Raw genomic sequence first — 144,179 nt, 5'->3', positions numbered from 1 at the left:
CCTGTAGAAATGCAAATGCTCCGGCCCCACCCAGCCCTACTGCATCTGGAGCTCTGGGGGTGGGGCCCGGCAATCTGCTTTCAAGGAGCCCTTCAGGTGAGGCGGCGCTCGCTGTCGTTCGAGAACCTAACAGTGACGATAGGCACAGGCTTTGGAGCGAGGAGGCGTAGGTGTGAATTCCCTTGCCCGCTGGGAGGCTTTGGTGACGGAACTAGGAAGCTCACTGGGGTGGGGGGAGGGGTAGGGATGAGATGGGGGGAAAGGAGTGGAGTGGGGGTCAGGGAAATTGGCCTGCACCGGTGGTGGGGGGAGTGAGGGAGGAGGATGACAAGGGGAAATCATCAGCCCTCACCTGAACAGGGCATACACGGGTCAGAGGCTGAATTTCTCAGCGGGCCGTACTCTTGGGCTCTACCAATTCCGGGAGGTCAGAAAGGCGTCTCAGAGGTGCCCACCCCGATTTGAAACCTCCACGGGTGGTTACTGAAACCCTGGGGTCAGGCCAACTCTGTGTCTTCCAGGCTGCCTGCCGTTGGGGCCCAGTAACCGTTCCTAGCCTCGATTTCCCCAATCTCGCGGGATCGCTGCGGTTCAAATGAGGCTGGAAGCTGTGGAAGCACCGAGGGAGCCACAGAGTCCCGCGTCAGGACCCGTCTGCGGCATGGCTCAGGTCAGTGGTTCATCGAAAGTTCCTCTCTGGTAGTGTCGACGACACCAGAGAGAGAGAGATGTGGCGAGGGGCTGCCGGGATCCGGAGCTGGGGCGGTTCATCTTTTCCGCGAACACGCCACCTATGGTGACCTGGGGCCGTGCGAGCGGGGCCTGAGGTTAATAACGCCCAGCCTTTTCTCTAAAGCATCGGGGAATTATCCGGCGAATCACACGGGTGTCTGTAAAGCTACGTAATTAACGGTACTGGAGGCTGAGTGTGGGGATGTTGACCGCGGAGGGGGCTTCTCCACACGCCTGGCAGAGCACAGATCTGTCCCCACACAGAAGCGCAGAGCGCACGGCGCCCCGCGTGACGTGGGGAGGAGACACCGGCCTTCCCCCAAGTGGAAGGAGATGGTGATAACCGGGCAGTCGGGAGCGGGAGGAGAGTTTGCAGGGGGGGCTGACTTGATCCAACTCTGGAGGGTCCTATAGGTTTTCCAAGTGTTCTTTGAATAAAACCCAAACATTGCCCGACCTCGAATAGAGCATCCAATGGGCACATGATCTAGCCCCTGTCTGCCTTTCCGGATTCGCTTTTTACTGTGTCCCCGCCCGCGACATCCAGTTGGAAACGCCCTCCCCAAGACCCCAGGCCCTGCTTACGCGCAGTTCCACCACGCTCCCCACCTCTCTCGTTTCCAGCGGGCGGAGCGCGTCAGAGGAGGGGACGGGAGGGGAGCCGGCATCCCTGGTTAGTGGAGATGAAAACTGGGCCAATTTCCCCCTTCCAGACCCTGAATCGGAACAGCCCGGGGGCCAGCGGCCTGGCCCCGCGGCCACTGCCCGTCCCCTCCCCCGCGCCCCCGGTCAGGCTTTGAAGAGTGCATTTTACGAACTTTTCCATTTTCCTAATGGAGGCGTGTTTGTTCTTCTCAGTCACCTCGCTTTTTTTTATTTTTATTTTATTTTATGAGCTTCAGAGCTGATCTGCACGTTCTTCCCTCCGTGTAATTTCAATTTGAACTCTCCCGGAGCGGCCTTTTCCCTCTCGTTGCCTGCCAAGTCGTTTGAAGGCTGCGCAAACATTCTTCCTTCCTCCCGTGCCCACGAATCTCGGTCTACACCCGCGAGGGAGGTGGAGGCGGTTACCCCAGAGTTCCGATGGATTGGAGCCTTTCAGCAGACGCCTGTAGAGCGTTTGGGAGGACGGGTTGGGGGAAGGTGGTGAACCATTCGAATAACTGCCCCTGTAGCTCCTATTCTTTAGGTTTTTGGTGTGTGTGTGTGTGTGTTAACATTCCCTAATCCATAGTCGAAGTCTCAGAAACGAAGATAGTGGAGACACACAGGGATTAGGGCTCTGATGAAGTAAACGTGCTAAATGTTTAGCACTGTTCTTAACATTGATTGCATCCTTCAATTTTCAGTTTCTTGGGCAGGAGGTATTATCCCCATTTCACAGATGAGGGAAACTGAGGTTGAGCTACAAGATCAGCTTCTCAGCCACTCTGTTGGAATTCAAATCCAATTTTGAGCGGAGGCTCTTCATAACAAAAATTCTCATTACTAATGGCTGAATGTAACATTATTAACTACATATAACAACTGCCCTTTATTAAGCACCTATTATGTGACAGGCACTGTGGTAAGCCTTCTACTCATTTATTGCTCACAAATATCTCTCACAAGGTCATAAATCACCTTCTTCCCATATAACAGATAGGAAAATCTCTGCATAGAGTTGTCACCAGCCCACAGTCACACAGTGAAGAAGAGCTGGAGTCAGGATTTGCAACACGGCTGAGGCACTCCTAACCGCCATTATTCATGCCTCTGGAAGAAACTTTCCCAGCTCTCTCCTGAGTCACATGAAAGAAATTCCAGGCTTACTGACCCTGGGCTGTATTTTCCTCCCCGAGGTTGCTCTGGGGACAAACAGGAAGATGGGGGGAAGGGGGTAAGGGGGTTACATAAGGTGGTGACTTCAAAGGTGACCACCACCGTGGTTCATAGCCTTGGCTCTGGGCAGCTGGCCAGGGGTACCAATCTGCAAGCTGCGTGTTATCTTGTTATCTACTCTCCATCGCTGACAGTACCTCCTCTCAGTCCAAGGGCTGAGCAGGCAGTGGAGGAGACGGGGCAGGACTGAGGTGGGAGCTCTTGAAATTGAAGGTGGGGGGAAAAGATCAGGTGTTAATAAGGGTCAAAATAATAATAGCAGCCTGCATTGATTGAGCACTTATTGTATGCTATGCATGATGCATAGTTCTTAAGTTAACAACACTATAGGTAGGGACTTCCAGTTTTCCCCATATGGGGAAACTGAGGCCTGGTGATGGGTAGAGCATGACCTACAGTCCCATATCAAGTCAGCGGGGAAAACAATGGTAAAATCCACTGGTCTGCACCTGATCATCTCTTACCAAGGCCAGAGTACTTTTCAGAGTTTTGAGGGAAGAAGCCAGGGAGGGAGTGGTCTGAGAGAGCCTGAGACAGACCTTGGTTTTCTTTTAGTCCTGGACTTACTGTGTGACTTTGTGCAAGTCGATCAACCTCTCTGGGCCTCAGTTGTTCCAACTGCAAAATCATGGTAGTACAGGGGTTAGAATATTTAATTGGTAAGTCATTGGTGATTGTAGTGTTCTGAGAAGCTCACAAGGCCACAGCCAAAGAGCAGATTTCAGAGCAAGCGGAAATGGTCCCCAATCTTTGGCTCCCCACACTTCTGGAGGGTGGGTGGCAGGGGGAGCTTCACTGGATCACTGAAGAAGCACCCTTTCTTTGGAGGCACACCCCAAAGGCTTCTTGATCCCAGCCCAGGGATGGCTTCTATGGGCTTCGACATGAGAAGTGGGTTATAACCCCATCACTGGGATTCCTGTGAGGCCTCCTGTTTGTGGGGCCACTGAGCCCAAGGTGGGGGGCTGGAGGGTGAAGGGCTTGACTGGAGTAATAGGCTTGGCCTGGGGCATCTCTAAGATCCAGAAGCTGTGCATGCTAATCCGGCATTATCCAACCAGGGTAACGTATTCGAGTACCAGTCTCAGATCCACATAGACATGGCACAGCTCACGCTTCTCCTTGGCCTCCTTATTATTATTGCTATTATTTAAGAACTATGCTTCTTCCAGCTCCTACTGTGAATCACTTGTGTGGTAATTTATAGTATAAGGTCTGAGAGCCAGAGAGGTGAAGACACTTTTTGCCCAAGGTGCTCGGCCAGTAAAGGGCCCAAAGACAGAGAGGAAGATGGATAGAGTCAGGAGGCAGAGAGAGGGGTGGAGGGGGGCACGCCGAGGTAATGTGACAGAGACAAGAAAACTGTCCTCGCCCATCTCCCTGCCCGAAACCTGGCGCCCAAAGCCAGAGTCTGAGGAAGTGGATTGCTCCTGCCATGATGGGTATCACTTATGCTGTAATTAATAGTTCCAGAAATGTGCCGGTGAATGCTTTGGCGTTGATTTATTGAGATATTTCTATTCCTGGTGACTCCATGGAGGAGTGGACCTTTTCACCTCAGTTATCATTGGGTTTCCTTATCTACTCCATGAAATGGGAGCGTAAAGGATACCAAGGAGGACCGTGTGCCCAGGTGGCAGATGGAGGTGGCCCGGAGGCCCAGCTGGGAGGAGTGAGTCTGGGACACCTATTGTGGATTCCAGCCAGTGCGCCTACAGTGGGGGCCAGGCACCTGAGTGGGGGCTTAGAGGTGTAGGGCAGACAGCTCCCGAGAAACCATTGTCCCTCCAGTTCGAGGCAGATGAGGTCTTGGCCATTATTTAACAGACCCAGAGAGGTGCTCTGGCCAAGGCTGCTCAGATCAGGGAAGGGGGTCAGGCCTCCAACTGCCTGCCTGTGACTTACCCTTCCATAGCTGGGAGTGTTTTGGTGGGGAGGGGATCAGTGGGGTGGAGGGAGTGGTGGTGGGGGTGTCTCCTTAATGGCTCCAGGGATCCCATGGGGTGTGGTCCAGCTCTCGTCTCATCCTTCGCCTCCCTGTGCCAGAGCACCCAGCGTGTCTGCAAGTTTTCCTGGCCAGCTTGCCGGGCCAGGGAAGAAGGAGAAGAAAGCAGGGCCTGGAGGGTGATGAGGGGGTGGAGGGAGTGGAGGGGGAGGGAGCAGCGAACAAAGGCGCCCGAGCTGGATCAGGCAGGGCCGCTGAGTGACGATCCACAGGCCAGCCTGGTGGGGTGGCTGCGGGTGTGTGTGTGGGGGGGGGGCGGGGGGAGGGCGGAGGCGCAGGGGCGGGGCGCTGGGAGATAAGAGAGCCAGACGGTTCAGAGATAGACGGAGAGAGATGGAGAGGGAAACACTCACAGGGAAGAGAGATGGAGGCAGGTTCAGAGGTAGAAAGATGGAGGGGAACACAGACAGACCTGGGGGATAAAAGGTAGAGACAAGTGACTCAGAGAAGGACAGACAGAGAAGGAAGCACAAACCACAAGATGCAGAGAGAAAGAGAAAATTCAGAGAAAATAAAGACCCAGAACTGATACAGAGACAGAAAGACATTGTGTAAAGGGGGGCGGAAGGGGGGGGGAGAGAGAGAGAGAGAGAGAGAGAGAGAGAGAGAGAGAAGAGATGGATGGCTGAGATGGGAGCTCAGTCAATATGATTTGTACCCGACAGTGGACAGAAAACTGAATCAATGTCAATTCACTTCGGGGGCAGGGCTCTGAATCCAGTGTACACTGCAGGTCCTTGACTGTCCCATCCCAATGGGTCCTGGGTCGGGGAACATCTGTCCCTCAGGCCCCAGCATAAGGGACTTTGGCCACAATTTGTAATGGAGTTAGTTTCCTTTCCAGATAAAGTGGTTTTTATAAGTGGTTTTTCATGACCTCCACACCCCGTCTTCAATTTTTCAATTTCATCCTGCCAGTTCTGGAGTAGGCTCCGGAGCATGCAGTGGCCCAGGGGGTCTGCAGCAGGGCAGGGCCTCCAGTAGACACTCACTGGGCACTCAGAGAATCCACATCCAGCTGCAGGGACACACGCGTGTGCGCAGGCTCACACCACCTCCACAAGGTACTAGCATCCTCACTGCATATGCGTGCCCACACTCACGTGCAAGTCTACCAGACACACACACACGCATACTTCACTCACTGCAGCCCACACATGTCAAAACATATGCATTTAACATTTGGTAAGCATCTCCCACGTGCAGAGTGCTGGGCTGGGCATTAAAGACAGAAGGCAAAACAAGAAAGGGAAGGGGTCTGTCTCAGTCTCCCCTACAGGCAGGGGTGCCAGGGCACTCTGTGGACAGGGTAAGCAGGACGGAGGCTGTCAGGGTACCGGGCCTGGGGACTGCCCCTCTGTGTTTGGGAATGTCCAGAGTCAGGCTCAGTGGTGTGGTAGAGAGGTCCAGCCCCCCCCCCCCCCACTGCTGTCAGGGCCAGGAGCACACACCATAGTGCAGGCGAGCTTGGGGTGAGCCTGCAGCTTCCCAGAATAGAGATTCTGTCCTTTTTCCAACCTCAAAGCCCCCATCGATATGAGAAATCAGAGGGCCAGGGTCCTTTCCTTTCAGAAGTTTCAGAACTGCCCCCTGTATCTGTTTCTCTGGAGAGTCAGGCAAGGAGCCTGTCTGTCTCCTACTCCAAATTGGGGACTCCATCCTGTACCCAAAAGGGGATCCTATTGGGAGTGGGGAAAGAGGTTCGATTTCCTTTTGGATATGCCCCAGGATCCTGGGGGATGTGCGTTTCCTCCAGTCGGGGCCAAGGGTAATGACAGTACCCAGTTGCTGCTTCCAGTGCCAGCTGGTCTTTCCTTATTTTGTTTCATCCTAATGAGTGGAATAACAGTCAATGTTTATTGAGTGCATACCACCCACAGGGTGCTGTGCTAAGCGCTTTGCAGATATTGCCTCGTGGAAGGCTCAAAACAGCCCTGTAATATGGGTGGAAGGATTGCGAATCCCGTTGTACAGAGGAAGAAACTGAGGCCCGGGGAGGTGAAGGCATTTGCTCAAAATCAGATGGCAAGAATTCACACCCTGGCAGGCTGACCCCAGAAGTTAAACTTTTCACTAACCTTCATCCTTGTAGTACATAGTTCTGATCTTTTTGCAGCCTCCAAAAATGGGCAAGATGTGTGTGTATGCATGTGTGTGTGTGTGTGTGTGTGTGTGTGTGTGTGTGTGTGTGTGTGTGTATGTGTATGTATACATGCGTGCATGGGTGTTATCGATTCCAGGGGTCAGCCAGAAGCTGCCCCGGGATTCAAACAGCAGAGGCCCAGGCCGGGGAGAACTTTCCAGGAGAGCAGTCGTTTCCTCTGACTGCGGCAGGGGCCTTGCCCAATCCCACCAGCTCATTTAAGTTCGGCTTCGGTCCTGCTGTGGGATTGCAGAGCAGCCGGCTCTGAGCCCAGACTGCCTGCCATGTAACAAGATAGTTTATATTATACCGCCGAGCAGAAATAAAACTACTGAGTCAAACATTGCAAACAGATGCCTCGGGCCAGAGCCGAGGGTCCCGGCCAGATGCTTTTTCGAGCACCCTGGGAGGAGAGAAGCTAGGAGTCTGGTCCCTCCAGACCCTGCAGGTTGGGGTGGGAGGGCTGCCACTTGAATTGGAGGTTTGGGGACCATTAAGGAGCTTTCAGAAATGGAGTGGGGGAGGAAATAAAAGAAGGAAAGGGGGCATGTCTTTTCTTTCTTTTACTCTTTCCCCACGCACATTCCAACCTTGCGACCTGCCAATTTCTTGATGTTCATGGCTCTTCCTTCCATGAAGAGGTGGAGCCCAGGGAACCTTCCTGAAATCCCCATTAGTTCTAAAATATCCCAAATAAACATGCTCTAAGTTACTTACATCCCCTCCTTAGAAGATTCTGCTTCTAAGCTCATGGGAGAGTTCTGGAACTTCCATCCCCGTGCGGTCTCCTAACTCATCTCTCTCGCCCACTCCTGGGTCTGCCACTTCATCTTCTAGACTGCAGCCGGCATGACCTTTAAGCCCCGTGAAGTCATGCTCTCACTCCCACACCTTCAGGGGCTCCCGATTGTCCACGGTAGAGCTTCTCAAAGAGGGGTCTGTGGAGTGCGTGGCTGTGCGTCTCCTGGGATGGTTGTTAAAATGCAGATGCCAGGGTTTTCACCCCTGAGCTACTGAATCCAGGCCTCAGAACCTGCATTGGAAATCCTCTGTGGAAGGAGGCAAGGTGTATTTATTTTTTTAAATGCACATTGTAGAGTCATCAGGGTGATGTCAAAGTGAAAGGGTGTGCAGCACTCTTCTCTTATTTGATGGCTATGCAGAGCACCTACTGTGTGCTGGGTACCGTGCTAGGGGCTCGGGGCTAGGGCTACAGCATGGACAAGGTAAATTAGGTCCCGCAGTCTTGTATTTCCAGTGACTTCGGAGGAGGGAGGGCTTGATGGCTGGATGGTTCAGGAAGACCTGATGGGGAGGCATCTCAGGGCCTTGATGGAACAGAGTATCCACGAGGATTCAGGGTCCGGCTTCAGGGGGGAGACTGGTTTTAGCAAAGGCTCCGAGGTAGGGAGCTGCACACGGGATTAAAGGTGCTGACAATTCGGCACAGACTTTGGAAATGGGTGAGAAATGGGGAATCTCTGCTCTCATCCTGCTCCTCTTTCCTGGACACTCAGAAAGTGTGGACCTTATCTTCTTCCTGGAAGCTCCCCTGGAGGGGCCGGCAGGGCTCTGAACATGTTTGTTGAATGAATGAAAGAAAGGTGGTAGGAGAGGAAGAGGGAGATAAAAGACACAAAAGAGAAGAAAGAACACAAAGAATGAATCATGGATAGGGGATAGGAGAAGGAGGGGTGGTCCACTGTGTAGTTCATAAACTCCAGAAACGTGTGTGTGTGTGTGTGTGTACGTGTGTACACGGGTGTGCACACAGCCCTAATGCTAAGTCTCTGTTCTTAGAAACCAAGGCATCACAGGTACACAGAAATGGCTCCTACCCCACCTTCCATTTTCTCCTGGGGGAGGAGGAAGGCAAGGGAGGCTGACAGAAAAAGCAGTGGGGGTGGTGGGCAGTGGCAGCTGACCTGGCAGGAAGTTGACCTAAGTGTGTCCAGTCGCAGAGGCTGCCAGAGAAAAGGCCTGTGTGTGTGTGTGTGTGTGTGTGTGTAACAGGCAGAGACTTTCAAAGCAATCAAAATAACTCTGATTAACATTCTCTCTCCCTCTCAGACCCATTTCCTCCCAGCCAAGGCCCAGGGCAGACACGCCTGACTGTAACCCTAAGAGGCTGGGGAAGCTTGAGCAATTATTTTTACACTAAAGGAAAAAAAAAGTTCTCCAAGATGCGGGCGTGCTCAGGGCCCCGGCCCAGTGCTTTGAGACTTGGTGGAGGCCCTCCTCACCCCATCTCTAAGTCCTCTCCCAGCCCCCATATGGTCTGGCCTCTATCTTCTGCCTGCCTGTGACAGACAGGCCAGGCCAGGCACCCCCAGAGACCACCCCCTCCCCAGCCGGGGGCCTGTCCCCTCTGAAACTGATCCTGGGCCTTTGGATCTAATTTGTTTCTCTGTCTGCTGGGTTTGGGGGGGTCCTGCCTGGAGACGAGGTGGTCACAGGTGATATCAATCATGTCTGCATCTTCCGAGGGATGGGGATAGGATATCAGAGAGGTGACCAAGCATTTGCCACATGATTCAAATCATCTCAGCATTGATTAATTGGGTTCATCCTGAGTTTCTGAATCATAACAACTGTTTTTCTCCTTCACCGAACGTCAACAGGCCCTTAAAGGGGAAGGATCCTTTTACCCAGTGCATGTGGTACATTAAGTGGGTCAGCTCTTATTAAACATTAAATGCTGGATGCGTTTTAGACAAACTCGATTTGCTCGAGATACGTTTCAAAGGTTTTGGGATGATTAGACATCGCTCTCCCTGCCTCGCCTCTTCCTCCTTGGCTTTTCCTGGGACGTGTTTTGGCTTCGGCCTGTGACAGATGGGATGAGAACGTGGGGGCCCATCGAGAGGGTCCTTTGGTGGGGGGAGAACCCCCCCAGGCTGTTTAAAAGAGATACAGTTTCTGAAACGTTTAATAAGGCAGAAAACGATCTCGGATGCCAAATTTGCCTTCCAAAAACTAAATATCCGGAATGGCTCCTGCCCATAGATGGAGGAGAAAATAGTATTTTTCCCAAGCCAGAAAAAAAAAGAAAAGAAAAGAAAAGAAAAGCTGTTTTCTAGAGAAGAGAAATTCTGTTTCTGCCCTGGTATGGGTTCTGGAAACTAAATGACTGAAGAGGCTTGGTGTGGCAACAAAACCCAGTTCTTAATGCAAAGGTTGAGAGGAGAATCAGGAAAAAAAAGTTAAGGCTCGTTTCCTACTGTTTCCTCCTGTGAAAAGAGATGCTTATGTGTGTTAATTACAATGGAAACATAAATTTTAAACGAAAAGGGAGATGCTCAATGGGACTCCCATCATACTGGCTGCGTGACCTTGGGCAAGTCACTGTGTTTATTGGAATCTAATCTTCTGGTTTATAATAATGCGATAGATAAGATTCACTGGCATATTGAGAAGTACGAACTCCAAGGAAGAAGGTTCGTGAAACGACACTGCAAATGTTGGGTTTTTGGAAGACACTGGATGTACAAATGTGTGTGTGTTGAGGGGGACGATGCTATAGCAGGGAGACCCTGCTGCTCCATGTGTGGATTCATTTGGTTCGTAAAGTTCAAAATGTAGATGAGCTCCAAGGTGTAGCCAAAGGGACATTTTTGGCTGTGGTAACTGGTGGAAAACATGACAATTTAGAGCCAATCCGCAAGTGTGAGCTTGGCAGCCCCAGCCATGATGCAATAGTGAATTGGAAATTGATTAGCTCATCTGGAAGCTTCTCAGGGAGAGTGGAGGGTGTTCATGCCCACGGACCAAACCTCCCAGGAATCCCCATTAGCAGCGTTTGCTCTCCCAAAGACACGTTCAGATACTTGAAATGACCTTGGTTCTCTGTGAGCCCAGACTCATTTTTAGTGATGGAGAGAAAGTGACCGAGGCTTTGCCCGGGTTCACCCAAAGCCTACGTGTCTGGCTGGGCTCTGGGTTGGGGTGAATCTCACCAACCTGACCTGAGCCACATTTCCGTGGCTGCTGCTGCCGCCACCTCTGCTAAGGTGTTCTATAGAACCACTGAGCTGTCCTGGTGCCTTTGGAGACAGCGAAGGGGACAGACAGATCACATGGAGAGAAAGAGAAAGAGAGGCAGAGGGGGTGAGGTTGGCGGAACCCGAATAGCAAGAGTGAGAGTGAAAACGTGTGCACGCGCGCGTGTGTATGTGAGAGAGAGAGAGAGAGAGAGAGAGAGAGAGAGAGAGAGAGAGACACACACAGAGAGAGAGAAAGAGAGAAGGAGAGAGAGAAGCAGGAGAGAAAGAAGGGAGCAAGGCAGAGAGAGACAAAGACAAACAGAGAAAGGGACAGAGAGATGAGCAGAGACCAGGACAGAGAGGAAGACAGATGAAGACAGAGGTTAAGAGGGAGACAGAATGAAAGGGACAGAATGAAAGGGACAGCAGGAGAGAGAGAGAAGCAGGAGAAAATATTATTGAGAAGAGAGCAGAAAAGCAGAGTGAGACCGAGAGAATCACCCACCCACAGAAATACAGAGGGAGGGAGACAGGAGAGGGTAGGAATGCCAGGTGGCACCCGCAGAGAAACAGGAACACAAGCACGCTGTCACACGAGGAGAAAGATGGCAGAGTGAGAAACAGAGAGCAAACGAGGGGGCAGATAGGATACTTGACATGTCACGTCCTGGATGCGGAGGTGCTCCAAACCCCAGAGCTGTGGAATTCCATATCAGCATGAGCAGACCTTCAAAGCCCCCTGCAAGCCTGTGCCCTCGGCGATGCTGCTGCTGGGGATATCACAAATTAGCCATCAGGGCTGCAAGGCAGGGTTCCATCGGGGTGGGGGGGAGGCTGTGGAGAGGATCAAAGGGCCCTGGATCCATTGGCAGGACTCCCAGTGGGGCCCACAGGCCTGAATTCCTGGCCGAACCCCGGGGAAATATTCTGATGGACAGATAGAGACACTCCAACTGCAGGCTGCCTCCTTCCCCTCTCCCTCCTCCGTGTTCTCTCCCTCTTGACTGTTGGTTGAAATCAGAAGTGAGGGTGTCCAATGCTTAATTGACTTTGAGACAGCTGGACATGCTCCTCCGAGGCCTCCCCCCCCACCTCTTAAGTCTCAGTTCCCTTGTGTGTGAAAGGAACATTCTAAGAACAGTCAGAGGCTGCCTGACCCAGTTGTCTGAAGACCCCATGGAAGGATGTTATGTGCCTATATGGCAGAGGACCACACTGGTTTGGAGTGAGACACCCTTGGGTTGGGCATCCAACTGCATTCCCTGGAATTTAGTCTTCTCGTATGTAAAGTGGGGATGGCAGAAGTACCTCCGGCTGGGTCTGTGGGGTCACCAGTGCTAAACCGAGCCCAGCGCCTAGTCCATAGCAAGCCTGGGGCATATGGCGGCTCCAAGGGTGACTAAAAGACAGAAGCCAGATTGCTCTCCTGGACAGGGGTAATATATGGCATCTAGCTTCGGCTGAGAATTGAATTCAACCTCAGCTGGAGAATTAGAGCATTGTGATTAGAAACAAGAAGAGAGAAGGGACAAAACAGCCTGTCTTCAAGTGCACGATGACAGAGCACAGACTCTCCTGGCAGCCCAGGGGGCTGGAGCAGGACAGGGCAGATCATATTAATAACAATAAATTATATCTGCGCTGTGATTTATGGCTCTGATGTGCTCTCCATTATGTTATCTTACAGAGCTGTGGAAGGGCGCGTTCCCCTGGTGATGGGCACAGCAGTTTTAATCGCTGCTATTAGGGGTGATGGTGTTATCAGTGTTATTATGGATGTTATTTCTCCTAGTTTCCAAGTTGGGGACTGAGACACTTGCTCAGGGAGAGCAAGAGACTTGCCCAAGGAAAGAATGGAACCAGGGTTTACATCCAGGTTTTGTCGTCCTGGACCTTTTCCGGCTGCTCCCTAGTTTCGTCTCTGAGTGAGGCAACCTCCTTTCCATCTTGCCATTTTGTCACCTCCATGCACTGGGGAGTCTTGGTTCCTGCTTTCGCATGGTAGACTAGCGTTCTTGTCAGCCAAGGGTGAAGTGGCTCAAGGATTCCTCCTGTCTGGCCCCTGAGGCCCTCCATCTGCCTCACCAACCAGCATTCCATTCCCTAGCCTCTATTTCCCCTCGTGGGAATGCCAAGCAAAGAAGAATTCCCACCAGCAGCTGCCCATTGCAGGATGGGCAGGGGTGCCCGGCTGGGAACTTCAACTTCCAAGTCCCCCCCTTGGTTGGCCTCACCTCTGTCTTTGAACCCATCAGCGGTGTGGCTGGCATGTTTGTCCCTCCCTCCACCCCTCACCTTCTCCGTTCCTTCAGGAAACCCACAGCCCACTCAGGACTGAGTTGATTTGGGGACCAGGTTCATTTAGCATTTGCAGAGTGAGCTATTTCAAAAATGTGCAGATTCAGTCCTGGAAATGGCTTGGAAGGAGACTGACTTGGCTTCTGAGCAGGAGAACAAATGAACCCCCCCATCCCTCTGCCTCCCCCATTCTGCGATTTCCTTTGTCTCAATCCAAAATCCCCCTTTACATGATCCCGGAGGCTTCCTAATAAAATAGAACTGTAACTTTATCTAAGACGAGTGCAGCACATGTAGAATGGATAAGGTGTAATTAATAACAGAAAATAATGTTTCCCCCCTCCTGACCTTTCACCCCTATATAAGTGTCTTAAGTTTTATGACAGCTAAGCACAAAATGAGTGTGTGCATGCATGCGTGTATGTATGTATGTGTGTGTGTGTGCATGGTGCGTGCTCCAGCGTGTGCGTTTGAGCTGAGCTTACGTGGGGCTAATACGTCTGTCTGGTGAGTATTCACCTAGCCCTGGCTGGAATTGGTTTACGTTTCTGGGTCGACTGGCCTCTTGCTGAACCCAGGCACTGCCTGAAACTGAGCTGATTTCTTGAAGTGAGGATGCTGCCTCGATCGCAACATACCCTGGATCTATTTCCATGCAAAACTATGGGCAATGCAGAAGCGGACTAGTGAAAAATAAAAGGATGGCATGTGCGCATGTGCACACACACAGGCACACAATTTTTTGGATTGTCTTTTATAGTTCCAAACCCCAGTGGGTGCTGGGGAGAGGGTATTGCGAGTTGTTTGTGTCCATAGCAATGGGCAGGAGACCAAGATGAACATTTTATTGGTTTTGACGCTGTAAATCCTCAGGCACCCAGGGATCTCATTCTGGGGAATGCTCTCTTTCGCAGTCACAGTCTCCCACCCCCCAAAGTGTCAGCATCCTTGCTGTTTATGAAGGAAAGGATGATAGAAGGGTGCTGGGCCCAGCCGCGACGTAGGGGCTGGCGGAAGCAGGGTAAGGACTAAGGAGAGCCCCATCTCCGAGTCGTTGCAGACTGTCGTCTGCAGTCAGAATCGAAGGGCACTCAAACCAATACTGTTTGTCTTAATGGTTCCACAACTATGTTCGTTTGGAGTAATATTATCTTGCTTGAAAGGTCACTGGGCTGGCCCGAGCTATTGGTTTCTCGTGATTCATTACGTTTGATGCTCAACTTTTCGAGAAGTCCGCAGCGCCAACCTCTGGGTTAATGGAAGCCACACCAGCCACGCACGAAGCCAGTAGCTTTGAATCCTCCCCGATGGCAGGCCTGGGCAGGGTGGAGCGAGCTGTTTTCTTTTGATCAGCGGCTCTGATGTGAACCAGAGGTCACCATGTTTGGGGCCTGTGTGTTAGTTCTGCGAGACAGCAGCAACTGGACCCTCTACCCCTCCCACCCCAGCCTGGGGAGTTTTGTTTTCCATGGTTGTCCCTGTCTGGGCTGACTTTTCCAGGACCCCTAGGGCAGCAAAGGGACTTTTGGGGAAGATCAGGAGCCTTAAATCATTAGAGAAGGCCCCTCTTCTGTCCACTCCTCTGGCCTTCCTCCTTCCATCCTTGGCTCCTCAGACGCAGATAAACCAATTCCCGCTCCCCCCACCTTGGGGCATTCCTGCTCCCTGATGTTAGGTGACAGGCTGGATTTGGAGGGAGATCTCTTTCTCCCAGGAGAGTCATTGGGTTGTTGAGTTCTTTTATGGGCATGCTTGAACTCTGGAGGGCCCCCAAACCGACAGCCACCTCTGCTGAATTGATCATATATTTTTCTGTCATTATGTCATTCCGTCATCCTTCCGCACATGCTTTGGCCTGCTATATTTTTATGGTTCTTCTTCCAAGAGGTGTTCCGTGGAGGGTGGGTCAATACGATTTATCTTCAAGGAACAAGGCAGGAGAATTCCTTATCATCGGTATCAGAAGCGGGATTTCCCTCTTATCACCCTCTCTTTTGCTTTGGGGTTTAAAAGCAATACCAACTGGTTGGATTAAGCAGTTTAGGTAGTTCTTTAGGCTGCCAGCTTCGTAAAGTTGACAATGACCAGAAATTGGGGACTGGACCATCTCCTAATTTTACATCCTCCTAGATACGTAAAATCACAGAAGAGCAGTCCCGGAGTTTGTTGCCAGGACAAGAGGATCTTGATTAGATTAAAATATTTCCCAGTGGAGGTTTTGAGGCTTTGGCAAACATAACAAGATGAGTAGCTTTTCAAAAACAAAACTTGAAAAATTAAACAAGTAATATATATTCATTATCGAAAAAAGTAGAAAAGGCAGATAAGGAAAAAGAAGAAAATGGAAATCACCTGTAATCCTACCACATGGGGCTAACTATTCATATTTTACCATATATCTTTCCAGTCTTCTGTGGATATGCATTTTAAGTGAACATAAGATCGTATTGCATAGGCTGTTCATGTTCATGTTTTCATGAGCAAAAATGATATATCTTATACTATAAAATATTTAAATAATGTGGAAAGTAACAAGAACAATAACAACAACAAAAACCCACATTGCAACCACTATTTACCTTCTCGTGAATGTCTTTTTAGATATATCTTTCCACATTGTTTGGTGTCACCCCAATAAATTTAATAAAAAAAAAAAATCCTAACAACATAGAATGGACTTCTCCATGTCAACAAACTTGTCTCTGCATCGTTATTTCTTAGGGGCAGAGTAGTGTTCCATTCTAAGGATGCACCATGCTTTAACTTATCCATCCCCTATAGTTGGACAGTTAGATTGTTTCCAATTATTCATAAAGACCTCTTCTCATGGCTTAGTTGACGTGTTGCCGGCTCTTTTTATCCGGTGGGATTTGTGTCACACCCCCAGCCCATCAAACAAAGGTGCTCCAATCCCGCCAACAATGCTGTATAGCCAGACAGAAATACGAATCCACTACGAGGACCTTTAGTAGCAGAAAGCGGGCTAACAGTAGTTTAAACAGTGAAGGGTTTATTTTTTCTCACATGATAGAGTAGCCCAGAAGTGGGCTGCTGCTGACACTGACCCAGCTGCCCTATCAGGTCGCCAAGATTCCGGCTTCCTTCTTTTTCACTCTGCCATTCTTAGCATTTTGACATTTTCTTCTTATGCTTGTCTTCTGCGTGTTCAAAAATGGCTGCCTCCGCTCCAGGCATCACGGCTGCATTAAGGCTGGAAGGAGCAAGGAGTGGCCCCAGGAAGATTTCCTCTTGAGCTTTTCTCCTTCATAAGAAATCAAAACTCTCCCCCAAATCCTCCCAACAGATCTCTGCTTACAATTTATTGGCCTAAACTGTGCCACATGGCCTGCTCTAGCTTCCAACACTCCAGGAAAGTGAACCTTTTCTTTTTAAGACCCTACTGTAGGAGGCAGGAAGACAGAAGGACGATGGGAATGGGTGTTAGATTAGCTAACCAATGGCTTAGCCGTAGCATCTAAACATTTACACCAACAGCTAGGCCTGTTCCTGTTACCTTACCTGCCTCTTACCATCTCCAGTTCCTGCTCCTAACTCTTCTCATTTCGGTCTGATTCTTGGTTTGGGAAACACAGTTAGATTCCCCAAGCTGGACTTGACTTTTCACTCAACTCTTGCCTCTGTTGGCAGATGTTTTGCAGTCTGTAAACCACTGGGTTATTGGAAGGACTTATTCATGTGACAACGGATTCAGTGCTGGGCTCCACAGTGCAGGGGCCAGGAATTCCTTCTCTGAATCCCCAGCCCCCAGCAGAGAGGCCGGCATATTCATGCCCATTAAATGCAAATAGAAAGAGGACAGAGAGACGTTTTTTAACCCTAGTTATTCCACAGATCACTTAGGTGCAAGACTGGCAAAGAGTGGCTTGAGTCAGATTCCCCCAGGGGGCAGTTCTTCAGTGTCCTATAGCCAAATCTTGATTTGGGATACTTTTTTCCCCGAAAGAGACACACTGAAGTATCAAGATCCTGCATCTTGCATCCCTGATAATATGCTGTGATTACACATCATGGGCTCCCGTTGAGTTGAATCATACTCCATTGTTTTGAAGGGAGGGTTTTCGTTACCCTGTAGCCCCAAAGACCATATGATGGGCGAGATCCACGGCTGTGTGCGGAGTCTGCGATCACGTTTGCCATGCATCTGCTGCTTAGAGCCAGAGGTAGACCCATATGATCATTCATGATGCTGTTTACCAAAATGATTCCGTGGTCTAGACAGGGTGGAAGTAGCTCGAGAAACCTGTTCTCCCAGCGTTTGTCAAATAAAACTGGGAAAAGATGTCACTGTGGTCATAAAGGAAACAATATAAAAAGGTAAAGGCACATAATTAATAGTCTTTGTGAGCCTTTTCCGTGCCCTGGCTCTGAGGGAGGGCATTGACATATATTAGCTAACTCAATCCTTACAACTATCCTTTGAGAGTGTGTTCTGGTGACTATTGCCATGTAACAAAATTACCCCTACTTTTTAGCACCTTAAAGCAACGCATGGATTCGGTGGGTCGGGAATTAGGCCAGGATTCAGTGGGAATAGCTTGTCTCTACTCCCTGAGGCCTCAGGGCTTAGTTGGGAAGACTTTAAGATTGGTGGTGACTTGAGGGCTGGGGCATAGAGTGAGCTAAAGGCTTTTTACTTCATCTGAACGATCCAGGTTGGGATGACTTGAAGATTCAGAGGGCCCATCAAGAGTGTCTACACGGGGTCGCTGCATGTGGCCTGGGCTTCCTCACAGCATGGCCGCCTCAGGGTAGACTTCTTCATGGCAGCTCAGGGTTCCAAGGCCAAGTGTTCCAGGACACAAGGCAGAAGCTGCATCCCCTTTTATGATCCATCTTGGACAAGTTCAGGGTGCAATTGGAACTGGGGTGATAGGGAATCATTATTTCTGCCATCGTTTATTGATTGAAACATTCACAGCCCACCCAGATTCAAGGGGAAGGGACATAGACCCACATTTGGATGAGATGAGTGTCAAAGAATTTGGGGACAGGTTTTTGTGCCAAAGGTAGATGTAATTAAACCCTATTTTACAGACAGATAAGTGAGGCCAGAAAAGTTTGATGATCAGTCCAAGATAACACACAACGTATGATGTAGGGCCAGGATTTGAACTCAGATTATGGAATAGAGACCTGACTCTGCAAATAAAATTACACATTTATTGTATTAGTGAGAAGAAATCATCTATAAAGCTGGTTAAGAGAAACCTAAGCAATTTACTGAGGGAGGAACTCACCCCTTGTCGGAAGGCTGTGAGTTATTGGACTGAAGTCAGATGGGTAAAATTATTGGCAAAAGTTGGTGATTCCTCTCTGAGTGGGGTCATCCTGGTTTTGAGAGGTCAGCCAGTCCAGCCCTTAACCTTTTAGCAGAACTTCTCAAAAATCTCAGTGGATTCAGGAGTCAGGCCAGGTTTTGAAGATAACAAAGACTGAAATGCTCAAGACACTTTATATAGTTTACCAAGGACCTTCAAATACAGCATCTCCCTGCTTTGATGTAACTATTAAATCTATGTCCCCTGGCTGGGATGTATCCTTCTCTTTCCTGCCTGATAATAACTTACATGTACTGAGTACCTGTGATGTATTAGGCACAGTGCTCTTCACACGGGGTAGCTTATTATCACAACACCCCAACGAGGGAAGGGGCTCATATTCCCATGTAGCAGATGCGAAACTGAGGCTAAGTAACTCACCCAGGGCCACCTAATGGAAAAGGGCAAAGCAAAGATTTGGACACAGGCCAGCATGGTTGTTCCGCTTTCCATATAATGGCTATGTCCTCATATAGATGCTTCCCGTGACTCCGTTCAAGAGTGCTTGTCAGGGCTCCACCGATTGGTCACGTGTGTCCCCAGGACATGCTGAGCACATCCCCAGGCGGGAGCACAGCGATTAGAACCTCAGTCTTCTAGTTCAGATCTTCCCAATCTCGGTGCTATGGACTTTGGGGGCTGACGATGCTCTGTTGTGGGGGCTGTCCTGTGCATTGTAGGATGGTTGGCCTCCACCCTCTAGATGCCAACAGCACCACCCCCACCCCCGGGTTGTGACAACCAGTAATGTCTCCAGACATTGCCCAGTGTCCCCTTGGCGCCCAAATTGCCCCTGGAAGAGAACCACTGCTAGCCACTGCTTGAGTTTAAGTCCTGGCTCTGCCACTTAAGAATCGTGTCCTCTTAGCCAACTTACTTTTCCTAATTAAGCTTAAATTTCTTCACTTGCTAGTTGGGAGTAATAATAGGAGCGACCCCAGAGGGTTATTTTGAGGGTTCATTGAGTGAATATTTACAAAGGGAGAAAAACAGTGCCTGGCACTTAAATGCCAAATGAGCTATTACTCTTTTGCTACTGGAAGACAAGACACAAATCTGTTATCTCTGCAACCTTGGTGCCTCGTATGCGCTGGCAGTCAGAGGATGTTTGCTGAATGAATGAAAAACCTTTAAGTACCGTCTTCCACGTGCAAACAAACAGTAGACACCTACGCTCACACCTAAATCTGCCTGAGGTCCCACTTCCCCACCTGTCCACAGACCCATGTGTCCTCGGGAGGTTTAGCGCACAAAGGAAGTCCCAGTTTGGCTGTGTGGAAAATTCTGCAGATGTACTTTCTGCAGATCGCCCCGCTCCACCCCCACCAACTGGAGTTCCACAGACATGGCAGAGAAACGAGAGGGGAACAGTGCAAACAGTTCTGAGCGCCACAGCGAATTCAGCTGGTGCGTGGGCAGCACAATGTTCCAAACGCAATTAAAACCCAATCAGGGTCCGGAAAAACACATTAATGTCCCTCAATCAAACGGCAGAGCACATGTGGCGTAGGCCTCTCTCCAGGGGCCCCTTCTTCAAGGGCTGTCATGATGACAGTGATGGCCCCCACCCCTGCAAAACCCCTTGCTGTCCTGCTCAGGCCTGAGATCCCTGGGGTAGGAGGGAGCCCAGGGCCATCTCTGTTTGTGGGTTTTTAATTCTTGGGGTTTATGTGGATGCTGAAGAGGAGAGGTCCGCTGAGTCTCTGTGTGCGTCCATTTATTTTTGGGAAAGAACAAGAGGGGCTCATTCATTCAATCAACAAACATTTCCTTTTGGGGGCTGCTTCTATAAGCCCCACACTGGGCTACATCAGGGGTTCTTGACTGGGGGTGATGTCCGCCAGGGACAGTGGGCAACATCTAGAGACAATTTTGGTGGTCACAACGTGGGATGCATCTAGTTTGTAGAGGCTAAGGATACTATTTAACATCCTGCAATGCACAGGACAGCCCCTGCAACACAGAATTATCCAGTTCCAAAGAGAGCTAGTGCTGAGATTGAGAAGCCTGGCTGAGGCCCGAGGGGCATAGGTGGCAGTGAACAAGATGGTGTCCCTGCCCTGGCTGGGTTTCCTTGAACGGAGTGACATCTTAACTGTTTCTTTATGTAGCTGCACTTGGACAAGGCTCCCTTTAAGACCAAACAGGTCTTTCTTTTTTCCTGTGTCCAAGCGTGGGCATGGTGGGACTGCTATTGTGGACGTGTGTTGGCTGGTGAGTGTGTATGTGCGTGCGTGTGACTGTGTGTGTGTGTATTCAGAGCTGTGGGGGGTGTGGGGGGGTCTCTGTTTGGACTTGTGTGGTTGTCTGTTTATGTCTGTGTACATCGGTGTGGGTCTGTTCGTAAGAACTTTTCTGTCATTTCCTTCCCCTGCTTACCAAAGAAGCATGGGTGGTTGGCTAAGACCTTCCAAGGTTGAATTCGTCACCGGACAACATGAAGAAATCATTAGGGACGACCCTTCTTTGCTCCCTTCCGCCTTCCTGGTCTCCACGCCCACTGTCTTCACTACCCTCCTTGCCCCATAAGACTAAAGGTCAGTAAACTTGCCTGAATTGAAGCTTTGAACTTGGAATTTAGTTTAGGCTAACTCTGCCGTGTCTGCATAAGTAATCCAGGAAGCTTTAAAAACGGTGTTTCAGAGGAATCAAAGAAAAACCGTGAGAGTGCTTGATCTGGAGTAGGGTCTTCAACTTTGGAACTACTGATACTTTGGACTAGATGATTCTCTGTTGTGGGGGGGGGTGTCCTGTGCATTGGGCAGCTTCCCTGGCCTGGTCCCACTAGCTGCACCCCAGCTGTGAGTGAACCAAAAATGGCTCCAGACGTTGCCCAAAGTCTGCTGGGGGCATAACCCCCGCCCCAGCCCCGTTGAAAACCATTGATCTATAACTACACAGAACAATGTGGGTGAATCTCCCACATTTAATTTTGAATGAAAGAAGCCAGATACTTAAATATGATGCTGTGTGGTTCCATTTATATAAAGTATAAAAAACTGGCAGAACAAAACAGGGTAGTGGTTGCCCTTCGGTGGGGGGCAGGCAGTGAAGGGGAAAAGGACGCCCGAGGATGTCTGTTTTTTAATCTAGATGCTGGGGACACTTATATGACATCTGTGCTTTTTTTCTCTGTGTATTTTACACTTGAATCACGAGTTGTGTGTGTGTTGAGGGGGAAACACATATTAAATGAACACATTTGGAGAATCAGAGAACACCGTCTTACAAAAAAGAAATCTAAACGGCACAGGTTCCATCTGCTTCCCAAACGCTGTAGTGGACAGTTTATGAGCAGCTTTATTTAAAGGATTCTTCTAGAATCCCTCCAGCTGTTTCTAAAGCTGCAGGAACAATAAGTCTACTAAGCAATGATCTGATTGAGGAGAACACGTTGTCGGCCTCTAGACAAACACAAACTCTCTCTCTACACACACACACACACACACACACACACACACATACACGTCACTGAACTGAATTTCCTGCCTTTGTCTTCTCCCCGGCAGCCCTACTGAGGGGAGCACATTGCAAACTGACATGTGAAACGGACCAATAGGCCAGGTTGAGACTTCTGAAAACAAATGGCCCTTTTAATCTTCTGGAGGGGGAAAAAAATCTCCATGTGCAACAGTCACAGCTTGCCTCTTTTTACCCATTTAAAGGAAAGGCTTGGCCTTGCATCTCTGTCCTGAATCCTTAACATCCACACCAGCCCCACCCCAGTCCAGAGGACCCTGGGTTATTATCTTTCTGGCATTTCAGGTCTTTCTGAATAGAGACACAGCTGCATGGATGCCCAAAGCAAAAGCGATAGGCCTTCTATATTTTCTTTAATATCCCTCTTCTCAGGGAGACCCAGGGAAGGTTCTGGAAGCAAGGAGGCTACAAGATGTGTCAGAGAGACCCCCGGTCTTCCTCCCAGAGGCCTCCTCAGGCATCAGCATTTGGGCAAAGCTGCATGGACTCTGGCTGCAGCCTCCCCAGCTGGTCAGCATTTATAAAGTGGGGCACATCTGTTCTTGACTGTTAGCATGGAGGAGGGGCGGGGGTGGGTGAGAGAAGGAAACCCCAAACGCTAGGATTGGTCCCACCTAGTGCCAAGAGAAAATTGCTTCTAAGTTGGGGTCATGGAGAAGCGTTCCATGACAGAGCAGAGGTTCTTTATCAAAATGCCCCTCCGCTTTCCTCCCCCTTCCTTTCCTCTTTCTTTCTGTAAAAAGTCTCCAGGTTCTAGCCCGTCTTGAGATTTACGATGTGTTTTGCATGGCCAACATCCTAAGATCGTATTTGGGTGATAAAGAGCTGAGAGGTCTGCAGATACTGTTGGTTGGAAAAGAGAGTCTCATGTATAATAAATACAGTGTATTTCACAGTCGTTTTTTCGTACACATCCATAAAGTTATAAACGCCCCCTCATACGTGGTGAGCACCCAGGAGCCTCTGAAAAACACACAGCAACAAGCTCAGAGATAGCCGCCCCCCCCCCCCACAGTGCGTCTCATGCACGGAGAGGCATCACACGTGGGCTGCACTCGCAAACGTGTCCAAGACCCACAGGAGGGTAGAGGCATATTCATATACAAGCAGGGCCCACGTAACAGATCAAACTGGAAGCAGACACAAAACTGCTTCAGGCATCAGAGCAGAATGGGGAGCCACACCCCACAAAGCACACATCTCCCCACGGTCCCGCCGAAAGACAGTTTATATGAATAGCCTTGAAGGGACCCCTTTAACTCCCTCTTCTCACTTCAATTTTCCTTGCAATACCAATGTCTTCCGACACGCAGCCCTGGGGCCCACAAACCGCGCTCCATTCTGCTCCCACGACTAGAGTGGAGTCATTAGAAACGGGATCTCCTTGAGTTCTACGAACGGGCCTGGCCCAGGACAGTTTGGGCGCCGCCGTTTCTGCCTTCACCGCTGCTGCAGTAAACTTTCGGAGGGGGACTTGGCTTCGCCAAAGTGTTACTGGAGACCCTAACAGAAAGTGAATGCAAAGACCAATGACCAAAGACACGTGATGCATCAGGGCCCTTGACAGCCAGGACAGAGAATTACATGGGGTCTCCTGGAGAGACAAAATAACTGGCCCCCCCGTCTCCCACCCTTTTCTCTGAGATCTAATTACAGATGTCTTGACATTCCTGCTGCAGAGAGTTTCCTTAAAAGATTTGCCAAGAAGAAACATTTGGAAACTGTGTTTGAGGTGTAATCCTGTCTGGGAGTCACTGCTGCTTGCTTTGTCGTTAGATGACAGGACGCTTAATTACAACGCGCGCCATGTATACGCCGTTTGGAAAGCTGGATGCTTGAGCCACACATAATATATCCCATGCTGACAATGGCCTTTTGGCAAAACTTGCGTCTCTGATCTCACATTAATTACTACACAAATATACTTATTGTGGGCATGGAGTTTATGTGACGGAGTCCTCTTGACACATGTTCACAATAAAAACACATTTTTTTTTCCCTTTCCCCTGACCCTAAGGAAAAAAAAAAAGATGAACATGTTTCAAGATGCTGTTTTAATGGCATGAAAACTGTCTGCTGAGTGTTCACTCTGCTTTTGTTCTTTTCCTTTTCTCCTTTTATTAAAAAAGCCTTTTAAACTAAGCATTCCTGGCTTGTAATTCCTCTCTTTACTTTTGCTTTTATGCCGAGGGAGAGACAGATTAGATTAGATTAAAGACCAAGGGACACCTCGTGAAATACATTCCATGTAGAGGCAATTTGGTCGATAGGGTCGTGTGTGTATGCATGTACATGCGTGCATGTGTGCGTGCACGCGTGCGCGCGTATGTGTGTGTTTTGGGGCTTTCTGATGGTATTTTTACAAATATAGGGCTCTGTTTTCTAGGAATGCATTTGTCCCTTTAGCTTCTTCCCCTTTAGAAGTCTGCAGCCTTTAGCTGTGGCTGACTTTTAAGGCGTCTGAGGCATTTTTTTTGGAGGGGGGGGTTATAAATCTTATTAACTCTTCCCTTTAGCTTCTAACAATTTCTCAAAACTTCTCAAAAGCAACAGTAGTTTCCTGACAGACTGCAGATGAAAGAGAGATTTGTTTCAAAGACGCTCCCTGCCATCCCACCAGGCCCCCAGTTTTGTCTGATGATGTCACAGGAGTAACCAAGGCAACGTACTGTGACATCACAGCCAAAAGGCTACTGACCTTGGCCTGGATTTCAAAGGAAAAGAGGCCCATAAACTTCTAAAGCAGGCAGGAGATAAATATCCTTACTCATAAAAGAACAAACAAAGTTTGGGGTGGGGGACTGGAAAGAAAAAAACAACAGAACTTTTTTTAGAAATACAGTAAAATGCTCTGCCAAGTTTTCCAGGAAGTGCCAGTGGCCATTTTGATGATGTGAACTAGACTTTAAAACAGAAAGAGGAAAAATGAACGCGGAGAAGAAGGGTCGTTTACAATATCAGAAATAACCAGGTGAAACTTCCCCCCAAACCATAATCTATAAAATGAATCAGAGCAGAATAAAACAGGAAGCAAACAGCCGTTTCTGAGAGGGGGAGTTACCTGCTGGGAGAAAGGGAGAGATCCAGGGAAGGTTTTTATCTAAAAAGGGAAAGTTCTCAATGCTATGTGGCATCTTGGACGGGATCCTGGAAGAAAAGTAGGTGAAATCTGAATAAAATCCGGAGTTTAGTTCATCGTAATGTACCAGTGTTGGCTTCTTAGTTTTGAGTAATATCCATGGTAACGCAAGATGATACCATTAGCGGAAGCTGGGTGAGGGGTTTATGGCGATTCTTGTACTGTTTTAGCAACTTTTCTGTCCATCTAAAATTATTCCAAAATAAGAGATTTATTTTTTAAAAAGGAGAAAGTGGGGCATTGTGCTTCAGTGTGTGTGCTGGAAAGTCTTCCACTTTTTGGTCTGGAAATTCTGTTCATCCCTAGAAGGTTCGCAGCCCAGGTACCCGTGTACTGGGTTTCCTTGGTGGTGGTGAGCACGTGGCACGTGGCTAGACTCACAGGAAAGAGGTAGAGGCTGGAGTTGCCTCTGAGCAACTTAAAAAAAAAAAAAAGGAAAGAAAGTCCCTTGGGCCATCCTATGATATTCTTGTCCTCAACGCCTTCCATGAGTCCCTGGTCCTAATTTCACAAGAAGCCTCTTTCTCTGATATCCTGAGGTTCTGTTGGTCACACAGCATGAGGAGCTGACCTCCAGAGGCCAGGAGGGGTAGGGAAACAGCACTGAACTGGGAGGTGAGAGAGCCAATCCCTGCTTTCACATGAACTTGTATATGATAATGGGAAAGCCAGTTCTCTCTCTCAGCCTTATTTCTTTTTGCCTGCCAAATGGGGATGTTGGATCACGTGGGCGTGTCAGATGATGATTTGGATCAATGGTAGAGACTGGTGGGGTCCCTGTGCTAAGCCTGGCATCAGGGAGGAGAACTGTGATCCATTAGTAATGTCTGCCATGGATATGGGAGGGGAAAGTGGAGGCATTTCAGGCCCCTGCACACTTGGGCCTGGCTTCTCTGGGCTAGTCTGTCTGCTAGTCCACATAGACTTTTGTGCCGCCTCCAAAATCTGTGTGGCATAGTAGACAGAACACAGCCCCTGGAGTCAGCCAGTTGTGGCTTCTAATCTTGGCTTTCTTCTGTGCACTGGAAGTTGTGTGGCCCATGACATTTGACAAATATGAACCACAGTGGCGTATCCCCTGACACCTGGAGGAGATAGATAAGTTAACGGGCAATAAAAATGCACCGTCCTAAGTGTTATGATGACGTTTAGGAAGAGTGTTCTTGGAGTACTAAGTAGGACAACCTGACTCACATCCGAGGGACAGGCAAAGAAGACTTCCTGGAGGAAGCGACATCTAAGCTGAATTCTGAAGGATGAATAGGTATCCTGGGAAGAGAGGAGAGAGAGATGAGGATGGAGTTTGACTGGGCTCAGAATCCGTGGGACCTGGTTGGTCTTGTTGGGGGAATTTAGACTGTATTCTGAGGGTAATGGGGAACCATTGAGGAATATTATGCAAGGCAATTTCACTAGCAAAAAAAAAAATGCCCTCTGGCTTCTTAGATAGATTTGGAGTGGAGGTAAGACTGGAGGCCATTTTTAGAATCCAAGTAAGAAATGATGACAGCTTGTACCAGCAAATGGAACAGAGGGAGGCATATCATCGAGAGAGGTTCGGGGGATTGAGTGGCTCTGGGGGACTCCAGTTACTTAACTCCCTGAACCTCAGTTTCCTCATTTGTATGAAGTCATTTGCCTCTATATTCACTGTGAGGTTTAAATGAGATGATATGTGTACAGCGCTTAGCATGGTTCCTGATACCCTGAAGGTGCTCTGTAAATGCTACCGTATCCATTATTTCCCAGGAGTCTGGTGATCCAGCCAGGAATTAACAGATCCATTTAAAAAATGGTGACACCAAGTGCCAGAGAGAGGTAATGAACTGACACACGTCACATAGCAAGTTAGTGGCAGACTCGAGATTTGAACCCAGCATCTCCATAATCCCCAATCCAGTGTCCTATCTATCCCCTCTTCTCCAACGATCTGGCCCTTGGGAGCTTCCTTCTGAACTGAATTATTTGATATCAGAGGTTCTTGTCGTGGGTTGAATTGTGTCCTTCAAAAAGATATGTTTTAGTCCTCCCCCAGGTACCTGTGGCTGGCACCTTATTTGGAAATAGGGTCTTTGCAGATGTAAGCAAGCTTGGATAAGGTCATACTGGATTAAAGAGGGGCCTTAATCCAATGACTGATGTCCTTATAAGAAGACAGGAATGGACAGAGACACACACACAGAAGGTACCATGTGAAGGCAGAGACAGAGAGTGCAGTGATGCAGTTATGAAACCAAGGAACAGCAAGGATTTCCAGCAACCACCAGGAGCTAGGAGAGGGGGATGGAACAGATTCTCCCTCGGAGCCTCCAGAAGGAACCAACCTTGCCATCCTCTTGATTTCTGATTCTGGTCTCCAGGACCACAATAAATTCATAGTGTTTTAAGATACCCAGTTTGTGGTACCTTGTTATAGCACCTCTAGGAAACTAAGAGAACTGTCTCACTCTCAGGTATCATCAGCTGTTGTCACTGCATTGGACCTGAGCTCTAGGAGGTTTCGAGAGTGGGGGAGGGGCCCAGGAGCCTGGGGGTAGTGTCACGGGTGCTCTCAGAGTTACCTTAACGGGTGATATTGTTTCCTGAGTGTGTGTGTGTCAGCTGTCAGTGATGTCCAGCTGGGAGTCAAAGCTTTGTTCCCCCGTGAGAACCATGAGGGATGACTCAGCAGAGAAGTGGGCAGGCCACCTCTGGGAGGGGGAAACGGTCCATTTATCTACAGATGAGAGACTGTCCCTGACTCATTGGAGGGCAAGGCAGAAAAGCACCAACAATAATAACAACGCAATGATGACCAACAAAGACTGCTTCCTCCACCCTGGACCACGCGGCCTCCACCTCCCACCTGAATGACTCAGTGGCCTAACTCTCTTCCCTGTCCTCACCCTGAACTCATTCTTTTTTCTTTTTATTAGTGTCAGGTGTACTGAACTCATTCTTCACCAGCATCTGTTTTTTGCTTTTTTTCTTTAAGTCCACTTTATTGAGGTATAATTGACACAAAATAAAATGCGCCCATTTCAAGTGTACAGTTCAATGAGTTTTGACAAATGTTTGCATCCATGTAACCACTCACATAATCAAGAAATAGAACATTCTTCTTCTTCACCCGCAAAGTTCCCCCATGCTGCTTCTCAGTCACCTGCCCACCTCCACTCCTACACCCCAGCCCTGGGCGACCACTGATCTGACTTCTGTTACTATAGATGAGCTAGATTATATTTAGAGTTGCATATTAATGGAATCATCTAGTGTGAACGCCTCTATGTCTGGTTTCTTTTGCTCAGCCTTGTGTTTTTGAGATCCATCCATGTTGTTGCATGGATTGGTGGTTCGTTCCTTTTTATCGATGAGTAGCATTCCATTATGTTGGAGTACTGGAGTATATCTATTCACCAATGGAAGGACATTTAGGTTTTATCCTGTTTTTGCCTGTGGTGAGTCATGCTAATATGCACATTCAACTGTAAATCTTTTTTTGTGGACATACAGTTTTTTTCTTGGGTAGCTGTCTAAGAGTAGAATTGCTGAGATGTATGGTTAACTTTTTAACCTAATGTAAATGATCTAAGATAAAGCTAAACCTAAGAGCTAAAAGTATATAACTACTAGAAGAAAACACAATAGGACATCTTTGTGACCTTGGACTAGGCAAAGATTTCTTAGGACACAAACAGCTTAAAGCATAAACTAAAGATAAATGATAAATTGGACTTTGTCAAGATTTAAAACTTCTGCTCTTTGAAAGACCCTTTTAAGAAAATGAAAAGGCAAGCCATAGTCTGGGAGAAAATATCTGCAAATCATTTATCTGTCAAAGGACATGTATCCAGAATATTAAAAGAAGTCCTATAACTCATTAATAAGACAAATGACCCAATTTTAAAATGAGCAAAAGATCTTAATAGACACTTCACAGAAGAAGATATGTGAATAGTCAAAAAGCATATCAAAAAGCACTCAACACCATTAGTTATCAGGGAAATAAAAATGAAAACCACAGCGAGATACCATTATGCACCCACCACAATGGCCAAAATGAAAAAGACTGACCTTTCCAAGTGTTGATAAAGATATGGAGCAACTGGAATGTGTCTATACACTGCTGGCGGGAATGCAGAATGGCACAGCCACTTTGGAAGAATTTGACAGTTTCTTAAGAACAGTTTGCTTGTGTAAAAAAAAGTGAAAAGGGTTCTTAAATCCTCCAGTGGCTTATCTTAGCTCTGAAATAAAACCTATGAAGCCCTCTGTGATCTGGCTCCTGCCATCCTCCCACCTCATCTTGCCTTCCTCTCTTTGGAGTTTACTCCCTTTCAGCCACAGCGACCTTTATTCTGACCTTGAAACACAGCAAACTCCTGTGCTGTTTCCTATGCCTAGGTGCTTTTTCTCTAGCTCTTCATGTGGCTGTCTCCATGGTTAAATCTCCCTTCAAATGTCCTCTCCTTAGAAAAGCCTTTACTGATCACCACATCAAAAGGTGGTCCCCCCTCCCACCATTTCCCATTCTTTTACCTTGTTCTAGTCACCTCTGAAAATCTCGTATGTATTTGCTCACTGTCTACCTCCCCTCTTCCTAGTCTTCTAATTAGAAAGAAAGCTCCAAGATGGCAGGGATTTTGTTTCCCTGTCCAACACTGTGCCCTACTTCCTGACACATAGTAGGACCTCCATAAATGTTGACTCCATAGTGTCTCCCACAGGGACAAGGAAAATGCAGCTAGTTCATGGCAGTTCTGGGATTTCAACCCAACTCTCTCTGGCTCTAAAGACTTGAGTTTACTCTTCTCAAAGCTCCCAGTCAAGACAGGGCTGAATTCCCAAAGTCCATGACTTGGATTCCAATCTCAGGGACCTAGACTCTCAGGCTAATCTCAGGAGGAAGAATTCCAGGCAGGAAAAGGACAAGGTATGCTTCCAGAATGGAAGTAGCCTGAGGGAAAGCCCAGGGTGTGCTTCTGTGGCGTCCAAAGGAGCCCAGCTGTGAATTCAGACATCCCCCCACCCTTCAAAGTCAGCAAGAGAAACAGGGTGAATTTAGTGAAGTCTTCACCCATTTTCCATAAAAGAGAAATGTCCTAAGGATGGGGATAAGGGTTGGGATGACGTGGCTGCTGCTTCTGAGTTCAGTTGCAGTTTCAAAGTTTGAGCTGGACCTAGTCCCATTCCCTATTCCACAGGTGGGGAAACTGAGGCCTGGGGTGGCGGTGGAGAGGAATGTGCACGTTTGGGTTGGGCCTCAGGGTTTGGCAGGGCAGGAATTGACTGGATTTGGGTGCAGTCTTTTTGAGCAAAGACCTTTTTGTCAAAGTGTAGAGGCAGAAAGGCAGTGTGTCAGCCATTGAGAGCTTGGGGTCAGCCAGACTGAATTTCAGATTTGGTTCTAATGTTTACTAGCTTGTGTCGTTGAGTCAAGACTTTTCCCTCTCTGAGCCTTAGTTTCCTCTTCTGTGAAATGGGGACAATGATGCTAACAGCTGTTTTGTAGGGTTCTTAAATTCATGAATGAGGAACTACACATCACTTAGCTCAGTGTTGAGCACTTAGTAAATCCTGGATCAATGGGGCTAATTATGATTATGATTGTGGTCATACCTTCTAGAATCGTAGTGAGGTTAGCAGAGGAATTGGGATTGGAGGAGGATTAGAATGATTCACGGTGTTGGTTCCCTGTCAGTAGCCTGGGAGTCTCCAGAGATCCAAAGACGCCCACCTGGAGGGAGGCCCCCATCTCACCTGAGCATCCCTAGAGTACTTCCCTGGGTCCCACGTTATCTAATCTTGGGGTGTAAGGAGGCACGCTAAGTCACCATCATGTTCTTTCCCCATTGATGAGGAAAGAACTGTGTGTGTTCTGATCAGGAATTCTGTCCATTTCATACATGACACTGGCCACGTTCCTGAATTTCTCACTTGATCAAATCAGTAAAAAAAGGGAAGGCTGGTACCTTTCTCACAGGACTGTGGAGCCGAAGGGGTTGGGGGTGTGCGGGGGGGCGTAGAAAAGCACCAAGCTTGGTGTGGGCTCTCGAGAGGGAGAGGTCCTGAAGCAGAGGCAGCACGTGGATTGCCCCAGCCAGTGCTTTGACTCTGCCTGAGCAGTTGGAGTTGCTGAAGCTGCCCACTTGGCTCCAGAAGAGAGAGATTCCTAGACGTTTTCAGCGCTCTGGACATGCCCGAACTTGCAGGTGCCATTTTGAATCCGAGAGGCCCTTGACTTAAAGGAGAAAGTTCAGGGAAAAGGCATTTGTGCAACTTGTAATCCTATCTGAACCGATGCAGACCCCCAGCCTAGGGAGGGAGTTGTAATCTTTGCCTCTAAAGACCTACCCACCCTTTATCTCATCTGCTTGTCACAATAGTCTGGGAGATAGGACCTGGGAGATGCTAATGTCCCTAAGATCCTGGGGAGGGATCTGCTGCTGACTTCAAAGAGACTCTATCTGAATTGGGGGATGGAGGATGACAGAGCACAACAATCTTGATTGCAGTGAGTGAGCTCTCTTTGGCCAGGGGGGCTAAGAGGTCTCTGGGCATTCATTCAAATGAGCAAGGGATCGGAGAGGGTGATGGGGTTTTCTGGCTTCATGCAAGTCTCCCAAGGTGCTAAGTGAAACTGGGAAAGTCAAACTCATAAAGATAATTGGGGAGGAAGAAGGAAGCTAGCCTGTATTGATTCCAACTAGATACTGCAGGTTGGACTAATGGTTTCCATTTGACAGACAAAGAAATGGAGGCCTACAGCAGTGAAACATCTTGCCCAAGGCCACCCCGTCCTTGAGATAAGAATGCAGGGATAGGCTCCTTCTAGTCTACACCTCCTCCTTCCATTCCTATGTTCACTAACTTGTGTTTGGCACCTATTGTGTGGTTCTGTTGGGGGGCGGGGCTCCTCCACCTCTCTGACCCCCTGTTTACAACTCTAGCTACTCTGGCCCCTGTTCTCTGGGTTCCAGCCACCCCACCTTGTTTCCCTTCTTTGAAGAAACCCTACCCGTGCCTCTCCTCACTGCCCTTGTTTAGAAGATCCCCCTCATACTCCTGCTTATCTTTCAGATTTGCACATCTAAGGAAGTCCTCCTTGACTGCAAGAAAAATTCAGATTCCTATGCCCATGCCCATTGCACACCCTGAAACTTATCACGGTAGAAACAGACTTGCATTCTTTTTCATTAACGTCTCATCTCTGGACCGCACTAGACTTTAAGGCCCATGAAGTAGAGAGCTCATCTGTCTTGTCCATGGCTGGATCCAAATACGGGTGGAAGGGTAGGGAAGTTGCCAAGAAGACCCCAGGCCATGAAAAGGATCAAGGGACACACAGGTGAGAAGAAAGATAGAAGAACCCTGAGAGGTTGGTAGCTTCCAAGGTGCCCTAGAAAGAGCCCTTTTCATGCCTTCTGTCCCAACTACTCAGATTCCAGGCAAAGGTGAAGGGCCAGACATTCTCCAGGGCTCCCATTATGAAGCCAATATGTATTTTGTATGCCATGTGTTTATGTTTTTCCCTTTGAAGACTGCCTGGGAAAGGCTAACAGTCATGGAAGTAACAAACACTTCATCTTCTCTTCTCTTGCCAAAAGCAATCTTTAATCACCCCACCAAGTAATGGGCTCAGAATAGCATAATGGAAACAAAGCACTTAAAATACTTTCTTGGGTGGATAAACACAGCCAAAGGGGGAAAAAAATCTTACCCGCCCAGCCCTATCCTTTTCACCGTATACACAGCTAGGAGACCTGGAAGGAAGAGAAGAAAACCTTCACAAATAAACAGGTAATTGTAAACAACCAGAAGATACATATTTGTCATGGTAGCACGGTGGGTCATCCATCCTGAGGACGATGTCTTAGTATTTGCTGGACTTCCCCCTTTTTTAAAAAAATAAAAAATAAAAACAAAACCCTATCACCAAGTGACAAAATGTAGGTCTGCCATAACTAACGAGTGGGAGGGAATTCTGAGTTGTTGAGCAGTATTTCTTGAATCTCATTAGATGTGGGCACAAATGGAGAAAGGGAATGGTTGCTGCTGGGTGGAGGTCCTTGTAAATCTGAATGTTTTACTGTGTTTAAGGAGGGAAATCTTTGCTGATGCCCACTTTGGCTAAAGCCAAAGCCAGGAAGAAAGTGGCAGAGTTCTGGGTTATAGCATCCAGGATGCAGGCTTCTAGGTGGGATGCCACGTTTGATATTAAAGGAAACGAATGTTCATGCTGCGATGATAGACTCTTGAAATGACCATCTCCTCCATGCAGGCTTCCTGGATTTCCCCACTTGGAATCCATCTCTCTCTACCATGAGATGAAAAGACAAGACCTAGGAGGCTTCTAAAACTTAAGAACTGTACTGTCTTGGCCAAGATACTTGTTGTCTCTGAACTTCTGTTGTCCCATACGTAAAGTAGAGACAAAAATACCTCCCTTGTGAGTATCCTTAGGCATAGAATTAAATAGTCTGTGGTCAGTTCCTTATCCAGAGCACTTAACCCAGTCTGTCTAGAAGTCAGAATTACCCAAGTATGTCTCAGTGTCTCCTTGAATTGTGACGGAGCAGGGGAGGGAGACATGGGCATGAAACTAGCATCTTTTTTTCTGGGTTGTTGTGTCTTGGTCACTTGTTAGACCCTTTGATAGATGTTGTCTCTCGTGTTCTTCACAATAATAGCATTTTCTAGGAGGTATAATTATCTCCACTTTTTCAGACGGGGCAACTAAGGTTCAGAATGTTCCAGTAACTTGGCTAAGGTCATATAGTAGGTGGCCGAGGCAGGGATCTGTCAACGTCAGAAATGTCCAAACCTATAGAGAATTTTTACGAAAGTTTATTTGAGCCAAACTGACCACATGTGCCACCTATGCGGCTTCTTTGATGCATTTGAAATTAAGGAGGGAACTTACTGAAGATGTCGTGGATGTAGGAGAGAGCAGGATGGGGGAATTGGATTACAGGACATTTAACAAGATTGTGTGCTCTCTTGAGGGAGGGGCTTGTGGCTTATTTCTAAGGTTTGTTAACCTAGATCCACAGAAACAATGGACAGGGCTTGTTTGAGGCAAAGATAAGCCTTTCGTGAAAAAGTTATATGCCTGGGGTATGACTACCCACCATGACCTACCCAGTTAGGAGTTTACCATCAGATCACCCTGTGAGGTTGCTTTCCCTAGAATCCCTTTTCTTGGACCACAGATCATAGCAACACTTCTTACCTCCTTGTCTTCTAGCTCCTGGTACAGTGCCTGGCATGTAGGAGATGCTCAATACACGTAAGTGGCATCAATTGAAGTGCCCCTTATTTCCCAAACACCCCATTCACTGGCAGATAATTGCAAATGTTTTTGACATTTTTTTCCTTCATATATTGGACCTAGTTAATTATGGAGAAAACTAACGTTTTTGAGCATTTACAAGAATATTGCACAATGGATATTCCTGTTCTTGGAAGAGAAATGTGATAGTCACTAAAAAAGCACCGTGTGTTAAGGTCACGCGATGCAGCCTGTATATAAGGGAAAACACACAAGAAAGATGTTTGATGGAAGCGGGGTGAGGTTCAAGGTCATCTTTGCAGCTGAAAGGAAATTTATTAGCATGGGTTATGAAGTAGAAGAGCTGATCAGTTGGAAACCCAATCATGTTGGTCACTTCCTTTGACCCATGTAGCTTGGGGACAGGGGACACTGGGTGTCATCGGACATTTGATAATCGAGAGTCGATGCCCCCACATCTGCTGGCATGTGGGTCTTTCTGTCTGCAGCCTTGGTGACACACTGACATCTTTCCCCCCCATTTATCTCTTCCTCCCTCCCTGTGGGGAGGTGGCAAGATTCTGGGTTTTGGAGCCCAAAGAACTGGCTGGACTGAGTTGGATAAAACACTCTTTCTACACTAGGATTTCTCTCAGTGGTAAGGGCCATAGGCTTGTTAGGAGGGTTAAATGAGACAAGGGAAGTAAATGGGGTAGCTCAGTGCCAGGCACTTACCAAGTGCTCAGCGAGGATTAGCTCTTCCCATTGGTAATGTCAGTATCACACTCATTCATTTCACGTGTTTTTTAAGTAAGTATTGGGTGAGCGTTGTGTCTTCCAGATGCCATCCTAGGTGCTGGCACGCCACAAGGAACAAGCAAAGTGCCTACATGTCCGTGAGGGGAGATAGACAATAAACAAATGAAGATTGATTCAGCAGTCACATGGTGAAAACCAGGCCAGCCAAAGCAGGCAAGGGGATAGAGCATGATGGGAGGACAGAAGTGCTATTTTATAGAGAGTGGTCAGGAGGTGACATTGAGACAGAGACCTGACGAAGTCAGGGAATCAGGCTTGTGAAATTTGGGGAAGTGTGTTCCAGGCAGAGGGAATAATAGCAAGTGCAAAGGCTCTGAGGCCAGAACATACTTGGTGTGTTTCAGGAAGAGCAAGGAGGCCCCTGGGGCTGGAAGTAAGTGGTTGAGAGCTTCCCTTCACCGCTGAAAAGGGCACACCATGCAGTGGTGGTAGGAGATGAGGCCAGAGAGTTGAGAGTCAATATTCAGTTCTTTGAATATTGACACATTTTTGACATTCCTGTGCAACCCAAACCCCTATCAAAATAGATACCATCAAACCCTCCCCCCAGCCCCAGCCCCAGCCCTAGGCAACCACTATTTGGATTTTCCCCACCTTATATTCCTTTTGCCTATTCCAGAACTTTATATAAATGGAATCATACAGTGTGTGTAAGGCTTAATTCACTCAGCATAATGCATTTGAGATTCGTCCATGCTTTAACTTGTGTCAGCAATTTCTTTTTGAGGAGTAGTATTTCATTGTATGAACACACCACAATTTATCCTTTCTCCTATTGATGGACACCAGGCAAGTTTCTAGTTTTTGGCTGCTTTATATTTTTAAAAGATCCCTCTGGCTGCAGAGTGCAGAATAGACTCTGGGGCAAAAAGGCAGAGGCAGTAGACCAGCAGAGAGGCTACTGAAACAGTTCAGGCAAAAGACATATGAAGGTAGCATTGTTTTGATTGCTTGCTTTTTATATACATTATCTCAGTCAATAAACATTCTCAGGGCTTAGAAAACTCCCTTCCTAGAGATAACCCATTTCTTCTTGAAGGAAGGCTCAATTGTTATGCTTTTCTTTCATATTCAATCACTTTGGTCAAAGGTTTTCCAAATCTTCTCACTTAAAATTTGCAAAGAGGAACTTCGGTAAGTGGGCTGGACGGGACCCTGTAGGGGGAGGAATTACAGAAGCTCCTCAAAGAACTCCATCCAATGGGAAATGCCAATAGATTAAAAGCTCTAAATAGCCTGAGATTTAGAGGGTTGGGGTTGGGCCTGGGTTAGATGGTAAGTTCTAGTAATAACAGCTCATGGTTTTGAATACTTACTACAAGCCAGACACTTGTGTTTAGCGCTTTCCATCCATTTTTTCTTACATCTGAGGCATGAATTAGGCACATTCTTATTTTATAGAGGAAAGCAAGTGTTTAAATCTATGGCCTCTGACTTCAGAGCCTACACACATCACTACGGCTATATCCATTTCCTTTCCATTGGAAAAGATGGATGGAAGAGGTGTGATTGGCTAATTGATTTTCTTTCCTTCCCAACCAAGCTGACCCCAAGTTGGTCAGTATGGTTTCTGAAATCACCGTGGAAAAGAATGTTCAAATGGTGACGTGAATCAAAGTGGGGCTCGTAGATCGGGGGACCAACTCATCCTGATTTGCCTGGGATTTTCCCCCAGGTTAGCACTGAAAGTCCCAGACAAACTGGGATGGTTGGTCGTCTCACTCAGGGGAGGGTGTTCATTGTCCGTGAAGAACGTTTCCATTTGTGACCTGGACTGAGCGAGCTCTTGATTGCCTCCAGGATGATGAATTTACCCACCATGGGAACTCCTTCAGTTCCTGCCCTGCTTAACCCTAGGACAATCTGTTTGCATTAGATCCATTGGAGGAGCAACCTTAGCAACTTATACCATTGATCAGATGGCATTTGAGGACACACTGACAAATAAGTGTGCCTTTCTTTCGCTAGAGGGCAGAGGACTGTTCAATGGCTCTTCAATGTTAAGTGTAAGCTTTGGGATCCCGAAAGTACTTTTTCTCCCCTCTCCATAGGACAGTGTCTCTCCAACACAGCTTTGCTTTCATGACTCCACTGCCATGGGCTGCATTTAGCTCTCGTCCTTTCTTATTTGGGTCAGGATATTGTCTTCCTAAAATGTTCTGGAGCCTTCCAAATCTCATCCTCTTAATTCTTCTCAACTACTAAGTAGATCATCAAAGAGAACCATTAAATGTATCTGGTCTCCACCTGCTTCTAATGAAGACCTTAGATAATATAACCACACCTAGGCAGTCTGATTTCAGAGCCTGCCAGATCAAGCGCTATGTACAAGGATGGTGACACATAAAGACTCATTAGGTCTATGGGCACAACTATTTACCTTTCTAATCCTATTTCTTGAATAGTTCTTGGAGCTGTTGACTTGTCTCCATCCTCTACCCAATGTGTTGGCTCAGGTCACTTCCCCCTCTTACATAGATTGCCACAGGAGCCTTCCAACTGGTCAACTGTTTCCACTCTTGCCCCCCTCCACCCATTCTGCATGCCACAACCTGAGTGATATCCTGAAATGCAAATCTGATTGTCACTGTCTTGCTCTAAGCCCTTCAGTGACTCCGACATGTACACGTGGTAAAGTCCATCCAATCTTTCCATGTCTGGCCCACGTCTCCTGCTCCAAGCTCATCTCTTGCCACTGGCTTGGAAAATATTTCAGAATTCCTCGGCTACCTCTTCCTTGAGTCCAGTTGATCCAAGTTCCTCTGATTGGGTTTCAGATTTTCTACTCTTGAATGCCCCGTTCATTCAAGGATGTGAGAATTCGATGTGTTAATGACGTCTCCAGGCTTGGCTGTCCCTGGGGGCGGGTGTTGCCCTGGAGGGTAGGAAGGAGGGCTACAACCTTGAGGTATTTGGTTAAATTGAACTAGAAACCAGCACGGAGGAGTTTCATCAATAATCCAGCCATAGAACCCCCCCGACGATGCTGAGTTTCCATTTGTGGGGCTCCACTGATGTTAGTGACCATCCCAAGAACCAGCGTACAATAAAAAGTCATCATAGGTTGGGCTTCCAAGTTAGGTTCTTGAGACCCAAGGAAGTGCCCGAATACATCTCTAAAATTGTGCCATTCTCACTCATTTGCCATGGATTTCCTCAGCCCTCTGCCTATCATTGGCCAATTGTCAGTTCAACCACATGTCACTTAGGGCACTACACCTCAGGCTTCCTCTGCCTACCTGAGCTTGGCCACCAGCATCCACTTGAAAAGGGAGTAGAAATGGACTCCGCTGGGGAAGTCAGCATCCAGGGTGGACCCTCAGGGCTGGATCAGTAGACCTTCCACTGCATCCTGGGAGCTGTGTGGGGACATTGGAAGCTTCACAGTGCACTTTTCTGGTACATGCAGACTAAGGTAGTAGCCCATTCATGGAATGAAGAAAGAAAGGGGGAAAATAGGAGCCAATGCCACAAAGATGGTAACAAAAACAAAATGCCTTGGAGAGAAAAAGAAAAGGGGAAAAAAATGGAAACAGAGCTGACAGCGACCTCAGCCTATGCTGTCACTGAGCAGAAACTCAGTTTATTGGGTTTTTACTTGGAGATGTAGCCCAGTTTTTGACAGATGTGCGATGCATCCTGTCATTAGGGCTGAAAGAGATGTCTCAATATGATTGGGAAAATTACAATTTTAATATCCTCGTTCCTCCTTCAAGCCTTTTGCCTATTTTCCACTACACTAGTCTCTGGTTGCTCACAGTTAAATATAAATGAATCCCGCAGTTCTTCACCTCCCCTATTTTATGTGACTGCCATTTTGGGGGCTCACCTCTGTGTGTACGCGTGCGTATGTTTAATCTATGCAAGGAAAAAAAGGCAAAGCAACATAAATGAGGAAGACATAGGACAGAGAAAGACAAGACAATCCCCTCTGGAAGTCAGGAATTAGGGTATTTGTGGGTGTTGAGAAATGAGATTTTTAGAAGTAACAATCTACTGAACTTATCACCTTTGATGTGACAAATGTCCTATGATGTTTGCATTCTTTCTAATCTTTATCAACCTAACCTTTATAAAACTGATACTAGTTTTCTATCCACTTTACAGATGAGAAAACTGATACTCAATGGGATCACCATTTGCCCAAGGTCTCGAAAGTGGTGGTGGAAGGCTTCCAGCACAGGTACGTGTGACCTAGATCATTTAACAATGCTGCTATGCGACTTTGAACCAGCAGGACATATATAGTGGACATCTACAATTTCTCCTGCTCAGGTCCCCATTTTGTGTAATTCATCCCAATTTCCTTCCTCTTTTGGAAACTTCCTCCTCTGCTCTGTTTCCATATAATTAAGGTAAGGATAACTCATCCCCAAGGCCAGAACCAGGGCCTGACCAATCCGAGCCTTCTGACTCCTGGCCAAACTGGTTGGTTCATGGATGGCCTTGTGACTGTTAATGGAATGGTTAAGAAATTGAAACACCTTTTTGGCTGGGGTTGCTAAATTGGTAGGATGTTAGCTTGGCACTTCTGAGAGTCTTCTTTGCCACCATGATGGGAGAGCCTGTATGGAAAACAGTCAACTAAATGAGAGGTGGGGAGAGAGATTCTCCGTGGTGTAGTTTGAGTGTATGGATCCAGTTCTGTCTGAGGCTAGAACCCGCTCCTGGACTTTTGAGTTAACACAAGTCATTCCTTTCCCAATGTTCTAAGTAAGATCTTGGAGAGGAGAGCTACATGCCACCAGTGAGAAAGGTCCCAGTGAGGCAAGTTGGGGCGTGGTTGACTGTGATATTGTGATTTATAATAAGAAGTGTATGTTTGGTCTATCCCAGGTTCTGGCACAGAGCTCCTAAAACCCTTGGAATTTTCTAAGGGATGCGAATGATAAAAGTGTCTTTTGTTATGTGAATGAGGTGACTTTTGGAAGCACTTGAGGAAGGGGCTGGTTACCCAGAAAGCCAACCATGAAATTAGAGGGTTGGAACTTTCAGTCCCATTTCGTGGCCTCCTGGGAGGGTAGAGGGATTGGAAATTATTGAGATCAATCGCCAATGGCTGATGATTTAATCAATCATGCCCACGTGAAGTCTCCATAAAAACCCAAAAGGATAGGGTTTGGAGAGCTTCTGGGGTGGTGGACACGTGGAAATTTGGGGCAACTGGTATGTTCCAAGCGGGCATGGAAGGTCCGTGCCCCTTCCCATATATCTTGCCCTATGCATCTCTTTCATCTAGATGTTCCTGAGTTATATCCTCTCATAATACATTGGTAATCCAATGAGTAAACACGTTTCTTGAGTTCTGTGAGCTGCTCTTGCAAATTAATCAAACCCAAGGAGGGGTTTGTGGGAACCTTTGATTTATAGCCAGTGGGTTAGAAGCATAGGTGACAACCTTGGCTTGTGACTGGCCTCTGAAGTTGGCAGGGGCAGGGCAGTCTTGTGGGACTGAGCCCTTAACTTATGGAATATGGCACAATCTCTGGGTAGAGAGTGTCAGAATTGAGTTAAATTGTATGACAGCTGGTGTCCGGAGAATTGCTAGTTGGTGTGAGAAAACCTCTCCCCCATGAATTGGAATTGGGATCTCTCCCGCCAACTTAAGAGTATTGCCAATATATTTGCCCATTTTTGACCTATAAAACTTGCAGTTTCGTAGGTCAAAATTTCATTTGTTCGACCTAAAATCCCCATTTTTCAGATAGAGAAACTGAGGCTCAAAGCTAGTAAGCAATATAGAGGATGAAAGAAAGAACTAAGCCCAATTAAGTCCTTCTATCCCCCAGAGGAAGTAACAGACTGGGGATCAGAAGTGGGTTTTAGTCTCTACTCTGCCTCTACCTTGCTGGGTGAGCTTGGCTGGATGCCTTCCTGTATCACTTAGAATTCTCTGATCGCAAGCCACAGAAAGTGACTTTAATTTAATGCAACGAAGGAATATACTGGAAGGATATGAGGGAGTTTGTGGAATAGAAGAACAAGTTCTCTTAAAAACAAAAACAAACAACAAAAAAACAGAAGCCATGGGAACTGGATAGCAGGAATTCATGGTCTAGCTGAAGACATGAATGAATTACAAATCCCCATTCCTTGTTCAGATGCAAATTCCTGGCTGGGAGCATCTGAGGGAGCTTGCACCATACGCCTGCCCTTTGATGGTGACATCATGAGTGACAGCTCCATGATGATTCTAGCCACTAAAAGAACGTTTGTTTTCCCAAAGCAACGTTGAGACACTTTTACCCTGATAAGGAATACTGGTGCAGCGTAGGAAAAAATTATCCAGCCCCTTTATACTTTCCCTTGCTGCCATTTGTTTTAATCTGTAACATGAGTGGTTGGGTCCTAAGGGTCTCGATGAGCCTTTTCAGATGTATTATAATACTCAGAAATTTTGGTTTCACCAGGCCTGAAGGAAGCTCGAAAAAACACCTTTCCCAAACCAGGATTTTGCGTTATTTTGTGGAAGAAGCAAACGGCTGCCACAGAATTTTCCCCAATCAACCACTTTGCTCCCTGGCTGGCAGGAAGGGTGGGGAGAGAGATACTGACTCTAGCATTTAAGGCTCTGATTAGGGGTTGTCACCAAACCCCTCTGAGCGTCATCTCCCTCATCTACGAAATGGGGGTAGCCATTGCGGGGTGTTGCAATGGTGGTCGAAAGAGAGAAACACATGTGCAAGGCCTTGAGTGCTCATTATGCATCCCGTGCTGACAGCGTGATCCACAGTCTCTTCATGACATTTCCCAGCACAGGTAGGAAGTGGGTAGCCAGCACACAGCAGGGGCTCAATCAATGCTCTGTTCCTTTCCTTTGCCCCTGGGCAATGGCGTGACTCCTTGAACCATCTTCTCCATCCTGCTCCCTGTTTTCCTTCCCGCCGATCCTATTCCTCTGATGAAATCCTGAGGCTTACAGGTGCTTAAGGCAGGAAGTAGCAGGTGTATTGATGTCCCTGTCCTGCTTTCTTCCTGCAGCCAGTGTGGACACATGGTGAAGAGATCAACTGTGAGTTCAAGGGTAGAGAGGGAATTCAGACTTTCTGTGGGTAGAAGGTTCTGGAATCACTCAGCTAATATTACTGGGAGGGGGGCAGATCCCCTCCCCCCCTTCTTTTGTAAAAGTACTAAGATAACTGGACTATAATTGACGTGTTTAAATCCAGCCAGCTGTGGGCTGCCCAGTTGACAGAAGCCACAGCTGGAGCAAGGGCAGTGGCTGGGTTTTCCTTCAGCTGCAAACGAAAGGGTCAGCTCATTGTAGGAAAAAACAATGTCCAGGTATCAGCTGGTGGAAATGGTCCCGGAGCTCATAATAACTGAAAGGAAGGCGAGGAGTTTTCATTGTTTTAATTGGCAGCTGTCTCTGGATTCTTGTTTAAGAGAGTTTGGAGAGTGTAACCCTGGCAGGTGTGAGTGTGACTGTGTGTGTGTGTGCACGGGTGCAAACATATATGTGCATCAGGGAAGGTGAAAGAAACCTGTATGTCTGTGAAGGTGAGAATGGAAAAGACGGGGACAAGAAGCAGCAGCTGTGTGTGTGTTGGCAGGGAGGTAAGAAGGGCAGCAGCCATCTTCTGTCTGTTGTGTGTGTGTGAAAGAGAAAGAAAAATTGAGAGCAGGAGTGGCAGTGTTTCAGGGAAGAGAACAATCTTTATTGTGTGTGTACACATGTCTAGATGAAAATGGAAAATTGTGGATGAAAGAGCAGGAAAAAACGGAAAGGGGAGCCAGAGGAAACCACGCGTGGTGCCTGAGAGGGCAGGAGACAGACCCTGAGCCAAGCTGGAACGAGGAGAAGCACCATGGGCTCCCTTCTGCCCGTCCAGAAATAGTTTCCGGGAACCGTGGAGCTTTCCCCGCCCTGGCTCTTGGGCCAGCGGGGAGATAAAGCTGCCCGCGTCGCTTGTCTTGGCTGCCTCTCAGCTGACACTGCTGACAGGCTGCTTTGATCTCGGGTTATCAGGGCCTAACCCTGTGCCCCAGGCCTGCTCTGCCAGCTCCCTCCCGCCACTCACCTCTGCTGAAAGGGCATTCCATAAGGTCACTGTTGGGAGGGGCAGCCCGGCCCTCGTGCCCGGTTGGCCTTGGAGCCTGGGTGCTTGATGCAATAAGGGCACCATCTTTTAGCCTCAGAGCAGTGATGAAAAGGGGGCCCAAGTGGGGATAAGAAGTGTTTGAAGTGGAGCCACGCAAAATGGCACCCGCCACGAAGAACACATGGGACGTCATGGATTTTATCCTCATGCTGGCGGGGCCTTCACCCCAATGAGGGGTTGAGAGGAAAGCACACAGGAGTAGCCGCCAGGAACCTTGCATTCTTGTGTTAGGGCGGCTGCTGAGTCATTGGGTGCCCTCAGGCAAGTCCTGCTTCTCTCTGGACCTCAGATTTCATACTCGGTCTTGTAAAACTGAAAGTGCTTTTATAACTATGGAAATCTCTTTTCAAATAAAATCATGGTGCAGAAACTCAAATGTAAAGCAGATTAAAGGAGAGTGGGACTAGTTGAAGGGGATATGAAGACCCGGCCCCCTACTAGTCGGCTTTGTCTTTGACCTCTGTTCTAGCGAGTGTGTTACATTCCGAGGGCTACCATAACAGAATACCACAAACTGGGTGGCTTCGCACAACAGAACTTTATTGTCTCACAGTTCTGGAGGCTAGAAGTCCAAGGTCGAGGTATTGGCAGGGCTGTGTTCCCTCTGAGACCTGCAGGGGAAGAAGCCTTCCTTACTTCTTCCAGCTTCTGGTGGTTTTTCAAGAATCTTTGGCATTCCTTGTCTTGTAAATGCATCATTGGAGTCTTCCATCTTCACATAGCCCTCTTGCTGTGTCTCTTCCCTTGTCTTTCCTCTGGGAGAGTGTGTGTGTGTGTGTGTGCGTGTGTGTGTGTGTGTGTGTCCAAAATCCCTCTTTTTATATAGACCCCAGTCATATTGATTCGATATCCCGAAGGACCTCCTTTTAACCTGATTACCTCTGTAAAGACCCTATTTTCAAATCAGGTCACATTCTGAGGTACCGGGGGTTAGGTCCTTAACCTACTCTTTTTGGGGGTGTGGGAGTGGGGATACAGTTCAACTCATAATACCCACGATACCTTTTTGAAATTCCCGAATCATAGCTTCTGTGTGTGTAATAAAATGGTTGCCGTTTTGCATCACAAGTTTTGGGGCGATTTGTTACGCAGCCATAGTAAGTGCAGCAGGTCGTGGAACTGAAAGAACATAGTTGCTGCCATCAGACCTGAGTTCAAGCCCCACGGCTCCACTGAACACCTTGATCCAGACTATTTACTCCTCTGAGCCTAGTTTCCTCATCAGAAAAATGGCATTTGACTGAGAGACCATGTCTAACATCCCAGGCATCCTAGTAGTTCTTGATAAAGGGCTTTTCTCTCCTCCAAAATTACTCCTTGACTCAGAGCGGCTGAGCTTTTGCAGAATAAGTCTGAGTTTCTGAATTGTGTGGGCAGCGCCTGGGTCCCAGGAACTAGATTCTTATTTCATGCCTACTTGGATGAGGGAATGCGTTCCCTTGGCAAGTTTCACATTTGGAGCCCCTTCGCTGCTCAGACTTTCAAGACAATTTAGTCTGAGCTAACCTTGGTTTCTTGTTACCAAAGAGAACCGAGGCTGATGCAGAGGCCTTGCAGAACGCCTCCGACATCAAACGGCAACTACCCTACTGCGTTCTGAGTTGCTGAGCGTAAATAAATTAAAACCATACCCACTCCCTTTCCCTGTAAGCACACACACGTAATTTCATTACAGCCGGAATGAAGTGCTGCAGGCGAAACGTGTTTGGGGCTTGGCTGAACCCAGAGTGCTCTTGGAAGACATGGCTCTGTTGGGCCAACCGAGGAGGGAGCTGTGTTTGGCGCTTTCCTTCCCCACTGCACACTGGGTGATCCGTGGGCGTGGGACTGGCATGGAAGCATTTGGTATTACAAGTTCAGAGGACCACAGATGTATGGCTGTTCTTTTTTTTTTTTTTTTTCTGTTTCACTTAAAAATTGTAGCAAAATATACGTAATGTAAAATTTACCATTTTAATTCTTTTTTTTTTAAATTTTATTTTATTAAATGTATTGGGGTGATAATTGTTAGTAAAGTGTACAGTTCCGTAGTATTAAGTACGTTCACATTGTTGTGCAACCATTGTCAGCCCCATCCATCTCCAGAGCTTTTTCATCACCCATTGAAACTCTGTCCCTGTTAAACAGTAACTCCCCCTTCCCTCTCTCCCCAGCCCTTGACAGCCACCATTCTTCTACCCTGTCTGTAGGAATTTGACAGCTCTAGATCCCTCATCTAAGTGGAATCATATATTTGTCCTTTTGTGACTGGCCAATTTCACTTAGCCTAATGGCCTCAAGGTTCATCCCTGTGGTAGCAGGCGCCAGAATTTCCTTCCTTTGTGTGTATATACCATTGTATGTGTTCCATTGTATGTAAATACAACGTTTTGTTTATTCATGCATCTGTCTATAAACATTAGGATTGTTTCCACCTTTTGGCTATTGTGAGTAATGCTGCTGTGACCATTTGTGCACAAATACCTGTTTGAGTCCTTGCTTTCAGTTCCTTTGGGCATAGACCCAGAAGTGGGATTGCTGGATCAGTTACAGATGTATGTTTTGAGAGTCACAAGCAACTTTCAAGGTCTTTCAGCTCTTGGATGCCCTTTGAGAACTGGATAATTACTGTGAGGTTCTCTCCTCCCTCAGTATCTCTATATGTTCATGCTCTTTGATGGCTCAAGGTTTCCCTGAAGCACAGGTTAAGGTCTTGTGAACTAAAAGAACCAGAATATTTAAAAAATGATTTAAAAATAATTATATGGTAGTAGTACTACTACTAATAACAATAATAAAATATATGCATTGAGCACAGTGTGTAAGGCACTGTCCAAAGTACTTTGCATTTATCATGTAATTTTATCTTCACAAAAATCTTATGGGGTAGGTATTGTGAATATCTCCCATTTTACAGATAAGGAACTGAGGCTCTGAGAAGCCACGTCACTTACCCAAAGCGTAGAAGCTGGGATTCAAACCCATATCTATTTGATTCAAGGACACCTTCTCTCTCTCTGAAATACTGAGTTATGCATCTTCCATTTTGATATCAAAGATACTTTCATGACAACTATGAGGTGACATGATACATTGAATATTAGGCGTCACCATGACTCCACAGACTTCATCAATAACATTAATTGGCAACTCCTATGTGCTAGACTCTGGGGATGTAGTGACGAATGGGACTTGGTCCTCGTCTTCAAGACACTTAGAGTGTGTTGGGGAGACAAAGATGTAAGAACTCAAGTTATTTTGGTTGCATGCAATCAATAGAAATGCAGGTCCCACCAGCTTAAGTCCTGAAAAGGGATTTAACTGTTTACATACCTTGAAAGGGTAGTGGGGTGTTTTACATAATGGAAAGAAGAAAGCTGGGGAATCAGGGTCTAGGACTGAAATCAGGATTGCTCCCTTTTCTTTTCCTCTTTTCCCTTCTTCCTCTTTCTCCTCTTTGCCTCAACATTATTATCTCTGGCCTCCAGCATCTCCAAATAGCTCCTTCATCCATGTGGGAAGAGAAAGAATCTTCTTCTCAGCATCAGTATATGAATCCCAGGGAAGGCCTTTGATTGGCCCCATTTTGGTCACATGACCTTCTTTGTCCAATCACTATAATACTGTGGAGTTCTATGATAGACCCCATCAAAGAGCCAGAAGAAATGGGATGGAAAAGATTCTTGGGCACATATAAATAAAAGCTATCACAGCTTGTTCTAGAAATAATCATTAATGCCTTCGCAAGGTTTCTTGTTTGTAAGAAATAAAAACCCCTACAAACTGATGAGTTTGTAGCAAGACGAACCCTTTATCAGAAGGGTTTAGAATGGGGAACTGGAAGATCAGGATTAGATGTCACTTTCTCTGTCTTCCTAGAACCATATGGCACCTCATCTTTGTTGCTCTTTGTACATCTGTTTCATTCTTTTCCTTTCTTTGAAGAATAGTTTTCTTTTGTTCAACACCCAGTGGATGTCAATACCACTCTAACCCCAACTATACATGACTGCTTTCAGTTCTAGCATCTGATTGACCAGAGTCTGTGTTTCTGGTTTCAGGGAGAAAGAATGGATGGATTCCGCTAGGGTCAAAGGTCTAGTCCCATTCTGAATAGCTATGGGCTGATGAAGTAGGGTTACATGCTACTAATTAACTAACATAAGCATGTCTCTTCCACAAGGTTGTCAGTGATCAGGGTGTGGACAGGTTGGAACTCCTAAAAGATGGATATACTTGTGATAAAAGTTGCCATAGAAGTATCTCTAAGCTACAGAATACAGTGGGGGGAGAGAGTAACTTTTTCTGGAGGATGAAAAAATTTCTCCGAGGAGACAACGTTTGGATTAGGTTTTGAAGAACGAAGAAGAGTTTTTCTAGGGTATGTGTATCAATCAGGAGAGGCTAGGTTATGATGTGGTAACAAAGAGACCTCAAAATCTTAGCTGCTTGACACAACAAAAGTTAGTTTCTTGCTCGCCTTGCACATCCATCACAGGACTCTGGTCCACATAGTTATTCAAGGACTCAGCCTGATGGGAGTGCCGCCATTCTGTGGACTGGCTGTGTGGAGCACTTGGCCTCCTTGGTCACTGTGACAGGAGCAGAGAGAGACTGGGGAGTCTTACATGGGGCTTTTCATTGCCTCAACCTCGAACTGAAGCACATAGCTTGTATCCACAGTTCATTGGCTAGAACTCGTCATGTGACTTCAATGACCTGCTAGGGGCTGGGAAAGGTAGGGAAACACATGGAGTATTTGGGGAGCGTGACTTTGTCTGCCACAGCAGGTCAGCAGTGAGATCATTTTCAGTCAAGCTAGTGGTTTTCAACCAGGCGAGATTTTGCCTCTCTAGATGACACTTGGCAATGTCTAGAGATGTTTTTGGTTGTCACAATTGGGGGTCCTATCAACGTCACTTAGTGGGTGGAGGTCAGGGATACTGTTAGACATCTTATGATGAATAACACCCACAACAAAGAATGATTTGGCCCAAAATGTCAACAGCGCTGAGATTGAGAAAACTTGGGTCGAAGGAAAGGAATACTCATGAAAGAGTTGGGAGAAGTAAGATCGCATAGTAGTTAGAAATTTGGACTCTGGAATCTGTCAATCATGGGTTCAAATCCAACCTCCGCTACTTACTAGCTACATGACCTCTGGTGCGCGGCTTAGCATCGCTGAGACTCACTTACTGAGAATTCTGAACTGTAGCATCTGCTTAGCACATAGCCTGCCATTTAGAAGGTCTCAGCCATGGCAGCTATCTTCTGTTCGTTTACATTTGCAATGTAGAGTGGCTGAGACATAAAGAAGAAGAAGAGTAATCATGGTAGATGTGACTGGAGAGGTTGTCAAAGGCCGGAAAACTTGGGCCAGAAATGGGGGTAATTCTAGAATACGCTGCATGTGAGCTAACATTTTTTTAAAAATGGAAGTGAAATCCATACAACATATAATCAACTATTTTAAAGTATACAATTCAGTGGCGCTTAGTGCATTCACAATCTTCTGCAACCACCCACCCCCTCTATCTAGTTCCGAAGCTTTTCCGTTACCCCAGAAGATCATCCATGCCCATTAAGCAATCACTCTTCATTTTCCCCCTCTCGCCAGCCCTGGGCAACCATTCATCAGCTTTCTGTCTCTATAGATTTGCCTATTTTGAACATTTCTTGTAAATGGTATCATACAGTAAGTTACTTTTGGGTGACTGGCTTCTATCATTTAGTATAATATTTGCAGGGGTCATCCATGTCATAGTATCTATCGGTACTTCCTTCCTTTTATGACCAAATAATATTCTGTTGTGTGTATAGACCACATTTTGTGTGTCCATCCCTCCACTGATGGGCATTTGTGTTGTCCCCACCTTTTGGTGACTGTGAGTAATGCTGCTCTGAACATTCACTTGCAATGTGTGGAAATATGTTTTCATTACGTTTGGGTAATACGTTTTCATTACTTACCTAAGAGTAGAATTGCTAGGTCATATGGTAATTCTAGGTTTAACGTTATGAGGAACCGTCACACTATTTTCCACAGTTTTTGAGCACTTACTCTGTGCCAGGCACTGTGCTGAGGGCTTTACATGTATCAAGTCACTTTATCCCCACAACACCTTTGTGAGGTTGGTTACTATTATTATCTTCATATCCTAGTTAGGGAAACTGAGGCACAGAGAGGTTAAGCAATTTGCCCAAGGCCACACAGCTCGTAAAAGACAATGCCAGGAATATGGGACCCATGGAAGGGTTTTGAGCAGAGAAACAAGATAGTCAGATTTAATTTCTTCCTTCTCCTTATCGCTTTCTCCCATGGTATCTTTGAGCACCAACTCTGGGGTGGGAGATGGTGGAATTTGGTTGGCGGGACTTGGAGGGCAAAAAAAATATCCTGTCACTGCTCCTGGAAGAGCTTCATTTGCCCTCATGTGCTTGGACATGGACACATAGGAGGCATGCGGATACATCACTGGGCTGTTTGACAAGGCTGGGAAAGAACTTGGGGCTGGGACTGCAGCAGCCTGGTCCAGGTGGGCTCATGCATGGCGGGAGTGACATCACTGACACCCCATTTTCCTCTGCATGTTTATAGTTTCCCCCTTAGGAGCCCCTGGGGTCAGGACACTCCTTAGCTGTGTGGATTTAGTGTGTGGATTTGCTTGTAGATATGGGTGGGTGCACACGGAGGTCTGCATTCTGTCTATTTCCCAGGGGGCTGATGGGTACAGGGGGAGTGGGCCTGAAGGGGTAGCCTCTTCCACTTAACATTCGTGCGTTAACTCGTCCTCAAGACAGCCATCAGTCAGGACATATGCCCTTGTGGTCCCCACAGTCCAGTGAGGAAAGCAGCTGGGCGATCTTTGGTGACATCAACCACGGTTCATTCTCAAGCCTTTACTGAGCACCTACTGTGTGCCTGCATTATATTAAGCCCTGGGGAGTCAGCAGTGAACAAAAAACAAGGTCCCTGCCTCATGGATTCTCTTCTTCTGAGGGAGACTGATAATAAGCAGATAGACAAAGAGTTACAGGATGATCTGATGGTGGCAAGTGCTCTGGGGGATAAAAACAATGAAGAATGACAGAGAGTGAAGGAGGATGATGGTTTGGGTCAGACTTAGGAAACTTCTGGTAGGCAGCGTGATGGCCTTGCAAAACTCTCCACATCATAATCTGTGGGACCTGTAAATGTGGGACCTCACATGGCAAAACGGACGGTACAGAGGTGATTAAGTTAAGGGTTTTAAGATGGGGGCGTTATCCAGCTGGATGTAATCACAAGATCCTTTAATAAGGGGACAGGAGAGTCAAAATCAGAGAACGAGATGTGACGACCACAGAAGTGGAGGTCGGAGCGATGCCACAAGTCAAAGGTGGCCTCTAGAAGCTGGAAAACGCAGGGAAATAAATCCTCCCGTAGAGCCTTGAGAAGAAATGCAGCCTGTCTTACCATGTTAGACTTGTGACCTTCGGAACTGTGAGATGAGAAATCTGTGTCATTTTAAGCCAGTAAGTTTGTGGTACCGCGTTTCCCCAAAAATAAGATCTAGCTGGACCATCAGCTCTAATGCAATTTTTGGAGCAAAAATTAATATAAGACCCGGTATATTATATTATATTATATTATATTATATTATACCCAGTCTTCTAGTAAAATAAGACCGGGTCTTATATTAATTTTTTCTCCAAAAGACGCATTAGAGCTGATGGTCCAGCTAGGTCTTATTTTCAGGGAAACACAGTAGTTTGTTACAGCAGCAATGGGAAACTAATACAAGCTTGAATGAGGTGAAAACCTAAGACTCACTGGGAAAGAGCGTTCCATTTCAGATGAAGGAACAGCAAGTGCAAAGGTCCTGAGGTGCAAAGCAAGATCGTGTAGCAAGTGCTCTGATAGCAGTTACATACAGCACGCTGTGGGGACACAAGAGGGTCTGTGTATTTGAGGGTGGGAAACTGTGGAAGAACTAGAGGAAGGAGTGCTTGGACCGAGCCCTCGAGGCTGTAAGAAGAGCACCGGCTCTTGAGTCCAATCGACCTGGGTTCAATTCTTGACTCTGCCACATGTGATGTGGTCTTGGGCAAGCCACTTTCCCTCTCTAAGACTCTGCTTCCTGTTCTGTTGAAAAGGTTCCCAGTAAAACCTGGTGTCATGGCTGTGAGCTAATCGTGTAATATCCTTAGCCTGGTGTGGCGGGGGCACACTTTAGGTGCTCAGTTCATGTCTGCTGTGATGACAAGAGGATGGTGACTGGACATAGGAGAACGGGATTGGTGTCTTGGGTGCAAGGAACAGCACAGGAAACGGCCTGGAGATTTGGCATTGCACCTCCCACTTGATGCACTCCTTATACCATGATTAAATGAGTGTAGGGTGTTCTGTAGACCTCCCTTCTCTGCTTTCTCATAGGGTGTTGTTCACAGGGTCTGAGGCCCCAGGGGAGAGGTTTCTGGCCAGTGGTGTGCCTGGAAGACCAGCTCTTGGCTGCCCACCTGTTTGCACGCTGGTCCCTAGAGAAGGGGCAAGAGTGTGGGAACAATTTCCTGTCATCTGGCCCCACCTATGAATGGAGAACCTTGGAAGCAGGAAGTGGGCAGGAGGGGGTGGGGCGGGGTCAGTTTAACAGGCTGGGAATTTGTAAGGTGGCCACCTGCCCCATACCAAGCTCTGCCATCCTCCAGGTGAGTTATAACTGTGACCCTGCTCACCCGGAGGGCAGTTCAACCGTATGCAAACATATTTGCCTGAATCTATCTTTCAGCCCTTTCAACAGCCTTTGGGTTTCTCTAGGCAAATGCTGTGCTTTGATACTTTCTTTACAGGCTATGTAAATATCCACTGTGAGATGCACCCATGGGGCGGGCAGGTGAGTCAGGACCCATTTATTGTTGTCTCTGGGCTTTCTGAGGATGGTGAAGGACAAAGGTGGATCTGCATATGGGCATCTAGAGAAGGAGAAGGCGCAGCTTAAAGGGGGTTGACAGCCCGGCCACACGAAGTGTGGTCCTCAGACCAGCAGTACTGGCTGCCCCGGGGAATCCACTCTGCATTTTAACAAGATCCCCAGGTGTTTCGAGCACATACGAAAGTTGGAGAAGTACTGGGTTAGGCTGATGGATCTCATTAGGAATTTCCAGGGAGCTTTAAAAAATATCAGCGCTCAGATCTTGCCCCAGAGGTTCTGACTTTGTCGGTTTGAGATGGGGACCTAACATGAATATGTTTTACAAAGCTCTTCAGATAATTCTAATTGAGAGTCAGCGATTTGTACTTCATAGCAGTGGTTCTTTAATATTTGCATGCTTCTGCATCACTAGGAAAGCATCTTAAAACACAAACTTCTGGGCCCCACCCAGTGGTAGGCTGGTAAATGTTTAACGACAGGTTCTCTGGGATGGGGATGGAGGTAGGAAGAGAAGCTGTGATAGGTAGACAATTTCCGTGGTATAACTATTCCCACTGTGGCTCGCGTGCCTGTGTAAGCCGGCCCCATGGGCCCTACTCCCAGGTTTCTGATGCTGCAGGTCTGGGGTGGGACCTGAAAATTTGCATTTCCAAGGTCCCACGTGATGCTGCGGCTGCTGCCCCAGGGACCCGACTTTGAGAACCACTATGTTAGGCGAGCCGTTTGGAAACATGGCATCTTGAGAGCCAACTCTGATCAGTTTGTAGTAGCCACGTGCAGCGCTGTGTGGAGCAGGAGCCTGTCCACCACAGGTGTGCTTGGGTTTTCCGAGGGCTACTTGACGATTCCTTTCCGAGAACAGAAGGGGTGAGGGGTTAGATGGCGTTCCATTTCCTAAGGACACGGTGGACGAGAAACTCATTGTGTGGAAGGCCATCTCAGGACCATCTTGAGAAGGTACACAGGCGAGATCAAAGTTGGAAGAACCCCGAGAGGTCAGTGTTAGCGTAGCTCCCTTGTTTGATAGAAACAGTCTCAAAGTAGGGAAGGGCTCTGCCCAGACACGCCCAGATCCTAAGTTCCGAGGCTCTGTTTGGATGCACTCAGGCTAAAGCGCTCAGATCTCAAAAAAACATTGGAGAAGAAATTTAACAAAGAACATTGCTCCGGCCTTCACGTGCACCAGCCAAGGAAGGGAGAAGATCAGGCAGAAACTATAAAGGAAGTTTTTTCAACCCCAATGGCAGGCCAACCCTTGAACTCCTGATGCATTCCGGGAGCAGAGAGCTGGAAAAAGAGAAGGGAGGCACCCCAAAGGAGGGGTGATAGAAGATAAGAAATTCCGATTCTAATCTCCTTATTTCCTCTACTTCCTCAGACCAGGGCTGTATATAAACTCTATGCAAATGTGTTTACTTTACATTTTATTTCAATCGGAGTCACTCAGCTGTCACGAGCTGTATCAACATGTCAGCTGGGTTGAAGAAACAAGCGATTTGAGTGGAAATATTTCAGATAAACAGACACGATGTTATGACATATCAAAACAGCCCAAACATGGGAAGGGGGGTGCCAAGATGGTGGAGAAGCGGGGGTGGGGGTAAAGCCGCAGAAAGTAGATCTGTTTACCCTGGCACATGCACCACGCGGTCAGCTGAAAACAAAATAGGTTTTTTATTACTCGCGTTGCATGGTGGGGAGGGTGGAGGAGGGGGACGTTACCCTTATCTGTGGTGTTAATGCATTTTGTCAGCTGAAGAAGAGGCCCGCTTGGCAGGTTGTTAGGCACATTTCTCTCCGGTGCCCCTGCTGATTCCGCAGGAGGAAAGCAGGCCCAGAAAGAAAAGACAAACCCACTGGATTAACTTCATTAGCGATGGGGAGAGCCAGTTGCTAGGCTAAATCTGACAGCCTGTTCACAAGTTGCCCTCCTTTTTGCTCTTTGCAAACTGACATAAGAGGCCCAAAGAAGTGCCCCGGTTTGTGGTCAGGGGTGGGGCTAGGATGTGCATACAGGAGAAACTGACTGCCGTGGGCATTATGCTCTTCTCCTATGTGATGTATAGTTTTTAATTAAGTTTTGGAGTTAGCAATACTGTTGCCTGGTTCAGTAAACCAAAGTATAGAAAAGTGTTTAGAGAGATGTTTTTCCCACTTCCCCAGTATACCCATTTTTTTTCTTCTTCTCATGTCCCCAACACACACACACTCACACACACACACACACACACACACACACACACACACACACTATTTTGCTGGGCTATGTCTATTTTTAGTTCGTAAGCCATCTAGTTCTGTGGGCTCTGTCTAAAAGAGAATTCACACTTTCCTTAAAATAATAGTTACTGCTTATAGAGCCACCTACAAGGGACTCACGTGGCAGCCAGTCCCCACTGTAACCTGCAGGGTTGGAGGTGAGGGGTGTCAGGCTCAGCGTGGTGAAGGAGCTCACCCACGGCCTCACGGCTCGAAAGGAGAGAGGCGGAACTCAAACTCAGGTCTGCCTGACTCCAAAGCCTGGTCTTTCTGCTATCCCAAGCGCTGGGTTGAATTCGGGGGAGAGAGGGTGTGTGGCAAGGTAACTTCTGAAGGAGTTGGGAGCTGTCAGCCAACTCAGCCTGGCTGAACTTGTCCACCCCTGAAATGAATTTGCCCAGGAAAAGAACCACGTGCTTGTCCAAATGTGGGACAAGCCGGCAGCTGCCTCGGGGGTGTGCTTGGAAGATGTTGGCAAGTCCCCTACCGCTCAGAAATGTCTCCCCCTGCCACCTGTCACACGGCCTCAAATTCCGCCATCAGAGAGGTATGTCGCTGGGCTTTAATTGAAGACTTTTTTGGGCATGGCTTAAGTGTAGACACTTCCTCCAGAGAGGGCTCACCTACGCTCTTTCCTTAAAGTCCCGTCTCAGTAGGGCAGCCAGCCCAGGGCTTTGCATTGAAGGGTGGCTTTGTGGAAAAGGTATCCTGGGAGGCAAAGGGGATCCAGGAGAGGGGAAATCAGTGGGGAAGGGGACAGGTGAGTGATGGATCCCAGAGCTGCTGGAGTGTAGGGTTGTTTGGAGACAATTTTTTTTTTGTTTTTTCCAGAGAGAGAGGGGCTTTCAAGGCTCCACCTGTCTCGTTGCCAATCCTGACTGGTGTGTTTGAGGTTGGAACCCTAAATAGCCATGCTAGGAGCAGGGGAAGCCCCGAGCTTGTCATGGGGTCACAGAATGTCACAGCTGCCATTCAGCCCGTCCTGAACTCCAGTTAGTCACGTTCTTTCTTCCCCTCTTTTTTTCCGCCATGATTACACCACCTGTAGGATTATTCTCTTAATATTTTCATCTGAAGTGAGTCACTTGGAAAAAAAACAAACGTCTATTTCAAGGCTAGCACGCATGAGTTTCCTCACCAGTAAAGGATACAGACAAATTCAAGCCCTCTGGCTTTTGTGTGGCAAATGCAAGAATTTTTTTTGTCTCTTTTTAACAAGGAAAACAAGCAAAAGAAGCATGGATGAAAATTTTTTTTTTTAAAAAAGTAAAACATTGATATACACATCCTTGAGTGTCACTTTCGGTTTGATTTGCTAATGGTATTTTTTTCTAGTACATATTAAAATAACAACTACTAGAATAGAAATGAATGCTCATCCGGATACTAGCATAAATCAAATGGTACAGGTAGCGTGTCTGACCCAAGCCTCCAATTTGATAAGTGGAGAAACTGAGGCTCAGAGAGAGAAAACGCGTGCAGGGGGACACAGGTGGCTGGGAGCAGGGTGAGGCCGGAGAAGCACTCTGTAGAGATGTAAAAAGAGCACTGGACAAAGAGTCAGGAGACCCTGGCTCGAGATGGATAAAAGAGCCGAAGCAACTTCTGTTTCCTCTCTGGGTCTTAACTTCTCCAACTGTGAGAGGCAAGCATGATGTTACTTTTTGTTCTTCATTTGGGGTCTAGGGAGAGGGGGACCTGGGGATGAACTTCAAGTCCCTGGCTCTTTTTAATCAAGGTAAGAGTCCCATTAACATAAAATGAACCATTTTAAAGCAAAAAGTCAGTGGCGTTTAGTACCTTCCCAATCTTGTGCAACCACTACCTCTATCTACTTCCATCCCATTATCATCACTGCAAAAGGACACCCCATCCCCCTGAAGCAATTTCCATTCTCTCCCCTGAGCCCTTGGCTACCACGAATCTGCTCTCTGTCTCTATGGATTTGCCTGTTCTGGACATTTCATGTGAATGGAACCCTACCGTATGTGGCCTTTTGTGTCTGGCTTCTTTCCCTCAGCGTCACGGTTTGTAGGCTTATCCACTTTATAGCACATATCAGTACTTCCGTTTTGTGTGTGGCTGAATAGTATTCCATTGCATGCATAGACCATGTTTTGTTTCTCCCTTCATCCGTTGATGGGCATTTGGGCTGTTTCAGCCTTTTGGCGCTTGTGAACAGTGCAGCTATGAACATTCACGAGTGAGTTTTTATGTGGACGTATTTTTTCATTTCTCTTGGGCCGGCAGCGTGGAGTAGAATTACTGGGTCCTGTAGTCACTCTGTGTTTAACTTTGTGAGGACAATCCCTGAAAACTTTGCCCGAGTGTATGTATTGAAGGAGACCGTCCTGACCTTTTTATCAGATTCTCAAGAAAAGGGTAAGTAAGCAGTAAGAGAAACGGATGACCCCCGTCGGTGTCTCTAAGATCTTTTCCGGCTTTAAGGTCCTCTGACCCTTGACCCTTACCTCAGGGGCTCCACACTGGGGAGGCCTCATCTTCCTTCCTGTCTCGTTTACCATGCTTCACCGGCTACCCTATGTCAGGCAATGGGCTGGGAACGGAGGGTACAGCTGGAAGGGCTTCTTCTATTGGCTCTTGGGGGCACAGGATGGAGAAGCGGGTCAGGAAGGCTTCCTGGAGAAGTAGGCTCTCATTGAATCTTGAAGGTTGCCTGAGAGTCAGGCAGTTCAAGAGGTGGGGAGGGTGTTTCTGAGACAGCACTTCCCAGTCCCCTTGGCAGGGACAAGCTGGCTGTAGTGGCCTTTCCTTTCCCTGGTGGCTCAGAGATGCTGGAAGCACAAGTGCTTGGAATTGCTGTCTCCACCGTCCGCCTGCGCATCAGTACGGCAGATGCGGGCCATTACTCTGATTGCTGCGGAAGGCGGTGGCTGGAGCCCAGGGCACGTCTGCGGATCACTCAGAGCCTCAGGGAAAGAGGGTCTGCTCTCACACACCCCAGAGGCAGGTGTTCCGCAAGCTTCCCACGCAGGCCTGCCAAAATTGTCCTCCCGCTATGCAGCACGCACGCACGCAGGCCTGCCATTTCATCCCTGGGCCTCTCTCTCCGGGAGCAGCTGGCAGGGCCACCAGGGGCATCTGGGGGTGGCGAATGGGACGGGGTCTGGAGGTCCTTACTGACCTGCGGCCCTTGGGCCCAGTGCTTCTGCTTCTGCTCGTATGCTTGGGTTGTCGACTTCTGGGTACCTTTCACCCCTGGGAAACCAGGCAGGATCTGGTTTCACAGAGACAAAGCCACCAAGCCCTTTGCTGGATGCCTGGCCCTGTGAACAGCGGTGTCGTTAACGTGTTATTTATGGCGTCCTCCTGACTCTGGTCTCATGTTAGGCTTCTGGGTGGGGCATGGTGCCTTAACCAATCAATCAACCAACCAACCCTATGGGCTGACTAACCAGACAGAGTTAACCAGCTAGTATTACGTTCTCTTACAGGGGGCGAAGCGTTGGTCTAGAAGCTGTGGGAAATGAGCTGTTCTGTATCTTTTTGTGTAGCCTGTGTGTGTGTGTGTGTGGCTGTATTAAAGTAACTTTTCATGTGGTATATTAGATTGTTACTGTGTAGCCTTAAAATTTTTTTTTTCTAATTGTAACATAAAATTTGCCCTCCTAACCATTTTTTTTTTTAGTGTATAGTTTGGTAGTGTTAAGTATCTTCACCTTGTTATGCAGTTGATCTCCAAGACTTTTCATATTGGAAAACTGAAGCTCTGGGCCCATTAAACAACAGTAACTCCTTGTTCCTGCCTTCCTCCAGCCCCTGGCAACCATCATTCTACTCCCTGTCTCTAGGAATTTGACTACTCTCTACTTCACATCAGTGGCATCATACAGTGTTTGTCCTTTTGTGACGGTGTATTTCACTTAGGATCACGTCCTCAAGGCTCATTCATGTTGCAGTAAGTGACAAGACTTCCTTCTCTTTAAAGGCTGAATTATATTCCAGTGTATGCCCACACTACATTTTCTTTATCCGTTTATCCATCAATGGACTTTTGGGTTGCTTCTACCTCTTGGCTACTGTGAATAGTGTGGGTATAAACATAGGTATGGAAATAGTGGATCCTTTCTTTAAAATGAAAAATTTAGCTGCACAGTTAGTAAAATTAATAACACTTTGTATGTATATATGTATGTATGTATTTATATTGAGGTATAATCGACATACAGCATTATATTAGTTTCAGGTGTACAACATAATGATTTGATATTTGTATAAATATGACATTCAATAATTCTCCTTGCAAAAATTTAAATCTATACAGATAAGACTAAAGTCCCTTTAACTATCTCCTTCAATCCCTTCACCCCAACAATAAATCACCTGCTACCAATTTATCAGTTTGGCTCTGCCTATCTATCCACACGCAAACACACATACATGCATATATGTGTGTGTGTGTGTATATATATATATATATATATATGTATGCATATATATATACAGACTAAAAATGTGTGTACAGTCAATTGTGCTATCACGTGACATCTGCACTCTTAAAGTCACTGTACTATGCTAAATGACACAGTAAAAACGGGGCTTATGGGAAAAATAGGGCTAAGGGCCAATACTCCAAAACTTCGTCAGTCACATAAAAAAAATAGGAACCTAATAAAAACGACAGCACCATTTTACACATGTGAAATGGTTAAGAAATACATACATGCTATAAAAAATTATGGAACTTGACTTTGGACAAATCTTGAGCCTTTCTGGTGAAGGTGGCATCCAAAGGGTTGCAGCTTGTGAATTCTGGTGACATGGTAGAAAGAGGTTGTGTGAAATGAGAAAGTTGTAAACCAGGTGTGAGTGGGTGTGGCTTCTAGTACACACGACTCACTGAGGCAGCTGGTAGATGTTTGGTGGTGGTGGGGGGGGTGTTTGTTTTGGGTGGTCCTTTGGGGTCAGTTCAGCAGGGTGCAGTTTTTGGCATTGACCCAGTGTTTCTTGTGGAGGAAATCATGCATGAGCAAACACAAAATTTGCTTCTGCTCAGATTGTTCCCAAATACATCAATCACATTGGAGCAAATTTATGTTTTCAAAACAAGCAGAACTGACCACACACACACAAACAATAAATGGTACTTTTGTGTGTGTGTATTAATATGTTTACACATATTGATTAATACTATATGTATAAACCTACAGTCATTTTTTTTCTTTCTTTTTTTGGTTAACAATATTCCTAAGAGACTTTTCAGTATTAGCAACAGAGACCCGTCATATTTCCTCTGATGTATAGTGCTCCATTGATGGAAGGCACCCCATTTAGCTTTTCTCCTATGGAGGGTCCCATATGTTGTTTCCACTTGTTCATTGTCACATCTGTAAGTAGATTCATTGGCTCCCCAGGGAATGTACATTTTATACTTTTTCCCCCTTTTTGGATGATATCTTTAATTAATTAATTAATTAATTACATTTTGGTAAAACATACATAACAAAATTTACCACTTTAATGGTTTTTAAGTGTATAGTTCAGTGACATTAAGTATATTCACATTGCTCTGCAGCCATACCTCTCCAAAACTTTTTCATCATTGCAAGCTGAAATTCTGTACTCATCAAACAATAACCTCTTGAGTTCAAATCTGAGCCCACCACCCATGGCTGTGTGACTGTGGGTAATTTCTATGCCTCGCTGAGCCTCAGTTTTCTCATCAATAAATTGAAAATAAGAGTACATAGCTCCTGGATTTGGGCTGAAGATTGCATGAGGTGACACAGGCAATGAGCCCAACTCCTTGCTTGGCACACTGCACATTTTTAATGAACAGCTTTTATTATCATGTGAAACTGACCAGACCCCCCATTATGCTCTGCTCTGATTTAGCTGACGTCCAGTTCCTGTGAATGCAGGTGTTACATAGTGTGATTTGCTGGGACTCAGAGCTGAAGGATGGTAGAGTGTCGGCGTAACGTCCTAGTGGATGAGACCTTCACCTATGCTACTCTTATTGCTAGGATTTTATTTTATTTATTTGTATTATTTATTTATTTTTTTTTAAAGGAGGGCACAGCTCACAGTGGCCCATGCAGGGATCGAACCGGTAGCCTTGGTGTTATAAGCACCGTGCTCTAACCAACTGAGCTAACTGGCCACCCCTATAGCTAGTATTTTAGATGGAAAGTTCCAGGCCCTTCCCTGCTCACCCCTTGCCCCAGTCCAGGACCCAGACCAGCCATTGGGGCTCTTGGGAATGACCCATTTTCAGCCTCAGTCAGTGCCAGCCTGCCCAGTGGGGCTGCCCGTTGCAATGTGCATGGTAGCAAATGGATTGAGGTCACAGAGCAGATGGCAGTAACTTTCAGTTGAGATCTGCCAGGCTGCGTTGGAACCAGTGACCCGGCAGCAAATGCATGTGCAGTGCCTTCCCTTCCCCTTTAGTCCCTAACGGTGGGACCTTGCCCCTTTCCAACGCCTGTTCAGGCTTCACCCCAGGGAACCAGCGTGTCCTTTGAGACTTCTTGGGCTCCCGTGAGCAGGAAGGAAAGCCTGATTGTGGCAGGCAGCAGACACCTCGCAGCCCCCAGAGCTCTAGCCCCCGTGCTTCTTCGGGGAGCGCAAAGCACCTTGCTGTCTTCATCTCATGAATCCGATGCTACCCTTGCTGGTCATGATCTCATTTTATAGATGGAGAAATAGACGTGGGAGGAGAATGGCTCAGGGATCCATAATGCCTGTGGGTCAGAAGGAATTTATGAGGCCATGTCTAAACACTGGTGAGTGGGAGGGAACACAAGAACTATTAGCTGGATTACATCAAATAATAATAATAATAAAAAAAAAACCCCGCTACTCTTAAAACATACTCCAAGAGGTAGAAGTAGTTTTCCACCTTGTAGTATCATAGTACTGCAGTTTTTTTAGTTCACAGAACTCTTAGAGAATCTAAAGGAAGCTAGGTACCCTCAGCACACAGATAGACAGATATAGCTTATTCTTGACTTTCTCTCCAGCGCCTATAGCAGAACTGGGCACATTGTAGGTGCTCACAATATATATATATATTTTTTTCATTTTTTGTTATCGGTATATAGTATTATAATTTTTTTTAAATTTATTTTTTAAATTTATTGGGGTGACAATTGTTAATAAAATTACATAGATTTCAGGTGTACAATTCTGTATTACATCATCTATAAATCCCACTGTGTGTTCACCACCCAGAGTCAGTTCTCCTTCCATCACAATATATTTGACAAAATATTTTTTGAATGAATGAATGAATAAATGAATGAATTGGTAAAGCCATGGCTAAGTTTCTCTAGACTGATGTAATCACCAAGGGGAAATTAAAAGAGAAAGAGAAAGAAGCTTTTTCTCATGCTCTTAATCTTAAAGAAGTTAGCTCTTCCCATTCCACAGATGGGAAGACTGAGTTGTGGTTCTCAACATGTGGGTGGTCTTACATAAAATCCCAGGTGACACAACTCTTAATGTAGAATGTTCCCACTAGACTTGGCAGCCTTGGGACAAAGGATAGATAAGGTTGTAATTGAGAACAGTCACAGCTGGAAGAAAATCCCCAATATTTCCTGAATCGATACAAAGACTCACCTTCTTTTCACCCCTCACATACTCTAAAACTGCTGTCTCTCTGAGGGTTGGTAAAATCCTACCACACTGTGTTCTTGAGAAAGATGTGCAATGTCTCTACAGTTGATAGAAACCAGAGGCTTCTTGGAGAAACAAAGGAGATGAATCCATTAGAGCAGGAGGGAAGAAAAGAACATATGAGGACAAGATTCCTGAGTGGTGGTTTTCTTTTCTTTCTTGACCTCAGCTGCCTCCTAAGACTCTTCAGTGGTCAGGAGACAGTGTGTGAGGAAAGGCCTGAAAAGTGTGGAATGTGGTGGACTTGACATCTGAATTCTGGCTTTGTCATACCTCGCCCGTCACCTTACCTAACCCAGGGCCTCCGTTTCATGACTTATAGGTCAGGAATGGGACAATAACACTGAACCTTCAGAGTTGTTACCACAAGAGTGTATTAGATACCCTATGGGGGAGCACTTGGCACATAGTAGGTGTACAACTGCTAGTCCAGAGGAATCTGAATGGTGGATAGGAGCTGGGGCCATTTGGGGTTACGAACCTGAAATTTTCTTCAGGATTCAGGGGAAGGTGCTTTTATGAGCTGTCCTCCCGGTGAAGGCCCAGCAAGTTGGTAATGGGAGGACTAATGACAGTGCGATTAATCACAGCTTGCCTTTGCAGCGACACTTTCATGTGGAGGGATCCCCAGGCCTTCCCCATTGCCTAGAGCCAGGAGTTTCCCCACCCCTAATAGCGCTACTCCTTTTATAGACTACCTTTCATCCTGGCATCAGGCAGCCCTTAATTATCATGATCTCTGGCCCCAGCTCTACCCCAGCCTGTGGTTTGTGGCCACATTATTAACCTGGATATTTTCTGCCCTAGGGGAGCAACCGTGGCACCAGAGGAGCTCAGGGACCTGCTCCAGGTTCTGCCATCAGCCAAACCCAGAGTCTAGGTCCCCTAATCAGCTCCTTCTATTACCCAGCCTGCTACGCTGTCCTGTAGATACCCTCATTCTTGCAGATTCTGTGAGTGACCCAGTATGTTGAACATTTATTTTCTGTCTCAATTGGAGGTAGTTGTTTGGAACTAAGAATCCTGATTGCTTTGTAAAACCCATGCCTCCATCCATTTATGCATCCATCCAGTCAAAACCTGTATCCATCTAACATCCATTGATCCATCCCTCCATCCACCCACCCATCGTTTGCCCATCCATTCCTGTAACATAACAGGCACTCAGCATATGCAAAGGTGAATAAATCAATAGCGGCAGGAAACAGCAGCAAACAGATGCCATATTAAAATCTGGGAACTTGAGAGGAGTTTCACAAAGAACAATCAACAAAAGTGTGGGCTGTGTTTAGGAAAAGGAACCGGACCCTGGGATTGAACATATTACCCCCCTTAGGCCTGAAGGGGTGAGGGGAGGAAGCAGTTTTCTGAATCCAGAGACAGTGTGGGGACAGGTCTGACAGCAGCTGTAGCCTTGGGTAGAGGGACACAGTCAACCTGTGGTGACCTGGCAGGGAGAGGGCAGGAGGCTAAATACCTTGTCAACACACACTTCCCTCTGATCTCATGCCAGAGCAAAAGAAAAACATTGAGTTAGCCCATACAGGTCAGCCACCTGGGCACAGAGCAGGATGGAGAAGGGTGGAAAGTAGATCTGGAGGGCCAAATGGAAGCTACCAGCACAACAATTTAAGGGGGGATCAAATCTTTCTTATAGATTCTATGAGTTACCCAGTATCCTGAACATTTATTTTCTGTCTCAGTTAGGGTCAGGTGTTTGCAACCAAGGATCTTGACTGCTCTGGCAAACACATCCATCCATCCAGGCATCCATCCATCCATCCATCCATCCATCCATCCATCCATCCATCCTTCCATCCATCCACCCAAACATCTTTCCATCCATCCATCCATCCATCCATCCATCCATCCATCCATCCATCCATCCATCCATCCAAACATCCATCCATCCATCCAAGCATCCATCCATCCACCCACCAACCCATTTAAACATATATCCATCCATCCAGGCATCCAGGCATCCATCCATCCATCCATCCATCCATCCATCCATCCATCCATCCATCCAAACATCCATCCACTTCCAGTGGGTTTGTACTACACTCAGATAAAAGTTAAAGTATTAATGACCTGCCTGGTCTTCCATGACTTCTACAACTCACCTCTCCCCATTACCAACCTGTTTCCATCTCCCTCCTCTCTTCTTCAAGTTTCCTCCACTTTAGCTACACTGCCCTTCACGCTCCACTCTAGATAAGCTCCTGCCTCAGTAACTTTAAGCATGATGGTTCCTCTCCCTGGAACACTTCACCCTCACGCATCCCTCTGGCTCCCTCCCTCCCTCTTGCCTTTCTTCCCTCCCTCTAAGATTTTGCTCAAATGTCATCTTCCGTGTCCACCTTTCATCAAACGGCAACTCCTCCCTACCACTCTCTTATTTTCCTCCTTAGCACTTTTCACCATCTCACATATGATATATATTAATTGCCTTCTTTATTTATGATGTGCCCCCCACCCCACAACCTCCCAGTGGAATATAAATTCTAGAACGAAGGGATTTTTGATGTTTTGTTTATTGCTGTATTCCCAGTGCCCCAAAGAATCCCTGACATAGAAGGTGTTTGATAAATATTTGTGGAATAAATGAATAAAGATATGGAAACCGCTCTCTGCAAGTTTCCGACCTGCTATTGGAGGGATGTCAGCCAAGCCGTGAGAGTTTCTGCAGACTCCTTGCATCTCAGTGCTGCACAGGCTGAAACTCAAGGAAGAGTTAATATGCTCCTCAGGCCCATAGGAAGTATCCTGGACTTTCCATGAAAGCCGTGGATTTGGCACTCAGTGACTTCTTGTTCTCGTTAGGAAAACCTGAGGGCAAGGAAGGGAAAAAGTGAACACTTCACACATGTCATCTTCAAAGCGCAAGTAATTAATTCCCCTGGCTCTCTGGGAAGTGGATTTTATTGTCTCTGTTCTGGCAATAGGGAAATGAATGTGCCGGGGAGTTCCGTCATTTTCCCAGGACCACAGAGCGAGCCGTGAGTGGTGCCAGAATTGCCCTGGCATCGTGTGAGTTTCTGGCCGGGAGGCCTCCTGTTTCCCTGTTGGTGGGCAGAGGCGCGGATCAGATGGAAATGGTATAGACAGTCTTAGAGGGTGGCTTTCTCGCATTTTCAGGGGACTCTGGGAGCGGGGTACTTGGCAGGTTGCAAAGAAAGGGAACCCACCGGACTCATCTTTCTTCTAGTGTTTCAGGTCTAAGTTAAGTGTTTCAGGTCTAAGAGGCTTAAGTGTAAACTTTACAAAGTCAGGAGAAATGGGCTCTTTCCCAATGTGGGCCATGGCAAAATAAGAAATAGATGAAGGACTGACTTTTGCTATGCCGGGTTGATCGGGGTCCCTCCATAATCCTAACTCCTAGGCTCTAGACATTTCCTGTGTCTCTTCTCCAGCAAAACTTACCTATCAGATTTCCCATAGCATGAACATTCTACTTTCTTGGAGAAAGGCCATCAGAGGTTAACTGCTTTATGTGAATAATATTACTGGGTGCTCTAGGGAATTAAAATTCTTACAGATATTATCTCCAGGCTAATATTTTGCTTTTTTTTTAAAATTAAAGTTTATTGGGGTGACAATGGTTAGTACCAGGCCAATCTTTTTCTATATGCTTCGGACTGAAAGTTGGGAGACCTGAGTTTTAAGTTCTGCCTCTAACGTGGCATGTGTCAAGTTGGGTCTTGGTTTCCCATTGGTTGAATAAATAATACCAATAAAAACACATATAAATTCCAGGTAGTAGACAATGCTCTGTGTGTTTTGAATGTTTTGTCCTCCTTAAGCCTCACAATTGGTCTATTGGCAGCGTTGACTTCAAATTCTAGTCAGTCCTGCCACTCATTAGCTGCGTGAGCTTGTACACGTCACTCTACCTGCTGGAGCATCAGTTTCTGCTGTTGTAAAGTAGATTCAATAACAGCGCCCACTTCACAGTGTTTGGAGTCTGAAACGAACTTGTGCATGTAACTGCGTATGACACAGTGTGTGTCATGTGCCAGGTCCTCACCACCAGGTGGTTAGAACTGCGACTCTCCATCTAGCTGTCCGCCCCCAGCTGGCGGCTTGGTTTATTCATGCAGGGAAGGTTTGTTTCACCCAATCTATATTAATTAAGCACCTACTCTGTTGAAGGCAACATGTAGGCTGGTGGAGGACCACAAAACAGGTCTAGTTCTTGAAATCCATGGATCTTACCCTCTAATGGACTTTGACAATAATCGAATGAGGCATCAGAGTATTTTCCTTGGACGCCTGGAGTTTCTGAAGCGTCTACGGTACATCCTCAGGGAGAGACATTCCAGGGACAGCACCTGTCAGTGAATTTCTGGTCGCTTGTCTTCAGGATGTCCCTTCTCTGGGGATCCTTTGGGTCAGGCCAGTGGTGGCCACATGGGTCCCAGTCTTATTCTGTCTAGGATGCTGTCTCGTAGGTCTTTCAGGATCCAGAAGAAAATACTTCATGCCCTTGAAACTCTTTGAGTTATCACCTGAGCTAGTTTCAGTGCATCCCTTTGCCATGCCTGTTTCAACTGCTTGTGCTTAAGCCACTCTCAGTGTCACCCTCCACCTTCCAGGTGAAATATTGACCAGAGAGATTGAAGAAGCAGGACATCCTGTTTCCCCAAGGTCCTGACAGGTTCATTGGCAGACAGAGAATTTGGTGATGTCCTCAGAGCAGGCTGACAAAGAGCCCATGATGTCTGGTTATTAAGACACAGAGTCATAGTACAAAGGGGCAAGAGGTGGCTTTGGGTCAAATCCTCGTTCTGCTAATGGTTAAGTGACACGTGGACAAGTCCATTTACTGTTCTTTGTCGGTTTTCCCGATCTATGAAATTGGTTTAACGTTGCAGCCTTGTCGTGAGAAATATCAAAGGTGCACATTGAAAGTGCAGGACCATATTTTTGTTATTAGTCAGCTTTGCATGTTCAGGGGATGTGAAAATCCCTGCCTCTGGAAGGATTTCCCCCCACAAGTGCTCTTACCAAAACATGAACTCATTCCCAGCCTTGTAGGGACTTGACGTAAACCCACCCACTTTCCTGTGAACAGAGAATGCTAACACAATGTTTTGGCCCTGAGAGCTGGTTCCGTCAAGAGTAGTAAAATTGTTGTGGTTAAGCCCCTAGAGTTGTTTGGGAGAGCTGAGAGGTCTTGGGGGAGCCAACAGGAAGTGGCTGGGCAGACCTTAGACTCAGTAATGGGAAAGCTATGCCAGCAATTTGCAGCATCCAGCTGAATCTGGGTGAGCTCAGCTTCTGGGGATCAGGGAGTCAGGAAGAGTGGTTGTTCTTTGGTCCCTCCGGGGCTGGGGTCAGCATCAGTGCTTGCAGTTGCTAGATAAGGCTGGGTGTGGTAGAGATGGCTAGATGGCCAACAGAAATCTGTGATCTCTCATGGTTTCCTTACCGAGGAGTTGTCACTTACGTGGAGGTGATTAGCACTTGGAGGCAAGAGCCACAGTTCCTGGCCCTCGCCCCCCACACCTCCTACAACCCTGGAGGGTCACATGCCTGGCTTATCCATGTGAGCAGCTGTGTGTCCTTCCTGGGCCAGAGACTTTAAGAAGCAGTGGGACTTCATGCCCACTTCTGTGTAGTATTGCAGAGGACTCTGAGGTCCTGAGGGGTGGTAGACCCCTGAGGGGTGCCTGGGTCTCTGAATCTCAGGTGAAGCAATACCTACATTGGACCTGTGTGTGAGTACAAAAAAGAAATTTCCACTGTGTGTAGCCACTAACGTTTTTCAGCTTATTTGGTACAGTAGCTAGTGCCACCCTGCCTCTCATGTTAGGCATCCTTCAATGCCACCGATCCTTAGCTCTCCTCCTCACTGTGACTCCGGGTCTTGGGGATGGCAGCTTTAGTGCCCTCTCCCCGACCCCTGCGCCACCAGCTGCATCTTGACTCTTTAAATTGGAATGAGTAAAAAAATGCTAACCATAGCAAGTGTTGGTGAGGATATGGAGAAACTGGAACTTTCCTACGCCGCTGGGGGAATGTAAAATGGTCCAATCACGTTGAAAAACAGGTTGACCGTTTCTTAGCAAGTTCAACATACACCTACCTACCTTATGATCCAGCCATTCTCCTTTTAGGTATTTACCCGAGAGCGATGAATACTGATGTTCAAAGACTTGTACACAAGTGCTTTATAACAGCTTTATTTTACTAACCCAAACTGGGCACTGATTCTCCAGCATTCCCCAAGGCTCGCTAAATGTCCCGTCCACAATTTCCATGACATATTGTAGGCACTCCTCTCGTTAGGCCTCATTCTACATTGAATCCTTTAGAAAATCTTGAATCAGTGTGTGTGTGTGTGTGTGTGTGTGTGTGTGTGTGTGTGTGTGTTAATCAGTGTTGTCCACCAACTACGTCTCAATCTCCCTCCTATTGGGTGCATGGGGGAATGCATTCCTAGCCCCTTGGGGTGGCCAGGTGACTTGCGCTGGCCATTGAAAAGCGAGTGGATGTGATATGTATTAGTTTTAGATAGAAGCGTGAAGAGCTGATATGGAGGATGACACTCTCTGTTCCCTTTTACTATAGTGACCCACCGTGTTTTTGGTAATGACTTCTTCTAACATCCCGTCTCAGCCTGGGTCTCTGACTGTGGACGATGCCAGAGTTCCCAGCTGTTTGTAAAAGAAAACATGGATAAGTAAGACGTAAACCTTTGTTGATTTAATCCACAGACATATTTGGATTGTTTGTTATGGCAGCATAACCTGGCCCATCCTGACTGATGCAATAACCAACCTTTCTTCGATAAACAGCTCCTAGCTTCTCTGTACCATAGAATACACTCAATGAAGCAGCTCAGGTGAGAAGCAGCTTGAGTCAAGAATCCATATCGGTCTTTGTGACCATGGGTTTGGTTTGTTCGTGGTATCTTAACAGGGATGGCAGGTTACACAGCCTCTCAGCATCCATTGGTTTATTATTCTGAAGAGGGACTTCCCATCTCTTTCAGGTCTGTACCTCCTCACCCCTACTATCCTCCCAAAGTAAATTTCAGGCATCCTCAAAATAGTCACATCAACCCTCTTGCTTCCAACCTCAGAGTCTGCTAATGCAGAATCACACATGTCAAGTAGTTCCCCTAAATTTCAATGCTTAAAGCAGTGCCCAGGGGTGGCCTGCATCCCCCTAACTGAATTTCTCAGCCATCACCCAGTATGTTAAGACCATCCCTGGCGTCTCACCATTTGTTCAGGTGACGCTCCAGCTGTCCAATAAATGGAACATAATGTTATTTAAACAGAAGGATGGGATGGGAGACCAGACCCTGCAAACCTCAGTGAACTACCTTCGTCCTTTCTCCTGGGTCAGTGGAACCTGTGGGAGAAGATACATAACAATGATTTTGTTTTACTTGCAACTTCATAGCCCAACCCCCCTGTCTCCTCCCACTCTCTCTTTGTGCTACCTCCTGTCCTAATGAAGCCATGTGAATCGACCAGCTGTGGTACAACATGCAGTTTTCCAAGAAACCGGGCTTTCCGTGATGTCAGAGCTTTCATTAGAAGGGGCTGGACTCAGCAGACCTCACCAGCAGGTATTTTCAGATGTGTCTACTCCATAGATGCACCTGAGAAAGCTAGTCAGTGTGTAGCCTAGTTGGGTAAGGAAACAAGATTGGAGAAGAGGGTGTGTGTCACCCGGTATTTGTCGTCGGTTTGGATAAGTCATCCCCCAGAGTCACCCAAAAGCTCATCGTGGGGGCTGGATTTGGGGTAAGAAGGGCCCTTCTCGCTGTGGTCTTGGTGATTAATACACCAGATTCGTAAATACACTTATGCGTTATCCACACATTCATTTTTATATCAATAGAAAATGCTTTCCAGATGTGTGTTGGAGGTGATAGGCTTTGTGTTGCTGACTTTTTATTTTCTGTTAGGTCTCAGCCCGGCCCGGCACATAGCCCATTGTTTTTATATCAAAAAGACGAGTTGTACCTGCTTAATAAGCCAGAGGAATTCGCAGCAACCTGAGGGAACTGAAGGAATGCGGCTTTCAGATCTGATTAGAGAGTTGTGGCCAGGTCCCCAGGGTTCTCAGGTTCAGCTGCTTCAGCCGACAATGTCATCCATTGTGTTCCAGGGATGTGTGCTAAATGATTCAGGTTTCAGCATCCCCTCTTCTGTAGCCTGTGTGCACAGTCCCAAAGCACACACCGAGGGGAGCTGACCACTAAGCTTTCTCTGCTGGCTTTCTCGTCTTCCACTGTCTCTGTAAATGCTGTGTGAGGTGGCCTTGGTAGGGGCATGGAGAAGCAAGCCACAGGTTTGGGTGTCTCCTAGGGAAGCCCCAGACCTCCCCAAGTCTGCAGAATCTTTGCTGTTTGACTTGTGGGTGAAGGAGATCTCCAGAGCATGAACTTTACAATCAGAATCCTGGTCTGGCCGTTTATAAGCTGTGTGACCTCGGGCAAGTCTCTTAATCTCTCTGAGCCTCCGATGGCTCATCTGGATACTATGGATCTTGGCACTTTATATCTCTTGGGTTATGGTGAAGATGAAATGAGGGGATGCATGGAAAAGCGTTGTACAGAGCCTGGCACACAACAAGCCTTTCCTAAATAGTAGCTAACGTTGTTATTATTACTACTCTTATTTGAATTTAACGTAAGCCTGAACCCACATGGTGTTCCACTGGTTTAGAGGTGGGTATCAACAAAATGCCTCTGGAAGTCCTCCCTGGCCCTGCCTTCGAGTTTCTCTTGAAACATCCCTGTTTGGGCACATCTCCCAGAACCCTGGAAATAAACACCGTGTCCTAATGTTCTGGAGCCACATCAGTGACTTTGAACTCTAGGTAAGCTTTTTTTTTTTTCCCTTCTCTTTTTGGAAGGGCCCGTGGTGATTTAGGCCAGGCCCAGATCAGAGGCATAAAGTGAAATCCTGGGCTCTGGAGCCAAAGCTGGCTAGAATTGTCCCTTTGCTGTGTGCCTTCTTCCCTGCCGAGGGTGGACCCCAGCTGGGCACAGACTGGGCACACAGGGAGCATGTGTTGAGTGAGTGGATGCAGGTGAGGGGGCTTAGTGAATAGTCATCCTAGAGGAAGTAGTTAGATGATAATAGTAATGACCTAAGAACGATCATTTTCTGGGCACTTAGGTCTGCAACGCCAGAGAGCAGGCTGGTGTACACGGATTATTTGCTTCATTTACTCTTTAAGGAATACTCTATGAGGTAGATACCGTGAAGCCTGTTTAAGAAATAAGGACGTTGAGGTTTAGACGGAGACCCCATGATGGTAAAGGGAAGAGGCTGGGGCAGGTCTGGGAGTCTGAGTAAAGTGCTCTTGCGTCTGTTTATCAGCTTACGGGCCTGCCTGACTCAGTTGTCCAAATGTTCTGAGTTGGCCTCATGTTGAACTCCCCAGGAGGTACCCTGCTTTCAGTTTGGGATGACACAGGTAGAAGCATAACATTGGAAGAGCAACATTTCAGTCCTCTCCTTTAAAGAAAAGCAGTAGATTAAATAGATCATGTCCTCAATTTAAATAGGCCATGCGCTTAAGGAATTCCATGAAACCTTAATAAAGGATGAGCCAGACCTTTCCAATATCCTCCAATGATTTCATCATTGTTGAACAATGGTATTTGTTCCATATCAATGTTTCTATGTACACAGACATATCTGTAAGAGACGTAACCACATATTTAAGAGACGGTTAAATTTTATGTCTATCGTTTTAGTTAAAAAAATTAGATTCCTATGTATTACTTTTACTTGCAGTTTATGTTATTTTAAAATTAAGAAAGTAAATCAGAAAGTAGAAAAGGGTGTACAGTGGAGACTTCCACCTCTCCCTGTTTAGAGCCACCCCGTTCTCCTCTCAAGAAACAACAAAAGCTTCCAATTTCCGGTGTGTCTTTTTAGAAAGAGTCAGTTATCAGGGGCTTCAACGAGGAGGAAGATAATTTTCCTTTTCAGGTATATCTGGTTTGTATCTATTATTGGAGGTTTTGACAATAAGTTCGGTGTAAAGGAAATGAAAGGTAAGTAAAATTAATCAATAAAGGACACAGAGACTCCCCATAGAGCACATCTTTATGACCCAGCTTTGGAAGCAGATGCTAAGAAACGTCTCTCCTCCCCCCACCCCCCAGGACAACTAACTGTGTTCTCTGGTTCGCCATTAGCTACAACAGTTGATCTGTCAACTCCCTGGGAGGAGAAAATCGTGGGGAGACTTTGATCTCTGGACCCATCATTTTGATTGGTCTCCATGGCAACCACCATGCCCCGAGTAGTGGAGAATGTGCCCCATTGTTCCATCCTCCCCACCTTCATTCCACCTTAATTACCTGTGAGCTGGTTCCATCCCAGGTTTCTGTTGGCTTTGATGAGCCAGGAGTACATGCGTGTAGATAGAGGGACCCACTTCCCTCCTCAACTGCCTCAGTTCCTTGCTTCTATCTTCTCTGACTACAAGATGCTTCTATTGCTCTCCTGGGCCTCAGTTCAAATCTCAGTTATGGGCTGGTCCGGTGGCTCAGGAGGTTGGAGCTCCATGCTCCTAACTCCGAAGGCTGTGTGTTCGATTCCCACATGGGCCAGTGGGCTCTCAACCACAAGGTTGCCAGTTTGACTCCTGCAAGGGATGGTGGGCTGCACCCCCTGCAACAGCAAAGGCAACTGGACCTGGAGCGGAGCTGCGCCCTCCACAACTAAGACTGAAAGGACAACAACTTGAAGCTGAACGGCGCCCTCCACAACGAAGATTGAAAGGACAACAACTTGACTTGGAAAAAAGTCCTGGAAGTACACACTGTTCCCCAATAAACTCCTGTTCCTCCTCCCCAATAAAATCTTAAAAAAAAAAAAAAAATCTCAGTTATTTGTGTGACCGAGTCCTGTGAACACTGTCCGGGGACTCACTTTGCACCTTGGAGCCTCAGTTTCTCATCTGTCCAACAGGCAGAAAAGTGGTATCCAAATATTAAGGCTGAAAACTAAACATTGTCAAAGCACGGTGGCTGGCGCGTAGTAAGTCATTAATAAAGACGATACATCTTTTTTAAGAGAGAATGCCTGGGGGCCTGAGTGACTTCTCTAGATTTGGTTATTCGGGTTGACCTCTCAATAGTGATTGAACTTTTATTATCAGTCTTGGCCTGTCTATTTCTATCTGTCTATCTATCTATCTATCTATCTATCTATCTATCTATCTATCTATCTATCTATCTATCTATCTGTCTATCATCTATCTGTCTGTCTGTCTGTCTGTCTGTCTGTCTATCTATCATCTATCTATCATTTTCTGTGCTCTAGCTTGATGGATGACCTTTCTCTGTGACACATCACCTGTCGCCTCTCTCCAGGGATCCCATCCTATCGTGCTTTTTCTCACCTCCAAGCCTTTGCCTGTGCTGTTCCCACTTCCTTGAGTGTCCATTCTTGGCCCCTCTTCCCCGGGTTGACTCTGGCTTGCCCTTCAGGTCTCAGCGGAGATGTCACTCTCTCCAGGGTTCTTGATTCACCAAGACGCCCACCTTAGCAGCTCCCATAGCTCAGTACTTATCACGTGGTATTACAGCTGTCTGTTTCTTCACGTGTAACCCCCTCCCTCAGCCTGTGAGTCCCTGGAGAGCCGGGTCTATCTCTTTCCAGTGTTTAATTCACTAGCATCCCATTTAACAGATATTTGTTGAACAGCTACTATGTGTCAAGCATTATAATGATGAACAAAACAAGAGGCTTCTTACCCTCGGGGAGTTGATGTTCTACTGTGGGCGGATGAAGGGGCCTGGACTCTGAAATGCCTGACCATCAGCAACACGAAACTTGTTCCTTGGGCATATTGGCCTTGCCATTTCTATGCATTTGCCTGTCCCACCCTTTCTCCAGTGTCTGCTTACCCCACACCAGGGCTGGGGGAATACATCACTGTGGCTGGACTTCCCTTGCACTTTGAAAATCCCTTTAAAATAGGGTTTTGAGTGTGTGGGTGTCACCTGGATGGCACCCCCCCGAGAACCTGTAGTCTCTCACTTCGCCTCTGCAGCCCAGGCCGCCGGTCAGGGCTTCACAGTGAGAAGGCCCTTGGCAAACGTGTTGCAGAATGAATGAAATCATGTTCTCGCGCTTTCTACTTCTGGCTGAGGAAGGTTTTCGTTTCCACGGGGCCTTTTGCACAATTCTGATCTCATCCACTGCTTGATGATGTGATTAATTTAAGTCTCAGAGACTGGTGGGTGAGGCCTGGCTTCTCCAGAAACATATTTCTATAGAAGTGCCAAGTGACCCGGTGGGACTTGTAGGGCCCAGTGATGCTAAATCTCATGTACATTGTTTATTAACAACATTGATTGATTTTTCTGTTAAAAGAGGCATTCCTTTCCCACATAGAGAGTGTTTAAATTAAGTTTCATTGAGAAACAAACATTTATGCCATAGACGCACACAACTGCAAATTTTGGGTGGGAGGGAAATAGGGGGCTTCCTCCAAGGTTTAAGGGGAGGTGGGGATGCGTGTAGAACAAGGAAACAGAATAGAAAGAGGAAAATCCGGGCAAGCCGCCGCCTTCCTCCCTAGGCAGGGCTTGGAAAGACCCAGACTGCAGCCATAATACTTTGCAGGATTGTGTTTGATGAAGGCCCAGCTGGCTGCTTGGCTTTCCCCCTGCTGCAGAGCGACGATGTTTCTGAAAGGGAGCATCCTGCCTAGAATCCAGGATTCCTCATTCCTATTCCAATCTGTCCACCCAAGGACATGATTCTAGACATTGCTAGAGTCAAAGATTGCTAATTCCAGCTGTAGAAAAAAAAAAGTGTTCTGAGAGCCACAGGTAATCTTATTGGACTCCTCTTGTGCGCTGTATAAAATGTAAGTTTAGCTCCAGAGTAGCAAATTCAGATGTCTTCTAGGACTGCACAGGTAGCACAGATGAATGAAGCTGATCAAAAGTGTATTCATTCTGCGGGATCCTGGCAGGAAATGGGGCACTCCCCAACTGGGCCATTTGATGGGAGGTTACTCAAGGGACTGTTTACAGGTGTCTGGGGAGACTGGAGGGAAATCAAGAGGACTAGTGTGGTCCCCTGAGGCCAGTAATACTTGGGAGCATTTATCTACCCTAGCCTGAAGTAGAGGTTACAGAAGAGGACAGTTTTATGCAGAGGCTCTGGACTGGAGCTCTGACCTTGGGTTGAACTCAGCCAACTTGCAGACTCAGTGACCCCACAGGGAGGGAGCCGGGGAATATATATATATATCCCAGCTTCGCTCCACTCACCTGTCTTCCCCATGTCTCCTCTTGGCCAAATCCAACTTAAAGCCAAAGAAGGGACCCATACAAACACAGAAGGATCACCGACCAGTGGCAGAGAGTGGGGTCAGGAAGGGGGGAGAGTGGATCTGTAGGGACCCGTGGAAGACACTTAACATGATATTGAGCGTGTTTCATTTCCACAGAGAAATATATCCTGCGTTCTTGAAAAAAACATGGCCTTCTTTATCTGCCTTCATCTCTCTGTGACTTGTTGCCTATGCTATAAAATGGGAAAACAACAGTAATAAACTAGCACCCACTTGCTAACTCTTGGTGAGTTGTTGTGAGGATTAAATGAGTGAAGTTGTGTGATGAATTTAGAATATCCTAAGTAAGCGTTAAGCTTTTCCTTTGTTATTATGCCATTATGACCCTTTGTTTCTCTACTTTTGAAAGGGACATGGGTACAAGATGTATTTTACTGTTCTTTTGTTCTTCTATAAGTAAAACAACAGTGGGAGTTCAATGATAAAGAGCCACCTACTCGGAGACACAGTGTAAGGAGCAATAGGGAATGGTGGGGACTGTGGCAAAATGCAGGTCTGTCTCCACAGACCACCTGCCACTCAGCTCTAGCCGATTATGACCTTGTAGGAATGTAGGCTGAGTGTTGCCAGGACTTTCAAGTTTTCAGGAAAAGCTGAAAAACTGGAATTTTTATGTGCAAGCTTCTGATTTTTAAACATTGGCAAATAGTGCAACATTTTAAGAACATATCGTCTGAGCCAACACTCTGAGCCAAACAAAAGAGGTCTGGAGGCTGGATCCAGCTCACCACGTAGCCAGTTGTGATGTTTGGTTAAGCTTACGCCCGAGGACCCAAGGAAGCTGTTGGCTTCTCAAGGTAGAAAGCACAAGCACTTGGCCCCTGGCAGAAACATCTTTAGGGAGACCTGAGTTGAAGGACCAGAGATACGATAAAGCATCCTTGACCTGAAACGTCAGGCATGCATCAGGCAGTAAGGGTGGCAGTGAGTGGGGGTGGCCTTTTTCATTAAAGGGAGACATGGCGTGGATGTCACTAGAAGCCAGGACAGTTCTGATATCACATTTATGAGCCAAAAGTGGCCAGAATCTTGGTTTCATCTGGATGATTCTGTGAAGTGAATTTTGTTTTGTCCAAATTTTTGTTTTATATATTCTTTTGGGGGCAAGGAGAGAGAAAACCCGGCTCTGTGATAATATATACATTCGAGGAATTACCATCAGCCCGCATCCCATGATCCTTCTGGGGAGAAGTTACTTCCCTTCTGGGGAGTAGGCTGCAGGCAGAGCTAGTCCATACTTCGGGGGGCTGTCCAACTTAATACAGCCGCGGAGTGGGTTCCAGCGCTCCTGCTTCCTTCCCTTAAAAAAAAAAAATAAGAAAATAAAAATAAAAATGCCGATTTGAATTCCCCATCTTTGGAGAGAGACCCGAGCATACACTCGTGTAGAAATCCTCTCCCCACACTCAACATCTGTTATACACATTGCCACGGTGTACTTTGGTTGTTCAACAATGAACAGAATTATTTCCTCTCATTACTCCCCATGTCGCTTCAAAACCGCACTTGGAAAAATAAAACCACTGAAGGGGGCTTGGCCAATCAAACCTCTTGGCCGGCCCAACTTTCCGGACACAGGAGTTGGGGGCTGCAGGCAAGGGGCGAGGCGCTGGGGTGCCTTGGGCCGGAGGGAGCAGGGCCGTAGCTGTGATGGATTCCTCTTGCTTCCTGTGTGTCTTTGTGTGTGTGTGTGTGTGTGGGGGGGTGTCTGTGCATGTATCTGTACCAGTGTCTGTGTGTCCATCTGTCTATATTTGTCTGATGACTATGTGTATGGCGCAATCTGAGTGCCATGTGTCAGTTTCTTTTGTGTGTGCGTGTGTGTGTCAACTTCATTTCCTTTTATTGTTTTCTAGCTTTATTGAGATATTGACAGATAACATGTAAATTTAAGGTGTACAGTGTGATCTGATACACGTATATGTTGCAAAATGGTAACCACAGTAAGGTTAGTTAACACCTCCCTCCCCTCACACGATTAGCTTTTTGTGTGTGTGGTGGTAACATTTAAGATCTCTCTGAACTTGCAAATATATAATACAGTATTGTTAATTATCATCACCATGCTGTACATTGGATCCCAAGAAGTTATTCATCTGAGAGCTGGGGGTTTGTACCCTTTGGCCAAAGTGTCCCCTGACCCCTGCCCACCAACCTCTGGTGGGCACCATTCTACTCTCTATTTCTGTGCATTTGACTTTTTTAGATTCTACATATAAGTGAGCTCATACAGTGTTTGCCGTTCTCTGTCGGACTTATCTCACTTAGCATGATGCCCTCAAGGTTCATCCGTGTTGTTACACAAGGCAGCATTTCCTTCTTTTTAATGACCGCATAACATTCCATTATGATGGTATTATATCATGGTATACAGAGGATGCCAAAATATGTATCCACATTTTAAGAATGGAAAACCGTATTAAAATTGTCATACTCAATAGATACTGATAACAAAAGATGAATACAAGTCCTGTTTGACTTCTGCAAAGACAAGAGGTGACAAAGTGGTTCCCATCAGTGTCTAGACACTTCTGATTATGGCGAACTACTGCTTGAGCAACATTGACCAGTGTCCACTTGTCTACATTTTTTTGGCACCCTTGGTATGTGTGTGTGTGTGTGTGTGTGTGTGTGTGTGTGTGTGTGTATAAAATATATATAACACATATATATTATTATATATATTAAATGTATATACATATATATCACATTTTTTTATCCATTAGTGCGTTGATGTCTATTTAAAATAGCAGCCATTTACCAAATGCTTACAATAATCCAGACCTCCTACAAAATGCTTTGGCATACGTAGGTGTTCCTGTTTAATCTTTGCAGCAGCCATGCAGCAGAGACTATCATTTTAGCTTTACAGGTGACTAAACTGGGGCTTGCTCGTCCGTTCATCCATTCATTCAAATATCTATTCAGCACTTCATGTGCGCCGGGCAGGCCCAAGCATGGGGAAATGGCAATGAAGGAGACAGACTCCCACTGCTTGGGAATTGACGTCTGAGTGGGGAGAAGCACTCAAGGTACTTGAGGTAGTGAGCCTCCCATCCATGGAGTCATGTAAGCAGAGATTGCCCTGATCCATGGAAAGGAGTCTTCTGTTGGGTAAAAGGTTGGTTGAGCTAAATAATCTCTGATGTTCTTTTCAATGCCCAAAGACTAGTAAACAAAGAAATAGTTCAGAGCTGGTAAGCAGTAGAGCTGCAATGTGTTTGCAGAACTTATTACGGATGAGGGTTGTCAGCTTGAGCCTGAGCTAGAATTCAAAAGACTGGGACAGGTACTGTGGTTAGCTTGACCCTTTGCAAAGGGCACATCTATGCCAGGTAAAAAGGGCCCAGAGTTGAATGCTCCGTTGGACAGTCGCCTCAGTCATTTGCTTGTAGGAGTGATATCCTGTTCAGAATTTGGATCTTGCAGAAAAATACACCCCTTCAAATGGCTGGGGAGCATAAATGAGGTGAGACCCACTAGGTGTATCTTTCTGCAGGTGCAGTGCCTGTGTCCTGGAGACACAGCCCTCTTTGTTTTTCTTTTTTCTTTTCTTTCTGGTCCTGGCTTAAGGCAGGAAGGCATGGATCTGGGCATCGCATGGACTTGAGTTGGAACATTGGCTCAGCCACTTATGGGATGTGTGCCCTAGGGTCAAATGGTCCAAGAAATGGGCTCCAGGAAGATACAGACACTCGGGCTGACCAGGGCAGCCTGGAAGGAAGTTTCATTTTCAGTTGAATCCTGAAGCACAGAGCATTCAGCTCCCTTGGGGCTGGTTCACACCAAAGAATTCACTCCTCAGAGCAGCAAAACAACGAACTGTTCCCACAGCAAGCAGCTGGCATTTACTGAGCCTTTTTCACTTGCTAGGGACTAGACACTCATTCCTTACATGTGCTGTCAAGGGGATGAGGCCATTTTATGAATGGGGAACCTGAGGCTCAGCATGGCTAAGATGTTTGTCCAAGGCCACATAGCTAGAAAGCCATAAATGTGGGGTGCAAGCATGGGTGTCTCTGGCTTCAAGGACAATGCCTGTCACCAAGGATAATACCTGTCACCAATACCTATCACCACTACAGCTTCACTGTAGCAAGCATACGGGTTCAAAGGGGTGTGGAGGGGACTGGGAATGAGTAGAAGTGAAGTAGGGTAGGCTGAAAATCAAGACAACGGCCTTGGGAGACGCCCTATCAGAACTCCAGAATGTTCAGAGAAACAGAAAAGTACTTATGGGCCATTGAAAGAGACCAAGGGAGAGGAAGGAGTTTAGAGGCTGCCTGGGTATTTCCTTAGAACTTTGAAGATTTTTTTCCTTCCTCCCAGAATGCACCACGGCACACTGCAAATGTTGTGCTTTTATAGATTTGGTGATTACGGAGCTAAGAGTAGAACAGATTTGGGCTGGCAGGGGACCTCAGTGAGTTCTGGTATTATTTTGTCTCTCCAGGGAACAAACCACGCAGAGCGTGCATTTAGGCAAGTGGTTCTGTATTTCCCGTGAAGCATCCGGAATTGGGCAATGATTTCTCACTGGTGTCTAAAAGTGAGGAAAAAGCAGCCCTTAGAAGTATTCAAGGTACTTGACGTAGTGAGCCTCCCCTCCATGGAGTCACGTAAGCAGAGATTGCCCTGATCCATGGAAGGGAGTCTTCTGTTGGGTAAAAGGTTTGTTGAGCTAAATAATCTCTGGTGTTCTTTTCAGTGCCCAGTTCCCAGTTTCTGTGACCTTAAGGAGTTGGTTATATTCCGGGCAAATCAACACAGATATATGCAGATCTACCACTTCCTCTGAGGCTTAACCACTTGAGAATTATTTAGCAAGTGTTTTTTTTTTTTTTTCCCCTCTTAAGTCTCAACAATTCCCTTCTTTTTTTCTCTAAACTCAGGCACAAAGGTCAGCATATCTAATCAATGAGTCATCTGATTTAGAGAAATAATACAATAGAGCAGTTTGGAGCCAGGGTTAAAATCCTGCTCTGTCACTCACTAACCAAGTGACCTTGAGCAAGTGACTAAACTCTGAACCTCCATTTTCCTATCTGTAAAATGGGACTAGTGACAGACTGCACCCCACAGTGTTGCTGTGACGGTCGAGATGCTCCATGTAAAACATTGTCACAGTGCTTGACATAGGGTAAGCACTTCACAAATATTAGCTCTTATTATTATTTATTCAACAGAGATTAATTGAAGTTCAGTGAAGTGTCAAACCTGGGGAATCAAGGGAAATGTTCAGAAAGAAAAAAGATCCTTCTGCTGATGCAGAAAACCCTTATCTTCCTACTGTAAGGAGCATCCATATAGACCAGGGGTGTCCAAACTGCGGCCCGCGGGCCAACTGAGGCCTGTGATCCATTTTTTATTGGCCTGCAGCAAATTCCAGAAATATATTTAGTTTACTTAAATAAACCAGGTGAGGCAATACGTACTTCACCTTGAGTGAGTCGCCCGGCTATTTGTGTATTTTACCGCATATGGCCCTTGGTGAAAAATGTTGAGAAAAGTTTGGACACCCCTGATATAGACGGAGGAAATGCAAAGCAACCTGTACATCCCTCTTCTTGGTTTTCAAAAAGTCTTCCCACGAGGTCACATTTGGATGAAATCCAAGGCTTGGGTGATGGTCGGGCCTTGATTTTATCAGAATCGGCTTTTCCCAACCAGACTGCACATGCTATTGATATATAATATAGCGTTATTTATGACTTGTTGAATACCCACAGTCTGTTCAGCCCTTTACAAGAGATAAAGAAGATAAGTCCAGGGCCCCCAGGGGTTTGTGATTTAAGTTACTCAGACTCAAAGTGCACTTGCAGCAGAGTTGGGATGCCCATGGCACGTCGGCTCTAAGCTCATTTATTCCCCCCATAAAGAAGACAATTAAGTGAGAGGCTGAGCTTGGATCTTTGTACAGTTTTTCTCAATATAGGAAAAACAATAACAGCAGATGCTATTGAAAATTAATTAAAAAAGAAGAACTCTCTCTAAACTCAAAACCACGAGCAATAAGTCATCACAAACCATGAAACGGAGGAGGTTTTGATTTCCTGTCCTCCTTTATAAGTCTCCAACTTTAAAACTTTACCGTCCGAATTATTTACCATATGGGGACGGGTAAGGGAGGATGGATTTTTAAAGGCAGGGAAAGAAATACGAATGTTTGCCATGTTGCCTGGAGGTTTGGCACATTTAGGAATTTGAGCTTCTCCTGGAGTGTTCTGGCTGCTTTGCTGAGGTCCCATTAAACCTGGTGCCCTCATTGCGGTCCGTGCTCAGGGACGTCTTGAAGCTACATCCATAAGAGAACATCATTTCACCACCATTGTGTTTCAGGAAAGCAGACAGACCCTGTAGACCCAACAAAGGAAGTCTCTGGATGTTTGTTGAACTTGGGTGCCTGTTGGTTGATTCTGTGCGAAGTTGCAGGGCAGTTGGATAGGTGTGAAGCACGAAAGGGTTCAACTAAAATGGGAGCCTCCCTTCTTTTGGTCAGTCTGATCCCTCACCCCAGAGAGAAACTTGGGAGTCACCCTGGGCTCTTAATCTGTTTTCCTGATGTCTGTCAGATCATGGCATGTTACATTCTAGGCAGTTCTTCAATCCACGCAGGATACACCCGGGGCTGGGCCACCATTCTCTTTAAACTAGAAGACAAGAACAACTTCCTAGCTACCTTCTTCTCTTGCTGCTTTGTTTTCTGCTAGATTCTGGTTCACTCATTCATAATAAATGTCTTACTGTGGTTTGACATACACATAGCAAAATGCACATATGGTAAAAGTCCCAGCTCCATGATGCTTTCACAAAATGAAACCAGGATGTAGGCGACACCCAGAAACACCACATTCCCAGCTCCCCAGAAGCCCCCTCATTGTCTTTTTCAGGCATTACCTCCCCCCACCCAAGGGTAACCACTATTCTGACTTACACACAGACAGGGCTTTACCTGGTTTTGAAGCTTATATAAGGTGGAATCATCCACTATGGATAGTCAGTTCTGCTAGAACGCTTGTTTAGAAAATGCACATCTGTTCCAGCATGATTACTATATTTGGGAACCAGGTGAGCGTAAGGCACATTTTACATTGGATTATGCGTGATTGTGTTGCAAGAAACCATACATGTAGAAAACAGCACCCAACTGACCTGAACCACGGGGGAATACACAAAAGGTACACGCCTCAAACATCTACCTACCTCCCTCAGCTCACTGTGTCTTTAGCGAGCCACACCCTTCCACACCTGCTGTCACAACTTTCCCATTGCAGACAATCTCCTTCTGTCACTCCACAAGTACCCCAAGCTGCAACCCTTTTTATACCACTTCCACAGGCAAACTTGGGGACTTTTCCAAAGTGCCATATTTATTGTGGTATTTATGTTTTTTAAAAAAACACTTTAACGTGTAAAACTGTGCTACCATTTTAATTTCCTATTTTTTGATGTTTCGCCAACAAAGTTTTTAGTGTTTTACCCTTAACCCCATTGTCCCCATAAGCCCTGTGGCTTTTATTGAGCGATTTTGCATTGAGCCGCGATTTTTAGGTATGTGTATGTCAGACCAAGGCAGAACTGACTGTACTCTTTTGTGTCTGGCTTCTTTCTTTCAGCACGTTGCATGTTTGTAAAATCCATCTTAGTACTGCACATAATTATGGGCTGATCTTCCTAATGCTGCATTTTATGACATTGCAGAAGGAAAACACGATTGATTTATCCATCCTACTATGGCTGGGCATTTGGATTATTTCCAGTTTTTGGCTATTTCAAATAGGGCAACTGTGGACATTCGTGTATGTGTATTTTTGCATTTCTCTTGGGCATTTACCTAGGAGTGTGGGCTCTCAAGGTAGGAGTATATTCGTCTTTAGCTGAAACTCCCAAACAGCTTTCTGAAGTGGCTCTACCAATTTACCCTCCCATTAGAAGTTAGTGAGATGTCCTAGGTTGTCCATTTATTTGCCAACTGTGATATGATAAAAAATAAGTATTTGGTTTTGGTCCCAGTTCTTGGCTCACAGCTCCTAAAACCCTTGGCATTTCTGCAGTGGTGACTGTCTTTTGCATGCTAATGAGAGGACTGGTGGCTGGGGTCCCCTAGTAGCTTTAGAATGGGGGCTGGTCACTCCAAAGACCAGGGTATGATTAGAGGGTTGGGACTTTCAGCCCCATCACTCCAAACTCTGGGGAAGGGAGAGGGGCTGGAGACTGAGTTAGTCACCAATGGCCAGCGATTTCATCAATTGTGTCTTTATAAGGAAAACCCTAAACAACAAGGTTTGGAGAGCTTCTGGATTGCAGAACACATGGAGGTACTGTGCCCGGAGAGGGCATGGAAACTCCATGCACCCCCAGCTGCACCCCAAACCTTGCCCTGTGCTTCACTTCCACTTGGTTGCTCTTGAGTTGTGTCCTTTTTAATAAATTAGTAAGCATGAGTACACTTTTCCTGAGTTCTCTGAGCCATTCTAGCAAACTATTGAACCTGGGGAAGGGGAATTGTAGGAATCCCCACTTTGTAGCCAAGTCCGATGTAAGTGTGCATGCTTTGGAGATCCAATACTTGTGACTGAAGTCAAGGCCATCTTGGGGGACGAAACCCTTATACCTGTGAAATATGGCAGTATCTCCAGGTAGTTAGAGTCAGAATTGAATTGAATTGTAGGAACCTGAGTTGGTACCTGGAGATTTGGAGAATTGGTTGGTATGAGGAAGAACCCCACACATTTGTTGCCAGAAATGCAGTGAGTAAAAATAGTTCACCTATACCTGATGTTATTTGATTTTATTTTTCATTTTAGCCATTCTGATAGATGTCTCGCTCTATTCTTCACTTCTCTGATACTTTCACTCTATCCAACAGCCAGAATAAACTTAAAATATGCAGCTCTAATCACGTCTCTTCTTATTAAAAGCACTGTCACTCTATATTGCCCTTACGATGAAACACAGGCCCCCGGTGGAAGCCCTGACTTCAGCCTTCTGTCAACTCATCTTTTGTAACTCTTGTTCTTGCTTTTACTCTATCCTACTTTTAAATTCCTTGAACATGCTTTCCTCTCTCTTGTAGCTCAATCTTTGAAATGATAGACCCATTGTCTGGAACACTGTACGTCAGTACTGAGCCACCGGGCTGGCCCCCACCTCTATTTTATTAATCTCACTTAAGCCTTCCACTTTTGACACCTGGCCTCTACCTATCTTCTGGAATACTCAGAGCTTGGAGAAAGGAGTATTGTCAGTGTTTTCAGGATGGGAACCAAACTCTCCCTCCTTAGACCTTTATTTGTTCATTTATCTGAGATAAATTTACTTACTTATAATATGCACCAGGCATTGTGCTAAGCATAGCCCTCAAGAGGCTTTCATTCTAATATCCCAAATAGACAATGACCATTTCTCTGGCTTAAAAAAATTCTATTTATCATCTGTCAGTCATCCATTTCTACCTATCTATCTTCCTGTCAAGATATTCCACATAGTAAGAGGAAGGTTTCAAAACAGAAATATGTTTGTAAAAAAAGCATAAATGACAAGATGATTTAACACAGATGTTGGAAACAAGGTCCCGTGAGCCAAATCTAATCCAACACCTATTTTTGTAAGACTTGAAAACTAAGAATGATTTTCACCCTTTTCAATTAGTTGAAATCAAAACAATAAAGGAAAACTAATGCTTTGTGACAAGTGAAATTTATATGAAATTCAAGTTTTGGTGTCATCAATAAAGTTTTATTGGAACACAGTCACGCCCAATCATTTATGGCTGCATTCACACTGCAATGGCAGAGTTGAATAGTTGTGACAGAGCCCACAGGGTCCACAAAGCCTAAAATATTTACTGTCTGATCCTTTACAGGAAAAATTTGCTGGCCACTCATTTAATGGAATCCCTCCCCCATCCCATCCCCATATTAGGTGGGAAAATAGTTGTAGGGTTTAGCAAAGACACTGATGCCTAGTGGTTCTTTGTAAGGGACCTCCATAGTGAGTGGGTAGTCCCCTTGTCATCCGATTTTCCACTTCCAGTTTAAAACCTACTAAGATATAATTCAATGAGACCGTCATCCTTAGAACTTTCACCTGGAAATATTCAAGAGACTCCCACGGTGAGATATAATTGTCCCACTGGGGAGGAGAAATGGCGCCAAGGAAAGATTGCAACTCAAGGATTTACCTGCATTCCTTCTTCCTTTCCAATGACTCGGGTCGCTCAAGCGAATCTTTGGTTTCACCAAAGTTGATGAGTTCAACAACAAAGGGAATATCTAATTGCTCAACTCTGGGAGTGGGGACACAGAGGAAACTCAGGCACTTGGTCAGCCCAAGCTGCACTTGCGTCTAGAGCCAAGTGTTGCAAGCACATCAGGTATTTGCAAAGTCAAAGTTCCCGATCATAGCCTTGTTCCAAAGGAACTCGGTGTTTTTCACTCTAATTGAAGTTGATTTGTTTTATATTTACCCTCTAAGGTCAGGGAAACCTGGACCTAACATCATTCCATCTGCTCTTTTCCTCAGCATTCCTACTCTCTCTTCCACGATGTAAATGGTCCATGTTTTCTCCGTTCTCCTCGCATCCTAATTTTGTTTCTGTCATTGGGCCAACCAACCTTCCCTAAGCATGTCAAATGCTTGCTCATCTGCACCTAAGCGAAGTCAGCCAATCTTTTTTTTTTTTTTTTTAACTTTTATGACCCTCAAAATTGTTGTCATTATTTTGGTAACATTGTGCACTGGGGGAACCTAACATTTTTCCTTTTTAAAAGAATTTCTTTGCCTCAAATCTGCTAAAATAAACAAATGGCTTGTACCAATCTCAACGAGTTAATTTTCTTGGAACACTAAGTACCTATGTCAAAGAATGTTGCAAGGAAGGGGATATTTCAAGAGGATGGTGGAGTGAGAAGCATTTTATTATTTATTAAAATGGGAGTTCTGGACTCAGGGTTGAAAAGATTACACGATGCATAAATGCACTCTCTATGTAAAAGATTTAAATGAAACTGAAAAATGTTGAGTAAAATGTGCAGCGCTCCCCCTTTTTTCCTACCCCTGTCTCCTCTTCTTCTCTTTGAAGGTAATGATGTCAACAGTTAGGTCTATATATATTTGAGCTCTTTGAGTTTCTGTGATGGATTTTTTTTTTTTTTATTAAATTTATTGGGGTGACAATTGTTAGTAAAATTACATAGATTTCAGGTGTAGAATTCTGTATTACATCATCTATAAATCCCATTGTGTGTTCATCACCCAGAATCAGTTCTCCTTCCATCACCATATATTCGATCCCCCTTAACCTCATCTCCCACCCCCCACCCCCCACCCCCCTTACCCTCTGGCAACCACCAAACCATTGTCTGTGTTTATGAGTTTCTGTTTCTCATTTGTTTGTCTTGTTCTTTTGTTGCTTTTGGTTTATATACCACTTCCCCACGAATTGCCTCTTATTTTCGGCCATGATAAACAACATGGCTATGGACATATTTGGAAAAATGCAAGTTGTTTTGCAAGATGGATTCCTAGAGGTGGAAATGATGGGTCAAAAAATATGTATATTTTGATCAAATATATGATGATGGAAGGAGAACTGACTCTGGGTGGTGAACACACAATGGGATTTATAGATGATGTAATACAGAATTGTACACCTGAAATCCATGTAATTTCACTACCAATTGTCACCCCAATAAATTAAAAAAAATGTATATTTTACATTTTGTTAGAGAATTTACAGTTTGCTTCTCAGAAAGACATTCCTAATTTCAACACCCAACAGGATTGCACAGAAGCAATTGTTCCCCTGCATCTTCACCAATATTGAGTGTTATTAATTAAAAAAAAATTTCCCCTTAAACAAAGAATGGTAACTCATTATTATTTTTTTTAAAGTCAAGTTTATCAAAACGTAATGAATGTACAATAAAATTCACCCTTTTTAAGATACAGTTTGATGAATTTGAGTTGTATCCATCACTCTAATCAAGAGCTAGAACATTTTCATCACCTAAAAATGTTCCCTCATGTCCCTTTTGTGATAAATTCCCTTCTCCCACCTCCAGTCTCTGGAAACCACCGATCTTTTTTCTGTTCATTTAGATTTAACTTTCCCAGGATGTCCTATAAATGGAAATGATATTACATAGACTTTGGTATCTGGCCTCTTTCACTTAATAGATTGAATGCTTTGGAGAGTCATCCATGTTTTTGTATGTGTCAGTCATTTGTTCCTTTTTATTGCTGTGTAGTATTTCATCGTATGGATACAGCACAGCTTGTTCATTCATTCATCAGTTGATGGTCATTTGGGTTGTTTCAATAGTTCGGGCTATTGTAAATAATTGTGTTATAAATATTCATTTCTAGGTCTTTGTATGAACATGTTTTGATTTCTCTTGGGTCAAAACGTAGGAATGGAATTTCTGGGTTACACTGTTAGTATGTGATTAACTTTATAATAAGTGGCAAACTGTTTTCTGAAGTGGCTGTGCCATTTTGCACCCCCACTGTAATAGTTTGCTAGGGCTGCCATAACAACGTACTGGGTGGCGTATGCAACAGAAATCTATTGTCTCATGGTTCTGGAGGCTTGAAGTCCAAGATCAAGGTGTTTGCAGGTTTGGTTTCTTCTGAGGCCTCTCTGCATGGCATGTAGATGGCCCTCTTCTCCCTCTGAAGATCATTTACACGATCTCCACCCCCCACCCCCCATACATGACCGTATGCTAATCCCCTTCTTATAAGGACACTGGTCATATTGGATCAGGGCCCACCTCCAATGACCTCATTTCAACTCATTCACCTCTTTAAAGAATGTATCTCCAAATACAATCACATTCTGAGTAGCTGGGAGTTAGGACTTTAACATATGAATTTGGGGGGACACAAATCATCCCATAATACCCATCAACAAGGTATGAGGGTTTCAGTCATCCCACATCCTTACTGACACTCGATAGCATCATCAGTCTTTTTAATTTTTGTCATTCTTGTAGTGTGTAAAACTCGTTGTTGCTTTAATGTGACTTTTTTTTTCTTTTTAAGCAAAAATGAGCAGTGGCCTCTGTGCGTTAGCCCAACCCGGTGGCTGAGAGAAGGTCAGGGTCATCGTTGTATCCCCATGGTGACCAATCAGTGTGCCAGCCCAGTCCAAAAGACTGTGCCATTAGTTAGAGTCCAAGAAAGTACGGCTGGTTTAATGCAAAACTTTCACCACTCCTTGCAGAATGACCTTCATCTGATTGATGTGAGGTCTTCACACATTGTTGGAATTAAAGAGGAATTGTGAAAGCACAGAACACTTGGCAGAGGCTGATGGTTTCAGCTTACTCAAGATAACACTAAAGAGGGCCAGTGGGAGATTCTAGAAAAATTGAATTAAATAAAATGAGGGAAAGATTTATGACATGAATGGGAGCTGCTTCTTTGGGGTGAGGGGCAGGGTAACTCATCAACTTATTGGATTGATTATGTTCAACATTGCTTAACCTGACACAAGTGTCATTCAAGAGAAAGATGGACATTATCTGGATGCCTGGGGCTGCAGCTAAATAGAATGAACCTATAAGCGACACGCCTCTTAATAATTACCCTCCCAAATGGTGGGGTATATAGATACAGATATAGATATAATTTTCTCTCTCTCTCTCTCCATCCATCCATCCACCTATCTATCTCTATCTGTCTATCTGTCTATCTGTCTGTCTATCTATCTGTCTATCTATCTATCTATCTATCTATCTATCTATCTATCTATCTATCCATCCATTTCTATTATATCTATAATCTATCTGTCTATCCATCTATCTATCTATCTATATCTATCTATCGATCCATCTATCCATTTCTATTATATATATAACCTATATCTATCTCTCTATCTGTCTATCTATCTATCTATCTATCTATCTATCTATCTATCTATCTATCTAGATTGCATTATAAAAGATAGGTGTCTCTTATAATGCAATTTACTCTTTTCTGTTTGTGTAGCTGCTTCCGTTTCAGATTTAATGCACAAGAATTTTCATCCACTCCTCGATCTTCCCATTTCCCTCTCCCCTACCCGCCCCCAAACCCAAGCCCACAAAAGCGACTCTGATAGATGTAGAGTAATATTACGATTGATTGGCCTGCCACTGATGGTGCGTACGTGTTTTGTCGTTAGTGGGGAGGCTGCAAGGGGGCCGGGTAATAGAATGATTTGGCCTACAAGACAGCTCCTTCTTGATGAACAATCAGACACAAATGTCAATAACAATTAGATTGTCTGTAAGCTACAGTCACTTAGGGCTCCCGGAGCCTGTCCACAGGGCCTGGATTGAAACCCTCAGCCTTGTGAACTCCAAATCAGGTTTGGCATGGGGAATGAAAAGCCATCAGCAGTAATAGTATTACGAGGCTGTTGGTCAAAGAAGTGCAAAGGGCTCCGAACCGTGCTCGGGCTCTCGTGTGTTGTAGGGCAAAGAATGACCATGCGGCAGTGAGGAGATGGGCAGTGGGATGGGGCTGGGGCCCCGAGGACACACGGGAATGGTCAGGGAGCGGTATTGCTTCTAAGCATGGAGTTACGGAGTCCTGGCTCTGCCATTTGTAAGTTGTGTGACCTTGGACAAATGTCACTGCTTCAGTTGCCTCATCTTGAAATACGGTTGTCAAAGGACCTGAAAGGAGGTGGTATTATCTTCTAGGGTTGTTGGGCTAAGTATTCATCAGCATGAGTTATTATTATTGGCCGAGCAGCAGGTGGTCGATAGAGTTAGCTTCTGAGTCTCGGGCATAGGACTGTCTGAGGTACCATAGCTCATTTCATCTCCTCCATGGCCCGTTTTGAAGTGGAGCCAATATAATCATGTATGTCGAGCACTTAACCCAGCGCCTGGCATCTAATAAATCATGATTATCTTTATAAAACATCTCCCGAGGGCTATGTGGGGACAGTAGGAGAAGGAGAAAACCAGAAAGCGATATTGGCTGGGACATGAAAGACTCCCATTTCCTCAGTCCCCTAACCTGTTGAAGGGCCCCATCGTTCATGCACGATGGAGAGAGAAATGGGGTGTAATTGTACAGGAGATGTTTTGCTCTAGTATCGGCTTCCTTAGCATCTAATTTGTGTGAATCAGACTCTGTGAGGTTGAAGAAGAAAAGCTGGGTGGGGGGCACTGGGGGAGGACAGGGGGAATCACGATCTCAAAGATAAGACCCTCTCCTTTCCTGTTGAAGGAAGAGGTGGGACGATGAAGAGAGCCCTCCCAGGCCCTCTGTCCTGGGTGTGGAATGCGGAGCAATGGATTCCGCTCTGGTATTTGCATATCCGGGAACATCCTTGGCTATCCCAGGTAACGAGTTTGGCCTTGAATGATACTAAAATAAATCTGCTTATTGCTTCCACCTTCCCCTAGTCTCTCTCTCAGCTCATTCCTTGGCCTGTCTCTTTCACTATTCTACACCCCACCCCAACCCTCCCCAACTCAAACACTCTGCGCCCTCTAGACTGACCCGCTGACCATCATATCAACAAAGAATTCTGAATTCTGAGGTTGGACAGACTTTGGTTCAAATTCTGGCTGTGTTGCTTGTTACCTGGGTGACATCGGGCAAGTGGCTTCACTTTGGTAAACCTGAGTTTTCTCATCTGCAAAAAAGGGGGAAGTTGTACGTTTCTTGTAGGGTTGTAGCGCTTTCATGGGCTCATGTTGCGGTTATCTATTGCTGTGTAACAAACCACCCTGAATCTTAGTGGGTTAAAACAGTGAGTTACTTTTACTTTGCTCATAAATTTGCAGCTTGGGTAGGGCTCAACTGGGGATAACCTTTCTGCTCCTCTTGGTGACAGCTGGAGGAGTCTCTCAGCTGGAAGGCTGGGTGCTGTAATCATCTAGAGGCTTGCCCCCTCATGTGTCTGGTGACGGGTGAGGTCTTAGTTGAGTCGGATGACCAGAACACCTAGATATGTCATCTCCATGTGCCTGTGTGTCTTCCTTACAAGATAGTGGCTAGAGTCCAAGTATTAGCCTCCCAAGATAGAGAAAGCCAGGTGGAAGAAATATATATTGCCTTTTATGACCTCACCTGGAGGTCAAAGAGGGTCCTTTCTGTTGCTTTCTGCTCATCAAGGAAGTTACAAAATTCTGCCAGTTTCCAGGGGAGCAGAAAGACTCATTGGTTGATGGGGAGATGACCTTGTTGTGGCCATTTGTTTGAAAGTCCAGTGCGCCACAGTTAATATACGTACAACTCTTTGAATAGTACGTGGCACACAGGAAGTTGATATTATCTCAAGTTCAATTTATTTCTGCAACCAGAAATTGCAGGATTCTGGAGGACAGAGATCTTACAATTCTGTTACTCTACACTGTGCAAGACCCAGAGGGGTACTTTGCAAGTGTTTGTTGAATGATTAATGAGTGATTTTCAATACGGCAACCCAGTGGTTGTCAAAACTGGCTGCTGATCAAAATTACTGAGGAGGCTGGTTAAAAATATCCCCAGGTTCTACTCTTGACCTACTGAATTAGAATCTCCAAGGCTGGAGTCTGGGACAAGCATTCTTTACGACCTCCTCCAGTGTGAAGAGCAGCATTTCCCAACCATTGGTTTAACTCAGGAGAATCTCAGGTTCTTAGGATGAAAAAGCTGGCCCATTTTACAGATGGACAAACTGAGGCTCAAGGGATGATGGGACTTGCCCAAAGCACAGAGTGCATTACAGTACCTTCTGAGAAGCAATGATGCAAGAACTCCAGGCACTGTGGCTGGATGGTGAGGGTAATGTTTTTGGATCAGGGATTTGGTGGGGGTGGAGGGGAAGCTTTGGGGGTTCTTTAAGTTGGCAGTTCTCAAATCTAATTTATTCATTTGCTTCCCTCCTTTTTATTCTTTTGCCACGTTTGAGTAGCATCTGCAGTTAATTCACCTCTTATTTTTCTTTAAATGGACTCACTCTTTTCCATAAATAAATTTAACCCCCCTCCTGAGTAATAATAGCACAAAAGCAGGGGCGTGTTAACCTAATTCCAGGCTTGTTCTAACACGTATAGAAAACTACTTAAACTAAGAAAGGATTTGACTGTATAGCACCTAAAATTATTTCACGTATAGTGAGTGGTATGTGTCTTGGGCAGGATTGGTTGCATAATTTCTGGGCCCAGTGCAAAATGAAATGTGAAACGTGCACCATGAAAATGCCTCTCTTTTAAAAATTACTTCGAATTCCTAGACAGTGGCAGCGAGAATGAAACCAAGCACAGGGCCCTTCTCGTGCCGGGCAGTTGCCCTCCCATGAAGCTGGTCCTGATCCAGACTTTGGGAAGTGCTGTTTTAAGGAGGACTGATTGGCCAGCTCAGCCCGGGGTTCCTGGAGCAAAGGACATTGGGGATCTTTCCACACCCACATTCCAGGGGCACCCAGGAATCGAAAGGCAGGACATGAGCGTGAGGTCTTCATACGGCCGGAAGAACATGTGGCCTCTAGCCCAGGAATCCTGAACCCAGGAGAGCCAGGAGTCATGTTCCAGAGGCACCAGGGGTAATAGGAGAGAGGGATGCTTTCCAAAATGGAACTGAGAGTCATGTGTTTGTTTACCTATTTGTTTGGTGATGAGTTCCGTGTGGTTCATACTCACGTGTGGGGATAAAATATATTCCTTCTATTGTCATGGAAGAGGGAGGGATAGCGAGAACTAGAGGAATGGAAGGGGGTGAGGGGAGGCAGGAGAGAAAGGATGGATCTTAATAAAAAAAAAAACCAGGAAAAGATTTTAATGTGGATTTATAGAACCCTCAATAAATTCAACATTCTTTTTGGCCTGGCAGTTGCTGTGTTACCTTCAGGTGGTTGCCAATATCTGGGAAAAATTCGGACTCCTGGCTCCATGGGTCAAAATACTGAACATATGCAGTGCTTAGAGCAAAGTGTCAGGGGACCCCATACGTTCTTTGGGTTCTCTGTTGTAAGACCTCGGCAACAATTTTAGAAACGTTGCTATTTCAACAGGGTTGGTATTTCACACTCGTTTTTAAATAGAGACAGCCAAGCCCAGAGCACCAAAATATCCCTTGCAGGGCCAGCTCTCGTGAGGTCGGCAACAATAGTTTCTGTTGCTTGGAACGAAACCAGTTAAAGCCTTTTTCAGTTCATCATGGAGCTTCTGTAAGAAAATCAGGTTTTGTTGTAATGGATACTAGCTCTTCTACAAATCTTTGTCTTGTTTTTTTTTTTCTCCTTGAATTTCAAGCTGAAATAAGTAAATACGTAAACTGCTATTTAGCAAAGATCCAAGCTAGAGACCCCAGTGGGAAGGGAGTGGAACATTAAGGGGGATCGAATATATGGTGATGGAAAGAGAACTGACTCTGGGTGGTGAACACACAATGGGATTTATAGATGATGTAATACAGAATTGTACACCTGAAATCTATGTAATTTTACTAACAATTGTCACCCCAATAAATTTAATTAAAAAAAACAAGAAAAAAAAAAAAAGTGTCATCTATCCTCTGCCACAGACGGGACAGTCATAGTGTCCCAGCACCATCTCAGGTGCTTTGGAGAGGTTATTTAATTCCATTCTCAGCAGCAGGAGATAGGCATGTCATTTCCCAATTGTAGAGGCTGAAACTGTGGTTATGGTGGATGAATGGACCTGTCCACTTTGCACAACTTGTAGGTGCTGAAGTTAAGATTTCAATCCATGCTGGTCCAACTCTCAAGCCTTGTAATAAAACAGGGATGCTTTCATATCCTTAGCCATGGCATATTGCTCTCATTCATAACGTCATCCTTCAACAGATATTCATTGAGCACCTATTATGAGCCAGGCACTGTCTTAGGCATTGTTGACACAATGGTGAGCAAAACCAAACACAGTTCTGGTATTGCTCCTAGATGCCCCACAAACTTGCTTTTCTTCTGCCCCTTCACATGGACACCACTCTGCAAAGTTCACTTGGAAACAAATTCCTTGCTTGTTTTCATCTGTGGTAGCAGTTAGTTACACACTGGATTTTAGTTGTGTGTCGACTTGTCTCTTCATCAAATGAACACCAGAACAAGGGCTGTATCCCAGCCTGAGCCCAAGACCTATGTTGTGAACTACTGGTATTTTGCTCTGTTGGGCACCCTCTCTTCTAGAAACATCTCTGTGCACTCCCTTTAGGAAATTGCCCCTCCTTACCTCAAACATGGGCCCCGGCCACAATGATTGGTCCAGACATGTGCATGTGATTCAGGTTTGGCCAATCAAATTGCTTCCCTAGGATTTTTTCCAATAGAGCAGGAAGGGAAGAATTTTGTTGTTGTTGTTCATTCAAGTAGAGCTACAATTCCAGCTTCCTAGGGGGAGCTGGCCTTGAAAGATAGAAGAGACAGAGGACGGCCAGTTCTAAGTCCTTGATTCTGGGCATCCCTAAGGCCAGTTTCAACTCTGCCCTTTCTGTGGTTCGACAGGAGAATTACTATCTCTCCACTTCCCCTTTTTGATTAATTTCAGTTTGAGTTGCCTTTTTGTCATTTACACTGAAAGAATCCTGACTAGCACATTCTAGGTAACCCTCATGACAAATACGTAGAAATGGACTAAGTAGAACTAAAGCTATTTGTGTCAGCAAGTGTGATGTATCAGGCCGCCAACTTAGGTGGGTGGGTGGATGTGTATGTGTGCCTGGAGATGGCAGGGATGGTGGAGGCAGCTGCTAGGGGATTGACTATCACAGTAGTCTAGGTTTTTAGAGGTTAAAGATCTTGTTTTCAAATCCCTGTACCTCTCTCAGAGTAGCTGTTCAATATTGGGAAAGTTACTTAACCTCTCTGAGCCCATAACTACTAACACCGAGAGACATGGAAAGAACACTGCAAAACGGTATGTGTATGGGCCAGAATTCCTGGAGCTGCATGTGTCTAAGAGATCCCTGCATTATCCTTTCCACTGGTAACTTGCCCCTATCACCTTTCATGGGACATTCACTCAGCAACACTGATTGAAAATATTCTCCATTTGTGAGGCACTGGTAACACAGCATCGAATAAAATAGACATGGTCTGTGCTCCTTTGGAGGTTATACTCTCGTGGGTGAACCCAGAAATAAGCAATTACAGCACTGTCTCAAGACGGGAGATTTCAGGGTGCTGTGGGTACACTAGGGAAGGGGATCTGATTCAGGACTGATAGTTCCAGAAAGCCTTCTAAGGGAAAGCGACATATAAGCGGAGACATGAACAATGTGTAGAAATAGGCGGGGTACAAAGGGAATTGAGGTGTAGAGGGTGCACCTGGTAGAGAACCCAGCACAGGCAAAGACTTAGAGGTGAGACCGAAAGGGCTCCTTTCAGGAAAGTGACAATAAATTAAGCATGGCTAGAGTAGGAAGCAGGCATGATTAGACTGCCTAGAAACTGAGTGAGGAAGGTTGTGCTGAGTCTGGGGTCTCATGTTAGGATGTTAGGACTTTATCATTAGGGTCATGGGATCCCTTTGGAGAGTTTATGCAAGACCATTTGGGGGTCCTATAGAGGTTTCAGCAGAGGAAAAATCAGACAGGAATCCTGGCTCAAAGATGGAAAATGTTTGGAGATCCCAACCTCCCATTTTCCAGATGGAAAAACTGAGTGCCTGAGAAGAAAAGTGACTTGCTCAATGTCACACAGATGGTGAGCGAAGGGGCTGGAACCAGAACCCAGGTCTCCAGATCTCAAACCAGTGTTTTTTTCTGGCCCTGGAGTTCTCCCGTTCCAAGCCCCCACCTGGGCCAAAGCCGGCCCCTTACAGCTTTTCTGAACTTGGGGAAAGCTCCGATTCCTCACGTACACACAGCCATGCTGTCTCAGGAAGCTCGCAATAAATTTTTTTTTTCAGGCAACGCCTTGCTCCCATCCCTGCAAAACAATGTATTTATTATTGCTAAGCCTTTTCCATCTTTGAGGAGAAAATGCATACCACATGACTCCCCAAAGCTGAGCGGTCCCGGTTTACAAATACAGTACGTTAATAGCTTTGTAAACATTTATTCAGGATGACAGCTGAGGGAAACATGTGGCATTAATTAGAAGGCTCAGCAACGCGGCCTATTAAGAGGGAGGTTAAATCTGAATTAGTTGGCTTTGCTGAGACAAGAGGCTCTGGGGAGTAAAACTTTGCTCTAATATGTTCTGACTCTGTTGACGGGGGGGATGTGTTGGGGTGCATGGGGGTCTCCGTTCTCAGGGAGGAAGCCTGTGTCTTGGCAAGATGGTCGCTGAGTCATTGGGCTGCAAAATTGTCAGGGTTGGCCTCCCCAAAGGTCTCTTCCTTGGGTGCTGTGACTTGTCACAGCTTCAGATGGTGGGGGTGTCAAACCTCAGGGCGCCGGGGGCTTGCAGCCCGTTGAGGGAGCAGAATCAGCTTCCCCAAGGCTGCTGGATAGTGGGGGAATGTCTTCCTCGGCTGGGAGTTGTGTCTTTCTGTGGTTTGCCATTGTCTGTCCTTTGTGCTTGCCCAGTACTGAGTTTCCCCATCACGGCATCCTGCGTTGTCCCTTCTTTCGTGGTACCCAGGAGTCCCCAGTAGATGGGGACTCGCCCTGTTCCCTACTTTCTTCTTGTCCAGTAAGGCTTAAAGTAGATGCTCGAGGCGCTGTTTTGTCTCAGCCTCACGTTCATGAAAGTTTGCAAATTTAAATGTTTGAGGTTATCCCCACATGCTAGTACCTCCGCACACTGAAATGTCCCAACAGCATTGAAAGGAGGTAACATGTGTCACACAACTTGAGATTTATGTCCTGTACTTGGAACATATGCCTTGTTGAGAGCCATATATACACATCTTTTTATTTTTCAGAAATCCTTTAATTACTTCGCGAGTAGCACAATGACATCGCTTTGTCGCTCCTGGGGTGGGGTTCAGCGTGTTAATTTGTTGCATGTAAGCATTAAATTACAGCCTGGTTAGTGTGTGATTTTGTTTTGACCTTTCTTCATCTGTGAATATTCTCAAGAGCTTCTGAATACAGAAGGGACCTGGGTCTCCTGTGTCCTCTGAGAACTCGGCTGTACCCTGTGAATATATGTTGAGCGGATACATGAAAGAAGGAGTGACCTTGGGAAGCCATGTGTCTTCTCTGGGACTCAGTTTTATCATCTGTAAAATGGGTCAATGGGCAGGGAAGGAGGGCTGGCTAGGTGATGGCGGAGGATGCAGTGAGCTGACTCGCAACATGATATAGAGGTCTGATTTCTGCTCTCTTGGCTCTGCCTGCAGGACCCTCTTCCCCTCTGTCCCGAGGTCACTATCTTTGTCCCCATCCTCACCACCTCTGGACTGAACCAGGCTCCCATCTTCCCATGGCTGCAAACAAAGGCTCACTTGGCACTTGACTTGGATGGATGACGCAGAAACAGACCTGAGCCTCCTCCCTTTTGGCAGCGTCTCCAAACCACCACCTTTTCCCTCTGCTCTTCCCCACTTGCTGTGTAGTCATCGGAAACTGGTAGACATCTTCTCAGTTGGTGGTTTGCAAACATTGTTTTTTTCTTCTAAGCAAACAAGATTGATAATGTAATGTCTGAAACAGGCCAGCCAGGAGTGGCCCTGGTTGCAGTAGGAGTAGGAAGCCTTCCCCTCCCTCTGTGGATTCTTGGATGTTGCAGAGCTGGTTGCAAAGCCCTGATGTATTCCATGTCCTCGTTTAATGAATGGAGAATCCGTGGTCCAGGAGAGGCCATGTACTGCCGGCCTGGGAAGTGCTGGGGCCGACGCTAGAACTTGGCTCTTCCCATTACATCTTGTCTAAGAGTGTCAGAGTTTAAAAGAACCTCAGTGGTAACTTTGGTAGGAGTCACAGCGGGTAGGTAGCATAGAATTTAAGAGGGGGTGGCCAGGAGCTAGGTTCCCTGGGCTCCCATCCTGCTCTCCCCACTTACGTGTGCCTGGGCAAGTTGCCTTGTCTCTCTGTGCCTCAGTTTCCACATTCCCACAATGGGGGTAATAATAGCTACTTCCCTGGATTACTGTGGAGGTCAAATGAGATGGGATATGTGTGAAATACCTAGCACAGGAGCCCAGCACATGGTAAGGGCTCAATACACGTCAGCTGTCACTATGACGGGAGCACATTTGGGGTGGTGCCTCCAAGGACAGAAGGGACAGTGGGGACCAGTCCAATGAGAACACGAGCTTTGCAGCTAAACACTTAGGTTTGAAAGCCTTCTCTGTGACCTGGGGGAAGTATCTTAACGTCTCACAGCCTCCTCCTCCATCGCCTCCCCTGGGAGAGTTAGAGAAAGTCCTCAGCATTACAATCCCGATTTTGTAGATGAGGAAACCAAGATACAGAGAAGAGAAGTAACTTGCTCAAGCTCCCCTAGCCCTTAGTTGAAGCTGGGGAGTCCTGCAGCCCATGTGCCCCTCTTGGAAAGTCACTAAGCATATTAGCCTCTGCCTTGTCCTGCAGGAGAGAATTCTGGTTGATTCTGTTCAATGTGAGCTTTGTCAAACTTATTGAATTAGGGTTCCCCATAGCACTCAGCCCACATTGAATGAAAATATAAAACCCGTATTTCACAGGTCCTGGTGGCCCATGGGAACCCCTTGATGAAACCGCGGCCTTTCGGTGACTCTCACATTTGAATGTACACACGGATTTCCTGGACATCTTGTTAAAATGCAAATTCTTTTTCGGTAGGTCTGGGGAGGAGCCCAGGAGCCTGCATATGTCTGAAGCTCCCAAGCAGTGCCCATGCGGCTGAGCCACAGACCAGTCTTTAAATAACAAGAGTCTGCGTCACCACTGTCCCATAGAAGCATGTGAGCTGTATATGCAATTTTAAATTTTACAGTAGCCACAGGAAAAAGAAACAGGTGACTTTCATTTGAATATATTTTGTTTCACCCAGTATAACAAAAGTACCTTTCCAATTCAATATAAAAATATAAAACCAGTATAAAAATATGTAGATAAAAGTTTTTTAAAAAGGTAGCTTACATTATTTTTTAATGTACTAAGGCTTGGAAATCGTGTGTGTGTGTTTATACTAACCGTACATCTCCATTCAAGACCAGCCCTATGCCAAACGTTCAGTTACCATGTATGGCTGGCGGCTACCATTTTGGGTCCTGTCGCCCTAGAACGGACGCTGTGGTTTAGGACTGGCTGGCTTGCAAGTCTGCCTCTGCCACTGGTTTGCTGGGAAGTTTGGGTAAGTTCCTTAACTTCCCCTAAATCTCAGTTTCTTCATCCGTAAAGGGAGACTAAAATCGAGGTCACGGCACCTGTCCAGAAGAAGTTCCCCAAATCTGAGACATAGCATGTGACAGATCTCTTAGAGAAGAAGGGGGCTACTTCAAAGACTCTTCAGGCATTTTCTGACAATTTCATTGCACGCTCTCTGCCTCCTTGGATCTAGGTAAAAAGGAACTCACCTGGATTCTTCCCCCCTGTTGGTTCTTCATTGCCTGGACCACAAATGGCGTGTGTTCTTTTTGTTTTTGTTGTTGTTCGTTGCAGTGTGTAGTTCCCTGTTGCTAGCTGGCTGCATGGAGGGTTTAGGCACAGGGTGGGGGGTGGGGAAGGGTAAAAAGGTAGCCCAGCCTCATCAGCACCAACCGGTACATTGAACAACAAAGGCCCAAGATCTGGTGTAGATAATAAACAGTAGGTAAATGTAGGGCGGGTGAACCATGTAATGGGGGATAAGGCCAACCTATTGCAGGAAAATAACTGAGACTAAATGGGCCACAGAGTCTGAAGAACCGCCTTTATAAACCTGCCGGATTAAGCAACATTTTGCTGGCCTTTCTTTCCGTTTTTTCTAATGCAGAATGGAGGAGGTTGCTTTTATTTATTCTGCATGTTTAGGCATTTCCATGGGTCCTTGTTGCAGTGTTTTGCCTACCTCCCCTCCCCTCCAGCACCCTGAGGAACCCTGAAGGTAAAGCTGAAGATTCAAAGGCCCCCGTCCTTTTCCCAAAGAAACAGGGATCCTTCTTGGAGCTTTGCTTTCCTCCCATGCCAGGTCTCCGAGGTCAACCAGACTCATGACGAAGTTTGAATTTCAGAGCGGGACCAAGGCTGGGAAACATGGAGCCATCTCCTGGAGCTGGAATGGACCGTGTCCCACCTGTCACACCCTCCTGTCTGCTGGGTCTGTGGCAGATATGGGGGAGTGATCTTAAAAAAAAAAGACAAACCATTTCAAAAGGCAAAGGAAGACTGTTGTCTCTAGGCAGCTCATGGGGTTGGTGAAATGAGAGAAAATCCATTTTCTCTGCCCAGGTCCAGCTTTTCCAAAGCAGATTCATGAGTTGGCTCTCTGCTTTGCCAGCTTCCTGATGCTAAAGAGAAAGGGTCATGTTTAAGGGAACATTTAAAGCCCAGGCTTGGTAGAGGAGAGCAGATGCTTTCACAGGCTATGGACCAGAAGTCCTGACTCCAGTTCTGATTCTGCAGCTGACCACAGTGTGACCACGGCCAAAGGCATCCCTCCACTCTGCTTCCTCATCTTTAAACTGGGAAAGATAGTCTTTTTCCTATGTGGAAAGATTCGAAAGGACACCAATAACCAAGGCCACATCTTTATTAGTATTATCAAACCCCAATGTAGATCGGGCATGTCTCGCCTTCAGATTTTCTTTTACATTATAGGTTCTATTATAATTCGGGAACCTTGAGGTTTTTCTTGTAGGAGGATGGAGAGACAAAAGTAATGGCCCTGGAAAGGGGTCTTGGCTAGAAGATGGTAGTGATGTGTGGAGTTTTGTTAACAGTCATAGCTCAGGCCCAGTTCATGGCCAGGTTCATAGCTGGGTTCATAGTCAGGTTCATGGCCAAGTTCATAGCTGGATTCATGGCCACGTTCTGAAGTTGGCTTCCAAGTCCTGTGCTTTTAAAAAAAGAAATCATTATTGGAGCTGCCAAACCAATATTAAAACCAGTGGCTTATGACAGGGCCTGGCAGTCGGCTCTCGGAATCTTTTTACACCTCTTAATTTTGTAGAGAGAAGGAAGCATCTCATCTGGGGCAGGTCTTTCAGTAACACCAAAACCAGAAACGGAGAGGATTTTCTCCAATAACTGGTCTCATTTCTTGAAGTCCAAGATGGTTCACGTTGGAAATGTCCCAAGAAGCAGGGAGGGTCAGAAGAAGAAGTTTTCCACCTTGTAGGTAGAAAAAGATGCTTACATGATTCAGTGAACTACGGTGACCTTTCAGAAACCTGGCGATACTCAGTAAGCTGATCCTGGGTGACTCTGCTGTATTTTTTGTTTTTTAAGTGACATTTTACTCATGTCAGTCACGGAAACCCGGTACCCCCAAACACTGCTGATAGGAGAGCAAACTGATAAATCTTTCTAGAGGGCAAGTAACCTTAAAAATGTGCAAACCTTTTGGCTCGGAAATTTCACTTCTGGGAATTTATCCTGAGGATATAATGGGAGACGTTCTCGGAGATATGAGGACAGAGTGGTCACTTCAACATTGTTGATGGGAATGAAAAAAAATAACTGAGAACAACGTAAACCTCACCTGGAGGAGATTGGTTCAGAAATTAAGCTCTGTCTGTGCACTGGAAGATTAAACATCTGTGAAAAAATATTTCCTCATCCTACCCTCCCTTCCTTTCTCCTTTCTTTTTTCCTGCACCTCTCTCCCTCTCTCCCTTCCTCCTTCCTTCTTCGTTTCTTTCATGCCATCTTTCTACAGATATTTGCTGAGTATCAACTGCATCCCAGACATGTGTATATCTAAGCGAGCTGACATAGAAAGAAGTTTGTCGTAGTAAGTAATAAATACACGATAAAATAAAATAAATTAAAAAGCTAGTTTCATGGATGAATTATATGATCCCACTCTTGTGTACTTATATATTTGTATGATAAGCTGTGAAATAAAATGCTTAAAAACACATGCGCCAAAATATCATTGGTCAGTTTTCCCTAGATGTTGGGGTTACAGGTGACTATTATCTCTTTAAATCTTTTACTTTTTTGCATTGTCTAAATTGTCTATGGTGAGACTATCTATTTTTTTCCTGTTGGACAACATTATCCTCGTTTGAAACCTCCTACATCAGGCCAGGATAGTGGGAAAGGAAAAGGAATAATATTCTTTGAGCAACTCCTGTATAAAACTATGTTGACTTTATGATGACATCTTGAGGTATAGTCGTCCCCTTCTTACAGATGAGAAAACTGAGGTAAGCACTTGCCAAGGAGCTCAGAGTGAGTAAGGGGAAAAGAAAAGATTTGAATCTGTATCTATTACAGTAGCATCAAGGCAGGTGACCTTCAAGTTGTAAGGACACACAATTCTTTTTATTTTATTTTAAAGATTTTATCGGGGAAGGGGAACAGTGTGTATTTCCAGGACTTTATTGGGGAACAGTGTGTTTTTCTAGCACCCATCAGCTCCAAGTCAAGTTGTTGTCCTTTCAATCTTAGTTGTGAAGGGCGCAGCTCAGCTCCAAGTCCAGTTGCCATTATTCAATCTTAGTTGCAGGGGGCGCAGCCCATCTTCCCTTGTGGGAGTCGAACCGGCAACCTTGTGGTTGAGAGCACAGGCTCCAACCAACTGTGCCATTTGACTGCCCGGAAGCTCAGTGGCAGCTCGTTTTCTTCAATCTGGTTGTGGAGGGTGCAGCTCGCTGGCCCATGTGGGAATCTAATCGGCAACCCTGTTGCGCAGAGCTGGCGCTCTAACCAACTGAGCCACCCGACAGCCCCGGGACACACAATTCTTAATGGATGCTAATTTCCCTACCTGTCAAGCTAGGTTGCTCAGCAGAGATCTGACAGGGATCTGAATGGCCAGCTCCCTCTATATCTGTCAGAATTATTTTTCTAGAGGATAACAAAGGTGAAAATGTAAGGAAAAAAGATTGTGAAAATCCAGGTCTCGAGCAGCCATATTGTATTAAAATCTTTCCAAGAAGGAAGCCAGTTTGGTTATTAACCATTGGACCCCACCCAGCTTAGTTCCAAGAGAGGAATTATAGTTTGTGGAAGGCCAACTCCGGGGAAACTATAGAATTGGCATCAACGTAGAGGCCAAGATCTTTTCATGTATGGTCAAGTGTTTTTGGTCCTGGCAGGTGGAGGGCAGGAAAGTGAACTCAAGTCTTTACTTTTATTAATTTTTTTAATGAAGTGAAATTCATATAACATAAAATTAACCATTTAAAAATTTTTCCAGCTTTATTAAGATATAATTGACTTACTACACTAGGTGTACAGCATATTGATTTGACTTATATATGTAAAATCAGCCATTTTCAAGTATGTAATTCACTTAAGGTATAATTACACAGCATTGTGCAACCAGTACCCCTGTCTGGTTCCGAAACTCACTCCAAAGAGAAACTCAATGCCCATTAAGCAGTTTCTCCCCATTACCCCTCCCTTCCCATCCTCCCACCTCTACTCCCAGCCCCTGGCAATCACTGATTTGTTCTTTGTCTCTATGGATTTGACTATTCTGGATTTCATATGAATGGAATCCTATAATATGTGACCTTTTATGTCTGCCCCCAACACTCAGCGTCATGTTTTTGAGGTTCGTCCATGTAGCGTATGTCAGTGCTTCATTCCTTTTCATGGCTGAGCAATAGTCCACTGTATGAATACATCACATGGTGTTTATCCATTTATTTGTTGATGGACACCTGGGTTATTGTCACCTTTTGGCTACTGTGAGTTTTGCTGCTAAGAACATTGGTGTACAAGTATCTGTTGGAAGACCTGGTTTCAAATCCTTGGGGTACATACAATACCTAGAAGTGGAATTGCTGGGTCATATGGTGACTCTGTGTTTAACTTTCTGAGGAACTGCCAGATGGTTGTCTAGAGTCACTGCACCACTTGATGTTCTCACCAGCAACGTACAAGGGCTACATGTCTCTACATCCTTGCAAACACTTGTTCATTTTCATTTTCTTGATTATAACCATCCTAGTGGATGTGAAGTGGTATCTCATTGTGGTTTTGATTTTGCCTTTCCCTAATGACTAACGATGTTGAGCATCTTTTCATGTGCTTGTTGGCTGTTTGTACATCTTTTTCTGAGAGATGTTTATTCAAGGCCCGTGTGTGAATTGTTTTAATTGGATCATTTGTCTTTTTGCTGTTGGGCTCCAAGCTCTCTTGCCCTCATCAGCTGTTTTGCTGTGGGGTCCGTGAGTGAAGGATGAAGATGCAAAGATCTGCCCAGATCATTCCTGGATGGAAACAGAGTCAAGAAGTGGAGGGAGGCTGCCCAAGAAACGCGATTGAACTTTTTGAGCTTGGCTAAACTTGCAGAGACGTTTGGAAGCCATCCCTCTATAGAATCCTAGAGAGACTTCTGCAATTCTTGCTCAAAAACACTCCAGTTCTAGGGCATGCACAGTTCTCAGTACAAGAACATTCCACACCCCTAAATCCCCTTTAATCACTTCTAACACTCTCTCTTTATCTCTCATATGGAAACAATATGTAGTATTTTCCACATGCTGTAATTATCCCCTTTGATAAAACCATGTGTAAAAACATGCACAACACGCCAAGTATTATCCACCTGGCCAATTTACATATACTTAAAAAATTTTTTTTCTACTTTTAGATTTTGCTTTATGTATTTTTACAGCCATATTATGCGGCATCAGTCAGAGAAACAGTGAACAGAAAATGCAGCGTGATTCCAGAGTCCCCTCCCTCCTTTCTTCTTCGGCATTTTCCTTGTAATTCCATTAACCCATCACACCAAGGAAAGAAAACTCTGGAGTCAGGAAGATCTCTCAACACGTCTGATGGAGGGTGTGGGGCCAGCCCTGTCTTGGCATTGGAAAATCCTTGGAAGTCTTGGAGAAGGGCCCATCTTAGCTTACCTTCAGCCACTGGCATGGGGCTAGGGTGAGGCTCCCAATACCCAACTGACTGGGAAATGAATTCCAGGTCTCGGGAGGTAGTCCTTCGGGAAAGTAGTGGAATGTAGCAACACGACCTTTAGCTGTGGCGTCATAAGACTTTTAGTTAAAATCATGGGTCTATTACTCCAAAGGGTATGGGACCCGAGGTGAGTCTCTGAGTCATTCTTGGGCCCAGTTTCTTTGACTTTAAAATGGGGAAAACACTAGTGTCCACCCCACAAGATTTGTGTGTCCTAAGTAGGGCCAGTCTTTTTTTTTTTTTTTTCTAAGTAGGGCCAGTCTTGATGGAGTACTGATTACGTGCCGAGCACTGGATGAGATGTTTTACAACCATTTTCAAATCTAACCCTTGCCACAAGTCTAGATGGGGAAACTGAGGCCTGGGGATATTGCTTTAACTTGGCCAGGTCCACAAAGCTGGTCCTTGGGGGAGCTGGGATGAGTACCTTGTTTTCTTGGTGTCACCATCCTCTGTACTTTTCTGTCCCCCAGGTGACATATAAGTGTACCCCCTTCCTGGAGGGGCTCAATAGATGGTAGCGGGTGAAACATAAAGATCCCAGCACATAGTAAACATACTGTGTTTATCCCTTTCCTTCCCTTTGTCACTCAGAATGAATCCTCCAGTGGGGTCTTTTTTGGCGACCGAAGTTCAGGAGAGCAGAACTGAGTTCCGTGCGGGATTTGCCTAACGTTGCCAAGGCCTTTCAAAGGTTTGGGGGGCTATAGAGCCCCTGAAGAATGTGGCTTTGTGCAGTTGTCCCCTACGTTTCTAAATCCATGGGCAGACTAGGCAAAATGGAATCCGTATGTTTCTGATTCATTTACACTTAACTCATCAAAATGTTCCTTTTTATGAGCTATTTGATGTCCAGAAAGCCTTTTGAGTAGATTTTATAAGCCTTTTAAAGACTTTTCTCTTAGAAACAGGCGGTTGCATTTTGCCAAGAATAAACAAACTTGAACCTCAAAACTGCAGACCTTGCCAAGGATCCTGATGCCAGAGGGCAAGTTTGCAAAGTCACCCCTTCCTTACTCCTGACACCTTCTTCCATTTCTTCTCCCCCAACCCCCAACCCTCAATCTTGGCCCCTCTGGTCTCCTTGCAAAACTTTTTACCCCACTTCCAAACATTTGTATCTCCTTCCAACACATTTCTTCCGTAGCCGCTCGCCTTAGCAGAAGCAGCCCCCAAACATTTCATCTCTTGCTGCTCCATTACCTGCCTGGGTACGACTGAGAACACACACAAAGATGCACGTAATTCCCAGTAGCTCTGAAATCAATACCAATATGTCTATCCCTCCTGGCCGTTTCTAAAGAACTCTCAGTATCCCATGCGATTTGTATGACACGGGCAGGCAAGGTAGTCTTTCTGATTCCCACTTTATATTCAAGGAAACTGAGGCTCAGACGGTCTAAATGGTTGGCTAAGACCATCTAGCTTAAAGGTGGTGAACTCCTGTCTTAGACCATGCAGGCTGCTCTAACAGAATTCCAAACAGTGGGTGGCTTATAAACAACATAAATTTATTTCTCCATCGTTCTGGAGACTGGGAAGTCCAAGGTCGGGGCACTGGCAGATTCGGTGCCTGGCGAGGACTCGCTTCCTGGTTCATAGCTAGATGTCTCCACCCTGTGTCCTCACATGATGGAAAAAGGCAAGGGAGCTCTGTGAGGTCCCTTTTCTAAGGGCACTAATCCCAGCCAGGAGGGCTCCTCCCTCATCACCTAATCGCATCCCAAAGGCTCCACCTCCTAATGCCATCATTGGGGGTTAGGTGTCAACATAGGAATTCTAGGGGGACACAAACAGTTAGACCATAGCAACTCCAAAGACTTCTTATTTTGTTTTTGTCTTGCTATGCCACCTCCTAAGGATAATTCAAAGGCCATCTGCAAAGACTATTGAGGGACTTGTTTTTTTCTGGGATGTTATATTTAAAGGTAACATCAAAGTAAGGTAGCTAACATATGTTATTAACTACTTACCATGTTTCCCTGAAAATAAGACCTAGCCGGACCATCAGCTCTAATGTGTCTTTTAGAGCAAAAATAAATATAAGACCCAGTCTTATTTTACTATAATATATGACTGGATTTTATATAATATAATATAATATAATATAATATAATACTGGGTCTTACATTAATTTTTGCTCCAAAAGACGCATTAGAGCTGATGGTCCGGCTAGGTGTTATATTCGGGGAAACACGGTACAATAGTTTGAGGGTCCACTATGGTATTTCCATTCTAGAGATAAGAAAACTGAGGTTCAGAATGGTTAAGTCATTTGCATGAGGCCACACAGCTAGGACAACAAAATAAGGCATTAAGAACTAGACTGATACAGCCGGTCTTGTGTTTCTCCAAAGGTGGCATGCATGCCACTGGTAGGTATGTGTGGTTCAAGGTCATCCCAGAACATGAAGAGAAATGATTCTGAATCACATGGTGAGCGTTTCTCCCCTTTGCAACTCTCTTTCAATTCTCACTGGCACAGCCCAAGTCTCAGTGTAGTTCTGGGGTATCTTTAACACCTCTCTAATGATTTTTGTTTTCCACTTTGTAATATGGAGAGAGCAAACATCATGCTTAGACTCTCCCACCGACAACAGTGCATCGCGAGAGTTTAATAGCTTTGTTTTGCATATATATGATATATTATATGTTATAGATAATATGTGATATATAAATTATACAATATAAATTATATAATATATATTACATAATATATATATATCATATATATATTTTAAGGTTGCCTTTTTATTTATGGACAGGACAGTGGATTTATCTATATAATAATGACACAATTTCCTTGTGAGATTCAGTAAATAAAAAGAGTTGATTTAAGAAAAAATACAGTAAGTAAACGATGATACAGATGGTGAGCATGGCAAAAACGATGAGGGGAGCACCCAAATGACTGATGTTTAGGAAACACGCATCAAGTCCATTTTATTGACAAGCGATGAAACTGAGTCCCAGAGAGAAGCAACTGGCTCAAGAAATAGTGGGAGGGTCAAAGTAAGAACTTAAGTGTCCTGGGCAGCTTTGGTAGTTCAGCTCATATCTTGGATGGTACTTGCTTGGACATCATTAGAATACTCAGTCGTCTCAGACCAGTTTCAGACCAGGGCATGCCTGAGTATTGCTGCTACTGTCCATCAGTGTCGGCTGAATGAGGATGTGTGTAGGCAAGTGAGCAAGTGAACGAACAAATGAATGAGTGAATCTTTTGAGGACTTCCTTCCTAATCCCTGACTTGAAGAAAGAAAAGGTATCTGAGAAGGGATCAGGGCAGCTTGGGCTAGATCCCAATGTCATCTTAACTCCTTCAACCTGCAGAGGAGTCTTAGCTCAATGGTTCTCAACTGGGGGTGATTTTGGCAACACCCCGACCCCCGGCCCCATTCCCAGGACATTTGGCAAAGCCTGGAGACATTATTGGCTGTCATAAAGGGGAGGGTATGCTACCGGTGTCTGGCAGATACAGGTCATGGATGCTTCTAAGCATCGTACAATGAGCGGGACAGCCCTACCACAAAGAAGTATCTGGCCCAGAATGTCAGTGGTGGCAGATTGAGGAATTCTGTTTTGAGTACCTCGTAGAGTCATGGAGACTCGAAGGTGGAGAGGCTCTGGGGATGTCTTAAAGAGTACGGTCTTGCTGAGTACTTCAAAATATTTTTTTCTCACTGGCTGGTCGTCATTCAAGGCTCCCATAAGCGTCCCCACGTTTCAATTTTGCTGATTAGTACATAGATGTGGAGGTACATAGTTATAAAAAAAAAGACATTAATTGATAGGAGTAGTAATTTGTTGACATGATAATCTGGTCATTGTGAGAGTCCCAAAGTATGTTGGATTCCTGTATCCATAATGTAGACCTTAAACTACCTGGCAGAAACCCTGTGGATTTCTACACTTTTTGTTTGTTTGTTTTGCTTTGTTTTGTTCTAGAAGAGAGTATTTATGATGAAATATTTCTAGATAACTCTGAAATTATTTTGCCTGTTACTGCTGCTCAGAAGCTTAAGGGCTACAGGGCGGCACTAACATCAAAGAACCAACCACAGTCGATTGCGTTGGTCTGTTTGTGTGTTTATCTCTCACTCCATGGGAGCAGGAGCTGTCATTGTCATTGCTGTTCCCTCAGCACTGAGTGTTTTGCCAGCCACCTACCAAAGGGTTAGTGAGTATTATTTCAATGAATAAGTCATATTTCTTAAGCTCACATTCTGTACCAATATTGAGCTATGAGATTTCCCCTTTATAGATAAGAAAACTGATATGCAGGTGACTTAAGTTAGTTATTCAAGGTCACACAGCTAGACCCATGGAAGAAGACACCAAAAAGTATTATTATTATTATTATTATTATTATTATTATTATTATTAGGGAATATTGGGGAACATTGTGTTTTTTCAGGACCCATCAGCTCTAAGTCAAATCATTGTTTTCAATCTAGTTGTGGAGGGCGTAGCTCACTGGCCCATGTGGGAATCGGACCAGTGACCTTGGTGTTATGAGCACTGCACTCTAACCAACTGAGCCAACCAGCTGCCCCCAAGAAGTATTATTGATAGAAGTTAACTGGCCTTTCCATCCCATCTAAAAAGAGCATGTGCCTGGCTAAAGGCTCTGAGATTGAAGCCTGTGCTGCTAACTGGAATATTTATTCATCAGAAGCAGTGAAAGTCTCAACAATGAGGCAAAGGAGAGAAAAACAAGAATGTTGTCTGCAGCACTATCTTGTGGGACCGGAGTCCTGCATCCTGCTGAGTGTTTTGGGGTGCTTGCTCTCTAAGAATCTCAGTCTCTTCATCCCTCCAGTGGACACAGTCAGAGTACCTGACTCCTGAACTTGTCATGAAGGTACACTGAAGTAATATGTACAAAACCCAGGCCCGGGGTAGGTAGTGAGAACTCTGAAAAAACATGAGCTATTAGTAACGTGTGCCTGTGTGTGGTATTTCCCTTTACAGAAAGAGAACAAGATTTTTGCCTTTGTGAGAACTAATTGGAAAATAGCAATTGAGTACTGGAAAGACAGAAAGCCAACTTCCCTCCCCTTCTAACACTGTGAAAAATTAGGTTTTTTGCTTAAGAGCACACAGACCCTTGAAAAAATAAGACATAAAACCTGAGCAGAGAGCAGACGCTGGGAAAATGCCATCTTTTTATTGGCACATTATAGAAAAATATATGAACTGTGTAATACTGTCATAAATACAGTTATTTGTAACGTCAAAGTAACAATGCCAGCCACAGTGCTCGTCTCTCTCATTCTCTCCTTGAAAATGCTTCAGAACCAAGCATAAAATCACAGAAAAATGTGGATAATATTTTCATTCATTAGGGGTTTATAATGACATGCTAGCAATGTTATCCTGCCTCCTTTAACAGAAGTTTCTTGCTTCTCTGCAAGAATATTAGTTCCTCTTTTTGTGTAAATGGAAAGCGTTTTTATTTAGAAACATTTTAAAAAGAATGAGGTGTTGGAGTGCCTATCTTGACAAACCATCAAATGGCTCTCACGTCCACCCACCCTCCCCCGATTCCAGTTGGCTTGGGAACCTCCTGTGCCCACCAAGGAAGCAGGTTGAGAGGCAGCCATAACTTATTGGAGCAAGAGAGGTATCCAAGTTGCTTTGAAAAGAAAAAAAGTAGTCTGCACTTTTGCCCTTTTATTTTCTCTCTTTTTCTGTTTGTTGTACACACACACACACACACACACACACACACACACACACACTTTACCACTATGACCAAACAACACATTAAAGGGTATCTGGGCTCTTGAGAGATGCAGGGTGTTGACCAGGTAATAATTTCTAAGGATAGGGACAGCACTGCCAAAATCCTGGGGTTGAGGTTACTTGTTTGCCTCCATTTTTTTCTAAATTTAATATGTGTTTGCCCCCTGCGACGGAATCTGTTTTAGATTTTATTCTAAAATGGAGCAGAGTGTAATTTTTTTTATTTTTTGATTTCAAGATTTCTTTTATCCTAGGACAGGAGCAAATTAATTTAGCTTGTGGAGGGGAATTGATTTTTCTTTAAGTTTTCAGTTCAACTGTTTAATACCAGAAGTGAAAATATTGTTTTTATGGACAGAGGAAGGTGGGGGAAATGGTAGCAATCGTAAGTGTGTGGGCTGGGGGTGGGGAGTGAGTTTGGATGAAATTAACTTTTAATACCAGAACATTTAAATTTCAAACAAAAAAAGGAGGCAAGTCTCTTTCTTTCTCTCTCTCTCTCTTTCCTCCCTTTCTCCTTCCTCCATCTCCCCCCCATTATGAAAAGCATACATGCTGACTCTGTAAATTTGGAAAACAGGCAAAGTATAAAGAAAAATTATCACCTATAATCTAAGTACAGAGATAACCACTGTTAAACATTTTGATTTATTTCCTTCAGGTTGAGATAATGCTGTAGATACAATTTTGAATCGTTTTTCATGTACTGTCGTATCATGAGCATTTTCTCCTGTCATTAAATATTCACTAGTCATAATTTAAAATGATTTTGAAATAGTTGATTATACTATGATTTTACTTAACCATTTATAATTGATGGATATTTAGCTTTTAAAAAAACTTTATTATTATAAACATCAGTGTGATGACCATCTTTATGCATAAATCATTGCCCCTAAATTGAATTCAAAGGCCAAAGAAGTTCAGAATGGCTGATGCATAGAATGTTAAGGAGTGTGACAAGAGATAAGGTTGGACAGGTAGGCAAAAAATAGATCTTGCCAGCTCCTGGATTCCATGCTAAGGGTTTTGGGCTTTATTCACATAATAATAATAATAATAATAATAAAATAATATAAATAATACTAGTAATGATGATAAAATAGGTAATATTTATTGAGTCCTTACTCTTCACTAGACACTTTTTCAAGTAGTTTTTGTTTAACTCATTTAATCTTTGCAACAACCCTGCACCATACGTTGGACTGCAGAACCCAAGGGCAGAGAAAGTGAGCCATCTGGCCAAGGTCATAAGGTCGGAAGCCAGACTGTAGAGCTGACACCGTTCACCACTTTGGCCCATTACCTTATAGCAATAGAGCCACTGAAGGATTTTGGATAGGGGTGGGAGGGATGCTGAATGGATATGCATATTGAAAAGGCTTGCTCCTTCTGCAGTGAGAAGGGACAAGAGTGGAAGCACTATGACCAAATCCAAGACAGACATAGTGGATGGACATAGTGAAAGCTGGTGCGCTGGTGGGAATGGAGGGGTGTAAATGAATTTGAGGACTGTTTGGGAGGTTGGGTTGATAGGACTTAGGTCTGGAGATAGAGGGACAGGAACTTGAAGATCACCTTGCAGATTTGGGCAGCTGGGTGGTGGGTGGGGTCATGTGTTGAGATGAAGGGACAACTAGTTGGATGACCTCTCCAAGGTCACCCAGCTACTGAGTGGGGAAGGTGGGATTTTGAGCATTAAAGCCAGGAGTTTGAGTCTGGAGACAGCCTGGGAGAAGCCAGCTGTGCCGAGTGAGTCTTTTTAACGAATGGAAGAACGGAGGACAGAACCAGAATTTGAGGATGGAGTCCAAACCAGATAAGTGGAAGCATGACCATGTGGTCCCTCATCTAGAGGGGCTAGAATACAGAGCCTAGATACAGCGAGGGGTGCCCCATATCTGCAACCCCTCTGCACAACACATGGAAATCCCTTTTGAGTGAGGAAGGGCCAGGAGACAGGAGGAGATGGAGGACCAGGAAGGGGTCACTTCATTCATTGCCTAACTCCAGGAAGCCATTCAGACAGAGGCAACTAAGTCCAATTACGGGCTTCTGTAAGTGGTGTGACTGAGGGTTGTGGGGGGCGTTTATTTTGGGGAGATGGGTACTAAAAATAGGTTAAGTCTTTAAATGTCAATCCCTTTAAGTGGGTTTTCTTTTAGGGAGTCCTTTGGGCAAATGAGGTGACAGAGTGGGAAAAAAATATGGGTTTTTGGAGAGCGGTCATTCTAAATTTGAATCCTAGTATTTCCATATTTCCAGTATTTCCTTTTTTTTTTTTTTTTTGGTCTGGTGATGATGGGAATGCTGGTTTACCTCCTTGAACAATTTATTCATTTAACCATAAAATGGGGATACAATGCTCACCAAAATGAATATCTATCTATCTAATACTTGGGTAGCTCTTTATAATGTGCAAAACCCTTTCCACACATATTGCCATTTAGCATTCCTTGTCATGGTTCTGTCACTTAGGTGTAAGAACATTCCCATTTCGCTGATGAAGAAGCTGAGTCTCAGAGAGGCTAAGTGACCAGCCCAGGCTCCAGAAAAGGTACAACGGGGACTGGAACCCTGATCTCTTAAGCTTGAATGCCCTGATCTTTATGTAACCCATCCTTCTCTTCTGCAGTCCCAGGAGGAAGGGAAGCCCTGGCCTCCAGTGAAAACTCTCCCTAGTTTAAAAATAAAGAACTGCATTTCCATGACAACAGCCCTCTCTGGCCTGGGAATGGACTGTGGCAGCCAGATTGTACCCTTGTTTCTTCACACATGCTGGCAATGACCCTCGGAGCTCAGAAATGCCAGCTATAACCCAACCAGGGATGGAACCTCTGTTTCTTCTTCCCCATCAGCCCTCTTTCTGGACTCACAGACCCCATCCCTCTTTGAATGTACAACAGAGATTGCACACTGTGTCGCTGTGCTTGCATCTAACAGACAATCCAAGCAGCAGGCATCCACGACAGACTCGCTGATATTAAAAACCCCAAACCAGAAAACTAAAGTAAGTCAGTGGACCCTGAAAGGACAAATCAGCCACTTTTGTAGAGGTAGGATGTAGAGTTGATACAACTGTGGCTTTGGAGTCAGGCAGTTTTTGGGCAGAGCCAAGCTTAGCTCTTGCCAGCTGTGCGGCTGTGTGTAATAACAGGCTTAACGTCTCTGAGACTCAGTTTCCCCATCATTAGATTGCAGTCTGCAGGCTGTGTTGTTCCCTGCTGCATCCCCAGTGCCAAAAACAGTGCCTGGGACATTGTAGTTGTTCTGACCGTATTTGTTGAACAAATTGTTAAATGAAGCTGTCAAACAAAGCCGATAACACTTCCCTCCCAGAGGGGTTGTGAAGATGTAATGAGACGAGGCCTCTGCAGCGCTGCGTTCAGTGTCTGGCCCATCGTGAGCAGGCCATTAACGGAAGCTGCTATTGTCATCATTGCCGCTGTCCTCTTGGGAGGTGGGGCAACTTTGGTTCCATTACAAAAGTGATGGAGGAATGTTCGAGTCTCCCAGAATAAGGTGCTCTGTGACAGTCACTTTGGGCAAGGGAGGAAAGCGTGCTTGCTGATGTGCAGAGAGCAGTGTTCTATGAAAGAACGGAGAGTCGCCTCCAGCTCTCACCTCCGCCCCAAGTCCTAGTGAGTTTAGGAAATGTTTCTGAAGTGTACCAGCGAAGAGGCAGCACTTGAGACTTGGCTGGAAGCTCCGTGTAGTTAGAGGGGAGGCTGCTGCAATGAGGGAAACCAGAGAATGTGGTAATGAAAGACCCTATTGCACTTTGCAGAAGAGTCCCGGGGATTTGGACTTGGTGTTCAGCCAGTTGTCAATTTGGGTAATTGTGCTTCGATGACCTTGAGGTTTCCCTTGGGATTTCAGGAGACATACGTCTGTCTCATGTCTCCTGAAAGCCCTCAGCTTCTGTGCAGAGGGGCCTCATGGCAACAGCGGGAAGAGAGGTTGGGTTTTATTCCTGGGAGGGTCATTTCCATTGGTGAACAAAACCAACTCTTCATGGTCTCCCTACACGGCTTTCCCAACACAACACCACACTCCAAGGCTAAATCCGAGTCCAACGCCACAGCGTCTCTAAACAAACAAGCATTGCCCCCCAACATGTCTTCTGAGATAAGACCCCAGCTCAACATGGCATCAGAGACCAAAAGAATGCAACACAAGATTACACACCCGTATTCCACTCTCGTACCACACAGACCCAACAATGGCTTCAACGCAGCTCACCTCAACACATTGTCTCGTTCAAACGCAGTGGAACTGATAAATCACACTTTAACCCAACATGGCTCCCCTGACAACTATGTCCCAACAAAGCCCCAAGCTGTCCGGTGCCAACTCAGCAATGCCTAATTGGCCCAATGAAATGGAAAGAGAATAGCAAATAAAACGATTGCCTTGGAAAACCCAATCTCTCTCCTAACCAAACTCTGTGGCCATCTATGACTGGGGTTTTCCCAGCCTTGGGGAATGAAGAAACTAAAACTCATTCCCTTGGATTGCCAACATGCAATATTTCTTCCGACCTTGACTGCTGTATCCCCTTTTTCTTGTTCCCTCGGCCACCATTAGGCTTGGCTGACCACGGTCAGGATGTTGGTGCCAGTCTGGGCTTTGGAGACAGCTCCAAGAGAGAGCCGGAGGGTAGGTGCCAGGCCTGGGGTGTGCCGTGGATGGGAATTGTCAGCATCCCTGGGAAGGGGGCTGTCCCCTGGCAGCTCTGTGTGGTCTCCTTGTCCATCCAAGACAAACCTCAAACCCAACACTCGATTTGGCAGATGGGAAAAAATAGAACAAAGTTTGCTCCCTTTCTCAAGAAATGGACCCAGGGATCCCAGGCTCGGCTCCACTCTTGGTCTTTTTCCTTTTTAAACAAACCGCCTGGCTTTTAAGATCTTCAAAATCCCATTAAAGGCTTTTACCCCTTCATATATTGGAGGCGTTTGATGAAAGGGGGTAAAGGGGAGGGAAAAGGTAATGGGGCCTCAGAGAACAGAGACCAGAGGCCTTAATTTTGCCTGTCTCCTCTGCCGGTAATGGTGTTGGATGTAAACAGTGCTCTGGTGAATGCTCCGGCGTGATTACAGGATGGCTGGGGAAAGAGGAAGTGCTTGCTAACCGCGGGGAGGAATGTCGCCCTTTGAAGGAGTTTGGCATTTATTTTTTGCCCCCTCCGCTGTTCCCCCACAACCCCAACCCTACTACTTTCCTCCCCGGCTTTCTTCTCTGGGTTCCTTGTACTGTAAACACAGTGACAGAAATTAGATGTGGGCAAATCTGTTAAACATTTTAAGTCGAAGTGGGGTTGGCAGTTGTCTCACTCCGCAGGATATGCGAGACGAAGCTAATAACTTCGTAATGGGTCTTTTGTTTTTGTCTGGGGACTGGTGGGAGGGAAGTGGGGGGCCCAGGCCAGAACCCAGGAGGGGAGGCAGGATGGAAAGTGGGGCCAGGCTGCTTTTAAGGGACCAGCCCAAACTTCCAGTGTCCTGGAGCCAAACGGGTGACCCTCTGTGCGTTCAGAAGGGCAGCCAAGGACCACCGCCCGTCAGCACGCTCCTGGCCCCTCATGTTTTGGGGCATTCTCTGGTCTCCCGGTCACAAAGCACCTCTTCTTGACAGCTTCATGCTGCAAACGTCTACTGCTGCCTCTTCATTTGTTCCATCCGTGAAATTCCCAGTGACGTCAATGGGGTTCCATGTGCAGAACACGTGTGAGCCATGGGGCCCCTAAGCGACACCAGGGAGCAAAGCGTTGGCTCTCTGGATTTCATGCCTACGTGTTTTGCTGTCTGGAAACCTCTGCCTGGGATCAAGTTCATGTTCTTAATTCTGGTCAGATGGTTGGGATGGGAGCCTAGAAACCCACAGCTGGAAGCTCCATCAAGTGACCATTTAATTAATCCAACTAATACCCTGCTTCCCCGAAACTAAGACCTAGTCGGACCATCAGCTCTAATGCGTCTTTCGGAGCAAAAATTAATATAAGACCTGGTCTTATATTATATTACATTATATAAGACCCAGTCTTACATTATAGTAAAATAAGACCAGGTCTTATATTAATTTTTGCTCCGAAAGACGCATTAGAGCTGATGGTCCGACTAGGTCTTAGTTTCGGGGAAGCAGGGTATGTGTTGAGGGCGTGCCATGTGGCCAGTGGGGCTGGATGTTGGGGATATAATGAGGAATAAGACAAGTTTGGCCTGTGTCTCCACAGGGAGCTTAGAGTCTAGTGTGTTACACTTAAATAAATAATTTCACAGACGATTATTTAACCATAGCAATGTTAGGCTATAAGGAAAGAAGAGGCTGTATGTGATTTAACTAGGAGATGGCAGAACCAAGAATCGAACCCAGGTAATCTGGCCCCAGAGTGATGCTCTTCAAACAGCTCTCTATAGTGCTTTTCTGTAAGTTTTCATGTGAACCAAAAGAGTTTCTGCTAAAAGAAATGCCCAAAGGTATTGTCTTTAGTATTTGGAAGTATGAAAATTTGATTTAATATTTATGAAGTATTATTAATTCCAGTAGTACCTCGGTTTTCGAACGTCTCCTTTGACGAACATTTCGGTTTACAAACGCCGTAAACCCAGATGTAAATGCTTTGGTTTTCGAACACGTCAAACAGGTCACCTGACTTCCGCTGAGTGCAAGATCCTGAGGCCTCACTCTCGGCTGTTTTCGAACATTTCAGAACTCGAATGGTCTTCTGGAATGGATTACGTTCGAAAACCGAAGTACCACTGTACTTAAGTATGTATTTAAGTATTATTTAAAATTTATTAAATGTTAAGTATGTTCTATAGCTGATCACAGTGCTAGACGTGGGCTTTAGAGATAAACTGCTAATAATTACAGCTAGGTATTGTGCTAACTGCTTTATTAAAATACATGATCTCATCTGATTTTAGCAACAATTATGTAAGGTAAGCACTATTATTATCCCCATTTTACAGATGAGGAAATCAAGCCTTAGCGAAATTAAGGAACTTGTTTGAGGCCACCTGGGTGGTCTGACCACAGAGCTGATGTCTTAACTGCATTGTGCTTGGTTGCTGCCCTCTGAGTTTTCAGTCTAATGGGGGAGACAGATTAAGGAAGAGATGCAATATGATGACACAAATTCTCTAAATCAGGGATGTTATAAGGTGCTGGGGTGAGAGGGTGTAGAGGAGAAAGTACTCTTGCCCCAGGGAGATAATAGAAGGATTTTTTTTAGAGGTGGTGACCATCAGAGACTCCTTGAGTAATGAGACTTTGCCAGTCACACAAAGGAGAGGGGTCACACTAGGTAGAGGTGGAGGTGAGGTGGAGAGAGGGTACAGCAAGTAAAAAGGGGAAGACACCAAAAAGAAATGGGACACGAGGGGAACCGGCCTGCTGCTGAGCCGCATAGCTGTGGAAACCATTGGACGAGGATACTGGAAAAGTAGGCAGAGCAGATTGAGAAGGGAGTTTTATGCCTCACCAAACACTTTGGGCTCAAATCTGCCAATGACAGTGCTTCCAAAGGGGTGGACACCGACTCAAAAATAACGGGACATCCACACAAGCCTGTCTCTTCTCTAGCCAGTTTGGTTCCAGCCCCGACCCACTGTTTAAAAGCTGTATCGGCAGAAAGCAGCGGTCTTTGCAATTCATATAAGCCTGTCTCGCGCCCCAAGAACACATCATTTATTTCCTATAAGTGCCTGTCTCCCTTTTCCTCAAATATGCTCAGGGTTACAACTTTCCCTGCTTCCTGGGGGAGTTGCCCACTCCACACAGTAATTACTCACTCCATAAAGGCTGTCTCCAAACCTCCTTCTCAGCCTTTTTTTCCCTGACCCTTTGTAACTGACCAGTTAAAGGGTAAGCTCACTGCCTCTTTACTTGTTAAGAACAGCCGCCATGTTGGATCTCATCTGGAAATGAGTGCCCCTGGGGGAAAGCATCCTTTTTCTGCTCCTTCCTTTTCTTAGTTTGAAGTCAATGTAATTTATTTAGTGCCTTCCCACTTCTTTTTTATACATCCAACCAGGAAAGTGGAGATTTATTTTTTTTATAACATAATTATAAGATTGCTCTCAATTCCAAGTCTGGTGATGTTGAAATGGATCGGGGTAGTGAATATAAGCTTCTAAGTCATGAATACGACTATGTATACAACTTCATTTAACCTCTTTGCCATTCTTCTCATTGGTGAAATGTAGATATGATTGCTGTTCAGTTCATCTCTATCACACACAGATGAGGCCTGCTTCTATAGAGAAAGTCCCCGCCCTGGTCCCTGAGTGGTCCATTTTTATGCAAATCAGGAGTCCAAATTTACACAGCGTGATTGGTCCAAATAGCACTGCCCTGATTGTTTGGGATCACACATTCTGATTGGTTGTTGTGGAGATGCTATGATTGGTCAGTAAAGATGCAAATAAGGATATAGCTGTGCAGTTCCAGTTGGATGGGGCAGGTCTCAGCCATTGGTTGAAGTACAATTAGGAACTCCTTTATTAAGGTGGGCTCAGAGAGGAGGAACTCAGTGCAGGAAGCTTGGCAGCCCACTCTGTGGCTTTTCCCTGAAATGCAACATGCATGAGAGGCCTCTGTAAACAATTGCTGCTAAACTCTGTTTATAAATTTGGGCCCAGTTTAACCACAAGAAGTCATTTTTGACAGGTATATTCCTTCTTGGGGGTCAACAGTATCAATAGGCATGATATCAGCTGTAACAAAATCAGTGATAATGATGGTGGTTGGAAGTGAAAAAGATTTGTTAGATAAGAGCCAGGTTGCCTGTGTTTGAATTCCACCTCTCTCTTTCATAGCTGTGTGACCTTGGGCAAATTGTTTAGCCTCTCTGTGCCTCAGTTTCTTCAACTATAAAAAGATGATAGTATCTTCCTCAAAAAGTTGTCATAAGAATTAAATCAATTAATATCGAAATGCTTAGAGCAGTGATTGGCACATCATAAGCATTATACAAATGTCTGTTATTGTTATTATTACTGTTGTTCTAAATCTTTATAACTGGTTTCTACATTTGTATGTGGAAATCTTGACCTCTTTCGATAAAAAATGTGTCTCCACTTTCAGAAGCTTGTATTCTGTAATTTATTCTCGTTAAAAAAATTAGTAATGTCAAGAAATTGGTAGTAAGTGGACCCCTCAGTCCTCAGAAAAGATCATGATTTACGCAAAGAGAGTTTTGCAATCAGCGCTCTAACCACACCAGGCTCTTTCTAGATTCTTCGTTGCATAACTTGAAGGGTTTAAGGCAGTGGAAATTGGAAGCAATTCATTTGAATACAGCTCAGTGATTTGCCCTTAGTACATTGGCGTTGATAAATACTTGCTCATGCATCATGGTGAGAAACTCCTTTTGTGGTCTTTGTAAGTGTGTATTTTTATTCATTAGAACTTTGTTAGTCATAGCTGTGATAAGATTATCTGCTATGGTGCAGGCCTGGCCTCATGATGAACTAAAACTAACACTTTGGGGAGTCTGGCTTTGCGGGGGTGGGCATGCTATGCGTATCTATCACCTTGTACTCACCCAAGGAATGGTAAAACTTAAAAAAAAAAAAGGGGGCAAAAATGTATGAAAGAGATTAAGGCCCGGCATGAAAACTATTTTTATAGGCAGTTTGGCCTCAGCTTTGAAGTTCAATCGGGAGTGATGTATTGCTATCAGCTTGGATTTCACACCTATTCAATTCTGTAACCAGGTAGTGATGTACAACCTCCTTTGGGTATAGAAGAATGAAACAAAATTAAGACAAGCTGTGAAATGGCCCCCTTGCTGCAATTTCATCTCCAGGATAGATTCGGATTTGCCAGAGTGTGTTTAGACTGTTTTTTTTTTTTCTTCTTTAAATGAGAAAGATGGTGTGACAATTTAAAAAAACCCACAACAACAATAGAAAACAAACATTTGGAATAAGGGGGAAAAAAAGTCCCTCGTCATCCTCACACCCAAAGACAAAACCATTTTCATTTCTACACATTGCTGGTGAGTCTTGGTCCATAGGCAGACGTAGGCTTATAGGGTTGCATGCGGAGTTTACTTTTAAATGTCTTTTCATTCTTAACTAGGCATTTTATCATCCTGTCCACCTCACTTTTCCCAAGGGAAAAACAAACAAGCATAAAATCCCCACATCATTTTCTTGCTTGGAAAGCGAGAATGCTGCATCATGTTTGCTACGAAGCGTCCTGTCTCAAAGGGTACCCAGCTCGTGGGTTACAGCTTTACTCTTGTCGTTAAAGGTTTTTAAAATGGAGCGGTCCGCGTATTGCATTTCTACAAACCGGGGCCTTACTTTGGATGCTTTGCCCCTATGGATAGCCCTTGTGTCCAAGATTGGAAATGGAGTGACTCTTTGGCTTTCAGTTCTTGCAGTGAGAGGCACCATCCATCCTCCCAGATCCAGCTTTCACCACCTCAGACCTGGTAGAATACCCAGCCTATTCCTGAGGTTTCCATGGGAACAAACAAGGTAGCTGCTACAAGCGCCTGACTCAGGAATTACTCAGGGCGCCTCTTCCCTCATCCCACATGTCCTTTGGACATACCAAGCCCATTCTGGTCTTCGGACTTTTGCATCTGCCGTTCCCACTGCCTGAGACCCTCTCCCCAGCTCTAGCATGGTCAGCTGCTTCTCATGTTTTAGGTCTCTGCTCCAAGGTCACCTCTTCAGGTGCCCTCCCCGCCTACCCTGACGTCCCACCTGGTCACCATTCTCTGCCCCATGGCCCTATTATTTTCTCCATAGCACTTGCCACGCTCTGAAATTCTCCTACTTATTTATTTGGACACATGTGAGTGTCTGTCTGTCCTTTGCCTCCCACACTTGTTTATTTATGTAGGTCCATACCTGGCACAGGTAGATTTTCAGTGAACTAAATCCTCAATGAACGTATAGCTCACTTAGGTCCTATCTGTTCCATGTCAACATCCTCCCCCCTTAAAAAATTAATAAAGTTTTTAGAGAAGTTTTAGGTTCACAGCAAGATTGAGCAAAAGTATAGAGATTTTCTATCTATCCCCTGTTCTCCCCACTCTGCCCCCCCATACACAGCAACCCCCCTCACTATCAGCATCCCTCACCAGAGTGGGACATTTGGTACAATCGATGAACCTGCATTGACCCACCACTGTCACCCAAAGTGCACAGTTTACATTACAGTTCCCTGTTGGGGTTGTACATTCTATGGAGTTTGACTAATATATGATGTCATGTATCTACTATTACAGTGACATACAGAAGAGTTTCACTGACTTAAAAATCCTCTGTGCTCCGCCAATTCATCCTAAACCCTATTTTAATATACCTTAGACATTTACTCAGGCTGGAATGGCAACAGAACACTAAGCTGCCACTCCAAATTTAAGTTATTAGCATTTATGCAGCACCTGCTAGGAGGGAGCGGGCCCGTGCTAAGGGCTTTGCGTGTACGGTCACGTTTCAGCCTCATAACACCTGTATTCTGGATAAAGCTCGTCTTCCCTCTTTCCAGTTTTCTGTTTCTCATACACCAGTTCCCTCATTCACAGTCCCCACAGGCCCTACTGTTTGGCTTCTCCTCCTTGGCTAGTCCCTGCAGCCTTGACTTGGCTTTTCTGCTTTCACCTTCGGGACTCTCCAGGCCATATCTGGCTGGGGAGATTTACTGGACCAGTCCCCGAAAGAGGAAGAACCAAGGTTCTTTTAGAAATTCAATGTCATTCAGTAAAGCATTTAGTGAAATCTACTACGTGAGAGGTGAGAGGTACTGAGGATAGAGGCCTACATCCTGGTATCGTAGAAATTTGCAGTGTTTTCCTCCCTCCCCTCCCTCCCTCCCTCCCTCCCTCCCTCCCTCCCTCCCTCCCCCCTCCCTCCCTCCCTCCCTCCCTCCCCCCCCTCCCTCCCTCCCTTCCATCCCTCCTTCCCTCCCTGCTCAGTGGAGCCCAGGAACTGCAGATCTCCGTGGTTCATCAGAAACGGGGTGAGGGAGGTGTGAGGCAGCTGTGTGACTGCCCGAGGAAGCCCACTCAGTTGCACAGTGAGATAGGAGAGAAGCAGGGGGCTGTTTGCAAGGCCTGTGCCTGAGTGGAAAGTTCACTTCTTAGCGCAGACAAGAGGAGGGTGACCCAGCTCACCACACACCTGACTGAGCACTGGATGGAAAACACGTGGAACCAGCCCTGGGGCACCAGCCTGTGTCCGTTCTGGAGGAAAGCTTCCAACTCGCCCCCATTTCTGGCTGCTCAGAATTAACTGGAATATTCACAGGTCCTGGGACTAGGAGTGTGTGTGTGTGTGTGTGTGTGTGTTCCTCATATTTCTCACTCAGCTCCCACACTGCAGACCTTGTACGAGCAATCATGTGTGTCTCTGTCCCTCAGCTGTGCCCTTTAGGCTCACGTGAGGCCCCCAACCCTCAGATTCCTTGTCCCCAGTTGGCTGTACCTATGCTAGCCTCTAAATCCCCCCCAAGGCTGTGCAAGGTAATTTCTACTCTCCATTTCACACTTGGGGAAACTGAGGCACACAGCGGTTACGCAACTTTCTTATGGTCACACAGCTCGTGAACAGTCAAACCATGAACATGGAACCCAAACCTGTCTGAATTCAAAGCCTCTTTGTTCTTCCGTGGCCTATGTTAGACTCTCCAGATTGCCAAGAAGCTAGAAGCAAGACTGTTGATGACTGAAAGCCCGGCTGCCCCCCCATGGACGTCAGTTCTTTCCTCCAAGAGCTTCCCTTTGGGTGGAGGATGGAGATACCAACTCATTGCTTAACTGGCATTGCTTCACATTTGTTTCTTTATCTGTAAAATGGACTTAATAATAGCAAGGGTGTTATGGGCCAGATTAATTAATGTTTGGACAAGTTCTTTGAGATTCCCTGGATGGAAGGTGTGAGGGGAGTGCCAAGGGTTATTAACGCAGAGGCATTTGCAAGGCCCAATTTAGGATTGGCCATATTTCCCACTTGGCAGCCTCTGCAGTGATGGCTGACTCAGGAAATATTCACCAGGACAGGCGATACCCTGACTTCAGGTCTGACTTGTGACAGACGAGGGTATAGGTTGCGGTGGCTTTGCATGGGTATGTTGCCTCATTCCTTGTTGGTAGTTTGTTCTTTCATGTTGAGAGCTACGATTCTACCAAAGCATGGCCTGTGGCTGGGGATTAAAGATACAATTGGAAGGGACTAACAGGATAGGTGAGGAGCCACAGAATGGCTTCACCCCAATATAACTTGTGGACTTTGAGAAGCAATTATCTGCCAAAAAGGATGCCTTGTGGTTAATTAGGCCCCAAATCATAACAAGAACCTAGCAACCGTTGCTAATGGAGGCCTCCCAAGCACATTGCATTTCAGGGAAAAGCCTTGGGTGCATCTGTCAACGCACTACACTGCTTCTGCCTTCTGAACTACCCTGATAAAGGAGTTCCTAGTATTGTATTTTGACCAATGGACTGAGACCTACCCTGTCCGATCAGAACTGTGCAACTATATCCTCATTTGCATCTATACTGACCAATCAGAGCAGCTCCATAACAATCAATCAATGAAGCTGACCAATTAGGACCGTGCTATTTGGACCAATCAGACTGTGCAAATCTGGATCCTTATTGCATAAAAATGGACCAATCAGAGATGGAGCAGGAACTTTCTCTATATAAGTAGGCCTCCCCTTTGTCTTGGGGGAGCGCACTTTTGGTTTCCTCTGGAGGCTGTGTTTTTCTGGTCTGCAAGCTGTTTACCTAAGTAAAGTTTCTCTTTTCTCCATATCCCAGATTGGGGATTCCAGTTGGCATTGGATTATTGGCAGCAACCTTTTGTTGACAAACTTTTGTCTCTGTGGGAAAGATGATGACAGCACCTGAGGTATCCCAAGAGCCTGGAAATCAAGCAAGTGTCAGACAGAAAAACTCAATAGCTGCCTATAAATGGAGCAGATGGGTGATGAATACATTTTATACAATAATGCCCCCTGGTCTCAGAAAAATGCAGCCTGTATGGGGTTGTAACTGAAAAAGCCAAAAAGAAATCCTCTCTCATTATTCTGCTTCTCTTTTCATTACGCTGTTCAATTGCACAGCTGATTATTATTTAATTAAGCATTTTATTTTAAAATAGTTTTAAATTAACAGAAAAATTGTGAGGATAATACAAATAGTTCCCATATATCTCAAACCCACTTTCCCCTATTCACATCTTGTGTTAGTGTGATACCTTTGTTGCAATTAATGAACTAATATTGGTATGCTATTATTGTTATTATTACTATAAGTTTCATACTTTATTCAGATTCACTAAATTTTTACCTAATACTCTTTTTCTGTTTCAGGATCCCATCCAGGACAAAACATTATGTGTAGTTGTCATGTCGCCTTAGGCTCCTCTTGGCTGTGACAGTTTCCCAGACTTCTCTTATTTTGACGACTTTGACAGATGACCAATGACCTTTTGAGGAGTGCTGCTCAGGTATTTCATAGACTATCCCTTAATTGGGGTTTGTTTGTTGATTAGACTAAGATTATGGGTTTTGGAGTGAAAGGCACATAAGAGATGAGTTTGCTATTCTCATCACAACTTATCAAGGGTACATATTTGTCACTGTGAATAAATTTTTATCACATGACTTAGGCAGTGACCATAATTTGCCAGGAGCTGATTATTTTAAAATTTATTTTGATATCATGAGCCACTGCAAGTCTATAGAAAAGAATATAATTTAATTACTCCCTCAATGTGTGTTTTAAGCTCTGTGAGGACTTGTTCAGGATGTTTCTCTCTAGCCCATAGCTCTGTGCTATCTGAACACCTAAATGAAAGCAGGAAATGAGTCTTGGTTTAAAAACAAAAACAAAAACAAACTGCTTGAAAGAAGTCCACGTGGAACTTAGAAAATGTGATATTAGAGCAAGACTATATCAATGTTTGATGGATGGATGAATGAAGGGTGTCTCCAGAATGTCCAGAAAAGGAACAAACCAACTGGCTGGGACATTCTGGTCCACGTAGAATATTTCTTCCCACAGTGGAGAGAGTTGACAAGAGCCATTGACGATCACCCAGCCTACACGTCCTTACTTCTGTCTTCTGTGCACCAAGCCTCTTCCTGTTTAACAGCTTTCGAGGAAAGAGAATGGATTCATTGGTTATCATAAGCATCCCAGTTCTCACAGATGCTCTACTCGCTTAAATCAATGAAGACGTTGACAGGAAGATTCATTCCTCTGCTGCTAGAGAATTTGGACGTGGCCCACACGACTCCACTTTCATTGATTAACTTATTCAACAAATAGTGGTAGCGTGCCTACTGTGTGCCAGGCACTATTTTAGACCCCAAGTTTTGCTAAACGACACATGCGTGGCTCCGTCCCCAAGGAGCTCACAGTCTGGCTGAGAATTCGACATGACCATCTTTGGAGGCATGGTTTGCTGGAGAATGATAATTTCGTCAAGGGATAGCCTCCTTGCCTTTCAATGGCATACAATGCTGGAGTGACCAGGAAGCCTCTTGTCTCATTTACTGTGTTGGTGTTCTCGAACTGCAACAGAGAATAATAGGTCCACCTATGAGGGGGTGGACACCTGTAGAAGTAGGAACCACCATCACCGACACGTATCAGATCAGAAACAACATTAAAAACAAAACTAATTGCCCACTCAGCCAACTCCAGTATGTTCATCAGTGTAGTTATTTCATTATTCAATGCAAAGGTTGTTGGTAAGATGCCTTTCTGCTGGGTAAGGACTTGCAAAGCCCTTCACCAAATCAAGGCCCCATGGGGATTTCCCCAGGACCTGGGAAGATCCGCTCAGTCAGGGTGCTGCAGGGGGCAGAAGGGCTCTAGGCACACTGGGTCCAGATCTTAGCTCTGAAGTGGTCTGGCCGGCCTAAGTCTTAGTTTCTTCAGCTATGACACAGAAGCACAGACCCCGATTTCACAGAATCTATAATAGATAATATATTTGCAAACTGCAAGGTCCTGGAGTAATGGAAAACTTGTTATTTGGATAATCACTAAGTGGTAGCAGGGACTTTGTCTGTCTTGGTCATGGTTTTAATTCCTAGCACTTGGCACAGTGCCTGGCACATAGTAGGATGTCAGTTGATGCTTGGTGAATGAGTGAATGGGGATGGGTGAACGGATGACTAAATGGATGGGAGGATGGAACGCTGGATAGATGGATGAATGAATGAATGAATGGTGAATAAATGAATGACTGAGTGGTAATCAGTGCCCCTCCTACAAATGGATGTTTTCTCTCCAGTTCCTTGGTACCAGAGGAAGACACCCCAAATTTGGCTTCTGCCTTACAACTGTTCTGTGGCTTTGAGACAGCCAACTAACCTCTTAGTTTCCTTGCTCATAAAAGAGCGATAATGACCCTTTCTTTGGGAGCCAGTGGTGTAGTGGGTGTTGGAAAATTAATTGGGTGGTGGTGAATGGCTTTGAGATCTTCAGATGAAAGGTGCTGTGGAGGTGAGCTGTTATTATCCTTATTACCTTGGGTTTCCTTTTGCTGCTTCTGCCTCCTTCAAGGTCGGCTCCTCTCAGCCTCCCGGGAGAGCCACGGTGCCCAAGAGCAAGTTTTACTCGGAGTGGGAGTCTGTCTTTCATTGGACTGACTCTTCCCTGGGGTCATTTGGCAGAAGGCTTCCAGGTGAGAGAGATATTATCCTAGGAACTTGGCTGCCTTGCCTCATTTCCTTCCAGAAGGATTGATTTTCCCAAATACCAACCAGCCCCTGCAGTACTCGGCAGGCTGAAAACAGACTCTCTTTTTCCTCTTCCTGGCATGATAAAAGAGGGGATCCCTCCAGATCCTATTTTTGGAAGCTCCACCTGTTGGCAAGACCTGGGCTTAGAACTAGAGGCCAGGTGTCTACCATCTGGTGTCCAAAGAGACCTGGGGTTCATTTATATCCACAACCAGATCACAGCCTCCCTCCTTCCCATATGTGGCACCCCAGGTTGAAGGCCTGGGATGCATATATCTTTCACTTTGTACATATTTGATAGAGGAAAAAGGTCACAGGCTTTGGAGCTAGGAAGATGGTTTGGACCCACAACTGTGTGTCCTTGGACAAACTGCTTAGCCTCCCTGATGCCCCCCCCCTTTTTTTTAAACATCTGTAAAACGGGGCTATAATGCTGACCACACAGGGTTGTCAGGAGGATTTAATGAGATGGTGCATCTTTAGGTGCCCAGCCATTTGGTTTCTTTCCCCTTCTCCTCTTGTCTTCTTCCACTTCCAAGGCTGCCTCTGGGATTTCTTTCCCTCCTCACGAGCCTTGTTTTGTTTCTCGTGCTTCCCATCCCAGTAAACACCAAGTTTCTGGATCCAGGAACATGAACACAAGCCTGACCTCATTTTTGACCTCCATCGTCCATCACTGCTCAAGGACAGACTTTCTCATGCTTTCTGGATTCTGCCCCCTTCCTTCTATCGCTACCTGTCGCATCCTAGGCGAACTCACCACCTCTCTCTCCAGTGAACAGCAATAGCTTCCTTGATGCTCTTACTTTGCCACCTCTGCCTTCTTCGCTGGAGAAGACAGAGCTCTTCCTGCAGTATAAGTTGAATCACACCATTCTCCCACTTAAACCCCTCCAGTGCTTTTCCAATGGGAACAGATGCCTCTGGTGCCCCCCACCACACCCCCTCTATCTACCTTGGGTTTTTCCTCTAGCTCCCTCTTCTTGTCCCTACTCTCCTTGCCGCTCCTCTTTATTTGTTCTTTCTCTTCTCTTCAACCTCTCTCTGCTCTTGGAGTCCTCTTTGCTGGGCTGACAGAGACAGAATCTCGTATCTGTTACTACCTGGGTGACATCTGTCTGAGATGGAAGGACATTGGGAGAAGAGGCTCAAATAATGCATCCTTCACTGTTGACATGGCCGGGCTTTGGCGTAGCCATTGAAGCTACCAAAGGCTGTTTGCCCAGGTAGTTCTGATTGGAAAGTGACCTGGGACTGCCCCCACTTTCCTCTCTCCATCCATATTCTCTTTGCCATGAATATGGCACCTCAAAGGCCATCTTCTTTCTTGGGAAAGTTTAATAACTAGTTGTTTTCTACCACCATAGCACTTTATTTCCTGAGAATGAGAAGTGATCATTTTGTTCCTTGATTATAAATGTCTTATGGGCAGGGACCATATTTCTACATTTTTACATCTTCAATAGAGTCAGCACAGTGGCTAGGACACAGCTGGAGCTCAATGGACATTTGTTGAATTGGATGGAGTGGAGCAATGACGTCCTCCTGTTTGGGGTCTTTCAGACTAAATATCTCTTGGTTCTTATCCCTCCTGAAATGGATCTGATTATTCTATAGCTGTAAGAAAGCTTGAAACCTCCTTTGTTTGGGGCAGGGAAATTCCAACCACATCAATTGGTGGTTTTCCCATTCAAGATGTCTAGAGACAGACTTTTCACAGATGTACTCAGTTGTCCTTTCAAGTGTTTTATCTTTGACCCTGAGTACATTCTTCTAATTGTCCATTCATACCCCCCACCTCTGCTTAGCTTTAAATGTACTGCTTCTTGTTTGGATATCAAGAGTGACTTCTTATAGTCTTTCCCTTAAAATTATTTCCAGGTTGAAGACAGAAGCTGTGATTTTCTCTCCTTTTTTTATTTTTTATTTTTTTTTATTTCTTTAGACTACTAGCTTCTCAAGATAGAAAGGAGACCTGACTTCTGGCTGTAGCTCTGTCACTTGTTCACTTTGAGTGAATCACTTCTTTCTTTGGGTTGGTTTCCTCACCTTAAGTTAAAGACTGGATTAGATTAGAGATTCACAAGCTCTGGTCCACAGCTTGTTTGTGTCAATAAAGTTTTATTGGCACACAGCCACACCCATTGGTTTACATATTGTCTGTGGCTGCTTTTGCATTACAAGGGCAGAGTTGAGAATTGCAACAGAGACTATAAGGACCGCAAAACCTAAAATATTTACAATCTGGTCCTTTACAGGAAAAGTTTGTTGACCCCTGGAATAGATGGTTTCTTAAGGTCCTTGCTTGAACATTCACGCCATGATGTTTAGCTAGTGCCACTGCACATTCCTTACCCTTAGGCATTGCCCTGTTCTGTGCAATAAGCCCCACTGGGGTTCCTGGATGTGACTGAGAGGGTCCCTGCCTGGGGTCAAGCAGTGTTGAAATCCATCCTGAGCATGTTTTCGTCTTTTTGTTTCTCTTCCAGTGCTTCCCGCTGCGTCTAGGACAGAGGCTCAGGTTGGTGCTAGATATTGAAATATCTCATCTCCAGCCTAAGTCTTTAGGCATGCGTATAGCCAGCTGGAATCTAATCATTCTGATTTGCTCCCACTGTCCAGGTTCATAATCTCTTACATGAAATTCCAAACTCCAAAATTCTCTGAAAATCGATGACTTTTTCATAAATCATGTAATAACCATACTTAACTCAAACAGACAGGAGATTCTTGATAGCCTTTTTGAAATCTGACTGCGAATGTCGACAGGCTGTGCTGCCCAAGCATGAATGTGTTGAATCCTGGGTGGGGTCTTGGAGGTGTATGTGCCCTGTTCTGTTTCAAACGTGTGTGACTTTCTGAATTCTGAAACACATCTGGTCCTGAGGTTTTGGATTAGGGATTGTGGACCCGTATTTCTTTTTATGGTTACCTCCTATTTCTGGCAAACATTTAAAAGTGTATGAAGTGAGGTAATTTAGACAAACAACAGAAAACACAAAATAAATAATAAGAGGAGTGCTCAGATCTGGCTTAAATTGTAGAGCGATGCAGAAGTGGCTTGAGTTGAAGAAAACCAGCCCGGAGGGGTATTTTCCATCCCTTAATGACCCTTCCACTCTTTTTTCTTGTTCTCTTTCTTATTACACGCCGTGATCACCCAACCTCCTTCTTACTGCCTCCAAACCCAGACTATCTCTGCATGATGGTTAGTTAATGAATAATCCTATCTTACCCATAAAACAATATGTGGCGCCGAGAGCCCATCTGAGATTCCTGACACTTTTAGAGACCAACTTGGAGCTGGCGGAGGACCCTCGCAGGGAAGAGTTTCCCTGGAGATCGGTGCGGGGGCAGGAATCATGAATCTCGGAGTTTGGGGTCCTCGGGATGGTTTGGGGTGAAGGCCATGGCTTCGAGGCCAGACTCACCGGAATGCTGCATTCCTGACCTCAAGTAGTTCTTAAAACACCAAACATTCGCTCCCACAAATGAGGTAGATTTAAACCAAGACCCGATTACAGCCAAGAGTGGCGAGGCGGCCACGGTGCTATAAAGAAATGATGTTATTATGTCCAAGGGATGCCATTAAAACTCTGTTTACAAACCAAATGTGCCAGAGAATGGGTCAGGGAAAGAATTATTAGCAACAAAGCTATTTGATCTCTTTTATGATCCAGTGAGTCATATCGCTCCATGCTCTAGAAGGTGAATAATGAAAACCTCAAGCCTGTTGATTTATAAACAGGCCCAGAATTCCCTGTTCTTTAACCTCAGATGCCCTCTTAAGTGTGATTTACCCTAAATCAAACATGACATCAGATGCCACTGGGCCTCTCCCTCCTCCCAAGAGGTAATTGAAGAGGTGATTGGCGTATAGGGTGCATAAAATCCCCATTCAGGATGATGGATAACTGTGGGAAGGGTCAGTGGCCAGGACTCAGAGACATGGCTTTGTTTCTACGTGCCCCTTATCTGCAGGGTTTGAGTCTCCAAAGCTGCCTTTGTTCAAGCTCCTGGATTCTCAGCAGACCACGGGAAGGGAGGCTCAGGGTGAACATACCACGTTGCTCTAACAGCCACGGTTTGGCCCGTCTTCCTCCTCCTATAAAGAGGTTAGGAGAAGCCGGACCCGTCAGGATTCCATCTGAACTCCACCCACTACTGAATGCAACTTCGGGAACATTACCAAAGGCCTCTGAGGCTCAGTTTCCACATTTGTTAGGTGGCACGGTCATGGTTGAAGTGCTCACGCCGCCCCCAGCACTATGCTAAGGCACTTTATATGTGCCATGTGCCAGCTCGTTTCAATCCTCACGATAATCAGACTCACTTTGTCACGCCTGACCGTGGAGCAGACGTTCGTGCAAAAACTTTGCATCTACTCGTTTATTTAATCTTCACAATAACTCTGTGAGGTGGAGCTAAGAACAGGAGCCTACGGGAGCAGACAGGATTTGAGTGTAAGTGGTTAATTTGGGAGCTCTCAGGAAACTCCAGGAAGAAAGGAAGATGGAATAGGAAGAAGGTAATCAAGCCCCAGCCCTCACGCATGTCAGCATCCCTGCTGTGGGCCACTGGGGTGAATTCCCCATGTTTAGGAAGATGGCATAGAATGCACCCAGGGATGTCACCAGAGGGTAGGAAGTTGGGGTAGTTATGTGTCAACTCTAGTTGATCGTGATGGAAGAGTCTTAACTCTTGGCCACCCCCCCAACCTGCCCCACATGCCAGCCAAGTGTTTCCCAATGACAGATTCCTCAAGCAAAGAGCTCTAGGTGCTTGCAGTTTTGGAGAAGTCATTGGATTGGCCTGCACAGGAATGGTGTAGAGAGGGTGTGGACATGTCCCCACCATATCCACTACCGGTCCATGCGAGGGTTGAGAAGACTGAGCCACAGAGACTTGAGAGTCTCCCAAAGGTTCCCCAGCTGGCAAGTGCGGGAGACACGATCTGTAGCCACTGGTCATCTGAATTCCTAGTCCATAGCGAAAGCTTCTGGGGTGCTTGTCATAACTCTTCATGGAAGTTATCACTATCTCATTTTAGAAATGAAGAATCTGCTTAACAATAACCCACATTGTCACCCCAATAAATTTAATTAAAAAAAAAAAAAAGAAATGAAGAATCTGGAATTCAGGGGGTTAAAGCGACTTTGTCCCACTGCCGATCAGCAGCTGAGCCAGGCCTGAAATTGGGCTTTCGTTGACTTCAAAGTCAGGGTCGGTCTCAGCGCGTAGTACTCCTTTCGCGTCCCTGGGTTGTCCTAAATCGGAGCAGTGCTTCCATGTCTTGTGCAGGCTGCAAGGGCAGCCTACAGGCGCATGCCATCTCATTTTTTTTTTAAGGTCAATATCGTGGCTGGAGGTGAGGGGAAGCCATTGTGACTGCTTGTCCTGTGTGCCCTCCTCCCAGAGATGCTCTCTCCAAGGGGCTGGCTCATGGCTCTAGTCCATTCAATCCGTTTCTAGTCCCTAGGTACTGCCTGACTCAGCTCTTTATTGCTGCCATCTTCTGTTGTTACCCAGGTCATCCTTTATGCTATTTGGGCATGTCAAAAGTTAGGGACCTTTGATTTAGCCAATTGCTATGAAAACACTAATTGGAAAGGATATATGCACCCATACTTATGTCCATTGTAGCATTATTTGCAATAGCCAGGATATGGAAACATGCTCCGTCCATCAACGGAAGAATGAGTAAGATGTGATATAGACGTACCATGGAATACTATTCAGCCATGAAACGATGAAATATTGCCATTTGCTACAACATGAATGGAGCTTGAGAGAATTATACTGTGTGAAATAAGTCAGATGGAAAAGGACACAAATAGTATGATTTGATTCATATGTGGAATATAAAACAAAAAGGAAATGAACAAACAAAACAAAACTCATAGAACGGTGGCTACCAGAGGGAAAGGCGGTGGGGAGAGGGCCAAATGGGTAAAGGGCGTCAAATATATTGTGACGGATGGCAACTGGACTTTTGGTAGTGAACACAGTTTAGTGTATACAGATACCGAATTATAAATAACGTTGTATACCTGAAACTTACATGTTATTAACCAATGTTCCTTCCATAAAAAAATAAATTAAAACACATTATGCAACTTTGAATCAGACGCGGCAGAAAAGGCTATAATTACGGGTTCTAAAATGGAATCTTTGAGAACTTTAAGCAGAAACTCTGTCTCCTTCCCTCCTTTCCCTCTGCCACCCTTTCAAGGAATGGCACAGAGGCTTGGAAAGTCCCACTGGGCTCACGGACACCCTGGCAGAAGGCAGAGAGCTGCTTTAAGAAACCACATGGTGCTTGCGGATGCTCTCGACAGGCTGTGGTTTTCTGGTCCACTTCTCTAGACCTTGCCAGAGCCCTTCCCGGAGCCATTTGTCATTGTAGTCACAACTCACATCACATCCCGCGTCAGCCCGTTCCCCTGCAGCGCCCAGAGCCTGGCCGTTTTCATGCCAAGCCAGCAAAAACAGACCGCCTGGTGCAGTTGGAAAACACACACACTCCCGAGCCTCTTCTTTCTTGCAGAAATAATAAGTGATAACAGCATCGCAATGGACTGCGACCTGATGACGACAAAGAAAGCACGATGTCTTCCAAGCCCTGGACCGAGAGATGAGGCCTGGCGTGGGTACATGTTTTCTTGGTGACTTTGGGCACATGACTTCTTCTCTCTGGTCTCCTTTGTTTTCTCATCAGTAAAATGGAAGTGATGGGCAAGAAGTGAATCTGATTTTCCTTCCCCAAAGTTGGGTATTGTGTTAATTTCAAGGGGCTGCTGTAACAAAGAACCACAAACGAGGTGGCTTCAAACAACTGAAATGTATTTTCTCACAGTTCTGGAGGTTAAACTCTGAAGTGAAGGTGTTGGCAGGGTCCTGCTGCCTCCTGTTACCAGGGGAATATCCTTCCTTACCTCTTCCAGCTTCTGGTGGTGGCCGGCAATCCTTGGCATTCCTAGGCTTGTAGATGCACCACTCCAGTCTTGGCCTTCATCTTTACATGACCTTCTCCCCTATGTGTGTGACTGTGTCTGAGGTCAAATTTTCCTCTTTTTATAAGGTCACCAGCCATATTGCATTAGAGTCCATCCCACTCCAGGATGACCTCATCTTAACTTGATTACATCTGCAAAGACTCCATTTCCAAATAAGGTCACATTCACTGGTACCAGGGGTTAGGACTGCCGCTTCCCATATTGAAGGTCCCTGCCTTTCCGTTGGATGGCACTCTGCAGCAGTAGTCACCGTATTTTGTGATCACAACAGAAAGGCTCCGTGTCACCCATCGCTTCTGGCATTGCAATTTCTGTCAAATAAAAATATTACGGTGTGTCCTCAACTACCTTATTCACTGGATCTGGCACCATGTGACTTCTGGCTCTTCCCCAAAGTCAAAATTATTCAGGGCATCGAGGCAGCCATGACAGCATAACTAAAGACACTCACAAAAGAGGACTTCCAGAACTGCTTCAGAAAGTGGCAAGAACGATGGGATAAATGTGTTCAAAGTGAGGGGGAGTATTGTTTTAAAAACTATTTATTTATTTTATTAGTTTCAGGTATACAAACCAATGCAATAGTTATACATTTCACTCCTTGCAAAGTGATAACCCCCCTCCCCCAGTCTATTGTGAGGGGGAGTATTTTGAGGGGCATTAATGGCAATGTGTCTTTTACTGTAATAATTATTTTTTTACTTACACATTCACCACGTTGCTTGATCACACCTCGTAGATTTAAGGACATTCATTTTTGAAATTTGAGGTAGGAGATGTTGATAGCTTGGCCTCACTGGAGAAGAAATCGGGGAAACTAGTGTAGGGACCAGGATTAGTTGCAGCTGGGACTGACATTAAGCTGGGATGCAGTGGTACCCCTTTCCAGGCTGTTAAAATATCAGGGGACCTACCCACTGCCCTGTGCACTCCCCTGTCCCCTGGCTGCCATGGTGGCAAGGTGATTTGTTCAGAATTTTTCCATTACTGGAGATTCTGATTGGTTTTGGTTAATACACTGAGTAAAACAGGAGTTCCATCATGATGTCGGGACACCCTCAGTTGAACGGTAAGGCCATATTGGATGAGTTCCACCTTCTCCCACATGCTGGCCATGCAGTAGGTTATAAACTCCACGAGGGCAGGGATGTTTGTCTTGCTCATTGATGTATCAGCAGTGCCTAGCACTGGGGGTTAAAGGCTGGAGCACATAGTAGATGTTCAACAAATATTTGTTGAACGGATACATAAAATCTCTGACAAAGCCGATGACAAACATAAGCAAGGGAAACAAAAGAATCTGCCTGCACCAAAATACTCTCTTGAAATTTTCAGAGTTTTTTTTTATTTTTTAATTGTATCCATTCATTCAAGAAATAGCCATCTTGAAACTTGGGATATATCCCAAACTTTGACATCCTTGTAGCCACTGACAGTGTCCCCATTTGCCAGCTGAGGCTAATGAGACTAAGATAGGCTGAATTGCTACTCAGAGGCCCATTGACTATAAGTGACAGAGACTAGAAACATTCTGAGACAATCATGTCATTTGTTTCCAGCCCCAAGTCCCATCCATGCATAATCACATATTTCTTTGTGTGATTACGTAAGTAATGCCTGTCTCCCCCACGAGACTGGGAACGCTGCATTGTTCAGAAACCCCAAACTGTGTCACAGAGTAGCTGCTTGTTTCAGGCTTCCTCCAAGATGGCACCCGATGACCCTTGCCTTCTGGTGTTCATACCTTTGTGTAGTCTCCTCCCTTGTTGAATAGGACGGATCTGTGCGACCATAGGGCATCGTGAAGATAACGAGGGCATGCACCATAAAAGACATTGTAACTTCCAGTCTGTGCTCTCTTGGGTCACTTGAGGTAGCAAAGGTTGGGACTCGAGGAAGACGTGGTGTTCCATACGTCATACACAGTGGAAGCTCCTGGCTCTCTCTGCACTACTTTTGGGGGCCCTGCCCTATTTCCAGGTCTTGCCCTGGTGTTGTGTGCCTCTGTTGATACACCTGGCACTTCCTTCCCTGAGTGGATGAAGTGAACTCACACTCCATGGAAACGTGCAGTTGCCAGGGCACAGCCCTTCCCTCCCCACCGTCAGCATGTGCCTCCCCTGCCTGGACAGGTGAAAGTGACATTGAGGCTTGTTTTCCTTCCCCTCATAGCTGCCAAGTCTGTCTTCTCCAAGGAAAGGAGAACCCTTGGAAAACCCATTCTTTGCCCCTCGGTCGGCAAAGAAACCTACCCTCGCCCAAACTTTTGGAACTAAGAAATCAGTCCTGAACCAAACTAAAACCTACCTCCGTCATCCCCCTGCATCGTGACCTTGGGCAGGTCACTTGGCTTCCCTGAGCCTCAGTTTCCCCATCTGTAAAAAGTGAACCATTACAGTTCTTACCTTCTAGTAAACACTTAAGCAAGACACTACTTGCTAGTTATGTTTGACGCTACTAAGTGCTTTTAGAAATATCATGTGGGTTAATACTGTTGCTGTTTTTACTATTTGAGTTGCTAACTCAGACCTCTCTTCCCGAAAGGTTCATTTGTTTGGAAAAGATGGCTCCAGGAGAGATGATTCTCAGTTTTCCTTCCCACACCATACACGACGTTCCCTTGAACTTCAAAGAGAAGCCCCGGCCATGAAACTGGACTTGTTATAAGTAAGTACAGCAGGATAAAGATGGGAGTGGCTGTGAGGGCCTTTGAGCAGCTGTTTGATATCACACTGGGGTGGCCAAGACTTCCGGACGGGCCTGTTTACTCCTTGCAGATAACATCTCGAAGGGACTATGGGGAAGGCTGAGGAGGACGCTCAGGGTCAGCCTTCACCTTTGTAGTTGTTTAAAAATATCCATTATAATGCATCTGAGGCTGATTTGGCCTCGGGTGAGGAGCGAGTGATGTGTTTGAAGATATTCCATATATCCACTTGAAACTTCATTTAAAGAGTCTTAAATCTCTTCACAGAACGGGTGATTCTCAACCGTCATATTTCCGGTTCAGAAAGTGTTAAGCCGCGCCTCGTTAATAACGCTAATTGTTAAAACCTCTTTCTAAGATACTCGAGGCCTCCTCCATCTTGATTAAATTTTCCAGGGAATATTAGTGCAAGATTGAGATTTCTCACCCATCAGAAAGGGAGCAGGATGCTGATTGGATTTCGGGAAATAAGGATTCTATGGACAGAGATGTTTGGGAAACAACTTGTTTTAAAAATGCATTCGTTTTCGTAACTGCAGGATTTCTCATGCTCCCTGAGATGGATCTAGCAGGCCATATTTTTGCAAACTCTTTTTTTTGCAAAGTTTCTTTTAAAGAAACTTTAATTTATGGAGTATATTATGAGATTAGCTTTCCGGGGAACACTTTGATGAAGGCTACTATATGAAATAAAAACAGGGAAATTATTTAGAACAATACACACAGCACATCAGATGTGCTTGGTAAATAGCAAATATCGCTACTGTTACTATAGAGTGGGTTGAACTTCAAGGTTGTCTCCAAGTCTAAACATCTATGATTCTAGTGTCATCACAAAAGAGTGACGTGGGCTTGTTGGCTTGGAAGAAATGGGAAAAAAAGAAAAAATGAAACTGAAATCAAATACTTTATAAGGCAAATCAAATAATCGCCAAGGAAAACTCCGGAGCACACATTCCAGCATTTGGAGGAAATGTGTTGTCTTGGAAAGGTGGCATACTTTGGTGGAACATGGGTTGAACCTGTGTCCTACTGTGGATATGAATTAGCTGTGACCATATGGAAACCCCCTCACTGCCCGAGCCCTGGGCTTCTTGACTGTCAGACATAAATAAGACATGAAAATGTCATCTTGCCACTCAAAGTGTGGTCTGCAGTCAGCTGCAGTGCCATCGCCCGGTAGTTCTCCTTTTTCTTGGAGTTTGGTCCTTTTGCGCCTACTTCCCACTTCCAGATTTTGTTTGGCGACTAGGTAAAGTGGCCGCTTGCTTTGCCCCATGTCCCTAAACAGTTTGAAACTCCAGGTCAAGGGCAGTTCCTGCTTTAGGAGAGAGTTGGTGCTGACTGTAGTTTTCATTTCCACTTCTGGCTTTGTATGAAAAAACCTCCTCAACCTGGCACATCAACTTTCCTGCTTTCAACTCTGAGTTCTCTGTCGCCTCCCTGACTCCTTGCATTTTCTCTCTCTCACTCTCTCCCTCTCTCTCTCTTTCTTTCTCTTTCTTTTTTTCATAATAAAACAGCAACGTAATCAGACCCTGGAATGTGCTTTGGCATGATGAATAAACTCAGGCAGCTTGGTTTATTAGCTGTTTCCATGGGAGAAAACTCGTGGGGCCAAACAGATATTTACAAATATTAAAAGCACTAGCCTGAGCCCGGCAGCGTCCCAGGGACTGTCTGAGGATGAATAGCTTCTCAGAGAAGTTGTGCTTTTTTTCTATACCCCTCCTTTTCTGGCCCCTCATCTTCCCTGTTCTCATCTGGGTCATCCTATAATGAGAAGATCTCCAGAAGAAATTCTTCACTGCTTTTTGGAGTTCAGAACCTGAGGGCTCGAGATTTAGTACTTTGGGGGACCAGACTAGAAATGGGGTGGTGAGCGTGGAACGTTTTGATTTATTCAGTGTTTTAGCTAGCCAAGAGCCTTTGTGAGCAGAGGCAAGTATCTTATAAGGGGTGTTTTCAGCCTCACAACTCCTCAGAGTGGACAGAAGACAGAGTCCAGAGTGATTATATTATATTAATATTCGTATCTTCCTGCTCCGAGTACTTATTCATTTAACAAATAAGCATTGAATCCCTGGTACATACAAGGCAGTGTATAAGGCACTGGAGTTACTGTGTTGTATCTGTCAGGGTCTGCACTGAAAGCAACATTATGAAAGATCCTTCAAGCAGAGAGGATTTAATACAGGGAATTGAATTCATAGGTGATGGAAGAGTTGAGGAGGCAAACAGGAAAGTGAGGAAACAGAGAGATTACCATTGCAGGAATTCTTCACTGCCTTTGGGAGTTCAGTCACTACAGCCCCCGGGGAAAAGGGACAAAAGAGGAGCTTGTATGACCAGAGCCTTGGTGCCAGGACCTCGATTTCACACCAGAGTCATGGAGTAGATGTAGCTGCTGCCGAAACAGGATAGGTGGGTGGAGTGAGAAATATCCTGACTGCGTCCTCTTCCCTCCCTTCAGTCTTCAACCAGTGCCTCCTATTGGCTGAGCCTGCCAGGAAGCCAGAAGGCAAAAGAGCGTGGGAAATGTAGTTCCCTGTGATTTGGAGCCAGCACATGACTGGCACAAGTGGTGAAAGGGTCCTGCACTTCCCTGATCTCTTGGAAAGATGTAGGTGCTAATTGTTGCCTGGCCCTACCCATACCCTTGATAACCCATGACCCAAACCAAAAGTGAATCAAAAAGAGTGAGACATCCATTTTTTTCTTCATCTGAAAATTTGGGAACTTTCGAAGGGGAAGGCAAATTCACATTTTGGAAGAAAATTCACTTAGTGGATGAGCAAAGACTTGGATGAACAAGTCCCCAGTGGCTTCACTTTAGCTGTAGATCCCCAAACTGAACGGAGCATTGGGGCTTCTTCCATCCCAGAAAATACCTTTCCCTGTAATAATAAGAACTAACATTTATTGAATGCTTGGCATTCATTGTGCTAAGTGCTTTCCAGGCATTATCTCATTAAGCCTTATATCATTAAACTTTACATCAATCCCATGAGGTAGCTATTCTTATCATGTCCAATATCTAGATTAGAAATCCAAGGTTTAGATAGGTTATCACCTATTATTTTCACTTATCACATTGCCAGGAAGTGGATTTGGAGACAGTTAATCTGAGTTAAACACCCATATTTTTAGCCACTCCTTGAGGCTGCATCCAATTTATTTGTCTTACATGTAGGAATTGCATAATAAAAGTGTATTTAATTGTGCGGCAGATGAAAGGAAAATGATATTATGTTAAGTAAGATATAGAAAGGAAAATGAAGGCAGGAAAGAAATGCCCCTTCAGTCTAAGGACATACTGGGGAAATTGCACACGTTGTTATCTGTCCCATTGGCCAGAACATAATAACATGTTCCCATCTAGCTGCAAGGGAGGCTGGAAATGGGCAGCCCAGCTATAATTCAATCATTCTATCAACACAATAGAAGAGAAACACTGATATTGAGGGATAATTGTCTGGTTCTGCTTGAAAGCTTTTCCATGTTTCATTGCAGCAAATGTGCAAATCATCAATTTGGGCTAATTTTGTCTTCAGTGTACACAGGAGGCAACTAAGGACAAGAAAGGTGAAATGATTTGCTCCAGGTCACCAAATAAGTCATTTATGTGGGGAATGAGGTTTGAATGAGAATTAATTTTATGAGTGGCCATTCATTTACAAATTCTTTTATATATGGGGGGGTGCCAAAAAAAAATGTATATAAGTGGACACGTTGGTCAACGTTGCTCAAGCAGTAGTTCGCCGTAATCAGAAGTGTCTAGATGCTGATGGGAACCACTTTAAACACCTCTTGTAATTGCAGAAGTCAAACGGGACTTGTATTCATCTTTTGTGATCAGTATCTATTGAGTATTACAATTTTAATACAGTTTTTTCCTTTCTTAAAATGTGTATGCATTTTTTGGGGCACCTTCTGTATTATAAATGAATTTTTGCTTCCAGATATAATTTCATTGCTGTGTTAGAGTTGAATGATAAATTCTTATGTAATGAAGATCCTGTGCCTATAAACACTCTTTGTTTCATGCACAGTGTTATTCAACTATAATCATGGCCATTAGTGATGGGGACGTGTCCTGAGAAACGTGTTGTAGATGATTTTGTTGTGCGAATATCAGAGTACACTTACAGAAGCCTGGATGGTAGCTTATTACACATGTGGTAGCCTACTACCACCACCATACATGCAGTCCAGCATTGATTGAAACATCGCTATACGGCACGAGACTGCATTATTGGTAATTATTACTAAGACTATTACTAAACCCCATTTTTTGACTTTTCCACATTTCTAGCAAGACTGAACTAAATCCCTCATCTGAAACAATACAAAGTAAGTGTGAGAGCTCAAGTGTCTAGAGGGTTTAGTTAAGAAATATTTGTTTTCAGTCCAGCTCAAGCCAAGAGGATGAACTCCAGCAAACAGCAGATGATATTTTGGGTGCTCCAGGGTTAGAAACAAAGTTGAGGAGTTCCCATTCATTGGGAATTCATTGCCTATGCCATGTGGTGCAGAGTTGTGTAGGGAAGCATACGTGATGCTATGAAAACAATTACCAATAAACTCGTTGCTTATACCCACATTCCCTCCACAGACACCTCATTGCACTTTACAGAAGCACAGCTACCCACTGGCACCTTCATTGGGGCCTCCCTCAGAGACGACCAGATGCTGTGAGGTGTCTGACAGTACGATGCAAATACAATGCAAAGAGTCTGCAAAGCGGAATTGTACATCTTGCAAAAGATGCAGGATTTCATAAAGTGGATGAAAATTTTGCTGGAGAGAGCCTCTAATTACAAGCAAAGCATTTGATGGATGAGAATGTGGTAGCATCAGGCCAGCTGACACGACAGGTGCATCAAACGAGAATGATTTGTGTATCAAAGGATGAAGAGGGGCCCTTAGGGAAATTGATGAAGCCCTCCAGTATTTCTGAAAAAGTACCCTCTTTTATGATCCTGCTGCAAAATGTCCAAGGTGAAGGGAATGTGTCATGTTATGGTATCCTAGTATCTATCTATCTGCCTATCTATCAGTAGCGGTAGTCTCAGAAAACTTGCCAAAACTTGACTCAAGCTTTGTTCGTTCTAAGAATTAGGACGTGGTTGACATTATAGCTGGACAGTTACTTTTATGATTTTCAGTTTGAAGAGTTTTCAAGCCCCTGGGGTCCCTTGAGTGTTTTATTAGATTTTGAAGTTTATTGAATATATCTTCTTCCAGGGTGGGGATGGAGCTCTCGACTTGCCCGTCAGCCTTTTAGCTTTAGCTGGCTGGAAGGGTTTGCTGTGCAAGGGAGTATGTGATAGGAGAACGTCAATTCTTGGCTGCCTGTCTGGGCCCTGGAGTAATAAGGATGATGCTGATAACTAAAAAAAACAATAACAACAAACATTAATTGGGCTTTTAGTATGTTCCAGGCGCTGTGCCAAACACTTTGCATGGGTTATGTCATTCAATCCTCAGATAACCCTATAAGGTAATTACCGTTTTATTCCCATTTGACAGTTGGAGGTATTAAGGGTTTAGCGAAGTTAAATATTTTGCCACTAAAATTTAACATTTAAATTGGTGAATTTTAGCAAGAGCATTTAGCATGACATTGAACACATTTTGAAGTGCCCAATATGGTGTTGCTAACTATAGGTCCTATGTCGTAGAGCAGATCTCTAGAATTTATTCACATTGCGTAATTGAAACTTCGTACCTGCTGAACAGCAGTTCCCCATGTGCCCCTCACACCAGCCCCTGGCAACCACCATTCCACTGTCTGCTTCTACGAGTTTGACTAGTTTAGATTCCACGTGTAAGTGGAATCATATAATATTTGTCCTTCTGTGTCTGGCTTATTTCACTTAGTGTAATGTCCTCTAGACTCATCCGTGCTGTCACCTACGACAGGATTTTCTTTCTTTTGTTTCTTTTTTTTTTTTAAGGCTGACTAATGCTCCATTGTAATTGTGTACCACATTTTCTAAATTTATGCTAAATTCCCTTTTGATTCTTGCAAGTTGCTCCAACATAGAGAAGGAATTGGGAGACACGAGAGCATGGATTTGAGATCGATCAGGATTCACGTCTTAGCTTGCTATTTACTAGTTTAAAAACCTTGAGAAAGCGACCTAACCTATGTCACATAGTTACCAATACATTTTTGTGTTGACAACATTTAAGATCTATACTTAGTAACTTTCAAGTACTATATAGTATAGTATTATTAACTGTAGTCACCATGCTGGACATTCGATTCCCAGAACTTACTCAACTTATAACTGGAAGTTTGTACTCGGTCAGAATAATTTTGATGTTGTTTTGTTCTTATAGTCTTATAACCAAATCCAGCCAAATCTCCCCATCTCTTACCACCTCTCCCAAGTATGACTCACAAAAACTCACATATGCCCTGCGCTTTGCAAAATACAAAGGATTGTACATTTATCTTCCTACTTCAGACCCACAGTGGCTCTGTGCTGTAGGAATGAATGATTAACCCCATTTGCAGATGCAGCACGTGAGGCGCTCAGAGAGGTTAAGTGACTGGCCTAAGGTTGCACAGCTAGTCAACCTTCTTCCTCACAGCGCTAATATTACTCCTGACTCCAAACGTGTGTCCTACTTGCCCAGCCCAGTCTCCCCATCCCATCATCATTGTAAGCCTGCAGATGCCTGCCTTACAGCCTGGCTGATGGAGGCAACCGTTTATTTATTCTTGCGTATTTCCCTACCAACTTAAAATGTAGCAGAGT

At 45.4% G+C, this 144,179-nt stretch overlaps 1 long non-coding RNA gene across 1 annotated transcript; it reads left to right on the top strand.

Moving 5' to 3' along the window:
- Positions 1 to 39,173: 39,173 nt before the first annotated feature.
- On the top strand, positions 39,174 to 137,375 carry LOC141569212 (uncharacterized). The gene is made up of 3 exons (XR_012492684.2): positions 39,174 to 39,252; positions 125,302 to 125,438; positions 137,247 to 137,375. It is a non-coding gene; the product is annotated as an uncharacterized LOC141569212 (long non-coding RNA).
- Positions 137,376 to 144,179: the final 6,804 nt, after the last annotated feature.

Source organism: Rhinolophus sinicus, chromosome 9 (assembly GCF_057876585.1).
Source record: "Rhinolophus sinicus isolate RSI-liver-muscle chromosome 9, RSI-T2T, whole genome shotgun sequence".
NCBI lineage: Eukaryota > Metazoa > Chordata > Mammalia > Chiroptera > Rhinolophidae > Rhinolophus > Rhinolophus sinicus.
This window is presented reverse-complemented; position numbering and strand designations above follow the sequence as displayed.